The following is a 144,179-nucleotide window of genomic DNA, read 5'->3' on the forward strand; positions in this document are numbered from 1 at the left end:
ATATTACATGCCCAAAATACATAAATCCTGGAGCCCAATTACAACCAGAACCCAAATTTGATCCAGGCCAAGATTGGGGTTGACCCAATACCCAATCCGGTCCAAAAACCCTCCTAGGGTTACTACATCTTCTCCAACCGCCATTCACCATCAGCCGTTGGATCTGTTGAGATCCAAATGTCCACAAATGAGCCAAAGGAAACCCTAGGGTTATGATACCCTATGGACCACGCGGCGCCGCCTCTGCTGCCACCATCTCATCGACACCCCGCTACTGCCACGCCTCGTCGAAGCCTCCAGAAGACTCAAAGAGGTCGTCCACGTTGTTGCCCTATGGTGAGTCACCACCATAGTTCGGTGACTCACCGAGGGCCATTCCTTTAAATGGTCTGAAGAAGACACCGACGAGGCTATAAAAGCCCCATCGAACCTGCAAGGGGAAAAGGAAGCAACCAGCAACACCAACAGCAACCAAAACTACCAAATATTAAACAAAAAAATAGAGAGAGGCTTATCAAGGAAGCTGCACCGTCACCAGAGCTACAACGTGTCCGCCAAAAGCAACCGAAATACCGAGCGTATTTATGTAGATCTAGGTAATTTATGGGGTTTTTAGGGAAAAAGGACACCGAAATCGGCCTTAGGACGTTTTGATCTTTATTTTGGGGGATTTTGAAAATTATAGCGGCGATCGACGCCGAAACAGTGGCCAACGGTGGCCGACCTTTTCTCCGGCGAAAGAAATCGATAGCTTCGCTCTCTAAAGAGAGAGAAGCAAAATGGAAATTGGGAGAAAAATGGCCTTTAAGGGCCGGTTATAGGATATTTATACCCTCATCAAAACGACGTCGTTTTGATGAGGGGTGTGTGCGTAATTTCTCACATGGGTAAAATATACCCGTAATCCTCTTAGTTTGTAAACCTTTTATTTTAGTCACTAAATCAAGTTTATGAATATTCTGATTCGGTTTTTTAATTTTATCTTATTTATATTTTAGTCTTTACCAGTAATTATATATATTTTAGGGTAAATACCAAATTTAGTCCCTCATATTTTAATTAATTTTTATTTTAATCTCGAATTAATTAATTATGGGTAAATTATATTGTTAAGCACCTATATTTAATAATATTTCGAACTAGAGCCTTTAATTTTGATATTTTACATTTTAATCTCTGATATTTTAATTCTTTTCATTTTTTACCATGAATTTTATATATTTTGCAATTTAATTCTATAGTTTTAATTTATTTTATTTTGGTCATTATTTAATTGCAATTTTATTTTATTATTATTATTCTCCTTTATTTTTGAATACTTTAAATATAGTACTTTGATTATTTTTAGTCACTAATATTTTGTATGAAATATAATATAATTTGAATAATTTCATATTTTAATTAATTAATAATATTTATTTATTTTTAAATATTAAGAAAGGGGTTGTCTTAAAGTAACTAGACGTCTTTTTCTGATATTTTTAAATAAAATATTATATTTAATTTAGTTTATTTAAATTATTTTTAGGAAAAAATATCATATTTTTTTTATTTTTAATATTAAAGAAAGGGGTTATCTTAAAGTAACTAGATGTCTTTTTATGATATTTTTAAAAAATACTCTATTTATAAAACCATAAATATATATATATTTTTAATATATTTTTCTTTAATATTATTCGATTGAATCTGAAATAAGAGGATCATAAATTAAATTTATGTTTGAATTCTTAAATATTATTGTTAGAGACAATTTATAATTAATGGGTACCAATTTTGGGCGTTGTGGGGGTGCTAATCCTTCCCCAAACGTAACCGACCACGAATCCATTTTTATTATTAAAAAAGAATAAATTTTTGGTTATACGCAGACCAGTTAACTTTTAAGTAGGTTTTGTTATTAAAAATTCTTTTAAAAGATGATTTTTAGGTATTCGACCTACCTTATCCAAAAAGGTCGATGACGACTCCCAAAATATTTCATTAAAAACCATTTATTTATTCACATTACTTTCCCGCCAAGGAAAAATTCGTACCCGGGCGAAAACCGGTTACGACAGCTTGGCGACTCTGCTGGGGATCCTGGTCAAACCTAAGTCAATTATATATTGTCTCTATAGTTAGAAATTGAGAATTTAGATTTATTTAATTTATGATTCTTTTTATTTCTTTCAATTTATTTTATACTTTTGTATATTAATATTTAATTGCTTTTTAGATATTAATTTTTGTGTAAAGTTTATCCTCACACACAACACTTGCATTGCATAAACATAAGCTCCATACTCGAGCTCTTTTTCCTTTTAAGTGGGGAGTGAAAGCGACGTCTCCGTGAGAATTTATTCTCCATTTCAGACCTAGCAAGTAACTTTCAAGTTTCATATGCTTTATGTCTTCGTGAGAATTTATTCTCCGTGTCAAGCATAGATAAATGTGTCCCCTCGAATTGAACTCGATTCGCTTAAGTCAGTAATGGACTAGGATTGAGGGTTTGATAGCCCAAGGGGGAATCCACAAGGATAATTCGAGTACCTTTACTCATAGAACTGAAACCTTGCATATAATAAACCATAGAAATTCTCCTGATCTAAGACAATGCTGAAACCCTGTCCGTAGGTGTACACAAAGGAGAAATAAGCTCTAGCTTTTAATTTATTTGATTTCATTTTTTTATTATTCTAAATAAATGCTTGCGAACTAGAAATCATGCAGTTAGGTTAATTTTTCCAAACAAAACATGGAACTAGAAAGCATGATGTTAGGATTAGGATTTATATACCATGATAGATAGAATCGTTTCTTTCCATTAATTGGTACTAACCATTTTATTTTTTCCTTTCTCATTTTTATTTTTCATACATTTTGTTTTGCTTTAACTTGTTTATATTGATTTCTTTTGTTTGCATTGCATGATCATGACATGATTAGAAGGTGTTGATTTGAGAGAGTGTTCATCAAATTGAAAAGTTTTCATAAATGGACAAAAAGCTTTATGATGGAATGACATCCCGAGGGAACTCCGAAGATATAGGAGAGATATGCACCCAAAGATTGTATGCCTGTTGAGGAGCGAAAGGAGATATGAGAAATTAAAGAGCAAATGTCCAAAATGATGGGTATAATATCTATTTTTGTTAAATGAAAAGAGACTCCTGCACAAAAAGAGAGAGTTCAATGAATATAATCCTGCAATCTCAGATATACAAGGGGTTTCTAATCCTAACCAAGTTGAGAAATTACAGAAAGTCATTATTCGTATTCACAAACTGTCTGGAGATATCCATGAAATGGTGACAACTGTAAAAGCTCCCATAAATGAGAAGAAATCATGTAATCTGAAATCAACGAGGTTTAGTCTGCTCCTTACGTCTGAAACTCAGGTTAAATCTATGACAAAAGGTGGTTCTCATTTTGATGTTATCCCTATATCATATAAGGAGTTGTATGAGAATCTACTTGAAGCGCGACGTGAAACCATTCCAACCTCCGTATCCGAATTGGTATGACATCAACGTTTATTGTGAATATCATGCTGGAGCTCAAGGACATACTTTTGAGAATTGCCTTGCCTTTAAACATTGAGTCCAAAGTCTTTTGGATCATGGAATCTTGGAATTTATGATAAATGATCGACCTAGTTTGCTAACTGATGATCCTGCTAGATTGATACCAAAAGTATTCAACGTAAGAGTATCAGCATGGGCATTCAAAAGGAACGATGTTTTTATGAAACTCAAACATGTTATTTGAAGGAAGAAAACAATAAATTGAGCACAAAGATGAAAACATATGTGAGGATTTCCAAAATATCAGTAAAGCCTTTCAAAATGCTGGCATATGAAACACCCCAAAAGAGTGGATAACAAGGGTCAGCAAACTGAAAAAGAACTGTAACATACATAAAGGTCGAGCCAAGAAGTTTTCTCATGATTTAAGAGTTGCAGAAGAATGACGCAATACAACTGTCATTGAATTAAGAAAATATCAAGCTGAAAATCAAATGTTAAAAAGGTCATAGCCAACAAGGAAGCATCATATCATATTCATCAGCATGAGATTGATACTGAATTAAAAGCCACTAAGACCAGAAACAAGACATTGATGAAATGTTTAGATGATTATAGAGATCTTGTACGAGAACTTCTTGAACATAAAGATTCTCTCATAAGAAAAATTGAACAACATTGTTTACAACTCTGAGAATTGACACATAAGATGAAGGAAAAAGACAATATCATGAAGAAAGTTGCTGCTCAAGCAAACAATGTGGCTCATAAGCTGGTAGACTTAGCTGGCTTCACGAGAAAATTAAAGCAGATTAATAACTCCACACTTGAGCATGAGTGGAAGTTAATTTGGCTTTTAAGGGAAATAGAGAAGTTATGAGTGAAAGCTATCCCCTACATGTAAAAGTTTTGTTTGATGTATCGAAACTTTTGTGTTCAATGAAATCTGTTTTAAGATGATCACTCTTGAGTAACACCTTTTTCATACATGTATTTGCATTTTGCATCTTTACATCTTTGCATTTTCATTTTGCATTCATACTTTTATGTTTGTTGTCGTATTGCACAGTTTGCATTCCCATTTTTTACATTTTCGCATTTACATTATAGTTTTATTTAAGTATTGTTATATGCATTGGTTATAAAAACATGTAAATAATTCTTGAAAGGTTTTGTAACAGTAAAATCGAGATCATTCATTCATATTACTGTACCATCATCAAGAAAACAATGGAGCAATCTTATGAGGGATTACAAGATCATTGGTCAGAATAATTGACAGGGTTACATCAAGATACAAGGAATGAAGCATCGGATTCAGTACAAGATGGATCAAATCAAATTATTCAAGTGATGGAAACTGCTAAAAAAGAGATAACTTCTAAAGAGCAACAATGCTATATGATTAATGAGTCAAGAAGGATAACATACCCTGAGGCATCCCAATCGAACCCAAAGGATAGCCTTATTAATTATTCACAATATAAGGAGGGATTCAAGAAGGTGGAGGAAGTAATCCGAAATATGAAATGTGTTAATGTCTCCCACAAAGAATTAGAAGCAAGAGAGCTCAGCTTGGTTCCAGATTTGGTTATTCCCCATGAATTTAGGATGCCTGATTTTGAAAAATATGATGGCACCAGTTGTCCCCTAATCCATTTGAGAACATTTTACAGAAAAATGGAAGGATATTTGAATTATGATAATTTGTTAATTCACCCATTCCATGATAGCCTCAATGGGCCAGCAGTAGTATGGTACAATCATTTGACCCAAGAGCAGATTAAAAGATGAGTTGATTTAGCTGTTGTATTTTTGGGACAATACCAGTATGTTAAAGGTTTAACTTCAACATGTATGGATCTTCAAGGAGTAAGAATGAAGATATATCACATATGTTTCATGATTTCCTTCCTGCTAAGGATTTAAGGAGTATGCCTTAAGATGGAGAGGAGGTGCAGCACAAGTTCAACCTCCCATGTTAGAAGAAGATATATCACATATGTTTCATGATTTCCTTCCTGCTCTTTTCTTTGAGTTAATGCTGGAAAATCCGACGAAGGAATTCGAGAATTTATTGATAAATGGAGAATTAATTAAAAATGTAATCAACAAAAGAAACTTAAAAGTCACATCCAAAAGCCCAATGGATCAAAAAGTGAAAGCTGATGATGTGAATGAATATTACATCCATAGTCCCCGCAATTGCAAAAGAAAAAAAGCAAGTAGTTGTTCAAATCGACCAAAGAAAGTCACGCGATTGAGAGATACTTTGGAGGTGTTCCAAATTTCCATCTTAGATTTGTACCCTTATTTGATTAAAGGTCAATACATTACTCCAAGACCAATAAAAATGCCACCAAACCCTTATGCTCATAGCTATGATCAAGGTAGTGTTTGTGATTTCCACTTGGGGGTATTTGGGCATTCTACGGGCAATTGTAGACAACTGTTAAAGGAAATAGAGATGCTGGTTTACAAGGGAGTCTTGACACAAGAAATGATCAAGAAATAGGGGTAAATAAGGATGAAAATCCTGAGCCAAGTACACACCCAACATTCGAGGAATGATAGAGCAAGCTAAATAAACAAGTGGAAGTTGTTATCTACCATTGTAGTACTTTCTATTTTTAGCATCTTGTTTGATCATGTTTTTCTTGTTCCTTTCTCCGCCTTTTTGTGATAAATAAATTTGTGTTGCTTTTATAGTTAGGAGCAAGGAATCAAGTTTTAATCTTGAAATTTTTAAGTATCAAGTAAATTAAATATTCTTTTAATTTTTTAAGAGTCATAGATCTTTGGCAAGTGGTAAAATTATACCTTCCATATCCCATCTAACGCCAATTACTTGATCCTTACAAAAACCAAATCCTGACACTACAATTATCTGAGACTCTGAAGTAATGTCTCTACCTATTTTTGAGACACCAAATCCAGATGTTTACCTTCTCGGGTAGAGTTGATTGATTTATAATATTCCACCATATACACGACTTCAAAAGTCACACATTTGTCCTTCCAGATACAAAACCATCATATTGGTAAAACCAAAATACCTCAAAACAACTAAACTTTCAATTATCAGTGAATCTTCCTGCAAGAAGAGACGAGATGAGGCATCATGAACCAACTTATCAAAGATAATTTTGAGTGATTGGGGCATACTCAAAGCAAGAAGAAGAAAAAAGAAAAAAAGGGGATTGGTTTAGATAAATATATCATGCATTGATTACATTGTTTTCATGTAAATAAAGTTAATCCTGAATATTCATCCCCCTGGGGATACCTTTTTTTACAAAGACTTCTGTGTATGAGATGATGAACGATTTTGTTTCATTTATCATTTCAAATATATTTATATATATCCCTTGTTGTCCCCTTTTGAGCCTATAATATTTTTCTTCTGATTCAACCCTAACCAAGGATTACCCTCCACACTGGGGGGCAAAGATGAAGGACATCTGCTCACATGAGTGAAGATCATCAATCCAGATTTCGCTACAGAAGTAATTCATGGTGAAATAAAGTGAGAAATATCAAGATACCACAAGGTATATCAAATACAAAGTGCTTGAAGATCAATCCAGTCAACAATAACGAAAGAATTTTTGAAATATAAGAGGAAAATGAGGTGTTCAAAGTAATTGAAGTTCTATAATCATTCATAAAAAAAGAAGAAAACAGAAAAAAGAGATGAAAAAGATGAAAAAGAAAAAAAAGAGGAAAAAAGAAGAAGAAAAGAAATTGAATCAAGATGGGTGACTCAAGTTACAAGGTTGATCAAGTGCAATCAGTTCAAAGATTCATATTCAACAAGAAGCGCAAGAAATACTGGAGATATAAGAAAATGGAAATGAACCCAAAAATTGGTAGTCTAGAGGGATCCAGAAAAAGAAATGATGAAAGACGAGTAACAAAGCAGATCCAAGTCAAGCAAGGCAAGATTGAAGGTATTAGAATGGATTGATCATTGGTTCAATTACCCTTAAACACTTGTTTGGGCCTTTTTATCCATTTCTTTCGTAACCATGAGTCCTGGTCTACGCTACGTACCTAAAAAGTCTATTCTAATCATACATGGATTTCTAAAAGAGACTATCTTCAGATTTCATTTCGCTTCTCAGGATTGATTTTTATTTGCAAAAATTGGTTTTTTAAAATCTTTAATGCATGCTATGAAAAATGAAAAAAGGGTTCAAGACGTAAAATTTTTAAATAACATTTTAAAACCAAAGGAGGATTCGAGTTGAAAACCTGAAAAGGCGGCTCGAATATTGAATGGTGCAACAATAACATAAGAGATGATCTTAATCTCTTGATAAAGCACCACACATCCCAAAGACGTTCCTGAGATTTTGGAATCAAGAAGTATCTCTATGAGATGAATACAACAACCATTTCCTCAAGTTAGAGAAAGCTCAAAGTGACATATATGCTGGACCAACTTGAGAGACCTTACTTTACCAAAATCAACCTACACCTTAAATCAGTCAATAATTTTAACACTTACCATAGGACTATGATTTTTGAATGATTTAAAAGAGTATTTGATTTATTTTATATTCCTTAAACTCATGTTTTATGATTTAATTCGATTGTGAACCTATAAAGGGCAATACTTTACAAAATTCTTTCATTCTTTGATAAAGAAATGAGAAAAAACATTTTCAAACAGGATGGTCTCAAAATAAGGAATGTCCTTGAAGTAAGTTGTTGTCTATTCTACCTCTATTGTAGAAAAAGAATAAGTGATGCCAAAATAATGAAGCATTTCACATTCTTGAAGGAAAGTGGTCTGAAAGCCAGAAAGTATGGAGAATTGAACTTGTAATGCTCTCTTGTGACATTATCAGCAACTCATCAAGAAGGATTACCTCGTGGGAATCATGAGATTCAAATTCAATGGACATTGAGAATGAACCTTTTTGACTTGAAGGTTGGATGTATTTTTGAAGGTCCATATTATCCATATGAGTATATTGAAGGTTCACATCAGCATGAAAAGATAGAAGTAATCTATGTGGGGTATCTTGAAGGCTCACACCAGAACGAAAATGTTGGGATATTTTGAAAGACTATTTCAACCAAAAATAGAATGTTGGGGCATTTTGAATGCCTAATTCAAACAGAAATGATCTATGTGGGGCATTTTGAAGGCTCACATCAATATGAATATTTGGGTATTCTTGGAGGCTCATCTCAGCAAGAAGTAATATTGAACACATTTTTAACATCTCTAAAAGAGAATGTTGGGCATGCTGAAAGCCCATTTTAATCAGAAATATGAATGTTTAATGCATTATGAACGTTCATATCAATAAATGTTAGGGCATGCTGAAGGCTCAGATCATCTTATGAAAAGATCATTAATTTGAGCAAATATTCCAATGAGACAGAAATATATGAAGAATGAAAATGATGAAACAATGACAGTGGAGCTGACTATACATAATCGCTTTGTTCTTCATACAGTTGCATTATTCTGATGATTTGATGCTGGCAGTTAAAGTATCCCACTTGTGGTCTCACTGAGCTTTGTTCTTAAATGACGCCATACAAAAACTCCAAACACTATACAAGGAGTTCACTAATTGAGAAATCAGGGCAGAAGCCACAGGAAAGGATGAATGTGTTGTCAAATGTTTTACGAGCATCTGTGCTGAAGCCACAGGGAAGGATGAATGTGTTGTCCAATGTTTTATGAAACAATGATTATGGTGCTGAACCAATGTTGCAATCATATGGTATTTCCATGTATGGATCCAAGATGAAGTTTGACTTCTTTTACCCCAAGGTTAGAAGTGAGATATGATGAAGATTTCTTTCCACAGAAGGGGAGCTGAAATTTTAACAACAAGAAACTAGTGGAGCCAACTAATATTGAAAAATAGGTTGTTGTTAAACATCTTGACATGATATGGTCCAAGTTGCCTTGTTCGAGATCCGATTAGATGTGGAGACATGAAATAAATTAGGATAAATCCTCCTTTTAATATGTTTCAAGAGTTAAATTAGAACAAACTTTGCTCTCCTAATTAATCTCTGCTGAGTTGGGCATATCTACATTTACAATATTCAAAGATGATAGATTCTCTTTTCAAAGATGAAAGCTTTATTGGATTTCTACACAAGTCCAGACGAAGAAAGCTAATATTATCAAAGACAAAAATGGGGACATCAAGGTCATAATTTTGATTCCGACTAGAGTTCCATAAATGAAACATTTCTTCTGAGACTTTAATGAAACAAAGAAAGAACAAAGATGCAAGTGGATCAGATGGTTCATCAGAAATGCCAGATTGAAATGACATTTTGACTTAGTGAAAGAAGACTGAGTTCGCTACTTTGAAAATTGCATCAACATTTTTACATTCATAAGAACATCATTTGCATAATATAAAATGCATTACATTGATACATTTGATTGCATTCAAACATAAGGTTCTTACAGGTTTTCAAATGAAAAAGAAGATTCATGATGAAAAATACCTTACACGTGTAAGGTAAAATTCAAGCCTCAAGTACAGGAATCACTTCAAGAGAAATAAACATCTAAAGATCAGATGGCCGTATTCCACAGAAGAAGTATTATTTTGAAGTGGGGCATGTTATCCAACTAACAAGTTATTTAAAAAAATGAGAAAATGATTTCCAAAGGTTCTCATTTAATCTTTTCTGAAAATGAAATTATTGAATAGTAAGAAAAAGATTTCCAAAGTTTCTTACTTAGTAAACTATTTCCCTAATTTGTAAGAACTTTAGGCCATCTATAAGACCTCCGGGCAAGATGTTTTCAAATGAGATTATTGGAAACTAAGCCTTTCAGGGGTTTCTTAATTATCTCAAAAGAGCTGTTAAAGGAAACTAAGCCTTTTAAGGGGTTCTTTGACAACCAAGAAACTAAGCTTGATTTTCAAGGGTTTCTTGATTGTAAATCCTCCGGGTCATCTGTAAGCCTTTCGTGCAAGATGATAAGACCCCCGGGCCATCCATAAGACCTCCAGTGCAGGATGTTTTCAAATGAGATTTTAGAAACTAAGCATTTCAGGGGTTTCTTAATTATCTCAAAAGAGTTGTTAAAGGAAGTTAATCATTTTAAGGGGTTTCTTGACAACCAAGACACTAAACTTGATTTTCAAGGATTTCTTGATGTGTAAATCCTCCGGGTCATCTGTAAGCCTTCCGAGCAAGATGATAAGACCTCAGGGCTATCCATAAGACCTCCAGTGCAAGATGTTTTCAAATGAGATTTTAGGGGTTTCTTAATTATCTCAAAAGAGTTGTTAAAGGAAGCTAAGCCTTTTAAGGGGTTTCTTGACAACCAAGACACTAAACTTGATTTTCAAGGATTTCTTGATGTGTAAATCCTCCGGGTCATCTGTAAGCCTTCCGAGCAAGATGATAAGAGCTCCGAGCCATCAATAAGACCTCCAGTGCAGGATGTTTCCAAATGAGATTTTAGAAACTAAGCCTTTCAGGGGTTTCTTAATTATCTCAAAAGAGTTGTTAAAGCAAGCTAAGCCTTTTAAGGGGTTCCTTGACAACCAAGAAACCAAGCTTGATTTTCAAGGGTTTCTTGATGTTTAAAATCCTCCGAGTCATCTGTAAGTCTTCCGAGCAAGATGATAAGACTTCCTGGCCATCCATAAGACATCTAGTACATGATGTTTTTCTTAAAAAAATCCTCCGGGTCAACTGTAAGTCTTCCGAGCAAGATGATAAGACCTCCGGGTCATCCATAAGACCTTCTTTGCAAGATGTTTTCAAATGAGATTTTAGAAATCAAGCTTTTGGGGTTCCTTGACAACTAAGAAACTAGGCCTTCGGGGTTTCTTGATTTGAATTCCAGAGGTCAGCAAAGATTCACATCCATCACTTGAGGATTCAACAACTTTGTCTTAATCAATAGAAGTCAACTGAACAAAAATTTATTGTCTTTTTGTCTTTGTCCTCTTCTTGTTAACACAAGAATGAGAAAAGAGGGGCAACTGTAGACACTAAATTTTTTTCCCGATCTTATTATTATTATTATTATAATAATTATTATTAAATAAATATTACAGGCCCAAAATACATCAATCCCGGAGCCCAATTACAACTAGAACCCAAATTTGATCCAGGCCTAAATTGGGGTTGACCCAATACCCGACCCGGTCCAGAAACCCTCTTAGGGTTACAACATCTTCTCCAGCCGCCATTCACCATCAGCCGTTGGATCTGTTGAGATCCAACGGTCTACAGATGAACCAAAGGAAACCCTAGGGTTATGATACCCTATGAACCATGAGGCGCTGCCTCTGCTGCCACTATCTCACCGACGCCCCGCTGCTGTCACGCCTCATCGAAGCCTCCAGAAAACTCAAAGAGGCATCCACGTTGATGCCCTATGGTGAGTCACCACTATAGTTCAGTGACTCACCGAGGGCCATTCCTTTAACCGGTCCAAAGAAGACACCGACGAGGCTATAAAAGCCTCATCGAACCTACAAGGGGAAAAGGAAGCAACCAAAAACACCAACAACAACCAAAACTACCAAATATTAAACAAAAAATAGAGAGAGGCTTATCGAGGAAGCTGCACCGTCACAGGTGCTACAACGCGCCCGCCAAAAGCAACCGAAATACCGAGCGTATTTCTGTAGATCTAGGTAATTTCTGGAGTTTTTAGGGAAAAAGGACACCGGAATTCGTCTTAAGACGTTCTGATCTTTATTTTGGGTGATTTTGAAAAATTTTGGCCACCGATAACGGTGGCTGACGGCGGCGATCGATGCCGAAATAGTGGCCGACCTTTTCTCCGGCGAAAGAAATCGAGAGCTCTCTCTCTAAAAGCAAAATAGAAATTGGGAGAAAAATGGCCTTTAAGGGCCGGTTATAGGGTATTTATACCCTCATCAAAATGACGTCGTTTTGATAAGGGGTGTGTACGTAATTTCTCACATGGGTAAAATATACCCTTAATCCTCTTAGTTTGTAAACCTTTTATTTTATTAACTAAATCAAGTTTATGACTATTCTGATTCAGTTTTTTAATTTTATCTTATTTATATTTTAGTTCTTACTAGTAATTATATATATTTTAGGGTAAATACCATATTTAGTCCCTCATATTTTAATTAATTTTTATTTTAATCCTGAATTAAGTAATTATGGATAAATTATACTATTAAGCACCTATATTTAATAATATTTCGAACTAGAGCCTTTAATTTTGATATTTTACATGTTAATCTCTGATATTTTAATTCTTTTCATTTTTTACCATGAATTTTATATATTTTGCAATTTAATTCTATAGTTTTAATTTATTTTGATCATTATTTAATTGCAATTTTATTTTATTATTATTATTGTCCTTTATTTTTGAATACTTTAAATATAGTACTTTGATTATTTTTAGTCACTAATATTTTATATGAAATATAATATAATTTGAATAATTTTATATTTTAATTAATTAATAATATTTATTTATTTTTAAATATTAAGAAAGGGAGTGTCTTAAAGTAACTAGATGTCCTTTTCTGATATTTTTAAATAAAATGTTATATTTAATTTAGTTTTATTTAAATTATTTTTTAGGAAAAATTATTTTTAATATTTATTTATTTTTTAATATTAAAGAAATGAGTTATCTTAAAGCAACTAGATGTCATTTTATGATATTTTTAAAAAATACCATATTTATAAAACCATAAAAATATATATTTTAATATATTTTTCCTTAGAATTATTCGATTGAATCTGAAATAAGAAGATCATAAATTAAATTTATGTTTGAATTCTTAAATTCTATTGTTAGAGACAATTTATAATTAATGGGTACCAATTTTGGGCGTTGTGGGGGTGTTAATCATTCCTTAAACGTAACCGACCACGAATCCCTTTTTATTACTAAAAAAGAATGAATTTTTGGTTATACGCAGACCAATTTATCTTTTAAATAAGTTTTTTTATTAAAAATTCTTTTAAAAGATGATTTTTAGGTATTCGACCTACCTTATCCAAAAAGGTCGATGACGACTCCCAAAACATTTCATTAAAAACCATTTATTTATTCACGTTACTTTCCTGCCAAGGAAAAATTCGTACCCGGGCAAAAACCGGTTATGACAGCTTGGCGACTCTGCTGGGGATCCTGGTCAAACCTAAGTCGATTATATATTGTCTCTATAGTTAGAAATTGAGAATTTAGATTTATTTAATTTATGATTCTTTTTATTTCTTTCAATTATTTTATACTTTTGTATATTAATATTTAATTTCTTTTTAGATATTAATTTTTGTGTAAAGTTTCTCCTCGCACACAACACTTGCATTGCATAAACATAAGCTCCATACTCGAGCTCTTTTCCCTTTTAAGTGGGGAGTGAAAGCGACGTCTTCGTGAGAATTTATTCTCCATGTCAGACCTAGCAAGTAACTTTCAGGTTTCATATGCTCTATGTTTTCGTGAGAATTTATTCTCCGTGTTAGGCATAGGAAATGTGTCCCTTCAAATTGAACTCGATTTACTTAAGTCAGTAATGGATTAGGATGATTTTTAGGTATTCGACCTACCTTATCCAAAAAGATCGATGACGACTCCCAAAATATTTTATTAAAAATCATTTATTTATTCACATTACTTTCTCGCCAAGGAAAAATTCGTATCCAGACGAAAACTGATTACGAGAACCTCCATTTTTGCTTTAAATCCGAAAACAAAGTACAAAACTTTCTTCTTAAGCAAGTAGTTCTTTTCAATGAAAAACACAACAATGTTCATCATCCATTCAGTAAACAATCTGCCACAGAAAATGACTAAAACCAACACAATTAATTTCTACAATTCCAGGCTCCAAATCTTAGTTTCTTCAAGCTTGTCCAATGTCAAACTAGCAACAAGAAGACCCATGATGCAGAAAACTCCACAAAGCTCAACCCAAAGCAAAATCTTCCATTTTTTTTAGCTGTTTTTGATTGACTTTAAGATTAGTCGTCTTGTAAACCTCGTCGTTGTCTTCCTCCTCTAGCCTTGGTGAGATCAAAGGCGTTTTTGGAGTAATGGGAGCTGATTTATTAGCTTTGTTGTTTGGTGAAGCTGTTGTAGGGGAGTTCCTATAAGGTGATGATAATCTTGGATTCAAGATCTGGGTATTGTTTTCTTCCACCATTTTAACTTCTTTTTGATACGATGGCTCCACAAATCTTGATTTTGGCTTCGAAAAGGCTGATCTTGCAAGTGATTTTCTGGGAGTAAGCTTGTTATCAATGGGGATTTTGAGTGGCTTATTTGGAGCTGGACTCGCACTTGCAATCTCTCTAGCTGGAGATGAAATTGGAGTTGTTGTTGTGACTCGGACCCTGGCGAGACTCTCGAGATTCTTTGGCGAAGTGAAAGAGGCAGCAGCTTCGGCCATTGGAGTACAATTTTCAGGGCTTGAAATCTGGAGAACAACATCATTGGTTCCTCTTCTCTGCATTAAAAGCTTTGTTTCACTGCTAATCCAACCATAAAAGTGAAACTGAAAGTTCTACCGTCGACCCATGATTTCGTGTTAGGGAAAGGCAGGGTTTGGTGTTCTGTTTCTTGGTGATGTGCTGGAGAGAGAGAAAGAGAAAGGGAGAAAACAAAAAATAGAGGTGGGGGGGGGGTTGTTTACTGTTATAGATTTTTATTTATTATGATAAAAAAATAAATATTAAGGAGGGGATGTGGTGTATTCTAATTGGTCAGTTAAAATTTTTTAACGGTATTAACGATTAAAACAAATAAGATGACGATTTATTTAAATAAAAAATATTTCAAAAGATACTTCAGAGAATAGCTCAGTACAAATATTATAGTTCAAGAGTACCGAGGCATTTAAGCCTTTCTTTTGAAAAAAATCAAGAGATAGAAAAATCATACGAGATGAATAGGAGCTTCGACGTGCTTAACGAGCGAAGAGCTACACTGATTTCCTTTAACTTCGAATTTGTGATGCCTCTTGATGAACTCTTCTTCCATCTTACTATACACGTTCCCGCTTATGGTGATATAATTGTTGTTCATCATCGATGTAACCTCTGCAGAAATCGTAGGTCGAGGAAGGAAGAGGAAAAACCGGTCCAAAAGCCTACGCTGGGTGTTAGCGGGGTAGGGGTTACGTTACCGGGGAGTCCTAGAAAGATTCGAAATGAAACGCCACCGCTATGTCCAGATTGTTTCTTCCTCGTCTCGTAGCCTGGGATAATTAATTAAAGGTTAAACGATGTGAATAATCTTTTATATTTTTGATCTGATCGATTTTATTATCAATTTAAAAACTAAGTACGTTTATTCTATTAAATCCATTGACTGAAGTCTTGTTTGACACTAAAAAATAATTAAAAATCGCGTGTCGTTATTTTTAACACATAGGAAAAAAGCCAAAAGAAAAACAATTTCTCAAGAAGCATAAATCAAGAAAGCGACAAAAAGGTAAACAAAAAAGCAAAAACTTTATGGAACTTAAACAACATGCATCAAATATTCAATATTCCAACACTTGCTTTACTGGGAATACCTCTCTCTCTCTGTATAACAAAACTTGAAAGAAAATCTATTTACCCGTCAGAAATGGACTCTTAAAACTCAATTATTTCTCAGTATCTACACTCTTAAAATTAATTTCTGCAAAGTTTCTAGTGTTATCAAACTGTTAATGGCAACTTCATTGTTTCTGCGTAAGATACTCCCTCTTTTCCTTTAACACATCCTTTGTTTTCCTCATCTTTTTTTTATTATAAGTTACAATTTTTCTTGGTCAAATCAACAATGGCCGAACTAACAACAGTTGATCTAGTGGAATGAGACACCAGATCCTTAAACAAGGTCGAGGGTTCGAATTCTGGCGATTGCGAATAGTATAAACTAGGTTGGGAGGTGTCGGAACCGTCTTTCGGTTGGGGCCCCGGAATTGGGCTTCGACTTGAATGAATTGAGTTAGAGTCGCCACTGACCATTTTAAAACGAATTTAGGTGGGTCGGGCACCATCTTACCTGATCTACGTTGTACCAGAAATGTGTCGGGTTCGGGAGTCGGTTACGGTCAAGGAAGGATTAGCACCCTTGAACCGCCCTTTCGGTACCAATTAATTTTCCGGTTGTCTTTATTTGCGAAAATTGAAATTTAAATTAACATTCAAAAATTCAATCCGAATTAATTACCTTTGATTGATTGAAATTACTATTGAGAATGAAGAAGAAAAATGTTAGATTGAAATAAAAGAATGAATACCGAAAAGGAAAGAGAAAATATTAGTATAATAATAAAATTAAAGAAAATGGATAAAGATGAAAATATTAAAGAAGTAAATAAAATAAGAAATCAAAAGGGTAAAATGAAGAGAGGGTTAAATTTTAAAAGCAATAAAACAATATGGAGAAAATGATGATAAAATAAAATAGAGGATTAAATTGAAATAAATGGAAAATGGACTGTAAAAGAGAGGAAAAAAAGTTAGGGGATCGATTCACAAAATATAAAAATATAAGCAGAGATTGAATTGTTTAAATAGGAAATTTAGAGGCCACATTACAATTGGTGGCTGAATTGCGAAGCGAATCAAAATACGAGGGACTGTGGAGAGGATTTAAGAATCCCATATTTTCAATCCGGTCCCTCGTATATAAATGTCCAACTAAGCCTCTTCTCACTTTCCAGAAACTCTCTCTTCTCAGCCGAGAGAATGCTCTCAAACAGCCCTTCCTCGGGCGATATCCGGCCACCGTCTGGTGGCCCACTCAGCCGCACCGACGTCGCTCCGGCTGCCGCTTGTGGCGGCCGAGAAACCCACACTCACCTAGAAGCTTCCTATCGTCACCCCAAAGCCGAATATGTCCTCAAAACCGCCAAAGAGCCACTAGATCGGAGTAAATCTAAGGCGAAAGGCTTTACCTTTTCGTCGTTATTTCACTGTTTCACAGTGACTGCTGGTTTTTCCTTTTGTCTTGCTTGCTGTATAGGTTTTCTTGGATTTTTCTACTGTGAGGCTTCGGCCTTTGGTTTTATATTTTTGTTGTGTATGGTTTCGTTTGTTCTCAGTTTCGTCTGTGTGGGTAGTGACCGATGGTTCTGTTATTTGTTGTTTCGGCTTTGCGTGTTTTGGTACTGAAATGTTCTCTCTCGATGATGGTTTCTGGTTGTCTCGACCTTGCTTGTTGGTTGGCTTTGAATGTTTTGTTTGGTTTTCTTGTTGTACGTGATCTTTCTGTGGGTTCTCCGTTTGGGTCTTGTTGAGGATGGTCTGTTGTGGTTTACTGCTGACCGGTCGTTCTCGTTTCTGGTGGTCGGTGTGGTGGTACCTCGGTATACCCCCTTTCGCATGGCCTCACCGGGGTATTTATAACCCCTCGGTGAAGGTCGTTTCCGATGATAACGGGGTCGTTCCCCTCAACGTTCACGTGGCCGGGATTCTCGGGATGGTGCAGTCCCGATTTTCCCGGCCGGCCGGTTCGGGCTTGACGTTTGGTTGCCCCCCTTGTGCGCCGCCTGTGACATGTATGACTAGGGTTTCCAGACCCTGAACCGTATCCTCTACTGGGCTGGTTCAGGCCCAATGTTTGGACCGGACTTGGACCATATTGGACCCAAAACAAATCTTTGACTTGGACCCTGCAAAAAGCATAAATAATAATAAGAAATAAAATAAAAATAATAATAATAATAATAATATATATATATATATATATATATATATATAAATATTTTCAAAAATATGTAATATATAAATTTCCAAAATGCTTTTAAAAACTATATATTATACATGTTTTTAAAAACGTTTTAAAAACTTTATAATATATATTTTCAGAAACTGTTTAAAAATTATATATTATATATATTTTTAAAATGTTTTTCAAAAATTATATAATATTTAAGTGTTTTAAAAAAATTCAAAACTATATATTATATAAGTTTTCAAAAATGATTTTAAAAACTATATATTATATATATTTTCTAAAATGTTTTAAAAACTATATACTATATAGTTTTCAAAAAATATTTTTAAAACTATATATTATATACATTTTCAAAATGTTTTCAAAAATTATGTATATTATAAGTATTTTCAAAGACCGTTTGCAAAGTAAATAATATATATATAGATATATATAATAAAAAAATAAAAATAAAAAATGGACGAAAATGAGTGTCTACAGCTGCCCCTCTTTGTCCTTTTTCGTGGAACGAAAAATAGGACAAAGACAAAAAGACACAAATTTTCGTTCTTTAAAGTTGAAAAATTGACTCTGAAAGAATAACTCCCTGTCGAATCAGGTTGCGGATGACTCCTCCTTCGCGAATTCGAAATGATACGGAATTGAAACCGTAGCTCGAAGTTTGAATCGGGATGTGGCTTCTCGTTGCCCAATTGTAGTCAACCTCGGTCTTCTTCTCGGATTAAAGACCTTGGTTAAAATTCGACTGGAAAGTAGTTCATTGACTCCACCATGTGATTGACAGGCCCTTGAGCTGAATAAAACCGAACTTGAAAGGTCCTCGTCGACATATGGCTTTTCTCGGCTTAAACTATGTTACCGAAAAACAGTTTCTTGTCACTAAGGCACGGTTAACCAGGTCTTCTTCTCGACTTGAAAATCTTGATTGCAGCCGGACAGTAGTGTGATTGAGGTATCATCGAGCTGAATAGAGTCGAACTCGATAATTTTATTGACAAATAGCCCTTCTTGCCTTGAGCTATGTTGTAAATGATATGACCTCGAAGTTGAGTGTAATCTAACCCGAGGGTCTTTGGCAGATAGCCCTTCTCGACTTAAGCTATGCTGCAAATGATGTGCCTTAGAGCTGAGCGTAGTCGAACTCGAAGGTCTTTTGGTCACAGATAACCCTTCTAGCCTTGAGTTATGTTGTAAATGATGTGCCCTCGAAGCTGAGTGTAATTGAACTCGGGGGTCTTTGGCAGATAGCCCTTTTCAACTTAAGCTATGCTGCAAATGATGTGCCTTAGAGCTGAGCGTAATCGAACTCGAAGGTCTTTGGTTGGCAGATAACCCTTCTCGACTTAAGTTATACTGCAAATGATGTGCCCTCGAAGCTGAGTGTAATCGAACTCGGGGGTCTTTGGCAGATAGCCCTTCTCGAATTAAGCTATACTGCAAATGATGTGCCTTGGAGCTGAACGTAGTCGAACTCAAAGGTCTTTGGTTGGCAGATAACCCTTCTCAACTTAAGTTATGCTGCAAATGATGTGCCCTCGAAGCTGAGTGTAATCGAACTCGGGGGTCTTTGGCATATAACCCTTCTCGACTTAAGTTATACTGCAAATGATGTGCCTTGGAGCTGAGCGTAGTCGAACTCGAAGGTCTTTGGTTGGCAGATAACCCTTCTCGACTTAAGTTATGCTGCAAATGATGTGCCCTCGAAGCTGAGTGTAATCGAACTCGGGGGTCTTTGGCAGATAGCCCTTCTCGACTTAAGCTATACTGCAAATGATGTGCCTTAGAGCTGAGCGTAGTCGAACTCGAAGGTCTTTTGGTCACAGATAACCCTTCTAGCCTTGAGTTATGCTGTAAATAGTTTGTTTAAAAAAATGGCTTCCCTTAACGGGTCGAAGCTGGTCATGATTATTCAGGTGGTTCCTCTGAGCGAGAACCAAGTAAGACAATCTTTGGATGACTCCCATTTTTGAGAAAGCCCGTTGATGAATTCTGACAGCCAAATATCTTCCGTTGTGGAATTGAAATATGGCTTGAAGACATAAACTGGAAACATGTTGCTCATTGTTGAGTTGAGCTGAATTGAATTTGATCTGAATTGGTTCTTGAACCCATCTGAAATTGGTTCTGAGATCTTTAGATATGTAAAGTCGGTTGAGGTGTAGCTTCTTGCTGCTGAGTTACACCATCGTTCTTTAAAGGTGCTTGCAAGTCGAGTAGCCTTCATCCTGAAGTCGAAGCTTGACTCTGAAAGCTGCAAAATATGTGCTAAAATGATGAATGTGATGCACCTAAGTATGTCTAAGATGCATGCAACATGAATAAATTATGTGTTATTTCTTGGATGGAGTCTCGTGCTTTGTCTGCCAATCGGGTCCTTGGAATCGATCGTGCCCCATTCTCTTTTCCGGGCTTTGGCTTTACAGACCTTTCATATCTGAGACTGTCCTGTTTGAAAATATTTTTCTACTTTTTCTTGTTTTAGGAGGGAAAAGGATGAAAATTCTGTAAATATTGTTCGCAGTTGAATCAAATTGTAAACATGAGTTCAAAGTATATCAAATGAATCAATATCTCTTTTTATGATTTCAGGGTTATAGCTCTTTGACAAATGTCCAAAGGGATAAGTTGGCTTTAGGTTGACCTAAAATGTTATTAATGAAGAGGTCATTTTTTGGTTATTGCAACGTGTTTTTCTTTGGCTTGGCATTTTAATTGGATGCGGACAAAATGACGTAATTAGCATAATCAATTATTATACCTTCTATTTCGATTCTCTGAAATCTTCCATTTGTTCAAGTTTTGTAAGCTCCTCTAACAAAGGTGGCGCATAAATATCGATCTAAAAATGAAATCCTTGAGTGCTCGTGTGAAATTGACTATAACAGGTGTTCCTTAACTCCCTTAGTCCCTTTTTACCGAAACTCCTTATCTAATATTGCCATTATCTGGCTAGCTAAATCCATAAAGCCGGGGCGTTTAACCAATTGCTCTAGAGGGACAGCCCAATATGTAACCACTTTTATCAGGTTAGCTGAAATCTTATCCATAAAGCTGGGGCGTTTAACCAATTGCCTTAGAGGGACATCTAAGCTTTATTGTATAGTATAATCACCTTTATCAGGTTAGCTGAATATTATCCATAAAGCCGGGGCGTTTAACCAATTGCTTTAGAAGGACAACTCAAGCTTTATTGTATATATAATAGCATAATCTGGGTACACGGATCCAATTTCTTAAGTTTGTTAAGAAGAACCTGTTATAGTCTAGGTGTTTTTTAAAGTCAAGGAATCTCATCTTTAGAGTTCAATTTCCAAGCAACTGGCCTAAACTAGATTCACCTACTCGACTATTCCATCTGTGAAGATTATTATCATCACTGAACGTCTTAAATAAAAAGCATAGTAATGTCATATGCAAACGATGCCCCATGTTGTTCGCACCTTATGAAAGGAAAATGTTATATTGGTTAATTGCAAGAGCAGGGTATGGTGTTTGAGTGTATATTCTGGGTAAGGTCAAAGTCCTCGTTTTTAAATCATGTTACTTCGTCAAAGATCTGTAACTTTAAACCATTTACAGAGTTTCTTAATTCGGATGATATTCAAAGAATTACGAGTTTGCAAATGTGATTCATTGCTTACAATCTTTTAAGTAGCATAAATTTATTCAAATATCCAAAGAAAGTTAAAAAACAAGTCCCAAACATGAAAAAAAATCAAAAACAAATTCAAACAAGATGTCTCAAAATTGAATAAGGCTTCATCAGGATGCCCCACTTGCCATGACTCTTTATGCTTTAGGAGTGGCATTGCTTTCATCGTAAAATTCCAGCTCTTTCCTGTCCATCATTAGTTGGATCAAGGCTCTAAATTCGGCACATTCTTGTACATCATGTCCATCTTCATTGTGATAACAACAATAACTGTCACCTTTGGAATCTGATGTACTAAGATGTGGTGCAAGAAACCCCTCATTTATCATTTGCCTCCAAACCCAAGCAAGAGGTGACTTCACTTCGGAAACTCTGGTTTTGGCCTTTTTACCTTTTTCCTCGGTGACTGCACTTTCCTTATTCTCTTCATGATTTGGTTGGGGGTTCTGTGCAACGTGGGGTGATTCTGAATTATTAAAATGAATCCAACCCCTGTTGCGCATCCTTTGGATAACCCTCTTAAAGGGGAGGTAATTTTCGATAGCATACCCCGGAACACTGCCATGATATTCACAGTGTGCATTTTTGTCATACCACCTGGGGTATGGGGGCTTTAGAGGTGTCTCGGGATAGGGTGACACCACATGTGCGTCAAACAGTTGTTGGTAGAGCTCCTTGTATGTCATGGGAATGGGATCAAAATGCTCTTTTTCCTTCCTTGGTTTTTGCCTACAAAAGGGTACGACTGGAAACGACTTTGAAATGTTGATGATATCTCTTTCTTTTTTCTTCAGGGGAGGCTTTCCACCCGTTCTACCTCCTGGGTTAATGGTAATTTCTACCCTCGTTGTTTTGACCTCTTCTTCAAATTTCGGAATGCGATAACCATCCGAATTATCTTGAAGTCCTGGTAAGATTCTGGTGAGACAACTACTTGCGGGGTAGGTGGCATGGTTACCCCTTCCGATGAGCCTGCCCCAGGCACACTTGTCTGACGTAAGCCAACTAACTTGGCAATGATCTGATCGATCAAGGACTCTTGGCCTTTCGTGATTGCATCTAGGGTACTCTGGCTATTCTGATTTATCTTTTCTTCTAACTCTCTCTGGAGCTTCAACATGTTCTCTTCGATCTGAGTAATTCGGGCTTCTATCTTCTTTTCGGTTTGAATGAGGATGACACGTGTCCGAAGCTTGTGGAGGTATGTCCAGTGTTTGTACCCTTCCGTTATGAAAATATCTTATTAGTTCATGTAAATGTAGTGAAAAAAAGGAAAACTATGCGAAATATACAAGAATGCATGATGCATGAAATGTTCGAGGCATTGATCCGAAAAATGTGTCTGTTATTATAAATAATCCTTATTGGGGACAAAAGTGTTTTATCTTTTAAGAGACAAAAAAAATATTGACAACTTCTGATTTGTCGACTAGTCTTCTGCCTTTTTCACCGGTTGAATATCCTGTCAAACCATTCCGACTCCTTTGGCTAAACTTGTGCAGATAACGAGCTGCTTTCCACAAAAAGGTCTCGAAGGACTGCATCCCCGTCTTTCACTCTATGTCGAGTCTGTTCCCTAACGGAAACACCATTTGAGCCCTTCATCGATAGAGACTATCCGAAGCTTGCTTCTTGAATTCGTTAGCAATGTCATCTAGCTCAACTAAGGTTTCACTATCTTGTTCTCGTAGTTTTCGATAGGAGCGTCCGAGTCAATAACATTTTCCTCGTCTTGCCCCTGTAACATTTGCCTCTGGGTATTCTTTGACCACGGCTGGGCTTCTGAACTTTTCATCTCTTTGTATTACAACCCCTTTGTCCATTAATGCAGATTATTCATGTTTTAACAAACACATTTTTGGGGAATCAATACCTCTTTTAAATGATGCGAATGATAAAAAAAATGCCAAAGAACAAAAATGAAAGGAGGAAAAAAAATTAATGAGATAAGGACAACAATAAAAAAAATGATAAAAATGAAAAGTCCTACCCCACATGATATCTACCCCACATGCTTATTATTCCTACCCGAACATGATCTCTATCCCGCATGCTAATTTCAAACAAATCCTAACCGCATATTTGTCTAGTTCGCATGCTTTGAGCAAAAAATAAAGTAGGAAATAAAAGCAGCCTAGGATTTGGAATGAGGTTTTGGGGTGGGCTCTAATTCCCCGTACTCTTCGGTTTAGGTTCTAAAAAGGTACTCGAGTTCTCCTTGTTGGTGCCCCCTTGGGCTTGCCAGGCCCTTAGTCCTAAGCCCATTATAAGCTTGTGTGGTCTAAGTTAAACTCAAGAGGAAACATTCCCTTATGCCCATACGGAGAATAAATTCACACGAAGGCATAAGGTATATGAATCCCGAAGGTTACTTGCTAGGCCCATACGGTGAATAAATTCACACGAAGGCGTCGCTTTCGCCCCCACTTAAAAGGGTTCGGAGCTCAGGTACAGAGCCTGAGATAGAAACTTTAAAAAAATCTAAAACCATTGAAAAAATGTTAGTACAACTATTTATTTGAAAAATAATCAAAGGTAAATAATTGGAACCGAATAAATAAATTAAAATTTAAACTTACAATTTTCGCATAAAAAGACAACCGGAAATTAATTCTGGCCTGACTCACTTACCTGTCCCCAGCGGAGTCGCCAAGCTGTCGGAACCGTCTTTCGGTTGGGGCCCCGGAATTAGGCTTCGACTTGAATGAATTGGGTTAGAGTCGCCACCGACCATTTTAAAACGAATTTAGGTGGGTCGGGCACCATCTTACCTGATCTACGTTGTACCAGAAATGTGTCGGGTTCGAGGAGTCGGTTACGGTCAAGGAAGGATTAGCACCCTTGAACTGCCCTTTCGGTACCAATTAATTTTCCGGTTGTCTTTATTTGCGAAAATTGAAATTTAAATTAACATTCAAAAATTCAATCCGAATTAATTACCTTTGATTGATTGAAATTACTATTGAGAATGAAGAAGAAAAATGTTAGATTGAAATAAAAGAATGAATACCGAAAAGGAAAGAGAAAATATTAGTATAATAATAAAATTAAAGAAAATGGATAAAGATGAAAATATTAAAGAAGTAAATAAAATAAGAAATCAAAAGGGTAAAATGAAGAAAGGGTTAAATTTTAAAAGCAATAAAACAATATGGAGAAAATGATGATAAAATAAAATAGAGGATTAAATTGAAATAAACGGAAAATGGACTGTAAAAGAGAGGAAAAAAAGTTAGGGGATCGATTCACAAAATATAAAAATATAAGCAGGGATCGAATTGTTTAAATTGGAAATTCAGAGGCCACATTACAATTGGTGGCTGAATTGCGAAGCGAATCAAAATACGAGGGACTGCGGAGAGGATTTAAGAATCCCATATTTTCAATCCGGTCCCTCGTATATAAATGTCCAACTAAGCCTCTTCTCACTTTATTTCCAACATTTTCCAGAAACTCTCTCTTCTCAGCCGAGAGAATGCTCTCAAACAGCCCTTCCTCGGGTGATATCCGGCCACCGTCTGGTGGCCCACTCAGCCGCACCGCCGTCGCTCCGGCTGCCGCTTGTGGCGGCCGAGAAACCCACACTCACCTAGAAGCTTCCTATCGTCACCCCAAAGCCGAATCTGTCCTCAAAACCGCCAAAGAGCCACTAGATCGGAGTAAATCTAAGGCGAAAGGCTTTACCTTTTCGTCGTTATTTCACCGTTTCAGAGTGACTGCTAGTTTTTCATTTTGTCTTGCTTGCTGTATAGGTTTTCTTGGATTTTTCTACTGTGAGGCTTCGGCCTTTGGTTTTATATTTTTGCTGTGTATGGTTTCGTTTGTTCTTAGTTTCGTCTGTGTGGGTAGTGACCGATGGTTCTGTTATTTGTTGTTTCGGCTTTGCGTGTTTTGGTACTGAAATGTTCTCTCTCGATGATGGTTTCTGGTTGTCTCGACCTTGCTTGTTGGTTGGCTTTGAATATTTTGTTTGGTTTTCTTGTTGTACGTGATCTTTCTGTGGGTTCTCCGTTTGGGTCTTGTTGAGGATGGTCTGTTGTGGTTTACTGCTAATCGGTCGTTCTTGTTTCTGGTGGTCGGTGTGGTGGTACCTCGGTATCCCCCCTTTCGCATGGCCTCACCGGGGTATTTATAACCCCTCGGTGAAGGCCGTTTCCGATGATAACAGGGTCGTTCCCCTCAACGTTCACGTGGCTGGGATTCTCGGGATGGTGCAGTCCCGATTTTCCCGGCCGACCGGTTCGGGCTTGACGTTTGGTTGCCCCCCTTGTGCGCCGCCTGTGACATGTATGACTAGGGTTTCCAGACCCTGAACCGTATCCTCTGCTGGGCTGGTTCAGGCCCAGTGTTTGGACCGGACTTGGACCATATTGGACCCAAAACAAATCTTTGACTTGGACCCTGCAAAAAGCATAAATAATAATAAGAAATAAAATAAATAATAATAATAATAATAATAATATATATATATATATATATAAATATTTTCAAAAATATGTAATATATAAATTTCCAAAATGCTTTTAAAAACTATATATTATACATGTTTTTAAAAACGTTTTAAAAACTTTATAATATATATTTTCAGAAACGGTTTAAAAATTATATATTATATATATTTTTAAAATGTTTTTCAAAAATTATATAATATATAAGTGTTTTAAAAAAATTCAAAACTATATATTATATAAGTTTTCAAAAATGATTTTAAAAACTATATATTATATATATTTTCTAAAATGTTTTAAAATATATACTATATAGTTTTCAAAAAATATTTTTAAAACTATATATTATATACATTTTCAAAATGTTTTCAAAAATTATGTATATTATAAGTATTTTCAAAGACCGTTTGCAAAGTAAATAATATATATATAGATATATATATAATAAAAAAATAAAAATAAAAAATGGACGAAAATGAGTGTCTACAGGAGGGTCACCATTGCCACAACAATACTCGATCCAGATTAGTCGATTAATATATCGAATACTGTGATTATACTAAAAATATCAATAATGATTGAATTCTCATCATTAATAATAAACCTTCTATCCCATGGGTGTAACAATGATAGTTGTGCTAGTCTCCATGACATCACTAATTATAGGCTAAAGTGCTTGTATGTGAAGTCCAAAATCGGTTGCAAGCCTAAAGGGTACCTAAACTATCTCTAGATTTTTTGTTGCACTTGTGTAGGACTTCCAATCCTTGGCTATCTTGTACTCTTAACATGGTCGTTTGTTTTGAACTATCTATGGGTGACACTACAACGAATTTCTTCTGCAATTCCTTAGAGAGCTTGTATAAAATCTTGCGGCTTTTCCTTGTCATTGTCAGTATTACCATCCTTTCACTAGAAAACAATGACGGATCAAGGAATTTAAAAATGGATTAAAAAATTTTAATATTTTTTTCTCAACAGAGTATACGAAATTTCTTATTTTCTTCTCATTCCCTTATTGTTTCCTTCACAAGGTTCAAAAATGGAGGTGTTGGTCTCAATAGTGTATTGGGTGGCGCCTTCTTCGTGTCTAGTGCAAAAGTCGAGGTTATTAGTATAACGAGCTTCGTTAGAGACATCATCTTCTTCCGTTTAGCCCTTTCTTCCCTCATGTTTATCGTTTTTGTGGGTGAAATCACTTTGAGGGGAGGTATTTCTTTTTTTTTTCATCTACTTCATGTATGTTTTTGTTGTTTTTGCATCACATATCTTCTTATAATAATGAAAGTAATATGGAGTCCATACTAGTCCGAGGACTCAAATAAAGGTCGGATAGCGGTATTGCGACACGAAAAAATAGTTGTGTAAAAGAGAAATCATACCAATAACGGTAAATCACAGCCATAATTTAGCGAATATCGACCAATCACGATAGCGGACCACTATTCCGTTATTTTTCCGCTATTTCAGTTTTTTGAAAAAAATTAACTCATTTAGAAAAAAGTCACGATTTTGATATACGCAATGATCGCAATAGCATCCGTTATATCCACAACTGCAATAAACACAACGCGGTCAAAAATACGACCGCAACCGCAATTTAAATCTCTGTACCAGTCTCCACTGATAACAATGAATGTTTGGATACCGATGGTTATGCAATTGATGGAAAATCCTTAATGGTGGACAAAGAAATTCATGGAAATCAAGAGGAAATACCAACGTTTTTCAACTTCAATTCATCAAGTTTTTATTATGTTGGTAAAATTATATATCTTTTAAAGTTACCTTTATACTTTTCAAGAAGAAGATAAAGAAAAGAATAAGGAAGAAAAAGAAGAACTATGAATTTTTTTATTAATCTCTCATTTTTTGGATAAGGAAATTTCATTATAAATCCAAAAAGGATGCATCAAAGCTACAACAAAAAACCCAGCCAAACAAAGAATAGAAAAAAACCACACCTACACCAAGAGCCTACAACAACCTAATTCAAACAAAAACAACAAACACCAGACCAAAGAAAAAGGGAAAAAAATAACCACAAATCATTACAAATCTGTAAATTTCTATCATCCCTATTGAAACAACAACCATGAAGCTTATAGCTAATAGCCTCTCGGATTACCTCACATAAGGCCTCAAGGAGGTGTCTGACACCCCTGAATAGCCTGTGATTACGCTCTTCCCAAATATAATAAAGGTAACTAGTCCAAGCCAGCTTCAAAATACCTATAATCAAATATTTACCTTTCAACCTACCAATCACCCAATCCAAAAGCTCATCCCAGCTCTATCTCTCTTAAGGCAAACCATAAAGTTGCAAAACATGACCCCAAACAATGCAAACTTAAGGGTAGTCGCCAAAGATATGACTTCTACCCTCATCACTAGCCTCACACAACCTGCAATCACCATCAATAACCAAACCTATTCTAGCCAGTCTATCTTTAATAGGCAACCTATCAATAACGATCATCCATGAAACAAGAGAAAATTTAAGAATATGACGAGAAAACCAAATGACATGTTACCATCTAATCTTCTCAACCTTAACCCTTACTTCCTCCCAGATCTATCTACAAGTAACCATGCGCCAATCAGTATGCCCTCTAAACAAATCAACAACAATTCCCCTCAACTTTAACAATTTCCTAAAGAACCAACTATGATAAGACCTTCCATCAATAGACATAAAGTCATGCCCCTTTAGCACATACTCCTTTAGCCAATCTACCCACAAGGAGCCATCATTGGCAAGAATACTCTTAATGAGGAGCACACAACAAGCCTTATTCTAGCAGGATAAATCCTTGATACCCAAACCCCCTCAGATTTAGGCCTACATATCTGATTACACACAACTCGAGCACCTTTAGCAGGAGAGTCATCCCCTTTCCAAATGAACCTCATACAAAGTTGTTCAATCCTCTTGACAACATACTTGGAAAAAGGCAATTGTCTGCACCAGAAATTCAAAATACTGCACAACACAACAAACTTACCCCTGATCTTCTCAATCAAATGCAGATAATCTTTTTCAGAAAGTTTTATGGTCATCAATGGAACACCAAGATACCTTACTGGCAGCACACCCACTCTAAATCCAGTAATAGCCTAAATACTGCTCAAAGTCTTTTCATCCATCCCACAAATAAATAAATCAGTTTTTGTAGCATTTAGTTGCAAACTTGACATCCCATAAAACACTTCAAGAACACTCTTCACACCAAACACAGAATCCATTGATCAGTGGAAAAAATAAGTAAATCATCAGCAAAACATAAATGGGTTAATGAGATCTTATTACACTTAGGATGAAATTTAATCTCAAACCTTCTTCATAGAAGTATCTAATAATTAAGAAAAAACATTCATCACCATAATGAAAAGGTTGAAAGATAGGGGATCACCCTGTTTCACTCCCCTACTCCCACTAAAATAGCCAACCAAGCTCCTATTAAAGACCACAGAGAACTTTGAAATAATGACACATGCTCTAATCCAATTCCTGAATTCCTTAGGTAACCCAAGAGCAGGAAGAGCAACCATCAAAAAGTCACAATTGACTTGGTCAAAAGCTTTTTGCAAGTCAATTTTAATAGCACAACTAGAAGACACAGTCCTCCTATAATAACCCTTCACCATGTCTTGAGAGAGAAATGTATTATCCACTTAATTCCTCTATTTGATGAAAGCAGAGTGAATGAGTGATATCATCTTAGGAAAATAACAAGCCAACCTATTCACTAACACCTTAGTGATAGTTTTATATATCACAAAACAATAAGAGATATGCCTAAAGTTCTTTGCTCTACTAGCATTAGGAACTTTAAGCACAAGAACAATTGATGTGGCATTGAAAGCAGTAAACAAATCAGCTTCCTTAAAGAAATACTTAATAGCAGCCAACAAATCATCATTGACTATCCCCCAAGCTGATTTGAAAAACCAAGCAGTGAAACCATCATGTCCATGGCTCTTTTCATTCCCTTGCTTAAATAGAGCATCATGAATCTCCTTGTCAGTAACCTCTCTAACAAGCTCACAATTAACTCCTATAGGCAAAGAATACCCAAGCAAGTCTTTCAGTTGATTAATCATACAATAATTAACATTCTCATCCACTGTCCCAATGAGATTAATAAAACATTTCACTGTCTCAGTAGACATGCTGCCAAAATCGTCTAACCTTTCTCCAATATAATTAATTAGTAACCTAATGGTGTTTTACTTCCTCTTTCCTAACACAATTGAATGAAAAAAAAACTTAGTAGATCTATCCATCTCCTTTAACCAGTGCACCTTAGCTTTTTGCTTGTAAAAAGAAGCTTCAACAGCTTCAAGCTCCTTAAGCTCAACCTGAAGAATGACCTCCTTCTCCGTGTCATTCTTATTAATATTAGAAAGGTTAAAAATCTGGGCCTGCTCAGGCTGTTCCCTTTTAGCATCTACATTACAATAAATACCACCAAAGTGATTTTTACTAAACACTTTAAGCTTGGCCTTCAACCTTTTCAGATTACCAAACATTTACATGGCATTACCCCTTATATCCTCCTGCCAAGAACATCTAACAGTCTCTTGATAGTCAGCATGAAGTGTCCAGTAGTTAAAAAACTTGAATGGCTTGGGTCTATTAGTAACATAACCCCCTTGCAACTGCACCAAAGCAGGATAATGGTCCGAGACACTTGGGGCCTTAAATTCAACACAAGAATCATACCAAGTAATCAACCACTTCTTATTAATAAGAACCTATCCAATTTACGGGAAAAAATGTTTCATTCTGCTTATTAGACCAAGTAAAAATTGGCCTTTGATAGGGATGATCAATTAGCCCCACCTCAACCAAGCAATCCTTAAATTCCTCCATGTCAGCAGATTCTTGAGGCCCCAACATCCCATAATTCGAGCTCTCCTCATCATATGTGACAATGTTAAAATCACCACCCATCATACAATAAGAGTTCCCAATGATACCTTCCACTTCCCTTAACTGTCTCCATAGATTCTTTCTCACCACACAAGAATTATTTTCATAAACTGTAGTGAAAACCATACTGCAGCCCCTAACATCACTTACTACAGACAAAAATTGATCAACTACATACAAAACTCTAAAATTCAAGTGCTTCATTGGAAACAGCCAAAGTCTACTATTATCCACAACATCATAGTTAGAACAACAAATCCAATCATCCTCAAACCTACAAACACAACTATCCATATTACCTCTCTTAATTCTAGTTTCCATAACACAAACCATATCAATCCTCATTTTATCTAACATGGTCATCACTTTCACTTGCTTAAGGGGATTATTAAATCTCTTTATATTCTAAAAACAAACATTCATTGAGAAGAACCAGGACCACTACCCCCACACCACCAACACCAGAGTCAACCACAACAACTTTACCAAAATGATAATTCATTTTGGCCCTCATATTATTAAGCAAAGAAACCATTCCCAAAGAAGCAACTCGAAGTTTTTTGGGGGCCTCTATGCCTCTAGTATTGCAAGAACCTCAAATCGAATAGAAGAGCCTCCAAGAGCCTTCTTATCCCGATTAGCCATTGTCTTCTTCTTATGTGACACAAAAGCCTATAGAGAGGGGAAATCCTTTTGATTGCAATCCCTAATCTCTTCATCCACATTCCTCACATCCAATTACTTATGCTTCCTTTGAGCACTAGACTCCTCAACCTCTCATATCTTAACCACCTCAGGTTCCTCAATTTGCCCCTGAGCCCGAGAATCCTCAACCTTATAACCCTCAACAGGACCCTCAACTATAGCCACCTCCTTCACTTTCCACACTTGAACCTTACTGGAAACAGGCTTAGGCCGAGTAGAGCAAGCTTTCTCCCATGCCCAAACACCTTACAAATCCTACATTAGTGAGGCATCCAAAGAACTACCACAGATACAGAAACAACTAATTCACCGAAATTAAATCCCCAACCCTAATCTCCACACAGATCTTAGCATATTCTAATTGTGTTTTGGATGCAGTAACAGAATCCATATATAGGGGAGAACATGTAGCATTAGCAATGTAACTCAAGCCAGTCTTCGAATACAGTTCTAATGGGGCATTAAACAGATGTAACCAAACATGCATTTTTGCTAGGTCAAAATCCAATTTCTTCAAACCTGGTTCCCATTTTCGAAGTATTAACAACTTGTTTTGAATGTGTCAAGGACCGTTCTCAAGCACCTAGTCCCTAACACGACCGACCCGAATGAGAACACATAAAGACTCGGACCAGCAAGGCTCACTGGATCAGAGCAGTTCCCCTCCCCCCAAATGCATCACAATTCGCTGCAACGAATTAAAATTAGGGCGTGACCCAATAAACTACCGCAACAAAGAAAGCTTCCACTCTGAAACTAAATGCTCCAAAACTTCAGAAGGCGGTTAAACAATTGGAACCCCCTCACGAACAGATGGAGGATAGAAGTCCAAAGATTGCCCATTCGTTCCTGCAAACAAGTGCTTCCAATCGAATTTGGAAGAATCATTCATATGTGGTGAGAAAGAAAGAAATCATAATCGCCACCAAAATCAGTAGAAAATCCAATCAAAGCCCACCGGAATAGCAACGAAATTCTCAAGCTCCATTAGACCGGCTAATGTGCACCCATAGAAAACAGTTAACGTGCGCCCATAGAAAACAGTTAACGTGCGCCATCACTCTACACTACAATATTAATCTCCCATTTATGCTTGGTATTGTTGGTCCGTTTATACTTTAGCTGCCTCTGTAAAATCGATAGTTTTTGGTTAAGTTGTAGATTGCAGCCTATGTAAAACCCATAGTTTTTGGTTAAGAAGAGAAATGTAGATGCACATGATTTTTTTTTAAATTTAATTATCACGTAATATTTTTATTAATGGATTAACAGTCAATAATGATTGAGAGACTAAAATCGAAAACACACTTAATTTTTAAATCGATAATCAAAATCGATCAGACTAAAAATAAATAAAACTATTCTCTTGGTTTACCCTTAGTTAAAAATGGGGTTGGGGGATGATAGGGCATGCTTTTCTTTTTCTTTTTTCCCAATAAATTTTAAAGAAATAATGAAATTTTTTTGCTAGTATTGTTTATTCGTGCTTTCCATGGTGATTAGTGATTACCACTTATTGGCCATTAGAAGCAGGAGTTTTGATTTTGCATAGGTCCAAGGATTTTTTTGGACAAAAGCAGTGAAACTGAAAACGACTACGTTAAAGGCTTGTAGTGTTTTAGGGTAAACTAATACTTAGTCATCTATCTATTTCTGTAGCTCTTATATCTTGTTAAAAATTTCAAATAATCCTACTCACCCCACGCTAGAATCCTATTGCGGCACCTCGAGAAATAAAAAACTCCTCGATCACCCGGTCAAAGATATGTGCAAGAGGAAGATAAGAAAGATATACATCCTTCTCAGTCAACTGTAAGATTTCTCAAGAAACAAACAATTGAGTGAGGGAAAAGCAATAAAGAAAAAAACATGTCAAAATTTTGAGTCGGGGAAAAGAAAGAAAGGTAAAACGAAATGACAGCTGAAACTATTTGTCTTGGAATCAAAAAGTTCAGTGGAAAGATCACCTCTTCATTTACACTATCTAGCAGGAGTTTCATCCCTGCTATAAGAGTAACATCAAAACTCCCTTTGGATCACCAGTGGTTCCACTAGTACACACTATTGTGCAAATATCACTTTTCGTTTTCTCTGGTAGATCAAAATTTTTATTTTCTCCCTGCAAGAATCATACATAGGAACTCAAACCAGAATTAGTCGTCACATACATGTTGAAATGCAGCGATTGTAACTAGTGGTTAATAGGATAATTAAACAATTAGAAAATAAGCATGACATATGGTTATCAGATGATACTAAACCTGACAATTCATATATCTGGTTATGTTCGTGTATTTTCTCGTGTCATAATCGTTGGCTAAAAATGAAACAATAGCTTCAGCAGTATTTAACTATTTTCTAACAAATTCAAGAGAATAACAGAGCAAATGCCTACTGATTTAAAAAATTCTTCCCAAGGATATATTGCCAAACCATGCTTTTCAGCTGTGGCTTTCTGCTTGGGTGTTACCGTCCCAAAGCTAACAATTTCTGTGTGGCAAAATTACATGCAAAATTGCAGATAAATTATTTCTTACACACCCTTAAAATTAAATAAATAAATAGATGCCATACTTCGCAAGTATTCGGATGCCTTTGGAAATGTTTTAAGCAGCTGAAAATGCAAAGAGAAACCTTAAATGAGAAAAGGAACTATTTGTGCAATTCCAAATTCTTGGATTGAAAGAGAGAAAAATATTTTCCCTATTAGTTCTTACGCAATCCAAGGATTCAAATTATAGATATTAATATGCTTACCTCGTTAATCTTTTTTTCCTCTACAAGTGCTATTGAAACTTCTGCATGGCATATGATAAACTCCACAGCACCAGAACCTATAAAGTAGATGAAAAAGGTAAAACATTCATCAAAAGATGCATGCTATATTGGGATTCACACATTATTAACAGAGTTTAAATGTTTTAATATAACAGACTATCGCCATATTCAAAAATGGAGAAGCCTACATGACACTAACATTGTTGTCTGCAGAAACTTGTGATTAAACAAAATTCAAATCATGTTCGATAACAAATACCTAAAGTGTCATACAAGGGTACACAATAGAGCCCATGAGCATTGCAGGCCTGTATCAATGTTGCTGTTTTAGTAAACATTTTGGGCAACAAGAATTATAACTGCAAAGTGTATGACATCAGTGTAACTAGAGAAGTTTAACATGCTAATCAGATATAAACAAGCAAGAATAATCATACCTCCATGCTTATTACCCACTCTGGGCAATTGGCACCATAAATACCACATTTTCCTCCCTAAAAGTAGTGAAAAAATAGCATGTGACTGTGGATGACAATCACATAATTAGTATTTTCGTTGCAAAAGTTTCGTCGATAACGTTATAGTAAAAAAATGTTAGAGCATTACTTTCTCAACACCAAAGCTCCGGATGGAATTTCCGAGTTTCATTACGGTGTCATAAACTTCTTTGTAAGTTTGCCACACGTACTCTCCAGCCTGCAGTTAAAGCACGGCAATTTAGACGCACAAACTATAAGGCAGAGGCAGCAAACATAACAAAAGCAAAAGCAACAGAGAAGCAAAGAATAAAAGACACGTCAGTGGCAGAGCATACTTTCTGCCGGCGACCAACCATGGGATTATCAGGATATTTCTCAACTGACATGCTGCGAGGAGGAGATGAAATGCTAGTCATTATCATCAAATAGAACAAGAATTCGTCACAACACAATGAATTTGAGTTATATTACAGTTGGATAACAAGGTCGATCTATCCACATTAGCAAATTTTGAATCTTCAAATTATATAAACACCGAAACATCGAAATAATTACTACTATTGAACATTCTTTTTTGTTTTTCAGTTCTACAGTGTTGAAAGAACTACGAGCTTTCAACAGTAATCATGGAGAAATCGTTATTTCGGTATGTGTAAATGCAAATTCACGTGTTTCAAATACTAGACGTTTGATAATATAATTAGATCTTATTCCATGACCGCCTCGGCTTCAAATTGGTAAGAGATAATCAAACATTTAAAAAGAAATCAGAGGAACTTCTAAAGAGAAGAAAATTTTCCAAAGTCATCAGACATCAAACGGGGAAAAATAAGAGCTAAATATCTATTCATGTTTTCTTGGCAACCAAGCAAGAGCTTAAAATATAAAAGAGGAAAAATAGAAATCGTAACCGGAAAATGTCCCAACAACTCTTCATTCCAGGAACCGGAGCAGGGAAACCATTCTCCGCAAAACAACTGCGATAAATAGGACTGATTGACGGTTTTCCATTGGCGGCGGCCTTCTCTTCCTCTACCTTTATAATATAACACTTGTCAGCCATTTGATCAAATTCTAATGTACAAGTGATTCATCCACTGTACACACTTTGGATGCTACAGTTTCCACTTTCGAGAGAGAGGATTTCTATGAATACATTAAAAAAAATATTTTAAAATATTATAATATTAACAGAATGATTTAGTTAATACATTCAATCAATTTGATGCTAATTTTAATTTATTTTAATAAATTTAATTATTCAATAATTTAATAAATTTATTGAAATAAATGGAGTTGAGTATGATCAAACCTGCTACTTGAGGGAGATTTGACGTGCCTTAGACACTAGCTAAATTACAATATTCTATATATCCTATTGAATTAAATTGAAATTAAGATCAAATCAGAATTAAATTAAAATAATGATCAAATTAATTGAATCTGTGTAATAAAGATTAAATCTACAATTACACTTCTTTTAATTATCATGCCAGAACCAAACGTTAACAACAGATAGCTTGACTGATAATATCTAAATAATTAAATAGTCTAATCGATAAAATTAAAAGGGCAGTGATTAAAATAGAATCAACATAGTTAAGGTGGTCATAGGTGTAACTTCCCAAGATTGAAATATTTGTAGCTTTTCCAAATTAAAATCTGAATACATATGTAAATATTTAAATCAAATCAAATATTTTAAACGTAAATGTAAAACAAATTCATTCAAAAAGGGTAATATCTACATTCCCTATGGAAACCTGTCCTCAATATAATAACCAACATGGGCTTTACACATTCTTATTTTGAAGGCAGCCAAAAATTCCCCAGATTCCGGGGAAAAAGATATTTCTCAATTGCATAAAAGCACTGTCATTTTTGTTTCTATGGCCCCAAAATATAAGGACTACAAAAAATAATGCACCAAGCATGTTTTTAATATAAATATGTCATTCTTAGTCCTCAACTATAACACCAGCAAGTGGAAAGTATAGGCGGATCAGTTCCTGGAAGGAAAGCTTCTCTCACCTCTTCTTGTTTTTCTTCCTTCCTTTAACTTGTTTCTCTAAATTTCTGAGCCTTTGATTGATGGTTGAAGAAGAAGAAGAAGTTGTTCTTTGGTTTGATGCTTTTGTTGGTTCAACAGGCAATGAGGTAGACTGTTGTGATACTGTTTTGGCTTGTTTGAGTGTTTGTTTCAGAGCCGTATACAGATCGATACTAGGCCGCGGTGTAGTAACGGCTGGTTGCGGCGGTATTTCAGGAACACCTAAAGCCTTCTTCACTCCAGGAGCTTTCAGCACTGCAAATTTAAAAATTTCAAAGAAATGTCGAAAAAGCAAACCGCTTCTCATGCTACTTACGGTCAAATGTTTAATCGATTGATCGCATGATATTAACCGACTCACCTAGTCCATATGTAAGGGAAAACAAATTTGATGTGATCCAATAACAAAATATGGCCTGTCGAATAAAATGAGATGAAAATTATAATTAGTCGGTAAATATTTGGCATTATTTTCCAAAACCAGCTTGTTAGAGTAGGCAATGCAAATGTACTATATCAGCTTGTTAACGAGAACTGTAACATAAACACACAATAACCCGTTCGAATTGTAAAAATCTTAAATGATATTGACAGCTGATGGCACATACAACAACGTGCACAAGTTGGGAAAGGAAGTGGTGGCATACCTTTGGAAAACTCATGGTAAACGGAACTGTAAGAGCAGCGAGGACCCGAGAAACATTTTTCATAGTTTTAGCAGCAGGATTCCCTTCCATGCCTTCTTGCATGTTGCACTGAGGACACAAAGCCGTTAATTAAAAGTTTAAAACCGATTCAACAAAAGAAAGGCATACAGAATGTTGCTCGATGCTTCAATTTATCAACAAAACAGGAAGCTTACCTCCACCGTTATCAAAAAAGTCAGTGCTGTCAAAGCTGGAAAGATGTATAAACTGTCCGGGGTGCTGAGATCTGTAAACCAGTATGCTCCACCATATTTAAATGATGGCATTTTCTCAGCCATTGTCGATATCTGGAGTAAAAGACCGGTCATTAGATACAATTCTAAATGTACCACATTTGATATAAAAACCAAACCAGAGAGTTACTGCAAAAAAAAAAGTTTTTCTTACAGCCAGGAAAAAGCTGACAAAGATGGGCCCCTGAATAAAAAGCCCTTTCAGAGGTGTAAATGGAGTCACACCATATCTGCAATTATTTAACACAAACAATGAAATTGTCAGGTAAAATCAGTAAAAATGTCTTTTAGGACATCGACTATATCAAGCACATTTCTGATCAGTCAAAACCTAGAGAATACAACGAAATGAACTGTCATCTAAAACAACTCATGTTTAATATATTTGTGCTTCTAACTTCATATGTACAAAATAAATCCATTTAGCATCCTCCGAGACAGATTTCATGGTAAATGCTAACATAATGAACCTATCATGACCTCAGAATAATATGGGGACCTGGAGTCGTTTATGATGGAGAGGGGTAAGAGCACTATAGATTAATTAAAACATTTCGATCAATGTGAAGTTACAAGCATATTTTCCTACAACAGAATAGCCAAGTGGAATTACAACCCAGTGCCCTTCGAAAAGTTCAGAGATAATAGCATGAAAAGCCAAATTAACAGGTTTTTGTGATTCAATCATGGAACCAAAGGCTATGGAATCTATTACAAGTATGGCCTCATCCGAATGGAAAAGTGGCTTACTCCTTGAAAAGCTTTTTCATTTCATTTTGACCATCAGCCATTGACAGGGAATCATTACCCTGCAGAAAAAACAGGTAGAAATTTGTAGAACTTTATATTACCATAAAATAAAATAAAAATTGTCCATGGAATCTGAACATTCTCCACGATCATGCACAACACCTAAAAACAGCATGCTGTCTAAAGAGTACAGATGGTTCAAAATAATGACAAAACTATAGTTGAAGCTGGCACCAGACCTGGCTTGACATCCGCTCCTTGATTTCCTCCAAGTGTGGCCTCATTAGCTGCAAGATGGACACAAATTACTAAATACGGTGGTCAATACTTAAATGAAATAACAAGATATAAGTTAATCAATCTATTAGCTGTGTCTAAGCTGTAAAACAACTTACAAGAAGAAAGAATATCTAGAAGAAGAGCCATACATGCTTCCTTTGTCCATGTCAAATTAATAGTTTTCTTTTGGTATGCATCCTCAGAATATTCTTTTTTTGAGGGTACCAAAATGTACAAGTCAAGCAGAGACAGACTAAAGTTTTTAGAACTAGGACAATATGGTGATGTCTCTCAGTACTTTCGTTTTGTTATGACCATTAACAATGTCGGTAGTATAATTACTAGACTAGAACACAATTTGCATCATCAAATTATCCAGCATATTCAGATTATAACGCTTTAATTCTTTAAAAAAAGTGTACTTATCATAAAATTATGCCTTGTGTGTAAAATCAGGTGAAATGCATCAAAATGGAAGTGTATAATACAGAGCGCGCAGAAATAAAATGAACAAAAGGATGTAAAAAGTAAAATCACACACCGTCATTTTTGTGGTAGCTTTAAGTTGATTTATCAAAAGTGGAAGAGTTGAACCACGAATCAAAAGTGTTGTCACTACTATGGAAGCCCACCTGAAACCAATAGATGAGTAATATTATTAAAAGAACCAAAAGTTTAACTTCAATTGCAATTAATCAAAACTTCAAGATTAGCATAAACCAAGAGGTCAGACTCAGAATATTTCATAAGACATTCGCAGATTCACATCAGGATTCAATTTCATCATTAATCCAACCTCATAAAAGAATAAAAAGCAGATTAATTTTACCAGAAACTTAAAAGAGATAGTATAATGGAATGATAAAGCATACAAGTTTAACCGGTGTTCGCCGAATCCTTATATTTATAGCGCTGGTAGTTTATGTCGTCACCTTTTCATCATCTAAAATTTGGCTGGGGTAGATGGTATAAAGAATGAGTTTTGAAGCAACTAACTGAACCATTACATTAGAGATTCGCCAGTTCAACAAAATAAATGAAACCAGTAACGCACATGTCGTTCAAGTAAATGCAACAACTTACCAGTTGAAGCCCGTAAAGGAATGAACAGCATCAATAACATACTGCAACGTAGCAACAGGCAACCAACAATCAGCAGCAGCAATGGCAACCTCATTCACAGCAGGAACCTGACTCACGGCTTCAATGGCAGTATCCTTAAAAGCTTCCGCGACATCAGTCATAAGCTCGACCTCTTTAGCCCCATCACTAGCCATAGTTGACATGTACCGACCAAAAGAGATCCCGGTGCCAGGAAGAAAAGCTAGTTGGGAACATCTTCTATCTTGGAACAACACACCAAACCCTGAGGATGAATTACTAAACCCAGTTCCAAAAGATCTCTGTTGACCCAAATTACCCGGCTTTTGTTGCGATTGGGACTCGTTTAAAGGATGAGACTTACGGTCATCATCATGGAAAATGTACGCAAACGATGGTTGATATCGTCTAGCTATTAGAGTTGCTCTACGGGAAAGGCTACGGCTAAACGCCATTGATACGAAGAAGAAAAATTCCTCTAATCAAATGAAAAAGGAAAAAATCAAATTCAAAGTTTAAAAGCATAAACAGATCAAGTTAATACATTAAAAATACAAATTATTCACCTTTTATTCCGGTCAAACAAAACTACTACAATAAGAATGCTGATGCCAGAATCTAGGACCTTAAAGAATAAAACATAATAGAAAGAACTTCAACGATACTGGAAAGAAGAAGAAGTAAAAGAGAAAACTCGCCTTTTCAATCTCTTTTGCTCGAAACAGAGAGTCGCCCTTCGAACAGAACACTCCCCTGATTTCTGCTTACTCGAACACAACAGCTCTCTTTTTTGCCCTCAATGTAAGAGTCCCTCTTCCTGGGGTTAATCCCGTCCTCTTACGGTAGATTGAATGGGCCGCCTTTGTTGAATTTGGGTCCAGGTTAGCTCAACTATTGGTTGTCATTTGATATTTTTAGTAATTTAACAGATAAATGTATCGATATTAGATGTTTTATACGTATAAATTGCGTTATACTTGTATATGTGTGTTTATATTTTATTATTTAATAAAAATAATTTTATTTTTAATTTAAATATATATTTATCTAAAATTTTGAATAAATTTTAGTGGGACCCTATTAAAAGTTTTGAGTCTTCTGGGTTCACCAAACAAAGTAGGCAGTCGGACCACACTCCTTAAATTCGGAAAAAAGGTTAAAAAATAGTGTGATCGGTTAAATAAGTGATCGATTTAAATTTAAACCGATTATGTTATATTATTTAATCGAAAATATTATCAAATACAATAACATATTATGTAGCGCTTATATAATAAAATAGGCATTTAACCGGAAATATTATCAAATACAATAACATATTAGGTAACGCTTATATAATATAATAGGTAGCGCTTATATTGACCTATTTTCTTAGTAAACCGGTATATTTATACCGGTAACATTGTAAATTTACCTATTACATTATAATTATCGGTTTCGATGTTTTTTGGATCGATACAATTTTAAATGTATCGACACTTTATACATGCACCTCGTTGGGCATTCATTCTGGAAAAAAGTATCGAAACAAACTTAAAAAGTGTCGATACATTATGTAGACATATTTTCTCATAAAACCGGTATATTTCTATCGGGTACATTGTAAATTTACCTATTACATTGTAATTATTGGTTTCAATGTTTTTGGGATCGATACTTTTAATAAATGTATTGACACTTTATGTGTGCACCCCATTTGGCATTCATTATGGACAAAAAGTATCGACACAAATTTAAATGGTGTCGATACTTTATGCTGACCTATTTTCTTATAAAACCGGTATATTTATACCAGTTACTTTATAAATTTACTTATTACATTATAATTATCGGTTTCGATGTTATTGGGATCGATACTTTTAATAAATGTATCGACACTTTATATTCTGGACAATAAGTATCGACACAAATTTAAAAAGTGTCGATACATTATGTTGACCTGTTTTCTAATTAACCGGTATATTTATACCGGTTATATTGTTAATTTACCTATTACATTATAATTATTACTTTCGATATTTTTGGGGTCGATACTTTTAGAAAATGTATCGACACTTATTTAGCTAGTTATTGTATATACCAAAATATGTCATGCGAATTTAATGTTGTACCCACCCTTTAACAACCACTACCAATATCACATCCTATTGAAAGCACGACTGAAATGTTCTATGAACCTTTACTTACATCTCCATCAACTCCAGGACCACTGAACTTGCACAACAAATTTTTTGCCATGGATCATACTGATGCAGACAATGTTAAGCCAACCGAGGAATGCCATGAAGTACATAATGTTGATGAATCTGACAGATTGGTTGGTCAGCTCTTCTCTTCACGTGATCAAGCTTGGTACTTTTACAAGGGATTCGCACGGGAACATGGGTTTAGTGCACGTAAGGGAACAACACGGCTTGACGTGGAAGGGAATGTGAAGTCACAATAATTTTGTTGTTCCAAAGAAGGGTTTCGAGTATCAAAAGTCAATACTGTTGATCGTCAACGTGCTCATACGCCAGTCACAAAAACATGATGCAAGGCTAGAGTCGTAGTTACAGCAACAAATACAAACGATCACTGGTTATAAGTAAGTCTTATCAGAAACATAATCATGTATTGTGCACACCTGCTATGACACCATTTATGGGTTCTAATAGAGCTGTAAGTAAGGCTGATATCGATGAGGCAACAACATTGAAAGAGGTCGGTGTTGGCACGTTACAAGTAATGAACTATTTAACGCAGCAGTCAGAGGGCTATCATAATATTGGATTTACACATAAAGACCTCTACAATGCACTTCAAAGAGGTAAAGTAAAGGAAATCGTCGATGGGGATGTGAATGCACTTATTGTTTACTTTGATTATAAGAAACATGATGATCCTGAGCTTTTTATGACATACTCGGTAGACGAATCAGGGGCATTGCATAATCTTATTTGGTCGGATTCTACATCGAGATCAGATTACACATGCTTCGGTGATGTAATTGTGTTTGAAACAACGTACAAAGATAATTTTTATTGTCAACCAATTATGCCTATTGTCGGTGTCAATCATCACCATAACATAATTGTGTTTGCCATTGCCATAATCGCTGACGAGACGTCTCAATCTTTCGAGTGGGTGCTACAGAATTTTTTAGAAGCCATGATGAATAAATCGCCTATTTCAGTTGTCACCGATGGGGATAGGGAAATACAGAGGGCAATCAAATCCGTTATATCTTATGCTAAGCACAGATTATGTTCTTGGCATCTTTCTCGCAATGCACAAGCTAACATTGGTGACCCAAAATTTACAGCAACATTCTCAAAATGCATGGCTTCCTGGTTGACAATCGAGGAATTTGATATTCAATGGCGTCAGGTTGTTTCAGAATTCAACGTCGAAAAGCATCCATGGGTGATTGAGAAGGGAAATACTCGGTACTTATGGGCACAAGCATATCTAACCAATCATTTCTTTGCCAATAAAATAATTGACATCTCTGTTGCGTAATTTTTTCATGTGAGTAGTTGGGTTTAGGGTTTAAAATGCTTGCAGTTATGTGAAAATCCTATTATTCAGTAGGTTCTCTTCAGCATGATAGGCATAATTGCAAAGTTGATTCTAGGTTCGGTCTTCATGCACAGCAAAAGCTACCGCTCTTGGTAAATCTTTAAGTGCCAGATTTCTTGTGCTCTGCCTCGAGGATATAGGTTACTGCACGCATATAACTAATTGGTCTCGAAACGTGAACGTATATCATAACAACTATCCTTATATAAAAAAAATTAAGAACAATTCTTCAACAACTGAATATAACTATTATATGTAATGTTCAATCATGCACTCCTTACGTTGGAGGGCTCTAAACCCTAAACCCTCAAATGATGCTTGCCTTACCAATTCCTAGCTTACCATTTGGACCCTGCAAGGGGTTTTATTGGCTATGATGTCAACATGATTAATTACACAATCAGAACATATTCAATAGGTTTTAACATTTTTTACTTTCTACTTACCACACCGTTAACCCATTCCGTAGGCTTCAACGTTGCAACTTCGGATACACTAGCGAATTAATTTCCCATTGAGATTACATAATATATGTATGAATCATTAGGATTAATATCTTTGTCATGAAATATTTAAATATCACTCACAAAGCAATATATTTCACTTACCCCGATTCTAACCCACTATTCCATAAATATTCACAAATTGCAGCTTCGAGGTCATCAATTCCGCTTGGAATATCCGCTTTTTCATCCTATAATTTTGCATACAAATTTTTGTCACTGCAACATGATAAAGATCAAATTAAGTTTTATTTTATTCAACTTACCTTCTGCTTCTTCTTCTGGGGTGCATGACATTCCGAATCCAAATCTGCATCTATAACACTCTCCGGTGTATAGATCACATCGACATCCTTCCTCCTCATTTCCTCCATCTTTTCTTCTTCCTCCATCTTTTCTTCTTCATATTTTTTCAGTTCATCGTATTTTTGCTCTACATAACTCTTCATCTCTTTTATTTCACCCTTCAATTTTTCCCCTTCATCCAAGTATTCATCAACCACCCCCTTCACCCGCGTAAGTTCACTCCTCAATTCCACAACCTCCTTCACCGCTCCATCAATTTTTTTAACCGTCACCATCTTAAGTTCACCCCTCAACACCTCAACTTCTTTCACCACTTCACCCCTCAACACCTCAACTACTTTCACCAATTCACCCCTCAACACCTTAACTTCTTTCACCATTCCATCTATTTTTCCTTCTACTTCCCCCTTATGCATCTCAAGTGTCTCTTCGACTCTCTCAAGTCTCTCTTCGACTCTTGATTGTCTTTGCATGATATCAAATTGGATTTTTTTGATATCAGTCAATTCAGACATCAAAATGTCGAATTTACTCTGTTTTCTCTCACTGTCATCCCCCTCACCGTCATCCCCCACTACAACCATCTCTTCTTCCTTCTCTTCTGCCTCCTCTACCTCCTTGTCAATAACCTTCAAAATTAAATTACAATATTAAGACATTGATTATATTCTTAATATTATTTAATTACATTTATTACCCTTTCTTGCTTCCTCGGTCTATCCAACTTCAACTTCACCATCACTCTAACCACCTCTTCCTTCCCTCATGCACGGATGTGTGCCACTTCGGTTCTTTCATAAGTCGGCAATGCCTCACAGCACGACCAAAAATTGAACAGTGCAACCTGCATTTATAATAAAATTTATAATTTTTTATAATAACTATACTATCATTTTATATAAAAAAACAAAAAACGTTCTTCAACTCATTTACCTCTAAGATTGCTATGTACCCTTTGAGGTATCTTTGGCTGCACTTTTTAAAGTTATTATTGATTTAATCAATCTCGAATGGACATATTCAGCCCAATTGAATTCACCCTTCAAGCCTTCATCGCAAATGAGCTTCATATAGTCCTTGTTTGTTGACGTATCACCCGTTGGACAAAGAAATATCCCGACAAGGTACAATAGAACTCAGGCCTTCAGCTCATCCCCCCGTAAGATCCACTTTTGATTTCCTCTTCAAGTTCAGCATATGTCACATTCTGCTTCAAACCATATTTGGAGGCAAGTGATTCAAGTTTTAATTTTTGTTATGTGTTTTATTACATTCATTTTTAAGATTAATTTTCATAAAAGGTTTTCTCTATTTGTTTATGTTTTCTATTAATTTTGTCAAATAATTTGATATGATATTTGTTGTACAACCCATACATGTAGCATGAATGAAATAAAATATTGTAGCAATTAACACATACTTACACCGGTGTAAGTATGTGCATCTCTCAATATCTTCATACATAAAAATAAGCACATATTTACACCGGTGTAAGTATGTATATCTCTCGATATCTAGGTACCTAAAAAGAAACACATAATTATATTTGTATAAGTATATTTATTTATTTTCAAAAAAGAGTTATTTGTGTACAAGTTTTATTTTAAAATATATAAATTAAAAATAATAAAAAGTATTATTTTCTATTAACTTTTATGTAAATATTTTGAATTTAATATTTTGAGTTAATATTGTTAAAAAGAAAATATATCTCTAGGATAATTTGATAAAACATATATTTTTTTATCTTATATTTCGATAGTCAAATACTGTAAACTTACATTTCTACCAAGTAAATCAAAGAAGTTAATGCAATATTCCCAGTAATATGATAAGTAATATAATATTCCGATAATTTTATTCTAAAAAATAATATTATATTCCGTGAACTAAAGTACCTTTAATATTTTGGATGTATATTATGTTAGTCTATATACAAACGTGAAAATGAAGAAAAATAAGCAAAACAAGGGATGTAAAATTGAAGTAGAGACAGTCTGTTAGGTGGTGTTTGTTTTTGTAGAGGTAAAAGGTCTGTAGTCTGTGGATCACATCTGCAGGCATCTGCAGCAGAAGAGGTGGACCAAAAGTCTGCAGTCTGCAAGAAGAAGATTATTTGTTTTTTAACGTTTGCAGACTGCTAAAATGAACTGAAATATAAATAAACTGATTTTTTAAACATAAAAGAGTTTTGCAATACTAAGATTTAAATAATTTTAGTTTTACAATACTGAAATTTAAATAATCCATACAACTATAATAATAAATTATTTAAAATAAATCAATCCATATTTTAAAATAAATCAATCCATACAAATAATTATTTAAAATAAATCAATACATACTAATAAATTATTTAAAATAAATCAATATACTAATAAAATTTTAAAATAAATCATATACAACTACAATAATAAATCAATCCATATTTTAAAATAAATCAATCCATACTAATAAATTATTTAAAATAAATCAATTCATACTAATAAATTATTTAAAATAAATCAATCCATACAACTACAATAATAAATCAATCCATATTTTAAAATAATCAATCCATACTAATAAATTATTTAAAATAAATCAATCCATATTTTAAAATAAAGCAATTCATACTAATAAATTATTTAAATAAATCAATCCATATTTTAAAATAAATCAATCTATACTAATAAATTATTTAAAATAAATCAATCCATACAACTACAATAATAAATCAATCGATATTTTAAAATAAATCAATCCATACTAATAAATTATTTAAAATAAATCAATCCATATTTTAAAATAAATCAATCCATACTAATAAATTATTTAAAATAAATCAATCCATATTTAAAAATAAATCAATACATACTAATAAATTATTTAAAATAAATTATTTTAAAATAAATCAATCCATATTTTATAATAATTTATTTTAAAATAATTTATTTTATAATAAATTATTTTATAATAAATTATTTTAAAATAAATTATTTTAAAATAAATAACCTTATTAAATTATTTAAAATTATTTTAATAAATAACTATATTTTATAATTGTTCTTGAAGAGGTTTGAAAACCTTTGAAGACCTTTGAAGACATAAAACCAAGTATGCACAAAGAAGAGCTCGCGCAGACGTTTGAAGGGATTCAGTCTTCTAAAAAACAAACAGTCTGCGAAGCCTAATGTCTGCGCGTGGTCTGCGCGACGCAGACATAAATGGTTTGAAGAGCTTGCACAGTGAAAACAAACACCACATTAGTTTGTCCGGGAAGAAAGAAGAGTTATTGTTCCCTTGTGTTTCCACAATAAAACTTTTAAAATTTGAAACTCCTCACTCCTTACTCCTCACTCCCTAATCTTCGGAGACTATCTAGGGCCAATTATTAATTTTAATTATTTACTTTTAAAAGTGATGTAAAAAAGCATTTTTTTTAAAGTGATTTTCAAGAGTGTAGTTTATAATTTAATTGTTTGAGATTAAAGTTAAAAATAGGTTTAAAAATATAAAATGTCCATTATAGATATTATGTTGTAAATTAAAAATATAATTTAAACTACATTTATGAATACTATGATATATAAAATATAAAACTTAAACTATAATAAAAATATATATTTTATTATAACTCATTATTAATATTTTATTATATAAACGTTAAACCATAAATTTTATTTATTTTTAAGTAATTAAAATAAATTATTTTTAAGGATGTTAGTAATAAGTTGTATACAGAGTGGTTGGTGTTCACGTGGATTGAAGGAGTCCAAAGAAATGGACTCCCCTGTCGTATACGTAGAATGCTATAAGATGAACAAAAAAAAATAATCAAAGGTAGTTGAAAATCTCGTGAAACATTGCGTACGTAAATTCAGCCACTTCTCCATGCAGTACACGCAAATCTGGACAAGAGGGCCATAAAAAACAACCTTTAAATACAAATTTTGCTCATAAAGAATGGATTTTGGCATTAAACATTTCAAGAGTGTTTCCTTCCAACCAATCCATTCCCGTGTTTAATCATCAATAGAAGTTATTGTTTAATGACGGTAGATAGATATAAACGCAATGATTTTGGTTCATATGCACTTTTTATATTCAAGATTCATATATTAAGCACGCGAGAGAGTCCGTGTGAGTTTGTGACCGTCTCTCTCACAATTTTATTTAATAATTTTAGTTGTTTTTCAAATTTATGTATTATATCTGAAATTTGATATTTGATATTTAATATATTTAAATTAACATCTATTGGGAAATCAGGTTAAGTAACACAGAAATAAACGAACAATAAAGAAAATAAAGAACACAAAATCTAATGAGGTTCGACAAGGTGCCTACGTCCTCGGGAGCGATAAGCGGTTGTTTTCTTATTATTAGCAATAATAATAACAATTAGGTTACAATTACATAATATAAAAGCAACTTCGGTATAATGACCAAAATAACCCTGTACCGTACCTCACAAATTATGTGAAGTGCAAAGGAGACCATGTTTTCAAAACCCAATCTGTTTGGAGCCTTTATATTCGTGCGTCTCTCACTCTCTGGCTAAATTATAATCATACAAATCAACTGTATTAGAACCACCAGCAGTTGGATTAGAACTTTCATCTCTCTCAGCTGCTACTGGATATTGTTCTAAATCCATCAGTGCCTTGTCTTGGTTCTGCTGCAACATTAAATGCTCATCAAAGACTACATCTCTACTGATCACCACTTTCTTTGCAATCGGATCCTAAAACTTGTATCCATTGACACCTTTTTTGTAGCCCAGAAATATGTATTTCTTCGACTTTGCATCAAGTTTTGATCTCTCATCACCAGGTACATGCACATAAGCAGGACAACCAAAAATCCGTAAGTGACCAAAATAAACTGCATTACCTGTCCATACCTCTTCTACAACCTTGCCACTCAATGATGCCCTTGGTGATCTGTTAATGAGATAGCATGCCATGTTCACAGCCTCTGTCTATAAGATTTTAGGAAGCTCTACATTCAGTCTCAAGGATCTTGCCCTTTCATTCAATAACCTATTCATCCCTTTCTGTAACACCATTTTATTGTGGTGTCTTGCGTATTGTAAAATGCATCTGAATCTTATATTCCTCACAGAATTTCAGAAACTGTGAATCAGTGTACTCTGTACCATTATCAGTCCTCAAATAATTGATCTTTCTACCTGTTTGGTTCTCCACCTCATCTTTCCACAGCTTGAACTTGACAAAAACTTCAGATTTTTGTTTCAAGAAATACACCCAATATTTCCTAGAAAAATCGTCAATAAAAGTAACATAATACATAGATCCACCCAATGATGATTTTCTGGTAGGCACACATAAATCAGAATGCACATAATCAAGAATCCCTTTAGTTTTGTGCTTTATAGTTGTGAAACTAACTCTAGTCTATTTACCAAGAACACAAAACTTGCAAAAATCGAGCTTGCAGCTTTTAACATCATGCAATAAATTTCTTTTATGCAATTCAACCATTCCACATTCATTAAGATGAGCAAGACACATATAACATAGTTTTGTATTATCATCTGTTGAGTTAATCGATCGATGGAATAGGCCAAGAGGGGGGTGAATTGGCAATTAAAATTTTGGTGGAAGCTTTTGCAGAAAATTGAAAAGATTTGCACAGCGATTTAGAGTGGTTCGACTTTCTCAACCAAAGTCTACGTCTACTACCTTAGCTATTTACACTAAGGGTTTTCCAACAAATTCACTAATTTGTTCTTTCTTTTGAGGCCAAAGAGATAACCTTACAACTCCCTCAAGAATATACCCCAATTCTTGAGAACACTCTTTCTCAAAGAGAAGATTACAAATTTGCAAACTTACAAGGAAATCCTCACAAGGTAGATTGTTTGCACAATTCTAGAACAAAGAAAAGAACACTAAAAATGAATACTATTGAGTACAAGAAGTGTTCTTGAAAGCAAAATGAATATTGAATGAAAATAGGCTTGAATTGCTCAAACAATGAGTTTGATGATTTCTCTTTGATTCTCTCTTGATTCTAGTTGCTGTTGTTTCTTCTTATTGATCAATGGTTTCTAAGCTTGTTTAAATACACCTTCTAATGATTCTAAACGTTGGGGATGCTTAGTGGAGTCAATAGAGTCGTTTAAGTGTGAAAACAATTAATTAAAGCAGTTGGGAGCGTCAGTGCATTGATGCATACCCATGGTGCATCGGTGCATCAATGTAAAATTTAAATATTTTGACCGTTGGACCCTTAGTGCATCAAATGCACTAAGGGTGCATTCGATGCATAAAATGCATTCGATGTTTCAAAATAGCCAAAGTGCATCGATGCATGGTTTGTGCATCGATGCATCAAATGCACTGAGTGCATCGATGCATCAAATGCACTGAGTGCATCGATGCATGGTATATGCATTGATGCGTAAAATGCATTCGATGTTCAATTTAATTCATGGTGCATCGATGCATGATTGGTGCATCGGTGCATCACTTTGAAAAATTGATTTTAGGCTTGATTTTGGTTCAAAATACTTTGTGAAAATTGTTTCAAAAATAGTTTAAGTATAAAACACAATTTTACACATTTAGTAAGGTTTGAAATTGATCTTGAAAGACTTGGAGTAATAATTTGATATTTGATTAATTAAATCAAATATTCTTAGAAAATTATTTGTAAAATCTTAAAATTCATTTAAATTTAATTTGTTATATCGAAACATCAAAATGTTTTCAACAATCTCCCCCTTTTTGATATAACAAAACATTTGTGTTATTTTAAGATTTTCTAAAATTTTGAAATCAATTATTGAAAAATTAATCCCCCTTACTATAACACTTCTCCCCTTTAACACTTAATATTTCTCCCCCTTTTTGTTAAATCAAAAAGACTTTAAAAAGTTTTTAAACAAGGTTTTGAAAAACATAGCCAATTTATTTTAAATATATATAGCTTAAACTGCTAAGATCACAATCAAAAGAGAGATTAGCCATCAATATTCATAATCAAATGTGAAATGTCGTAATTGGTCATAATATAACTAATATGTAAATGATGCAAAAAAAAAAGTTAATAAACATTAAGCTCATAATGAAAATTCAAACCAAAACAAATATATATATATTAAGTTTAAAATCCAGTCATCCAATCATAACAAATCCAAGCATCTAACAATCCAAAACAATCGAAGTTTGAAATAACAAAGAAAGCATGGAGAAAAAGCTATAATCCATCGGAGGGTCGGGAGGAGGAGGATAATGAGCTCGGACTTCAAGAGTGAGCACGTCCATACATTCTCGCATCTCCCACTGAAACTCAGTAATCTGAGACTCCATGGAAGCAAACCTCCTATCAAACAACTCCAAGAAAGATCGAAAATATGTTGGCATTTGATCTTCTTACCGTGCTGGTTCCGGAGCAGGCTCATCGTCTGGTACGTGATCGTCGATATCTTGCATAAGTTGTTGAAACTCAGGATCATTTCAGCAGCCGGTGCTGGAGGAGGAGGAGGACCACGACAAGAGCTATGAGCAGCTCGTGAAGAGCTAGCTCCCGGGGTTTACTTACCGGACCGAAATACCCAAAGACTGGTTTCCTCGTCTTGTTTCCAATCCACTTTCTTCAATGAAGTAATATTGATTTGGTTTTGGAGTGGGATAGGATTGTCGAGAGAGACGTCTAGACCAAGTTTGATAAAGAGGTTACTAAGAAGACATCCATAAATCAATGTTTCAACATGTTTTGAAGGAACTATGTTTATGATGTCCACTAGTTGACTGAATATAATATGGGGTAGATTTATTTTGATTTTATTTTTAATACAATACATCTACCATAAATCCCTAACACGAAGTGTGGAGTACCTACCTCCCGATGGTCTAAACCACCAAGAGATCATCAAATGGAGAAAACGACCGTGATGAGATCGTAGAGTACTAACATTAGAGTTTGGAACATAGAGATATTCCACATTTTCATTCTCATTAAATGACCCATCATCATCTAACCCAAAACGGAAAGCTATAGTCTTAGGGTAAATATTAATATATTGGCCTAAAAGATAGGATCTAATGGCTATAGTCCCACATTGAGTTTTGTTTTGAATACATACCGCATTGGAATAGAAAATGCGGACTAACTGTTGATAAACGATATGTTTGAGCTGAAACATTTTATCAAACTTCCAAGCTTTAAGAATCGGAAGGTATTCAAAGTCAATATCTATCATAGCTTGAAGAGAAGGAATACGCTCTTCCCGGATTCTATAAGTTTGAAAAGAATTTCTGTACCTAGAGTACAATTCGTCTCTACTACGCTCAGGCATGTTAAAACAAGATCCTAATAGGCTATTAGGAGGTTAAGGAACGGGATTAGGAGGTTGGTTTGAACGAGATCGAATCGATAAAGTTATAGGGGGTTTGGGATTAGACATGGTTTAGGAATTAGAATGAGAAATATAACCTGCAAATTGAAACACATGTATGCAACTTAATTAATCCCAAAACTCAATTGAGTCCGTAATAATTCAAGGTTCTCTAAACCGAATCCTAATGGGAAAAGTTTTGAAAACTATTTGAAAATAATGTTTGTAAAATTATAATATGTATAGTTTTCATGAAAACAACATAATTAAATCAAAAAACATCAAATTTAAAAATTAAATTTAGATTTTCAATTTTTTTTATTTTGAAAATTCAAAATTCTTTGAAAATTTGTGAGTATTTGATGAATTAGTTGTAAAATCGAGTTTCTAATCATCAAACAATCAATGCCCGATATAATATTCATCCTAGAACTAATTAAAACTAGTCATAAGATCAAAAATCAATAATATAGAGGTTTTTGAAATATTACCTTGAAAATTTAGGATTAATGAGAATGAGATGTTGTTTTGCACGATTTAATGATAAGAGCAGGATAAAAAGTTGAAAAACTCGAAGATTCCGATAAATTTTTATTGATTTGAGATAAATAGAGAGTTTAAGAGAGAAGGGGGACAAGCGGATGTATGAAGAGAGAGAAGGGTTTTGAGAGAATAAAGGAAAAGTAGGGTTTTTAATCAAAAACCCGACGGATGCATCGATGCATGGCCTTGTGCATAGATGCACATTCAAGGCGTGCATCGGTGCACCTTCATGGTGTATCGATGCACATTCAAGGATGCATCGATGCACTGTTAGATGTATCGATGCATGAAGCACAAAAATGTAAAAAAATTGTTTTAAACACTCAAAATGCTAAATTAATTAGCTCTATTGGTATTGGCAACTCATATATTGAAAATTAATCATGTTCAATCAATCAAATTAATCCTTAAACTACTTTTGAACATAAAATTAATTTTCATCAAGCAACATAAACTCCCCCTAACTATTAGCAAAGAATGCAATAAAAAATTATCATTATAAGCATTTTTCATTTATTCTTAAAAGTGCTAAAATTATTTTAAACACTAAGTGAAGATAGGTCAGTTAAACCTAATTCTCTCCTAAGTGTCCAAAATCTTTCCTTGTCTAAAGGTTTTGTAAAGATATCCGCTAATTGGTGCAAAGTATCAACAAATTCTAGAACTACATCTTCCTTAGCGACATGGTCTCTAATAAAGTGATGTCTAATTTTAATATGCTTAGTTCTAGAGTGTTGGATGGGATTTTTAATGAGACAAAATAGCACTAGTATTGTCACACTTGATAGGAATGGTACCTACTTCAATTCCATAGTTAAAAAGTTGTTGTTTCATCCATAAAACTTGTGCACAACAACTACCAGCTGAAATGTATTCTGCTTCAGTGGTAGATAATGCTACACAATTTTGTTTCTTTGAAAACCAAGAAATCAACATATTTCCAAGGAATTGGCAAGAACCGGAGGTGCTTTTCCTATCTAATTTGCATCCTCCATAATCCGCATCAGAAAAGCATGCAAGCTAAAGGTAGAGTATCTAGGATACCAAAGTCCTAAACTAGGAGTGTCCTTAAGGTATCTAAAGATTCTCTTAACAACTAGTATATGTGATTCCTTAGGGCATGATTGAAATCTAGCACATAAGCAAACACTAAACATAATGCATGGTCTACTTGCAGTTAGATAAAGCAAATAACCAATCATTGACCTATATATTTAACATCCACACATTTACCTCCTTCGTCTATGTCAAGCTTTGTTGATGAGCTCATTGGAGTTTCATGAGGTTTCCCATTTTCCAGCCCAAACTTCTTGAGCATATCTTTGACGTACTTAGCTTGATTGATGAAGATGCCATCTTTTCTTTGCTTGATTTGGAGTCCCAAGAAAAATGACAGCTCCCCCATCATGCTCATCTCGAATTCACTTTGCATTAGCTTAGAAAATTCTTGGCAAAGAACATCATTAGTAGAACCAAATATTATATCATCAACATAAATTTGAACTACTAATAAATCTTTACCTTTATGTTTTAAAAACAATATAGTGTCAACCTTCCCTTTTGAAAAACCTTTTTCAATTAAAAAGTTTGATAATCTTTCATACCAATCTCTAGGAGCTTATTTTAAACCATAAAGCGCTTTTGTCAATTTAAGAACATGATTTGGATATTTTAAATCTTCAAAACCAGAAGGTTTTTCCCATACACTTCTTCCTTTATAAAACCATTTAAAAACGCACTTTTAACATCCATTTGATATAATTTAAATTCATGAAAACATGCAAATGCTAATAACATTCTAATTGCTTTCATCCTAGCTACGGGAGCGTATGTTTCATCATAGTCTATGCCTTCTTCTTGAGTATACCCTTGAGCAACAAGTCTAGCCTTGTTTCTCGCTATATTACCACTTTCATCAAGCTTATTCTTAAATACCCATCTAGTACCTACAGTAGATTTATTACTAGGCCTTTCAATTAATGTTCATACTTTATTTCTCTCAAATTGATTTAACTCTTCTTGCATAGCCATAATCTAATGTTCATCATTTAATTCTTCTTTAATATTCTTAGGCTCTATGCATGAGATAAATGCAACATAATTACAAATATTTCTAAGAGAATATCGAGTTATTACCCCTTTAGATGGATCACCTATGATTTCACCATCCTTGACATAGTTATACTCTCTTGGGTAAGATATTTCCCTTTCTTCAATGGTTGGATTCTCGAGAGGATCATGAGTTTCCTCATCTTTTGTTTCTTCATTTGATGATGGTTGTCTAACGTCATTTGTATTTATAATACCTACATCATCAGTCACACAAGAATCCTTCCTTGGAAGGAGATTATCATTGAAAACAACATGTATAGACTCTTCTACAACTAAAGTTCTTTTATTAAATACTCGATAAGCTTTAGAGTTTAAGGAATAACCCAGAAAAATTCCTTTATCACTTTTAGCATCAAATTTGTCAAGATTGTCTTTACCGTTGTTCAAAACAAAACATTTACATCCAAAATGATGAAAATAGCTAATGTTAGGCCTTTTATTTTTAAAAAGTTCATATGGAGTTTTCTTCAAAATAGGCATATTCATTACTCGATTAATAACATAACAAGCGGTATTTGTGGCTTCCGCCCAAAATTATTTTGGCAAATTATTTTCACAAAGCATGGTTCTAGCCATTTCTTCTAAAGTTTGATTTTTCCTCTCAACAACTCCATTTTGTTGAGGGGTTCTAGGTGATGAAAAATTATGGCTAATACCATTAGAATTACAAAACTCAGTAAATCCAAGATTTTCAAATTCAGTTCCATGATCACTCCTAACACTAGTTATAGAGTAACCTTTTTCGTTTTGGATTACTTTTGAAAACGTGATGAATTTTTCTAATGCTCCATCTTTAGTACTTAAGAATAGAACCCAAGTATATCTAGAATAGTCATCTACCAAGACAACCCAAGCTAGTAGTCCTAGCTGGCCCAAAAAGATCTATATCGATCAATTGTAATACTCTACTATTGATACATCGTTAATGGATTTAAAAGAAACTTGCTTCTGTTTTCCTTAAGCACAAGCACCACATATTTTATCACTATCAAATTTAAGCTTAGGCAAGCCTCGAACTAAATTTCCTTGAATTAGCCGTTGCAAAACACTCATACTAGCATGTCCTAGTCTCCTATGCTATAACCAACTATCATGCTCATCCTTAGCAACTAGGCATAAATTAGTCATATCAATAGAGTCTAAATGCCCCATGTAAATGTTTCCTATTCTATGACCAACAAGCATAATCCGATTAGATGCAATGTCAATGACTTTTCAACCATTAGTTTCAATCATGACATTAAATCCCTTATCACGTAATTGACTAATGCTCAAAAGATTATGCTTTAATCCATTCACATATAAAACATTCTTAATTTGTATGGAAGGGGTATTACCTATTGTACCTATACCTTCAATGTGACCTTTTGAATTATCACCAAAAGTCAATTCTCCTCCATTTTTGGCGTTAAGATCTATGAACCGGCTTTTGTCCCCGATCATGTGTCTTGAGAATCCACTATCAAGGTACCATGAGTTTGAATTTGTTTCCCGTACCTTGTAGCAATGCTCATTTTCCTACAAACAAAGATTAATTTCTAATTTTTGGTACCCAAATTCTTTTGGGTCCATATTCATTAGTTTCTAAAATCCTAGGCCCCTTAGGTATCCATTTTTTTAGGATATCTTTATCTTTAGTAGTAATGAGTCTTTTAGGAACCCATATACTTCTAACGAATTTTCCATTAAGGTTCTTCGGGGACCTCTATGATTGTAGTTTTTAAAACTTTTTCTAACAAAGTTGGATTTTGAATTTTCTCCAATTTCAAAACGTTTTGTTCCAACTTTATCAAAAAGCTTTAAGATCATCAATTTTCTTTTGATGATCATCATTGATCTTTGAAAGTAAATTTTCAAATCCGAATTTTTCTTTTCAAACTCTTCTAGTTTTGATTTGCAAATCTTTGATTTTACTTTCAAGATCGTTGTTGGTTTTGGATATGAGTTTATTTTCATTTTTCAATTTTGAAATATCATTTTTATATTTAAAAACAATTTCTCATAATCTGAAGCCAACCCATTATTTTCTCTAATAACTCATCATAAGACAAATCATCTAATTCGGATGAGTTAGAAGTTACCTTAGAATCTTCCCCGAATGCCATCAAGCACAAGTTAGCTACTTCTTGTTCCTCTTCATCGGAACCTTCTTCATCGCTCCATGTAGCCACGTGAGCCTTGTGCTTACTCTTTGATTGACCCTTTCTCTTCAATTATGGGCAATCATATTTGACATGCCCCGACTTTTTGTATTCATAGCAAAGATAGGGTCCTTCTCTTTTGGTTTATTTTTGAGGCCTTCATTTCGTTTGAATTTTCTTCCTTGGTAAGGTCTCATCATTTTTCTGAACTGTTTGGCAAACAATGCCATTTCCTCGTCATCGTCTGAATCACTCTCTTTATGGATTTGAGAGCAACTCCAATATTTTTCTTATTCTCCTTCTCCTTTGGTGCTTGTCAATCTTATTGAGGTCCACCTCATCTTCAAGCATCATTTCATGAGTGAGGAGGGAACCAATTAGCTCTTCAAGAGTTAAGGACTTCAGGTTCTTAGCCTCGATGATTGTCGTCTTCTTGGATTGCCATGATTTTGGAAGTGAGTAAACTAACTTCCTCATAAGTTTTTCGTTTGGAATTATCTCTCCATATGATTTGAGACCATTGACAATCGTAGAGAATCTATCCGTCATAGCTTTGATATATTCATTTGGTTTTATCCTGAAATTTTCATTGCTATGTGTTAGAAGACTAATTTTAGATTCTTTTACCTTGTCGGTGCCTTCATGAGTGACTTGTAGTTTATCCCATATTTATTTGGCGGTTGTACAAGATGAAACTCTTCCATATTCATCTGGTCCAAGAGCACAAAATATGATATGGATGGCTTTGGAGTTGAGTTTGAACATTCTTGTCTCTCCTTCACTCCATAATCTTGGATGAGTGAGAGGCTTGATATAACCGTCTTCTACAACATTTCATGCTCTCATGTCACTTGATTGAATGAAATACATCATCCTATTCTTCCAATAGGCATAGTTAGCTCAATTAAGAAATGAGGCTTGTTGACGGGCATCGAATCGAGACCGAAGTCGACATTTGAAGTAGAGGCCATTGATGACTTGATAATCGATGTAACTCTTCCCAAATCGACTCAAAAGGCGATTAAACCTTTAAATGAGTGAGGCTCTGATACCAATTGTTGAGTTAATCGATCGATGGAAAAGGCCAAGAGGGGGGGTGAATTGACAATTAAAATTTTGATGGAAGCTTTTACAGAAAATTGAAAAGATTTGCACAGCGATTTAGAGTGGTTTGACTTTCTCAACCAAAGTATACATCCACTACCTTAGCTATTCACACTAAGGATTTTCCAACAAATTTACTAATTTGTTCTTTCTTTTGAGGCCAAAGAGATAACCTTACAACTCCCTCAAGAATATACCCCAATTCTTGAGACCACTCTTTCTCAAAGAGAAGATTACAAATTTGCAACTTACAAGGAAATCCTCCAAGGTAGATTGTTTGCACAATTCTAGAACAAAGAAAAATACTAAAAAATGAATATGATTGAGTACAAGAAGTGTTCTTGAAAGAAAAATGAATATTGAATGAAAAATAGGCTTGAATTGCTCAAACAATGAGTTTGATGCTTTCTCTTTGATTCTCTCTTGATTCTAGTTGCTTGTTGTTTCTTCTTATTGATCAATGGCTTCTAAGCTTGTTTAAATATACCTTCTAATGATTCTGAATGTTGGGATGCTTAGTGGAGTCATTAGAGTCGTTTAAGTGTGAAAACAATTAATTAAAGCAGTTGGGAGCGTCAGTGCATCGATGCATACCCATGGTGCATCGGTGCATCATTGTAAATTCAAATATTTTGACCGTTGGACCCTTAGTGCATCGATGCACTAAGAGTGCATCGATGCATAAAATGCATTCGATGTTTCAAAATAGCCAGAGTGCATCGATGCATGGTTTGTGCATCGATGCATCAAATGCACTGAGTGCATCGATGCATGGTATGTGCATCGATGCATAAAATGTATTTGATGTTCAATTTAATTCATGGTGCATCGATGCATGGATTGGTGCATCGGTGCATCACTTTGAAAATTTGATTTTAGGCTTGATTTTCATTCAAAATACTTTGTGAAAATTGTTTCAAAAATAGTTTAAGTATAAAATGCAATTTTACACATTTAGTAAGGTTTGAAATTGATCTTGAAAGACTTGGAGTAATAATTTGATATTTGATTAATTAAATCAAATATTCTTAGAAAATCATTTGTAAAATCTTAAAATTCATTTAAACTTAATTTGTTATATCGAAACATCAAAATGTTTTCAACATCATCATATGACTCAACAGAATGAACTCCACTTAAACTGTATTCCCTAATAATTTATAGATATTCCCTGTAGTCATCTTTTCTTTCATCACAGTCAATGCACCTTTAACAATTCTAATGGTTTCCCTATCCTCACATGCCTTTGGAATAAAACTATTATTATACAAAGTGCCTAAGGAAATTAGATTATTTTTCAAATCTAATATATGCCTAACATCATATAATGTCCTAACAATACCATCATACATCTTAATTCTGACTTCACCAATACCAACAATATTGCAACATTTATCATCACTTAAATAGACAGAACCATAATTAATTGAACTATATGTCGAAAACCACTCTCTAATAGGTGTTATATGATAAAAAATCCATATCAAGAATCCATGCATCTGTCGACTGAGTTGTTGAAATAGAAAGCATATCACCATCAATGTAATATGTATTGTCATCCTATACTACATTCACAGACTTGGATGATTCATCACATTTCTCATCAGTTTGTTTTTTCCACTTTGGACAATCTCTCTTCATATGTCCCGGCTCCTTGTACTTGTAGTAATGAATTGTCATTTTGCCCTTAGACTTTGATCTGGAATTTCGTTTTTCAGACCCCTCATTCTCTAACTATCTTCCACGATCTTGATTACCCTTAATATATAAACTATCAACATGAGAGTTTTCCCTTGCATTATGCTTTCGCAGGCTGTGAGCCAACAAGGCTGCAGTAATCTCTTCAACTTTTATTATTTCTTTCCCATATGTAAGAGTAGTCACCATGTGTTCGTAAGAGTAAGGCAATGAACACAACATAATCATTGCTATATCTTCATCCTCAATCTTCACATCAAGTTGAGCCAAATTTGTAATTTTTTTTATTGAAGACATTAACATTTTGCGCCAAATCATTACCTTCTTGCATCTTCAACCCATACAACCTCTGCTTTAGATATAGTTTATTGTTATGGATTTGGACATAAATCGACTTTCCAATTTCTTCCATATTTCTCCTAGAGACAACAGACTCATTATGTGATATATAACCTCGTCTACCAAACATAGTCGTATGGTTCTTGCCGCTCGCTGATGCAGTTCTTCTCATCTTCCTCCTTCATCGATTCCGACTTTTGAAATCGTAAAACTTTCAAAATCCCTGGCTGCGCCAACAAATCCTTTACCCTCGTTTACCGTAATATGAAGTTACCAAGACCATTAAATTTCACACTTCGAATTTCGCACATGACATAGCTATCTCAACATGCTCTTATACCAATTGTTGGGAAATCAAGCTAAATAACACATGAAATAAATAGTAAAGAAAATAAAGAACATAAGATCTAACGAGGTTCGACAAGGTGTCTATGTCCTCGGGAACGATGAGCGGATGTTTTCTTATTATTAGCAACAATAATAACAATTATGTTATAATTACATAATATAAAAGCAACCCCGATACAATTACCAAAATTAGATAATTTAACCTCCTCGTCTTCTAGTCCTCATTCTGTCCATGTATATATTCCAAAACTTAAACTTAAAGCAATAATATGAACGGATACCATCTACCCTTCTTCGTGTTCTTTTTTATTTTATTTTCTTTTTGCATTGTCATATGTTACTAATATTTACTTAATATATATCCCGTGACAAAAATCAATACATATCATATATTACTATTATTTACTTTTATAGAACTATAGATAGGCCCGTCTTCAAGTATGGGTTCACACTCCAAAGTGTCATAGCCCACGGAATTGTTCTGTCTTTTCCTTGTTTACTTGTAACTAATGGAAGCCAAAAAAAAAATTAACGCAAAGATAAATAACTTCATTTTAACTAAACCCTCAACCTTTTTTATTGATGAAAATTGTTACAAGCACATAAAATTACAGTGTATAAGAAAAGAAAACGATTCATACAAATTGTACAAAAATTTGATAAATACGTAATAAATTTTTTTAAAAAAAATAAGATTGTTTTTAGAATATTATAAAATACGGGTGAATATATATGTTGATATCAAAATTGCCTCAAAACTAAGTTTAATACCAAAATGTATATTTACCCTAAAAATCAAGTATTATTTACCTTGGATGGTATGATATAGAGTCGTAATATTTAATATTAAGTTTGCTGCCCAGGTTGTCACTTGGTATGTGGAAAAAAAACAAGTCCCGTGAAGAAAATTTGTTAAAGTATACATCAGATTTATTTGTTTTTTATAAATACCCTGACTCGCTCCACTCATTTCTCAAACAACAACTCCTTTACATCAATAAAAGAGTAATCTTTGCAGTGTTTTTCTATATTCTTTTCCAAGTTTAAAGAAAAAACATGGGAATTGTATGATGAAGAAGCATAAGGTGGAAGAAGAAGAAGAGATTGGTGAAGCACTGAGAAGGAAAAGCAAGGGGAAAAGGGAAGCATAAAGGTGAAAATAGTGCTCACAAAGAGGAGCTGGAGTTGCTTTTGGTGAAGCTGAAGAACACCACCAGTACTGGCGGGAAGAGCTTAGAGGAAGTTTGGGTGAAATCGAGAAAGCAAGATTGGTAAAAGTCGAGAGTTGTTGGAGACCTACGTTGGAGAGTATCATGGAAGAAGACGACGTTCTCGATTCATAAATCTTCATTCCAGACTCCTTTTTTTTTTTTGTAACCAGTCTTCTTTTATGCATATATTCTTGTACTTGCCTCACCTGTTTTTGTTCCGGATCTCTGGTTTTTGAGTGTTCGGAGTTTTTGGTTTTGAATATACAGAAGTGATGTCTCTCTTTTATTCAAGCTTTCTGATAAATGGATACAGATGTGATCTGAAAAAGAGAGATTGTTTTAGACTAATTCTTTTAGTATTTCCGCCTTCATCAATATTGCGTCTTGAATAAAATAGAGACAAGAAATTATTTATAGTTATTAGATTTTATAATAGATAAACAATATTTAAGGGAAGATTTTTTTGTTTTCAAGTCTTTGAATTTTCATATTTAAACTATATCCTCTTTGATTTGATGTGCCTTACATTTCATTTAATAGAAAAATCTAATTTTATTAAAAAAAAAACATGATGCATAGCTTCTTTCCTTTATCACTAAAAAAAAGTTGCCCAATCTGAATCTGGTGTGCCACATTAATAGAAGTTTAAGTGAATCTTCTTAGGTGATGGAATTAATTTCTTGTACGTTAGACTTTGAATCATTCTAACATTTGTCGGTGTCATGGGCTTCTAAGTTAAGAATGAAGATTAATTTTGTGGGATATGATTGGTTTAAAGTAAGAGAAAGGGTAGTTCTGCTCTCCTAAAACCTAAAATCACAACTCAGTCCCATCTCCATCTCTCACTCTCTCACCCATCTCCGACGAAATCCGTCCCCATCTCCGGCGAAATCCGTCTATCTCCATCTCTCAGAGCCACCCTCACAATCAGAAATGGAAAATCAACCAATCACCAAATCAACCACCGAGGGTTAGTTTTTTTAATTATTTTCTTTTTGAAATTTTTGCATTATTATTAGGTTTTCATATTGAAATTGATGATAAGTTTACTGGTAATTTCAATAATAGATTAACCATTCACTTAGATTGCTTATTAAATCAACCGAGAATCGCAACGCGAAATGAAAATCGCAACGACAAAATCGCAACGCGATTTTATTCTCTCGTTGCGATAGTCAAATTCGCGTTGCGATTGTCATTTTCGTGTTGCGATTTTCATTTTCAGAAACTATTCTTCTTCTGCAAATTGAAACTTGAATGAATTGCATTACTTCAACCAAAAAACAAAGACAAATAAGAAATTCACAGTGTTGCAAATTTAAGTTTGAAGAATAAACTACTACTTTATGTTTATTATTGTTTTTGGTATATCTTCACAGTGTAGTTTTGGTATATCTAACTTAGTATGTTTATTGTTTTGTAGAACTTTTATTCGGCTCAATTAACCTTAAGAAATAAAGTCAGCCTGGCCAAAACAATTGCGTCGAAGCTTTCACCACAAAGAAAAATGTTGAGGATACTTGCTTCGGGCCATGGCTGAAAGTACAACATCCCGGTGGAGATGCGATGTTGACACACCTGTTTCTTCAAACCATGACTAGGGATCTACCAGATATTATACAACGTCGTGATGAAGAGATTTGGTTTGATTTTCCACCGGCGTATACGTGTTTTGGGCGGGAGGAGTTTTGCTTAATCACCGGTCTACGCTTCGGACACGATGATGTAGGTCGGTACATTAGACACATTACCCGCCCATCATGGTTATCCCAGGTTTTTCCTGAGCTGGAGAGGCCGAATCTACACGTGGAAGACCTGACGATATTATTGAATAAGAAAGATGGTTTTACTCGGATGGATGATGTCGATGTTGTCCGAGTATGCCTTCAAATACTTTTGCATGACGGCTTTTTAGGCAGAGAGGCCAGACAACCTATTCCAAATGATCTAATCAAATTGGTAGAAGACCTAAATGCGTGGAACCTGTTTCCATGGGGCTCGTATTTATGGAAAGCTACATGGAATAAGTTATCGTCTGCCTTGGATGATCGAAAAAGTTTGCATGGCGATGGTTCCAAATACACTTTGACAGGCTTTATTTGGGCCTTTAAGGTAAGAATTTTTATATAATGTTTCCAAAATTATAAGTAATTATTTAACAATTACTAATGTTTGTTATTATATTGTTTGTAGATTTGGATATTTGAGGCCTTTCCCGCCATGAAGACATATGCAATAAAAACTTCAAATAATATTCCCAGGGCTATTTCCTGGAAGAGGAAACGGACATTGCAATGGGAAGATTTACTACGGTATACGAAAATAAATAATGTAAGTTAACATAAATACTACCATATGTTTATAAACAAGTTATTACTAGTACACGTTTAACTTTGTTTGAGCTTTTATATTGTTAGGAGGCCAACACTCCATTACAGAGGCTGACACCCACGGAAGTTTAGCTTGCCACTGATTGGTGGCAAGTTAGTAAGCATTTTTTTGATGGCACGGATGATGAGCAGCCTCCACTTCGGGAGCCATCACCTCACCCAGAGCTATCACCTCACCCAGAGCCATCACCTGATCGACCCGACTATACACCTCCACAACGACAGCCATCACCTATTCTATCACATCATCGAGCCTCTTCTCCACCATCACCGCAAGATAGGCGACCGGAAAAGATGCCACGACGTTTATCTCCCTGTTCTCTACCTCCACGGGATGAGTTAGGAGAGTTACGTGATGAGGTCAATGCCTTGCGTGAGGAGGTCGGTACTTTACGCAAAGACGATGGTGCATGGCGTGTTGAGGTGTCTACTTTACGCGGTGAGGTAGCCGCTCTACGTGAGATGGTAGCATCGTTGCAGAATGAGGTTCATACTCTACGCAACGAGGGTAAGTTTATATTTTTCATATTTAACTTGATGATAAATTTACTCGTAATTTCACTTAGATTAACCATTTCACTTAGATTGCTTAATAAATTCATTCGGTTGCTGTCAATACTGCTAAACTGTTTTTGTTAGTATTTGTTTTTGGTTTGTTTTGTCTTTGGTTGAAGTAATGCAATCCATTCAAGTTTCAATTTGCAGAAGAAGAATAGTTTACTTTCACAACACGAAATGACTATCGCAACGCGGAAATGGCTATCGCAATGCGAAATGAAAATCGCAACGACAAAATCGCAATGCGAAATGAAAATCGCAACGACAAAATCGCAACGCGAAATGAAAATCGCATTGCGATTTTGTCGTTGCGATTTTCATTTCGCGTTGCGATTTTGTCGTTGCGATTTTCATTTCCGCGTTGCGATAGCCATTTCCGCGTTGCGATAGTCATTTCCGCGTTGCGATAGTCATTTTTCGCGTTACGAAAGTAGTTCGTGTTGCGAAAGTAAACTATTCTTCTTGAATGTTATATATGTTGTCCTTTTAAATGTATATAAGTGCTTACTTTGGAATGTTATCTGATGCATTTTGGAACTATGATAGAATAATGACTTGGGTGAATACAATGCAAGTTTGAACATATTTGTCTTTGTTTAATATCATGCCTGTTATTTACTGATTATGTATTAATTTTTTTTAGCGGCCCGATAAGCTGGATGCTTTACGTCGGGTTTTCCTTGCACGACGGAGTTCACGCAGACGGCGTGCACGTGCTATTACGTCTCCGTTCACCCCAATGGTACGAAGACTCCGCAAGAAGAAGCCCGACTCACATGTCATTCCTCAAGAGTCCCCTCCAATCGTTCAAAAGGCCCTATCCCTCAAGAGTCCCCCCCACGTTCAAGAGGTCACTATCATCGTTGAAGAGGTCCCTCCCACCATTCCAGAGCCCGATTCACAGGGGTAATATATCGAATTATTGAGAAACCCCACCATTGCCGGACATGATGGATGAGAGTTGGCTCTCATATGAGTTACCAACTAGTACCCTTCGGTATCTGAAGGGAGAGGAGACAACTACGAAAACAATTCTGGATAATACCCTTTGGGCTAAGATTGCAGTTGATTTTTATCTACATGAGCGGAGCCAAGGGTGTTACACTGACATAAGCAAACTCAACGATGAGATGTATTTGTTTCTTAATCGGTCTTGGTGGGGTGTGTTATTAGGGGTGAAGACAGTGGCTATTTCGATGGGGAGGTAAGTCTTATATTTGACTTATATATGATTTGATTAATTTTTTAAAAATTAATGTAATTCACTAATATGTCTTTTTTTTGTAAAACAGCATCGATGCGTGGGTGTCGCGTCTTCTAATAATAAGGAAGCTTAGGAAAAATAAAAAAATTCGCGATATACAATAATGCCGGTGGCTTTTCACGTAGTTCACTTGAAGAATCAACGAGATGAATCATTTTCGTTGGGCAATGGACAAGCTAAACTTTATCCTGTATGGTGGGAGGTCGATAAGGTTAGTGTTTATTTTTAAAATTTTTAAAGGTGTTCATAAATAAGTGCGCAAATAATGAATTATTACTTATGATTGCAGGTGTTTATCCCTGTTTTGGAACGCGTCATTGGCTTCTCGTCCAACTTCAGCTCCTATCCCTGATGATAATAGTATATGATAGCGTGATAAATTACATATCACTGTCTGATTTGAGAGATATTATCAAGGGATGGAGCTCTCATTTGGCTAAATTCTTGGATGGGATTAATTATTGGACTTATTCTGGACACAAGAAGCCAAAGAAGTTCAATGTCACAGTTGTCAGAGACGAGACCGTGCCACAACAATCGCCGGGAGCCAGAGGGGATTGTGGTCCTCTCGTATGCATGTGCTTGGCGCGTTTGACGACGGGAAGCACAGAGTTTCTACCTCCCACCGATAGAGATAGAGCTGTAGTAGGCTTGTGGTTTCGGTATTATATGGCTAGAGCGATATATTCTAGACGTTGTCTACCTGCATCCGCGTTATGAAAGTATTCATTGTTAATTGGTAAGTCAAATGCAAGTTTTGTTAACATATATACTCCTTTTGGTTTGAAAATGTTTGGTTAAGTACCTATAATTCAATAATTTGTTGTTTGTAGGTTTTAGATATGTAGGAAGTCTTGTTTGAGCAAATGTTTAGTTTTTGCAGGTTAATCCTTAAGTGAGCTGAATGAAATGGATGTACGGGTGCAAAAGTTGATTCATTGATTCAATAATTGAGGAAATAAGAATTATTATTTTTTGATTGTTTAATTGATTTGTAAAAAATGATTTGTAAATGTTGATTTGTTTAATTGGTGTGTACATAATTCTTATTTGTGCTTGTTTAATTGATTAAAATGTAATAGTTGATTTGTTGATTTTCAATCTGCATTATATTGAAGGCAAAATAGACTATCGCAACACGAAACTGACTATCGCAACGAGAAAATCGCAATGCGAAATGAAAATCGCAATGCGAAATGAAAATCGCAACGAGAAAATCGCAATGCGATTTTCATTTCGCATTGCGATTTTCTAGCTGCGATAGCCATTTTCGCGTTGCGATTTTTCATTTCGCATTGCGATAGCCATTTTCGCGTTGCGATAGCCATTTTCGCGTTGCGATTTCCCCGTTGCGATAGTCAAATGAATGTCTAATAAGTGATAACAACTGAATAGATCATAGCAATGTTCAAACTCAAGTTACTAATACATGCCTAACTGAAAATGTTAAAAGTGCACACATAAAATACACATAATACAACGTTTGCGTTTAAAAATCACCTAAGTTAACAGTCCCAAAAGGTGAAGCCGGTTGTGATTGGGATTTTGAAGATGATTGCGATTTTCAGAATCTCGTTGCGAAAGTCAGAATCTCGTTGCGATTTTGTATTATCTCGTTGCGATAGTCAGTATCGCATTTCGATTTTCCAAATTCGCATTGCGATTTACTTATTCGCATTGCGAATTAGGAAAATCGCAACGCGATACTTACTTTCGCAACGCGATAATACAAAATCGCAATGCGATTTTCAAAGTTCGCAATAGGTTTTAGTTTCGCAACATAAATTTTTTGTGTATATATCTACGCAGCAGCAACAACTCATAACCTAAATCCCTAAATCGCAACTCATTCCATCTCCATCTATCACTCTCTCCGGCGACATCCGTTCCTATATTCGTTCCTATATCCTTCCCCATCTGGCAACAGGTCTTAGTTTCGCAGCTCGTTTGTTTAGTAAATTAATTTACAACCATGAAATCATCTAATGTTGATCATGTTTGGATAGATTTATGTTTTGGAGGGTCATGGGAGAATGTTCATGGTGTTTTACAATATATGCCTTTACCCATGAATCTTCAACTAAAACTGTCATTAAAAAAGTTAACTTATGAAACTCTAATGTTACGTGTTTCAAAGAAATTGAATTTAGAGCCCCTAAGTGGATTTAGGCTATCTTATCAGAGAAATGGTAAAGTTTATTTGTTAACTGACAATGAAGATGTTGAACGATTCATTGCTTACATTAGTGTTTCAAATGATGATGTTACATTGTATGTTGTTGAACCTAGAAGTAGTATTGTTGGGTCAGTAGCGGGTAGTAATCAACTAAGTTTTTCTCAAAACCCACAACCTTTCTCTAATCCAAATCCCAATCAACTTTCAGCACCAAATTCCGGTTTTCGTATTGACCAATTAGACGATGATGAGCCAACAGAAAAAATTGTGAATACTAGTCAGTATTCGAAATTTGATCTTGGTCAATACCCGGACTTTGATATTGGTCAATACTCGGATTTTGATGATGTTTCAGAAGAAGAAACAGACCCTGCGTGTAATGATTTTGATGTCATAAGAAGAAAACAATTGTGTAATGTTTCAGAAGTAGATACTTTATACTTCATGTGATCAAACGGTCCAACGCCAAGCATACGAGAGGACCACAATCCCCTCTGGGTCCTTTCGTTTGTTATGGTGCGGTCTCGTCTCTGCTAAATGTAATATTGAGCTTCTTTGGCTTTTTGTTTCCAGAACGAGTCCAATAATTTATCGTATCCAAGAATTTAGCTAAATGAGAGCTCCATCCCTTAATAATATCTCTTAAATCAGCCAATGATATGTAATTTATCATGCTGTCATATACTATTGCCTTAAGGGATGGGATCTGAAGCTCGACGAGAAGCCAATGTTTACGTTCCAAAACAGGGATAAACACCTGCAATCATAAGTAATAATTCATTCATTTGCGCACTTATTTATGAATACCTTTAAACTCAATCTAAAATAAACACTAACCTTATCGACCTCCCACCATGCAGGATAAAGTTTAGCTTGTCCATTGCCCAACGCAAATGATTCATCTCGTTGATTCTTCAAGTGGACGACGTTAAAAGACGTCGGCATAATTGTATATCGTGTATTTCTTTTATTTTCCTTAAGTTTCCTAATTATTAGAAGACGTGACACCCACGCATCGATATGCTGTTTTACAAAAAAAGACATATATTAGTAACTTACATAAATTTAAAAAATAATCAAATTAAAATAAGAAAATAAGACTTACCCCTCCATCGAAATAGCCATTGTCTTCGACCCCTAATACGCCCCACCAAGACTGATCAAGCAACAAATAGATATCATCGTTGAGCTTGCATATGTCAGTGAAACACCCCTGGCTCCGCTCATGTAGATAAAAATCAACTGCGGTCTTAGCCCAAAGGGTGTTATCCAGAATTGTGTCCAGTAGTTGTTTCCTCTCCACTTCAGATACCGGTATGGTACTGGCCGGTAACTCATACGAGAGCCAACTTGAATCCATCATGTCCGGCACGTCAGAGGGTTTCTCAAGAATCCTACATATGACGCCATGTGAATCGGGCTCTTGAATGGTGGGAGGACCTCTTCAACGATGACAGTGGCCTCTTGAACGGTGGGAGGGGACTCTCGAGGAATGATAGGGGCCTCTTCAACGATAGGAGTGGACTCTTGAGGGATGACAGGCGAGTCGGGCTTCTTCTTGCGGTGTCTTCGCACTATTGGGGTATACGGAGACTCAATAGCACGTGCACGCCGTCTGATGCGTGAACTCTGTCGTGCAAGAAAAACCCGACGTAAAGCATCCACCTTATCGGTCCGCTAAATAATTAAATACAAATATCAGTAAATAAACAGACATGATATTTAAACAGTGAAAACAAAGACAAATATATTTCAAACTTTCAACCAAAAGACAAAACAAAGACAAATACTAACTTCACAGTGTTAAAGAATACACAGTTTAGCAGAATTGGCAGCAACCGAATAAATTTACTTCAACCAAAAGACAAAACAAAAAGACAAATACTAACTTCACAGTGTTAATAAATAGTTTAGCAGTATTGGCAGCAACCGAATAAATTTACTAAGCAATCTAAGTGAAATGGTTAATTTAAGTGATATTACGAGTAAATTTATCATCAAGTTAAATATGGAAAATCTTAAACTTACCTCGTTGCGTAGAGTATGAACCTCATTCTGCAACGATACTACCATCTCACGTAGAGCGGCAACCTCACCACGTAAAGTAGACACCTCCAGACGCCATGCACCATCGTTATCGCGTAGAGTACCGATCCCCTCACGCAAGGCATTGACCTCGTCACGTAATTCCCTTGACTCATCCGTGGAGGTGGAGGTGGAGAACAGGGAGATAGAAGTCGTGGCATCTTTGCCGGTCGCCTATCATGAGGTGATGGTGGAGAAGAGGCTCGATGATGTGACGGGATAGATGATGGCTCTCGTTGTAGAGGTGTATAGTCGGGTCGATCAGGTGATGGCTCTGGGTGAGGTGATGGCTCTCGAAGTGGAGGAAGTAGAGGCTGCTCATCATTCGTGCCATCAAGAAAATGCTGACTAGCTTGCCACCAATCAGTGGCAAGCTCAGCCTCCGTGGGTGTCAGTCTCATTAATGGAATGTTGGCCTCCTAAAAATATAAAAACTCAAACAAAGTTAAACGTCTACTATTAATAACTTGTTTATATATGATAATATTTGTGTTAACTTACATTATTTATTGTCACATATGGTATTAAGTCTTCCCAATCCAACAGACGTTTCCTCTTCCAGGAAATAGCCCTAGGAATATCATTTGAGGTTTTTAATGCATATGTCCGCATGCTGGGGAAAGCCTCGAATATCCAATCTACAAACAATATAATAACAAACATTAGTAATTGTTAATAATTAATTATAATTTTGAAAACTTATATAGAAATTCTTACCTTAAAGGCCAAACAAAGCCTGACAAAGTGTATTTCGACCCATCGCCCCGCAAACTTTTGCGGTCATCAAAGGCAGACGACATGTTAGTCCAGGTAGCTTTCCATATATACGAACCCCACGGAAACAGATTCCATGCATTTAGGTCCTCTACCAATAATATTAGCTCCTGAGGAATAGGTTGTCTGGCCTCTCTGCCTAAAAAGCCGGCATACAAAAGTAGTAGAAGGCATACTCGGACAACATCGACGTCATTCTGCCTAAAAAGCCGGCATACAAAAGTAGTAGAAGGCATACTCGGACAACATCGACGTCATTCATCGAGTAAAACCATCTTTCTTATTAAACAATTTCTTCATGTTGTCGACGTGTAAGTTCGGCTTCTCTATTGACTCATCAGGAAAAACTCTGGATAACCATGATGGGCGGGTGATATGACGAGTGTACCGGCCTACATCATCGTGTCCGAATCGTAGACCAGTGATTAAGCAGAACTCCTTCCGCCCAAAACAAGTATACGTCGGTGGAAAATGAAACAATATCTTCTCACACGTTGTATACTGTCGGGTAGATTGCTATTCATGGTCTGAAGCCACAAATGGGTCAAATTAGCATCTCCACCCAGATGTTGTACTCTCAGCCATGGCCCGAAGCAAGTTTCCTCAAACAATTTTCTTTGTGCAGGTGAAAGCTTCGAAGCAATTGTAGTGGCTAGACTAACTTTATTCCTTAATGTCAATGAAGCCGAAAAAAAGTTCTACAAAAACAATAAACATACCAAGTTAGATATACCAAAAACTAATTGTGAAGATATACCAAAACACAATAAACAAATAGTAGTTTATTCTTGAAACTAAAATTTGCAACACTATTTTGTCTTTTGGTTGAAATGAAAATCGCAACGAGATAATGAAAATCGCAACGCGGAAATGACTATCGCAACGCGAAATGACTATCGCAACGAGATATCGCAACGCGAAATGAAAATCGCAATGCGATTTTGGTTTCGCGTTGCGGTTTTCATTTCGCGTTGCGGTAGTCATTTCCACGATGCAATTTTCATTCTCGAAACTATTCTTCTTCTGCATTACTTTAACCAAAAGACAAAACAAAGACAAATACTAACTTCACAGGCTAAACAGTTTAGCAGTATTGGCAGCAATCGAATGAATTTAATAAGAAATCTAAGTGAAATGGTTAATCTATTATTGAAATTACCAGTAAACTTATCATCAATCTCAATATGAAAAACCTAAAATAATGCAAAAATTTCAAAATAAAAATAAAAAAAACTAACCCTCAGAGGTCGATTTTCCATTTCTGAATGATTGTGAGGGATTTCTGACTGTGAATGGTTGTGAGAGATTTCGCCGGCGATGGGGAAGGAAATCTTCGGAGATGGGGACGGATTTCGCCGTAGAGAGTGAGAGATGGAGATGGAACTGAGTGTTGTGATTTTAGGTTTGAGGTTATGAGTTGCGATTACTGTGGACGGTTCAGTTTCCGATATATTAAGAAAAAATTTGTGTTTGGAATTTGAAAAGAAAAATACGCGTTAATACGAATGGCGCTATGTAAACCGCATTGCGATAGTAAGATTCGCATTGCGATTTACGTATTTGCATTGCGATTTTCCTAATTCGCATTGCGATTTACTTAATCGCGTTGCGATTTACGTATTCGCATTGCGAATTATGAAAATCGCAACGCGAATACGTAAATCGCAATGCGAATTAGGAAAATCGCATTGCGATAGTCATAATCGCGTTGCGAATCTGGAAACTGATTTGCGATAATGGAGATCACGTTGCGAATTAACGATCGCATTGCGATTTTGTTGGTCATTTTGGCAAATCCGGAAAAAGTTGGTTAAAATCGTATATTATATGAGATTTTTTATCACTGAGGTTATTTTCTCATTCTTTTAATATTTCCGCCTTCATCAACATCAATATTGCGTCTTGAATAAAATAGAGACAAGAATAGTTATTAGATTTTTATAATAGATAAAACAATATTTAAGGGAAGATTTTAATTTTGTTTTCAAGTCTTTGAATTTTCATATTTAAACTATATCCTCTTTGATTTGATGTGCCTTACATTTTCATTTAATAGAAAAATCTAATTTTATTAAAAAAAAACATGATGCATAGCTTCTTTCCTTTATCACTAAAAAAAAAGTTGGCCAATCTGAATCTGGTGTGCCACATTAATAGGATGTTTAAGTGAATCTTCTTAGGTGATGGAATTAATTTCTTGTACGTTAGACTTTGAATCATTCTAACATTTGACGGTGTCATGGGCTTCTAAGTTAAGAATGAAGATTAATTTTGTGGGATTCTGATTGGTTTAAAGTAAGAGAAAGGGTAGTTTCTGCTCTGAGAACAAGTTCACTCGGACCATCTCCCGAAGAATCTTTCGAGAAATGACAACCTTTTTCCCATACTAAGCTGGGTTTAAAAGTAAGCCCCCAACAATTTACGCGTTGAATTGTCGTTTATCTTGATCATCAACTTCATTGTAATCAAATTCCAGTTCTTGGAAATTGAAAAAAAAAATCAACTTTTTAATTCTTTTAGGAAAGTTTGGTATTCGTAAGGCGTGGTTCGATCATATAGTCACGAATAAAGAGAAAGGTTTAATTTCAATAAATTTGAATAATGTACGAATCAAACTATCTTGGTGGTTAAAATAATAATTCTTAATTTTAGAAGTATCAAGTTCGAGCACAAAAAATTGCAGGGTAATTTAAACTTTCAATATCAAACGATTAATAGTCTTTAGAATAAATACTATCACTCATAAACACTTTATACTAATAAAAAATTAACAACAACATATATTCAAATGTAACATAAAATTTAATCAAAAAAATTAAAAGAAATATCACTTTGTTCCTATTCAAAATTATAAACAAGAGTGTTCGTTTTTTCACTAGAGGACCCAAAACGTGATTAAGGTATAACATAGGGACTATTATAATACTTTTACCCATTCGTTTGTAGTAGTTTAATGGATAAATATACATTGCACGAACCAAACTACTTCCGTAGTTAAATGAATAATTTTTATTCCTAGAGGTCTTAGATTCGAGCACATCGAATGTTAGGGGTGTTTGAACGTTCATTGTCAAATGAGTTAGGAGTCTTCCAAACATACACTACCTTATAATCACGCTTAGACTAATAAAAAAATTCAAATTGATGTCTAATCTTTTTTCACACTTCTTAATTTAAAATGGTACTTGAACTTTTGTTCATATGAACCTACCTAATTTGTTCAATTTGATAATGATGTTTTTTTTATCCAATTGAGCATGTGAATATAACTTATTAGTTTAAAATGGTACTTAGATTTGTCTTATTGATTCAATTTGATACTCATGATTTTTTGTCCAATTAGGCATTTGAACTTGGTTTCTCTAAAGGAATTGAATCATTTCATATTTAGATCCATTCAGGTCGAACAAGCTTAGACGAATCCAAATTTTTAAAATTTGATAAAATCCCTAAAATATCAAATTAAACCAATATGCCAAGATTAGATGTCAGTTTAAACCAAAAAGTAAAGTTTTGGTATGTAATTAGACCAAAAAAATCCTTAAGTACTAAAGTGAAATAAGCTAAATTCATGTATTAATTTAAACCAATAAACTAACATTAGATATCTAATTGGACCAATAAAAATTTACGTACATGTTTATATATATCCAAACTTAACAATAATTTATCATATTTCTTTGAGTTAATTACACCAAACGTCCCTAAACTTCAACTCTCATTCTAAATTGGTCTTCAAACTTTTAAACATTTCAATTTCGTCTTTAAACTATTAATTTATGACAAATAACATTTTTATTTAAAAATACATTTTTAATGTACTCTAATATTTTTTTTCATTTTATGATTAGTTGATACTTGAAGCTAGAGACAAGCCACTTATTACATTAGTGGAATCTATTAGAACAATATTGATGCAAAGACTTGCAAAAAGAAAGGATCAAGCTAATAAGTTTTATGGGCCTCTATGCCCTAAAATTCAGAAAAAATTATGCAATGCAATATCACAAGCAAATTGGTATAACTAGTTATTGCATACTGTTAATGCTTATATGTTTTTTTGTTATCATAATTGTTTCTTTGTGTTATACAGATGTTGGCTCATTCATATGGTGGATCAACATTCCATGTTTCATGTGGTCCTTTAAATCGGCATTGTGTTAACATTAAAACCCGAACTTGTTCTTGTAGAAAATAGGAACTAAGAGGCCAATTTAAATTTTTATTAATATAATATTTATTTTTTATTTATTTATAATTACTAATTATTTTTTCACACATGTATTCTCTGTGTCCATGCAATTTTTATCTTAGTAATGAATCATAAAGGCCAAAAAATGTTTTTCGATTAATGATATTAGTGAAAACTCAAATGGACATATACTCTCATTTGATCGACCCAGTAAGAGGTCATAATTAGTGGACTCCTATTGAAACAATGGAGTCTATTCTACCACTTGTTTGAGAAGACACTAGGAAGACCACACAAGAACAAAAGAAAAAGGTTGATAAAGCACCACCTCAGACTGGTAGAGTGACAAAGAGGGGACTTAAACTATTTTGTAGGAAATGTGGAAAGTCTAGACATATTTTCAGAACATGCAAGGATCAGATTAGTGGCAATGTCAGGCCCCTCCAACAAACATTTGCTGCAAGAAGATCAAAGCTTCCAGTAAGTTATACTTGAGCATTTTTGTACGATTGAATTTGAATTGTTTGTGATTGTAGTTTAGAAGAACAAATCAAGTTGCATGCAAAATTAAACAACTAGTCCACGGGACCATACTGTCAGATGGATGCTCACTCACACTGTACCAATAAGTTAGGATAGTTGTGTCAGTCAGTTATCTCCAAAGAGACATAAGAGTGATACTTGATACTATTGGCATCATACACCTTTGTTTGATGTTTTTGAGTAGTGAATTTGACCATATACATTTAACCATTGCATTTAATCAATTGATATTGGTTGATTTTTTGTTGATAATTGAAAAGAGCTTATATATGCTTAAAGAATTGGTCTTAAACAGTCCTTTTTTATTTATGTATATTGGTCAAACAATGATGTATGTCATATATTGGTATGAAAATGAATGTAATGATATTTTTTTGAATGTTTTCTTTATTAAGACAAATTTAAATAAAATTACAAATTTAACATTTCATTATTACTTAAAGCATAACATTGACAAAACATGTTATATAAATAACATCCTAAATCACTATTAGAAAGAAGACAACAAAAGAAGATAAGAAAAAAAACAAGATAAGAAGACAACAAAAGAAGATAAGAAAAAAAGACAAGATAAGAAGACAACAAAATATTACCCTAAACCACTCCTAAAAAGAATATAACAAATAAGATAGTTAATTGATTATAATTCCCAGTATCATTCCAACAAATAAGACAACAAAAGAAGTAAAAATCCACCAAAGTTTACGTTTCCTTTCATCATGCTTTATTGCTCCAATCTTTCTTAGAAGACCAACAATAATAACTTTTGAATGATAATTTATTGGTGGATCATACCAATAAAAATCTTGTAAAACCTAACCCATTTTTCATAATTTCAACAACCTCAAAACCTCGTACCAAGATTTTTATCGATCCAGCCTGTTGTTAGCGTCGAATGAACTCCACAAAAGCACACTCGGTTCGTATTTTCTGCATCTGTGTTTCGATTTCAGCCTTCTTTTTACTCTTTTTCTTTCTTTGCTTTACACTTTTCTTCTTCCATTTTTGTAGTCACTTTAGGGTTTTAGAATAGGGAAATTTTAAAATAAGGGGTTAGGGTTACTTTAAATAACAACAAAGAGAGAGCCCACTTTTTTTTTCTTATATGCATTCTAAAATTGTAACACCCCAATTTTCGGGTTGGTAGTTTCTTGTTTACCCAAGAGGTCAGTGGATCGTGTGGATGTTCCAATTAAATTCGTTAGGCCGAGTATGGGCTTATTTGGTTATGAATTGAGCCCAATTTTCTTAAAAAGGGTATTTTTTTTATTTAAGATAAAAATATGAGAGACCTAAAGCGTAATTAGATCGTTAAAGGAAAGAATATGATACCCTAGGCTTTTATTTGTGTTTTGGGTGTGGGGCCTTCCATTTCCATCTTCTCTTCTTCATTTTTTCATCTTTCTACTCCATAGCAAGTGTCAAACTCAAGGTGAGTGATTAGGGTTTCTTTCTTACATCCTTAAGCTTCAAAACATCCTTAATCTTTCTCATTTCCACCTTGTGTTAAGAAATCATTTTCTTCTTTCTTGGCTAGAGAAAAAAGAAAAAAAAAATCAGCCAAGTTCTAAGAGGAGAATGTTGTTGGCTAAAGGAGCTTATTTTGGGATTCTTACATCAAGGTAGTGTATTTATAATCCTTTGGAGTGTTATGGATTTCATAAATGTAAAGACTTGTTAAGATTTGAGTATTTGAGCATTTTAGGGTTTATATTTAATTTCATGATTAAATGATGTTTTAGATGTAAATAAGGTGTTTTTATGTCATTTTAAGACCCTAAAGAACCTCTTAAATCTTTAAAACATGATTAGGAACCAAACTAAGACATTGGGATGAAATTTGGGTGTTTTTGAACCTAAACAAGACATTTATGGGTTTAAGTATCGATACTGGATGAGTCAATATGAAATTTAGGGATTTCCAACTGGGAGTATCGATACTGCTGGGGAGAGTATCGATACTTAGGGTAACAATATCGATATTGGGCCACATTTTCAACAACATAATCCATGTTTGATACCGATACTCATAGAGGTATCAATACTTGACCCTAGTGTATCAATATTGAAAGTAGAGTATTGGTACTACCCACTTTAAATGGTAATAATTGACCTTTTTAAGACATGTATGAGCTAAGGATGATCTGTAATAAGGGAACTTAGTCCGTAAGGGACATAAAGGACCAGAAGGGCCTAAACACAATCATAGGAGTGGGTTACAACATATATAACCATACTAAGCGTAATACATCAAAGTATCTTCAATCAATCATGTATTAAATAGTTAAGAATGAGGATCATTATAGAGGATATACCGACAAGCGGTACGATAAGTAAGTCAGATTCAATAATAGCAGAAAACATGTGCTTCAAGAATGTTAGTGAACCAATATCACATAAGATTCTCCTCCAATTCAAGGGGTGTCAGGGAGCAATACTATAAGAGCGATTAGAGTGTTGCTACCTAATAATGAACTCGAGTCAGGTATCATGCTAATTAGTGTTACATAGAATGAACAACCAACATGGTAATCGTCGTTAAGTCATGAAACACATAGAGATATTTTTATAGATAGAAGTGACTAAAATGTTCTTAAGCAACAAATAACCAAAATAGAGTAGCTTAATAAATAACAACAACAACATATTAATAAACCATTGCTTTAGTATATCCAGCTATGTTAGGGTGTAGTCAGGCTAACTTAGTTGCCCGAGCAGCTTATTGTCAATGCTCGAGGCACTTTAGTGGCTAACTAGGGTGCGAGTCCTGAACACTCATGAGGCGTTGGTTAGCTATGTCAATATTGTGTGCCATTTGGGCCCTTAGATATCCATGTATAGTTGCATTATTCAAGTACAACATATATCCTTAAACCTTGACTTGACAGCTGTGTGAGACCAAGCCAATACTTCAGTTGAGCGAGAATTATAGTGACATCAGGTTTCCCCTCCATGATCTACCTGATGGCTATGTGAGACCAAGAGATCATTCAACGGCTTCGTGGGAATTTCACCGATGCTTTGTGACATCGAATTCCCCAGTTAACTAATGGTTAATGTCTATGTGAGACATGATACTAGTCAGGGTTGCATCAAGATAATGCACAAGATCATCAGTGTTGTATTTAATTAATACATAACAGATACATTCAGGGTGGTTAGAGACATTTTAGAGGTATACTCATGACGAGGCCCCTAGTAGAGGACTAAGGGAAACATGAAAATCCTATTTTAGTGATAGATCATTTAAACCTTAAGTAGGTAGTACTTGATTAAAGTCATGCATGTACTTACTTCTTAGTGTTATGCTTTTAACATGCTTGTGTTTATGAGACTCATAATGTTGCTCTAAATTAGCAATTATACTGTTGAGCTTTGTAAGTTTAGAGTTTAGATGTTTCTGTTTGTAGGTTTTTAACTTGGGCAGTTCATGGAGCACCGTTACAGCAGAACTTCCAGCATCTCTATCAAAGTAATGTATTGTAGCTTGAGTGGGCATATGTATTCATAAAATCTTACTCATGTATTTGGTTTATTGAACTCAAAGTTTGCACTATTTTGATTTTAAATTATGTGTCACAAAGCTCCAATTTTAAAAAAGTGTTTTTATAACTGTTGTATATATTTATTTTGGTACCATGTAGTATGTTTTGAAATGAGAATGAACATGTTTTGAAAATCAGAGGTTACCATAATAGCCTAATGTGGCACTTTAGTCCTAAACGAGTTTAGGGTGTTACAGATGCATATCCAACATGAAAATAGAAAAGGTTATGGAAAACGTCAGACGCAACGTTAATTTTTTAATGGAGAGTGGTTTGATTGAACCATTTAAATTGAGTGGTCTGATTGATTAAATCGAAACATTGGTGGTCAAAAAGATTTTGACCATAGTTAGGTGGTCACCCGTGTAGTTTACCCTAAATTTAATCCTCAAATTAAATGGTGACATATGTCACTATTTGATTGGAGGATGAATTTTATTTTAATTTATTAAAATTAGGATTATATTGATATAATATATAAGTAAGAGTGGCCAAGTGTGTAATTATACCAATTTTATTAACTACCACATCATCATCTCCGTCAAAGTAATGGCACTATTCATTTTGGGTTTGGTTGAAAAATACAAGTATCAAATGTGTAATGTTTGAAAAATAGATACCAACTGGGTTCAAAGCAAAACACGGTTACCACAATTGTATAAAGTGACAAATTTAGGTGTTAAATGTTAACAACGGACGACTTGATTGAATGTATTTAAATAATTGGATGATCTAATTGACAAAATTTCAAAAGTAGTGATAAAAAAGAGTGGTGGTCAAAATGAAAAAGGGCAAAGGGGTGATCATTGGTATAATTTACCCTAAATAAAATCCTAAATCTTTAGATTGAATTTATTAAAAACAGTAAAGTTAAATTTTTAAAATTAACTAAAATATTAATACTATTTTAAAATACTTACCTCTTAAACCATGGATTATCATTTCTAGATTCATCATGCTGCCATCAACTTCAATCAAAAAGTTCTATCAATTGATTGAGTCTGGTCCAAAGGAAGCCTTGAAGTTCACCTCCTATAGAACCCAAAAAAAAGAGAGGATGAATTAGGGATCGCACAGATGGATGATTTAGAGTTGGGCGAACGCTCCTCTCCTTTATGGATCTTCTCTTTATTCTATTTTCTCTCTTTATTATGATTTTAGGAAGGAATTAAGAGATTTGAATTTTTTTTTACTCGAGGTTGAGGTTTTTAAAATGGAGAGCGTTTTCTTAGTTGAGGTTGAGATTTGAGAGAATTATTATTTTATTAAAAAATATTTTTTATTTTCTAATTTAATAATAATTTATGACATTTCAAATAATTATATATTACATCAATGCTTACATGGATTTTGACGAGTATTTAACAGTTTTGTTAACGGAAGGACAAAATTAAACATATATTAATAGTTTAAAAACGAAATTGAAATGTTTAAAAGTTTAAAGATTAATTTAAAATAAGAGTCAAAGTTTACGGACGATTGGTGCTATTAACTCTATTTCTTTAGTTTGATTTTGAATCGATAAGCGAACTTCGGGTATTTAGTTCAATCAATTAAAAATTAGAAATCAAATTAACAAGTTTAAATACCAAAATATACATATTTACCCTAACATAATATTACTTTATCGTAATTCTCTAGTTTATTTTGGTTTAATGATCCCTTTGGTACTTGAATTTTTCACTTTTTATAATATAGTACTTATAATTGTCAAATATTACACATTTAACACCTAAATTTGTCACTTTATACAAATGTGATAACTATGTTTTGCTTTGAACCCATTTGATATCTATTTTTCAAACATTACACATTTGATACTTGTATTTTTCAACCAAACCCAAAATGATTCATATTAAATAATCCAAAAGTAATTAATAAACAAATTTAAAATGAAATGATTTATTTTACTTAAATGTGGCATTCATAATACATTTATAAATTTAACATCGGTTAATAAATACAGGTACCAAATATAAAACTTTTGACAAATATAAGCACCAAATTATCTAAAAAAAACACAAATATAACATTTATAAGAATAATAACAAGTTCAGGTACCAAATAGTATATTAAGCCTTCTATCCTTAAAGTTGAATAAAAACTTTAATAGAGTGAAAAGACCATCTGTTTCGGCACCGGATGCTTTGAACAGGGCATGTGTCTCTGTCCCTTGTTATCTGCCAAAAGCGAAAGATATATGATATTTTCTATTTCTATTTTTTTAGTATGATTAGATTTATATATATTCGAAGAGAAATCAACATTTTCAATTTTTTTCTACTACTTTTACTATTTTTTTCACAAAATTAAGTTTCTCGTATCTACTAATTTATGAATATAAATGTTATTAATAATAATTTCATTTTATAATTATATATAAAAAACTTCAGCATTAATAAACTTTCTTCTTTGGTTAAATCTTGTGGCCTTCAACGGGTTAAATCTTTTCTTTGGTTGGTAGCGTGTGAGCGTGTTCTCACCAATGCGAAAAGGGTTTGCCGGCACATGAGCATGGATGATCTTGTGGAGTTTGTGGAAGGCAAGGGGAAACGATTGATCATCTCTTTCGGAAATGTCCTCTAGCGAGCGCAACTTGGTCTTGTGTTGTTAAAGGAGATAAACTCTCGGATTTCCTTTCCGGGGCATTAAAAATTGGATTTACAATAATCTTTCATCGCCGGGAGTATATGCCGTGAGGAGAATGGTTGGGATATTCTTTTCGGCGCTATTATATGGTCCATATGGCTGCATCGTAATTGGCGTATTTTTGATTCAGAACACTTCGAGGATGAGAGCATTTTGATGGAAAGCAGGAGGCTACAAAGGTAGCTCTTCAAGCTTTGGAGTCCTCCCCGAATGTTAGGCCGATTGCGAGTCGGGCTCAGAGTGTTCCAGCTCGATGGGATCCACCAACCCGTAATTGGTGCAAGGTTAACACGGATGGTGCCCAGGACAGAACTACGGGTTATACTTCGTGTGGGGGTCTTATCCGGAACTGGCAAGGTGCTTGGATGATTGGATTTTCGAAACAAATCGGGATTTGCTTGGTTATGGAAGCTGAAGTTTTTTTTGGGGGGTCTTCGAAGGTTTATCACATGCTTGGAATCTTGGCGAAAGAAACGTTATTGTGAAGGTTGTTAGCTTAGAGATTATTAGCCTCTTGGAGAAGAAAAAGCAGGCTCATGTCTCCTTTACCCTACTCGACAGGGTGTTTGATTTGCTGAGGAAGGATTGGACTGTTCGGTTCGCCCATGTCTGCCGGAATGCTAATGGAGCTGCTGGTCAACTTGCTAAACTAGCCGGTTCAGGAAGGCTTGTGAGCAGGGTGTTCACGACACCACCCGTGGAGCTTGAGCGGTTTTTGCTGATGGATACCCCTCAGTCGGCTATGTTGATCACTGGTTGATCTCGGCAATTTGTTTTCTCTCGTTTATTCACAAAAAAAAAAAAAAAAACATCAGATGTCTCATATTTAAAAAAATCAATGTAATCTTCATATTATTTTTTTCTTAGTGTCACCTTTAAATTCAGAAAATAAATTCAGTGAGGTCCTTTAAACAATGTTTTCTGTCGTTAATTGTTACAGTGCTAACATGACAGTTCACGGTGCTAACGTGACAATCTAATATGATTGATGACGTGGTGAATGACATAATAAATTTGTTAAATTGATATTTTGATTTTGTTCAAAGGCCAAATTGATATTTTAAAAAAGTTCAAAGGCTCATTAATTTTATAAAAATAAAATTATTTTGAATTATAAAATATAAAATTATTCAAATATTCAAAATATTAAATATAAAAATACTAAATATAAAAAATAAATTATTAAAAATTTAAATACACATATTAAAATACTAAAATTATTATAGATTTAAAAATGAAAATAGATAATAGTTTATAAAATAATTACTTATAAACTATTAAAAAATAAAAATTATTTTTAAAAAATATATTATAAATAACATATATATGTAACATATATGAGTAGCATTAACACTTATACAAAGTATTTTTACTAGAATACAAATTTAAAGTAGCCAAAACTTATAACTTTTAAATTAGTCGAAACTTATTATGTTTTTAATTATCTTTTTATAAGTCTCGACTATTTTAAAAGGTAATTATATAATGAATTTTGACATAAAATATAATTAGAAAACATAGTAAATTTTGACTAATCCAAAATTTATAAGACTTGACTAATTTTAAATTTTGTAAGTTTCGATTAATCCAGTAAAATAATTTGTATAAGTGTTGGTGATATGTCTATATTTACATGTATATATATATATATATATATATATATATATAAAATATATATATATTTTAAGTATTTTTAATATGTATATTTAGTTTTCTTAGTAATTTATTTTTTAATAATATTTATTTTTTAAAATATTTGAATAATTTGTATTTAAAATTTAAAATAACTTTATTTTTTAAGAAATTAAATAAGCCTTTTATATTTAAAAAAAATCAATTTGACTCTCGAACAAAATCAAAAAATAAATTTAGTTCATTTATTATGTATTTGTCATGTTATCAACACAGTAAAAATTATCTCAATATAAACTGCCACATCAATACTATAATAATCAATAACAGAAAACGTTAGTCAAATTTTTTATTAATTTTTTTTAAATTAAAGAGTCACGTTAATTTTTCTCAAAAGAATATAGACCTCGTCTTTTTGGCCTTTTAGAAATATGAAATAAAAAAATCTTAAATAATTTGATTATTTCGTTGTATAACGCGTTTGTTTATTTTGAAAGCAGAAATCAATTTTAATATTTTCGCTCTCTTTTCCCTTCCCGAAACATCGCCGCTTTCTTTTCTAGAAAACGAGAAGTCTTTGGAACCGCAAACTAAATTCTTTAATTGAAAATCACCGCCAGACTTCTTCCCGAAATCCCATTGCAAAGAAGAAGATGGGCGTAGCGCAAGCAATGAAGAGAATCCCTCGCATCAAATTCCCCCAAAGGCATCTAAAATCTTCTGGTATTCCCCCTGTCCATTGATCCATTGAATGCTTCATCTTCGTCGATGTCTTCATGTGTTGTTAAATCTCAGTTCTTCTTTCTTTTTTATATGTTTTATGGTATTTATATTTTATTATTTAACAAAGGGGGGTTGATTTTTTTGGGCTGAATCTTTAAACGTTAGCCAACTTGTTCTAAACCTTGTTTGCTGATCAGGGCGTTAAAATACAATGCAATTAATTGGGTTTTATGAAAAATAAAGTAAGAGAAGAAATTGATTTTTTTTTTTGCAGATTCTGGATTGCAGTCTCAAACTGGTGGCAAAACTGGTGATGGTGATCTAACTTTCTTCTCCAGTTCTAAGGCTCCTTCAACTGTTGGAGGCAAAGCTTCTCTTCAACCCAAAAGAACACCTGTTTCCAATGAGGAAATGGAGGCTATTTTGGTATGCGAACCCCTCCTTTTTGCCTATATTTTAGTGTTTTTTCTATTGGATGTTTATGCTAACCTATGTTACATGGAGTTGTTTTATATCTTTGGAACATCGTACCCTATGCCTAGATCTTAATCTGTGTTGAGCACATAGGTTTGAAACGAATATTCTTAGGAAAATGAAACTTTTGGGTAGATTTTAACTGCATTGTACGACTCAGGAACACTAACCTGACTTATAAGAGATCAATTCAACAGGGAATTTAGTGCTTCTGCTCATCATGCTTTGAAGTCGTATTAAATAAAGCTTTGGGATATCATTTTTGTTTTGTGCCAGTGTACTTGGCCAATAAAGAATGTTGCTAGTTTTCTATGGTGTCTGGTTGTGGGCATGAATTGGTAGTATATGTTTAGTTTGTAAAACTGTTTGTATGATATGGTCTTCCCTCTTTGTTCTTTTATTCTGTTGTGAGAAATGTCTGTCATGCTAAGTGCTTGAAACCAATTTATTTTATATATAATAATAATACTGGAAGAATGATTCTTTTTTCGATTCCCCCTCCCTGTTTTAGTTTTTTTGACATTATATTGATCCTTTGCCGACACACTTTTTGGCAGTTGGGTGGCTGTTTCTGATCGTATGATGAAGGTTCAACAGGGAAAATAATTTCATGGACTTCTAATTTTCCCATTTTTTTTTCTTATTACAGTATTGGGATTTGGGACTTCAATTTTCTAATGACATTGGCCCACGGTTAAACTAACTAAAAATGGGGCGACACTATTTTAATTGAATAAACACAGAGAAAGACAATTGAACTAAGGCCTGTTTCTCTGATTCCTATTTGAATATCTAAAGTACTTTATTAATGTTTATTCTTAATGATATTGGTCATATTGTTAGTTTCTATGTTTGAAGTATCACTGCCCATGATTTCACTCTAAGCTTTAAATAAACTGCACATAATTCATACCTTCCATACATGAGTGTTGTGTTTGTCGCGGTCAACGATGGTTCACCCTGTAGAAGGTGGAGAGCCATAAAATGTTGTAGTTTGGACAGGTATGAAAGTAGGGAGGAAGAAGGTAGTTGATTTGGCGGGAAGGCTGAAGAGTGGTGATGTCTGGGGTCATTCAAGCCTCTAAGCAGAGCAATGGCTTATATATGTGGGGTTTTTCTTTGTCTTGAGGTGCCACATGGTTGGAGCTCCTGGGGCAATTGGCCTTGCCTCATAGGTCTAGATACAATGGCTTCCCAGATGGGATGTAGTGTTCAACGAGTGTGGTCCACGCAATAAGATGGAGACAGGAGCAGAGGTCTTTTGCGAGGTGTCTCTACAGGGGGTCTCTGCAAGGCGTTCTCAAGTGTGGGCTCGACGAGGGGTTGTGATCAACAGATTTTTTTCGTCACTAAATCTGAGTCTGTTGACCCACATGGATCACCCATCTTCTTTTAAAATAAAATATTGAACCTTCGTCTCTTTGCCACTAATATCATCGTTTTGTTGATATTTTATGACCGTCAATGACATCAATCAACCCATCTTGCATCATTTTTTCTTTGTACTGACCCTAAACCAAAAACTAATCATCATCATCCTAATCATTTTCATAACTTCTCTCTCTTAAACAACCAGTTAATCAAAGCAACTTTGTTTTGATATGAATAAAAAAGGGTATTTTTTCTTTTCCTTTATTTTGTCCTTTCTTTCCTCCCTCTTCCTCTCATTTTCTCTTTATGTTGTAGTGTACGCATAATATGCTGGACATTGTGGTTTTCTCCACTTTTCAAATTTAAGAGTTTTTGATTTTTTCTCATTGTTGGATTTGACCACACTATAACATATCAAGATGACATTTATTTGTAATTTTATTGATCTTTTCTACTTTGAACTCTCATATTAAATTTGGATATGGGGTTTTGCGTTTGTGGATAGTTTCTCAAGATGTTCGATTCTGATTTATGATTCTCGGTAGTCTTTTAATAGTTTAATCGCTTTTGTGGTTCGTTTGCCGATGCAACCAAATTTGTTCATATCTAATTTTATTCAGGTTTTTTGGTTGGTTTTTAATCATTTCCATGTGTGCTCTTTATATGATCTAAGTAGCTAGTTTATTGTATCAATATTATATGAAAATGTCCAAATTATGTATTTAATTTAGGATAATAGTTACGTAAACTCTTATTATAATTTTAGATATTTTCACTTTTCAAGATGAATATAAACTTCTATTCAAAAAGGAAATACTGCAATTTTTGCGGGTAATTATTTCTTCTTAGGCCCTGTACAAAGCAAACATGGCTCTTCATACCAACGAGAAGAGGGTTGTAAATTTACAGAGAGACACAACCCGATCAAACAATACAACCGAACCCTAAAGTTCGTGGATCAGATTAGTTATTAAACAATTTTTTTCACAATTCAGGTTTTGTAACTCCTGTACGAGAGTAAACGATTGGGTGAATACAATGTTTGTGACTAAAATGTAACTTTTTAAATATTGGTAGTAAATATGAAAAATAAAGTTGAACGAAGAATGGGTCGTGGGGGAGGGCGTTTTGGCAACTTTTAGTCCTTATGCAGGTGCGAGGTGCTTCCTTCACGTCACTTGTGCTACAGTCTGTGTGAATGAGCGGTAGGTCAAGTGTTAATGTTGTTTATAGGCAATGAAATATTCATTCCATAACCTAACTTTCTAAATCCATAATGCTAGTCATATGAATCGGGAGTCTCTTTGGACGGTTTTAAAAGCATGGCACTCTGAACACAAAAGATCCAGAGGAACCCAATTTTGTAGCAAAAGCACGGATTTTATCATTCATATATATTAACAGTTCAACCGTTAAATTTCATGTTCTATTCATTTAAATATTTTATGTTAAATACATTACTTTTTTTATCAACGTCATAAGGATATTGGATTGATTTGAAAATTTACATGTATAATAAGTACAATTATATTAATAGATCCAACGGTTGGATTGTTAAAATCTCGATTGTACTAAACTTTATTAAAGTTTGTAAAATTAGTAATCTACAAAATGGATATAGTAAGTTCAGAATTGCAGTTTTGATATTTCTTTGCTGTGGTAGACGGCTTTCTCAGCTTATAGCCGGTGGCAGTGGTAGATCACATTGATATTAGGGTGAGCACGTGTTTATCCTGAAATTTTTTGGAATTCGAATTTTCTTCTTTTAAAATCGATTTTTTTTTTCATTAATGTATTGTATGTGTGCCTATCCTGAAATTTTATTGTATCAAAAATTTTATATGTGTGTCCATCCTCATAAAAATTTTTAGAACGGCCGATGGCCGGGGTCTTTGATGGTTTCAGAACTCTCTTAAGGACTGATTTATCCATTGTAATATGTTGCTCATTTTGATCACCTGTTAGTGCGAAAATGATTGACCCCTTTGTTTTGAAGAAAGTAACTCTTGTCTCAATAGAAACACGGTTAGCGTTGTTATCCTTTATGCCCTACTTCTCGTAATTCTGTTTTAGACCATGTAAAGAATCCACTCTGAATCACACAAACACACACACATATATATATTATATATAAAATGATGGCTTCAAATTTTAAGGTGTTAGCTATTTAGATAATTTTAAATAAAATATCTCATAATTCTTCGACATGGGGGTGTAGCTCATATGGTAGAGCGCTCGCTTTGCATGCGAGAGGCACGGGGTTCGATTCCCCGCACCTCCATTTCACTATCGTCCGTTTATTTTTCCCATTGGAATGAGCATTACAGAACTTTTTAGTCTTTGTAGGCAACAAACTCATCTCATTAACAGAATCCCCTTTTTCCAATGAATAATATCCAAGAAATATTTGACCTTCTGGGATTCAATTTCCAACTGGTATCTGTCTTTTTTATCACTACTGGTTACAGTGAAATCGGATTTTCGTGTAAGGATAGTATTATAGTCATTGTTAATTGTATTAGGTGAAAGGAATTTGGTGTATTAACCAAAGCTTGACTTGATGGACAAGGGGACAAATACTATAGATGTAAGTTTTCTTCCTATTTTAATATACATCAATAGTTTGTTCGTGACTTGACTGATTCGGCATCTGCTGCAGTGTATAAAACCTCTAAATTGCTCTATTATTTCTTGATATTGGGATATTCATAGGTTCTGTTAATCAACTTGTATTTTATTGCTTTTATATATCAGGCTCAGTTATACACCATCCTGGAGTTATGCGGAGCATTTGATCGGATCTTCAAGGAGCAATTGAATGGAGGGTACTATTTACAGCTCCTTTCTTTTCACCTCCATTATTGCACAACAGATTAATCATATAATATGATACAACCATACTACTTTATCATCCTGTTTCAAGCATATTCTAGGCGGTCAAGTGGAGACCGCGTCTAGGGAGTTTTTGACCACCAGCTACCTGCTGCTTTAAGGAAGCTTCCATTTGAACGTCATTTGTCACTGCAAAACATAAAGAAAGTAGTCTCGGAGGCAGATGGGTACCAACCGCATTTAATCACGCTCGAGTCTCATTGTTGTACTTCAGACCCAGTGAGGATTCTGTTGATGCTTTAAGTTCCCTTTTCAAGGTGGCATTTTCTTGTTAACTTGCTTAGTTCTCTGTTATTTTTTACAACCACTCGAAGAATGGAAGGGTTTTGTAGCCTTGTAGGTGTTTTATTTACTGAGGGTTCATGCTATGCTGTTTTCTGGATCTAAAATAAATATCTAATGCGTTTTCATTCTTTAGAGGCATATTCATCTGCAGTGATTGGTGAACTTCGTTGCAGGTTCACTTTGTTTTGAAAGAGCTTGTGAGGAGGTCAATTGCAGAGACTCGGGTTTGGAGTTTGAAACTTCCCCAGCTTCAGCCTTCATGGATGGAATCGTGATACTTTAGGGATAATGGAAGAACGTAATTTCATATTTTGGGATTCGGCAGAGAGTTGAATCGCTTTCCAACTAGCAGCTGCAAATGAATCTTTGTAGAGGTTTCGTGACGAGAGTAAGAAAACAACTTTGCCGATGGTGGACATGGAGATGGAGTCATTTGATCACCTGTTAATAAGAAAATGATTGACCCCTTTACTTTGAAGAAAATAATTCTCGTCTCAATAGAAATATGTTCAGCATAATCCTTTATGCCCTCCTGATGATGATGATGATGTTTTAGATCATGTAAAGAATCAACTCTGAATCATATATAATGATGATTTCAGATTTTAAGGTGTTAAGGAAACAATATTTAAACATAATTAAAATAAAGTGCTCCGAAATTTCAACATCGGGGGTGTAGCTCATACGGTAGAGCGCTCCTTGTGCATGCGAGAGGCACTGGGATTTCCAAGGATCTTTGTTTTTTTGGTTATACATTGAATAGGGATTCATACATATATGGCTTATTTCTCTCCTTAAACATGTTTACTTCTTCTATTTTATTAAATGCAGGTTCTTGAGGGAAGAGCTTATCCACTTCAAGTCTTCAACATGGGTTGGAATCATCAACCGTTCACAAGCTGATATTAACAAAATGTCGACACGATTGCTTCTAGGTGGAAGGAGCGCCAGTTCTTCCCAGTTATTTGTTTTTCTGCATAGCGTGTATGTTTTATTTATTAGAATATGTGTTCGGTGTTAAATTTCGAATCCCTAATTAGAGCCCAGCTTCCTGAAATCACTTCTTTAATTAACAAAAGCATCGAGAACTTGAAGCGGAGTCGTCCCATCTCGGTATATATGTTGCTGTTGATGCTGCTGGGGTAATGAGCATCTAAAGCCTAATCTGCTCTCTTATTTCTTAATGTTGGATGGAAAATCATAGGTTTTGTTAATCAACTTATATTTATTGCTTTTATATATCAGGCTCAGTTATACACCATCCTGGAGTTATGCCCAGAATTTGATCTTATCTTCAAGGAGAACTTGAATGGAGGGTCTATTTATAGCTCCTTTCTTTTCACTTCCATTATTGCAGCACAGATGAATGGTATAATACTTTATCATCCTGTTCCAACCATTCTCTAGGCGGTCAGGTGGAGACTGCGTCTATGGAGTTTTTTACCTCCAGCTGTCTGCTGCTTTATGGAAGCTTCCATCTGACTGTCATTTGTAAAGAAAGTAGTCTTAGAGGCAGATGGGTACCGATTGCATTTAGTCGCTCCTGAGCAATGCTACCCTCGTCTCATTGATGGTGCATTTAATCGCTTGGTTCTCTTTTATATTTGACTACTTGGAGGTAAGTAGAATGGAGAGGTTTTGTAGCCTTGTAGGCGTTTTCTTTACTGAGGGTTCATGCTATGCTGTTTGCTTGATATAAAATAAAACCAAATATCTATTGCATTTTCATTCTTTAAAAGCATATTCATCTGCAGTGATTGGTGAACTTTGTTGCAGGTTCACTTTGTTTCGAAAGAGCATGTAAGGAGGTCAATTGCAGAGGGGTTTGGAGTTTGAAACTTCCCTAGCTTCATGGATGGAATTGTGATACTTTAGGGATACTGGTAGAACGTAATTTCATCTTTTGGAATTCAACAGGAGTTGAAGCGCTTTCCCAACTCTCCCAGCTGAAATCACAGTAGCTGCAAATGAAGCATTAGAGAGGTTTCGTGAAGAGAGTAAGAGCACAACTTTTCGGATGGTGGACATGGAGTCATCATGCTTGACTGGATTTCTTTCGGCAACTCCCCCCGAGAACTGAAGAAAGGTGGAAACCCAATTTTTTCATCTACAGATAGATATACTGAAAGTCACTTCTGCAGAATAGGATCAAATGTTTACTCTTATATAGGCATGGTGTCTGATATGCTTAGATTATCTTTCCTAAGGCTGTGGTTTATTGCCAAGTGAGGGAGGCCAAGCAGTCATTGCTTGATCACTTCTATATACAACTGGATAAAAAGGAGGTGCCAAACGTTTTTACTCCTGCATTCTCTCACATGCATATACATTCATTTCACACACCCATCTGATACCACAACTCGGTAATTTGATTGTGAATGGATGACATTCGGAGTGTTGCGACGCATAGAGTTCTTTGCTGCTCTGTTTTCATTATTTTCTTGTTGGGCAAGCAGCCAGCACGGTTATCAGATGGAGATCCTGCATTGATGGAAAGGAGGCAACAATGTGTCAAGAGGCTTGATTTATACAAATCTGCAAGCAATGAGATTGATTCAGTTGCATGGGCCAGATGAAACCAGAGTCATCTTTGGAATACTTTTGTAGAAGTGTGAAGTAAATAGCTTTCTTTGTCCATGTCTACAGCCTATCTACCGTAAATCTGAAATTTTTTTAATCCGTTTCCCGAAAGTATTGTGTTCGAGGTTGAAAGGTAAAAAAGATAATATCATAACCATCATGGAATGAAATCGAGCAATGAAAGTATTCAATCCCATCTTGAGTATTGCTTATCAAATATAATTTGGGTACAGCGGGAAGGGTTTTGACCTCTCCTACAGAATTATTATGCAAATAGAGTAAAACCTCCTAAACTGCTATGGCATTTAAGCTCAAACTGCTGATTTCAAAGAATCTGCCTTCTTATCAAGCTCCTCTAAGGCCGCCCATAACTTCGGATCCTCGTAATCCTTTATGAGCAGAGTAGGATTTGCTTCCGTAAGTACATTTTCAGGATTTCTGGTTGTCAACCCCACAACAGGCACCCCAGCTGCAACTCCTGCTCTTATCCCTGATGCAGAGTCCTGGACAATGAAGAAAAAAGAGCAAGTTTTCAACTCGAGTTTGCATTTGCTATAGCTTCTGATACAGAAAAACATGGTTGGGGGGCATACCTCACATATAAATGTGTGATCCTTCGACACTTTCAGAAGTTCAAGTGCCTTCAAGTAAGGGTCCGGGTAAGGTTTGGCATGCTCGCACTCGCTCCCTACAATAACAACATTGAAGAAATCTTTGAGGCCGAGTTTCGAAATCATGAGTTCAGCGTTTAGTCTCGGAGCATTAGTAACAGCAGCTCTCTTCAACCCACGATCTTCTATCCATTTTGTCAGTTTATACAAGCCCTTTAAAGGTGGTAAGTTCTCCGAGGCCAACCTGTTTATCCATACAAAGCATTAACACTACAAAGCGCTACTACGCAGCAAATCAGAGATCTCGAATACGATCGCAATAGAAACGAAAGTTTCATTTTACCTCCGAAACATAGCTTCCTTATCATCCAAGAACTTTTCGCCCCTCGGTAGATCATCGGGGAATAGGGTAGCAGCAATATCGGTATTGTGCCTCCCAGCAATATTTTTTATAAAGAATTCTTCATCAATTGGAACTCCATTGTTGAAACCAATCTGTTAAACACATCAACAACTTCTAGAATCAAACCCCAAATAATTGCTTCAGCTTGAAAGGAAACTAAATAGATAAATTGAAAAAAAAATGAACTTGTTAATTAAATAAAAAAACCTCTAGGAGCATATCACGAAAGGCATGGTGGTGGATAGGATCCGAGTCGCACAATGTTCCATCAACATCAAACAATACTGCTTCCAAAGGAGCAAGATCAGGAATAGATTCATTGCTGCATTTCCAAAAAAAAAATAAAGTGATAAAATTAATACATCCTAGTCGGAAATGCTTGTAAAACTGTGAAAAAGATCGATGGCAGTAAAACATAAGATTTGAAACGATCAGAGTAGTAGAACATATAATCAAAAGAAAAAGAAAGATCATTTTAAGCACAAAATTTACGAGTCTTATAAAAATAACAAGAACCCAGATTGCCACATTGGATCAATGAAAAAACGAAAACAACCCATTGCAAATCCAATATATATATATATATATATATAATTAAGCAGGGAAAGGGAAGAAGAAAGAAGGAAACAGGATTTGCAAACCTCTGAACAGATTTCTGGCCAGCAGTCATCGTGAATGAACTTTTTTGATTGGGAAAAAATATGGTTTAGAAACAAAGGGGCTTTGTGAAGTTGGGGAGGAATATAAAGAAGAAAATTGAATTGAAGAGAAGGAATGTACCAAAGAATCCAGAAACCGCAAAGGAGAATAAAATAAACCTAGCGGGGAAGGAAGGGTCGTGCTTCTATTGATTGGGAGACGGCACCAGGTTCAGGTTCGGGTTCTTCACTTAGCTAGAGAGGTGAGGTCACGTTGGGCAATTGGCCACCATTTATATTCCTTCCCAACCTTCCTGGAAATTTGGGGTTCCACAAAATCAAACCCACCACACATCAATCTTTTATGGTTAAAAATAAAAATAAGTATATAAATTTTATCTCAAAATACTGTCTAAAATTTTTTTATTAAAAATTAATGTTTAATATTTTCTCAATTACACTTTTAAATATTCATTATATTTTTTATTTTTAATAATAAAAATATTATTTTTAACCAAAAAAAAAAAGAAAATTTAAAAAAATAATTTATTTACAAAAGAACCTCAAAATTTAATAAAATTATAAAAAACTCTAAAAAAATTAAAATCTCTCATTTCAACCCGTTACCAACTGTGGAACGTCATAGGAGCACCGACGGAGAGACGACGAGGATGGATTTTGAGTAGAAATATACGGTGGTTCGAATGGTGGTAAAGGTGTCGCTTATGGACATCGGGATCGTTCGGAATCGACAAAAAACAACAATGGTGGCTTAAAATCCGACAAACCTTCGAACACTTCTCCACGAAAAATAGTGACAGCTTAAGGAGAAAGGCCAAAGGGGTTTGATTAAGAGTCGACGTCAGTGCTAACGACGGTGGTGGTGAAGGTCACGATCGTGACTAGTCGGAAGGCAACTGTGGAAGGCGGAAGGGGGAAGGGCGAAAGGGGGTCGATGCTTCTACATGAGGATTTTTTTTAATAAAAAATATTTTTATTTTTTAAAATTTTAAAATAAATTCTCAATATTACCAGAGTTCGACCCATATTACTTAACTATTGTTACGATCCAAGCACTTAAAAGTGCTCTGATAAAACGTTACACCTAACTTTAACAAAAAAAAATTCTTTAATTACTAAAATGTATTTCGAGACAAATTACACATTTATTTTTGTGCTAAGCCATCTTTTATATTTCCATTGGATCTACTGACTTTTTTTACTTCAATTTTTTTATATAAATTGAAAGGTTAAAAGTGCCATTTACTTTTTCTATTATGACTTTTTCCTTCTCATGCTTTTTCACCATTATATTACTCTATAATATTTATTATGCAAAGAATTACATTAGATTAATGAGATTTATGTAATTCATAAATAAGAATTTCGCTTCCAGTAAAAATTATTCATTTTTATATTAAAAAAGTAAAAATTATTCATTTTTTTATTAAAAAAGTAAAAATTACTTCTTTAAAAAGAACCTTCTTGAATCTTGATGACATACATGGTAAAGTGTGAGAGAATCAAAATTGAATACGTCCTCTTATGTTGGAGGCCGTCAAAATTGGAAAATGAAAGTCAACAGAATAGAACTCCATAACATAATAGATGTATTAAACAAATCATTACAATAATGCAAAAATTAATAGTTGTGACAAGATTCATAAAGAAATTAAGATTATGAAAATTATTTATTGTAAATAGCACTATTAGTCGCAGATTTTGATTGGGTACACAGAAAAAAAATTGGATCGATTGCAGTATATCATGCATCAAAATGTCGTGTCAGAAATAAAAACATATATGCTTTTTTACCTAATTAAATTAATTAAGAGATAAATAATGTAAATTAAGAGGCGATAACACCGAAAAATCATCCTTTAGAACTTTAATTATTTGTGAGACACCCTTTCATATTTATTTACCGATCTAACACCCTTTGCAGGAAGGCGCGCCCCATGCACCGAGTCTTACGTTGATTTGGCGCCACGTGGGATGAGGCGCCCCCCATGAACCGCGCCTTATGCTGATATGGCGATACGCTGGCTAAGGCGTAGTGCATGGAGCGCGCCTTATGCCACGTAGGGGTATAGCGCGGTGCATGAGTCGTGCCTTCCTACAATTATGACATGCACCAGAATGGAGCGGTGCATAGGCCGCTCCTTGCATAATTGCGTCCGTACTTCTCAGGTTTAAAGCATCTCCTCTCCGCTATAAATACCCCTCTCCCCCTAAACTCTCTCACAACTCCCTCTCAACTTCTCTCAACTACTACAATAATCCTCTTAATCAGTAAAAAACACCCGACAATCTTTTTATATTTGATTCAAAAGTTCGTTTGATCTTTCGTTATAATGTAATTTTTTATAATATTTTTTATAATTATATATGATTATTTGGAAAAAAAAATTGTATTAATTGTTTTTAATTAATTTTTGTGGTTGTAAAATTGGAAAGAGGAAGCATAAATCGAAATATTTTTGACGATACGGTAATAATATAAAATTATATTATTTAAATTATTTACGTTTATGTGTAAAATTATTTATGTTTATGTGTAAAAATTTTATTGTGTTATATTTTAATTCATATATTATTTATTAATTAGGTTTGTTTCAGGTTTTTTTTTTGCATATATAATATTGTCGCACTTTCAAACTCTAAGAATGACATGAATTTCAGCTATTGTTTATTATGATGAAGAAATTCGAGAAGATGAAACCGATGTTGTTTTCGTATCAAATCATTATGTTAAAATATCATTCAAGAGAAACATAACTCTTGAGGAGCTGATAACGAAGATTTCAAGGAAGGTTCATGTTGGAAGTACTAGAAGAATGTCGTCGATGCAGTACAGATTTCCAACATCATTGTTGTCATTAACTTATACAGCGTTCGAACTATCGAATAATGATGATGTTGAAATGATGGTTGATTCTCAAAGTAATTATTCAGACGCCGATACGGAGATGTATGCAAAGTTTGTTGAAGTACGTGCTGTTCGGGGTCTGTCATTAAGCTCTCACTATGGGCTGGCTGAACAAGTTGATCAGGTTGACAGCCTGACTACAGTAATGTATAGTGATTTGAATGCCATAATGGGAAATCCACATCATGTTGTCTTCCCATCAACTTCAATGGGGAGACATTCATCAGCAACTTCTTACGATCTGTATCGAGGTGTGTCCACAAACAATCTGTATGGCAACATCGCGTCCAGTTCAAGGGGAAGGCATTCATCTGCAAATTTCTTTGACTTTAATATTGAGATGCCCTCGACGCAACAATATGTGCAGTTTTCATTTGACACAATGGCTTCAAGCTCCAGGGGTAGGCATTCGACTACGAGCTTTTTCGATCTCAATGTCGATATGCCTTCTAGTTCAAGGGGAAGGCATGCAAGTAGTAGGTTCTTTAACCTAAATGTGGAGAGCATGGAGGAACCATCATCTCCACTAGAAGAACCGCGTCGTGAGTCATGTGCGGATGGTGCTGAGATTGGACTATTCATTCACCCAGAATCACCGCAACTCAACTCCGATGATGATGATGATGTAGATGAAATTCCCTCAAATGTGGCACAAACTACCCTCCGACACACATGTATGAAGCAGATTATGGTGTAATGTATGGGCCAGAATTTACGGATATGCCTAATCTCGGTGACTATGGATTTTACTCATCAATAAATAATGGTAAGTTATCTTTAGGCATGGAGTTTTCAAGCAAAGAAAAAGCAATAATAGCTATAAAAAAATTACAATATACGTAATTCTATTCAATCTAGAGTCGGTCGCTCTATGACAAAAAAATATGTATGCCACTGTGCCCGACAAGAAACCGGATGCAATTGGATGGTTTACGTATCAAAGAGGAAGGTGAAAAACAATATATGGGAACTAACGGTATACAACGGTCCTCACACATATTGTGCTGGAGGGATCAACCAAGATCATACCAACTTGGACTCTTAAGTGATCTGCCAAGCCATCATGCCCATGGTAAAAGCAAGCTCACATATAGCTATTGTTGTGTTGATTTCATATATACAATCGCACTATGGGTATTCTGTCTCATACAAAAAAAAGCATGGAAGGCAAAGCAGAATGCCATGAAAAAACTTCACGGCGAATGGGATGCATCTTACAACGAACTTCCAAGTTGGTTTAGGCTGGTGCGGAGGTTGAATCCTTGGACAATTGTGGACTACAAAACCTCCCATGCATACCATAATGATCGAGTTCTTCGCGATCGATGCCAATTCTACCAGGTTTTTTGGACTTACCCACAGTGCATTAATGCTGTCAAATACTATAAGTCTATGGTCCAGATCGGCGGTACTTTCTTGTATGGAAAATACAAGCAAGTTTTACTATTGGCAGTTGTCCAAGATGGTAATCGCAACATTCTTCCAGTTGCTTTTGCTCTTGTTGAAGGAGAAGATACATATTCTTGGGCTTTTTTCATCCGAAACTTACATTCACATGTTATCACGAGGGGGAAAATATGTGTCATTTCAGATCGCGGAGCTGGGATCAAAGCAGCAATGGAGTCTTTGGGTCCATTGTGGCAACCACCATTTGTCCAACATAGGTATTGTATCTGACACATTGCTGCGAACTACCATGGAAGGTTTAAGAAGAATGCTGATCGCCAATTACTTGTGCGCATGGGTAAGCGAAACCACCTCTTTTCTTTTGATCATTTTCATTTTTTAAAGAAACAAAGTTAGTAAGTTCTACATTTTATGATTAGGTTACGAACTACTACCTCAAACATTTGAATACATGCTTTAAGATTTGCGGGCGAAGAACAAGGAAGGATAAGATTACATCTGCCTCATCGATAAAGAAATGTGGACAAACACATATGATGGTGTATATCAATGTGGACACATGACGACCAACTTGGCTGAGGCAATCAATTCGACCTTAAAGGGTGCACGTCACTTACCTGTAGTGGCTTTGGTAAAAACTATATATTTTCGTTTGGGGGCGCTTTTTACGAAGCTCGGGGGACAAGCTCAAACCTGGATGCAAGGCGGTCATGTCTATCACCCTATATTAGTTGCAGATCTACAAAAAAAATTGTTGCATCAAATAGAATGTCTATAATAAGCTTCTCTAGAATGCATGAATTATTTCGTGTCACAGAGTTGTCGCGACCTCTTCAAGGGATTGAAGCTGTGTCGTTAAGAGTAAATCTACGGGACATATGGTGCGACTGCGGGTTTTTTCAAGCTCTGAAGTATCTATGCTCTCATGTGATAGCAGGTTGCTCGCATACCCGTCAATACTATAACAGTTTTGTGGTGTTCCCCCTATAGGTAATGATAAAGACCCTAATGAGGTTCATAATTGGGTTTCGATTGTACCAGACCTGACTTTATTGAGGGACTGTGGTCGTCCAAAATCCACTCGAATTCATTGTGATATGGATATTTGAGAAAAATCTAGACAAGACAAAAAATATGGGTATTGTAGAAACTCATGACACACTAGAAGAACATGTCTACTTCTGTTGTCATCAAGTAACCATTGATGAGGAACTGATGTAGTTGTTGTTTATCAAATAATAATTCTTGTAGTTTAATTTACATTTACTTAAAGTTAATGTCATTCGATAACCACTGATGAAGATTAAAAAACGATACAAGAAAATGAGATTCGACGTTGGCATTATATGTGATTATAATAAAAGAGATAATAAGTGACAAACTTAATAAAGTTATCGAACACAATTATTAAATTTTATCAAACTAATAGCAATTTGGTATTTGAATATAATTTTAAATACAACAAACTTATAATAAGTATTAAATGGTAAATAATATAAAAATTACAATAACTGATATTAAATGGTAATAAACAAAAATAACAAAATAAATTAACAAAAAGTCCAACAAATTTAAAAAAATAAATTAAATATTGAATGATAAATAATAAAAAAATTACAATAAAAAAGTCCAATAAACAACTAAATACATATATAATAAAATATCAAAATCTATCGATGTCTGCGGTGCGAATGTGTTCCACAGGGCGGTGGCTATCTGTCTCAAAGAGGATTTCTTCATATAAATGGTCCTGATTCCTCAATGTCATCATCATCACCATCATCATCGTCGTCGGCGTCATCGTCAGGAGCAGCTACATTTTGTTGATGAGGAACTGATGACGATGTAACACCTCCATAGAATAAGAACCTGGAGGTGTATGACTGACTATCCCACCAATCATAGAAAACTAGGAAAACTCAGAAAATACAAACATTGATGAGTGTGAAAATAGTACAGGGGGTGTATGTGCGGCAGTCATCGGTGATGAGGTACCAAATAACCAGAATATGAACCCCAAGTCGGATATGCAAACATAGAGCCATAATATCCTCCTAGAGGGGTGATATAACTCTGTGACGGTGGCGGCGGCGACATCTGGTAAGGGAAAGGTGGTGGCAACATTAGATATGACTGCGGGGTGTAGGTCGCTGTAGACGATTGTTGTTGTGAAGGTTCTGGTGGTGCAGCTGACGACGAACCAGAAGCAAATGCTCTCCATCCACGAGTCAGGGGACGATGGGGTTGTGAAGGTGCACGTCTCTGTCGACATCGATGAATGCTCCGTTCTCGTGCATCCTTGGAAAGCAGAAATAATTTCTCGTTACTGTTGAACCACTCATAATAATCATCTGTAACCATCAAGTGGTCAACATAAATGGGCTTTCTATGAGGAAGGCGTCGATGTCGATCCTCCCACATTATGACCCACTCATAATGCTTCACCAACCAATCTATATCCGCCTTGCCGCGTCGATCTGTGTTATGCAACTGATCAATATTGCGAGGTGCTTCCAGAATTGGTTGTACAAAACCAAATTGCCGGAGCACGCGATCAGTGGGGTGCCACTCGATAATCACATAATAGATCAGAGGGACCACCGCCATCCAAACATCTGATGGGCCCCTCAACTCTGGTGGGATGCACATCATCATATCATCATTAGAATATGGAACTCATTCAAACTAAAACAAATATATATAATTCTTATCTAAATAATAATCTAATTATATAACTATAATACAAAATCAATTTTTAAACATTAAATTACATACCTCTGTGTCAGCCTTCTGATCGATTAGCAGCCTGATTATTTCTAATTCATCAGGTAGATCCCGATGATTTTTCCTGTCAATAGACTACTTATTCAAGGAAAAAAATTATTATACACTGGATAAAATGATTAATATACGAAATTAGTTTTGTAATTACCCCGATAGTAGCGGAAATACGAACGGGTTCTTCACAACAGGACATAAAAAAGGGCAAGCGATACCATGCCCAAGACTGCAGCAGAAGGAGACATTCGTCGATAGCATTTTTCCTGTAGTCAGTCGCTCGACACATCTCCATATACAGGAATGCCAAAACTGTCGAGCCCCAACTCAATGATCCGACCTGATGAAACTAGCCAAGATGTCACAACCACATACATTGAACTTGGTTGTGCGATTTGTCCGACATCAGCAACCATCGTATCAGCTGCAGTATGCATGCCCGTGCATACATTTTAACTTGATCTTCTGAGGCGTCCTCACTCAAATTCTGAAAATTTGCATCTAACCAATTTAACGGTATTCGACCACCGTTAAAATTTCGCAGGACACCTCCTAGATAATCCTGGCACAAAGTAGTCCAGTTACCGTGCGTCATCCCTGAAATCACATCTCCATCCACCGGAAGCCCCAAGTGCATAGAAACATCCTCAAGCGTAATCGTGCACTCTCCGCACAGAAGATAGAATGTATGGGTCTCCGGTCTCCACCGCTCCTGTAATGCAGAAATCAGGTTTGGCTCTATCTTACAATGACCTTCATATTTAGCTATGTGACCGAATCCAACCTCGACTAAATGCGACCAGACACGGGTAGGTATCGCTAACTTAAGGTTCCTAATAAAAGGATCTAATATACGATCGCTCTCCTAAAATATTAATAATTACAAAAATTAATTTATAAACTAATAATCATGCATTAAATAAATAAACTATTACTAATAATTTAAACTAAATTAAAATGTAAAAATGTTACCGTATCAGCAAAATGTCGATATATATGATTTCCATCCAATCGAAGTATACCGCCTTCCATTTTATAACTGCACAAAAAATTAATTAAATAAAATATTTAAAAAATAAATAGTTAAATAAAATACTAACAAAATATTAAATATAATAAAATATACCTTAAAGAGATATGAGAGAATATAAGAGTATTTTAGAGAAGTTGAGAGGATTTGGTGTGATGAAACTGATTGAAAATGGAGATATTTATAGGGAGGAAATGGGGTGTGAACGGGCGGGTGGTTGGGAAATTAAAGTAAAGGCGCGGCCCATGCACCGCGCCTTTCTGACATGTGTCAGAATTAAAGCAAAGGCGCGGCTCATGCATCGCGCTATACCCCTACATGGCATAAGACGTGCCCCATGCACCGCGTCTTAACCAGCGTGTCACCATGTTTCCTGCAAAGGGTGTTAGATCTATAAATAAAGATGAAAGGGTGTCTGACAGGTAATTAAAATGATAAAGAGTGATTTTTCGGTGTTATCGCCAAATTAAGAATCAAATGATTTATCATAAATTGCAACTAGGTTTCTTATAATAATTATTTTATTTTTTTCTAATTTGTAGGTGGGAGCAATTGTTTGGCATCCTGACCTGGCGCATCTAGAAGCAAAGATGCAGTTTTATTTATAACGGAGAAAGCTGGTCGACGGAAGCCATTGTTCATCATGCTCGAGCCTGGGCTGAGGTTCTCTATGCCGGACCGAGATAGTCTTCCCGAGTGATCAGCCTAGAAACTTGCATTGGATGCCGCCGAGCACCAGAGTTTTCAAACTGAACTCAGACGGTGCTGTTAGACAACCTTCTATGAATGCTGCAAGTGGCGGTTTAATTCGGGATCACGATGGTGCGTGGGTCGTGGGCTATAGCAGAAATATTGGAAGTTGTTCAGTCAATGACGGATCTAGAAATATTTTTCACGGTAAGCACATATCTATTATTAATAATAAAAAGAGAAAATCGCCTCAGTGACCAAAAATGCCTTATAATATACGATTTTAACCAACTTTTTTTGGATTTGCCAAAATGACCAACAAAATCGCAATGCGAAATAAAAATCGCAACACAATCTCTAGAATCGCAAATCAGTTCCCAGAATCGCAACATGATTATGAAGAATCGCAATGTGATAGTACAAATTCGCATTGCGATTTTCCAGAATCGCAACGCGAATATGAAAATCGCAACGCGAACATATAAATCGCAACGCGATTCTGACTATCGCAACGAGTATCCGTAAAATCGCAACGCGTATCCGTAAATCGCAACGACAATACGTAAAATCACAACGCGTATCCGTAAATCACAACGAGAATACGTAAATCACAATGCGTATCTGTAAATCGCAACGAGAATACGTAAATCGCAATGCGTATCCATAAATCGCAACGACAATACGTAAAATCGCAACGCGTATCCGTAAATCGCAACGCGATTGATAATTCGTAACGCCAAAATCGCAAGGAAAGTGGTCATATAAGGTTGACATGTAGATCACCAGTGCCATCACAATCATCTTTTCCTCTACCAAAATATGGATCCTCATCAAAATCCCAATCACAACCGGCTTCACCTTTTGGGACTGTTAACTTAGGTGATTTTTAAATGCAAACGTTGTATTATGTGTATATTATGTGTGAACTTTTAACATTTTCAGTTAGGCATGTATTAGTAACTTAAGTTTGAACATTGCTATGATAAGTTCAGTTGTTATCACTTATTAGGCATTCATTTGACTATCGCAACGCGGAAATCGCAACGCGAATATGACTATCGTAACGCGGAAATGACTATCGCAACGAAAGAATCGCATTGCGAAATGAAAATCTCAACGAGTGAATCGCAATGCGAAAATGAAAATCGCAACGCGAAATTAGTTTCGCGTTGCGATTTTCATTTTCGCATTGCGATTCACTCGTTGCGATTTTCATTTCGCATTGCGATTCTCTCGTTGCGATTTTCATTTTCGCGTTTCGATTTTCATTTTCGCATTGCGATTCACTCGTTGCGATTTTTATTTCGCATTGCGATTCTCTCGTTGCGATAGTCATTTCCGCGTTGCGATAGTCTGTTTTGCATTCAACATAATGCAGATTGAAATCAACAAATCAACTATTACATTTCAATCAATTAAACAAGAACAAATATTATGTACACATCAATTAAAAAAATCAACATTTACAAATCATCTTTTACAAATCAATTAAACAATCAAAAAATAATAATGAAATCAACTTTTTCACCCATACATCCATTTCACGCAACTCACTTCAGGATTAACCTGCAGAAACCAAACATTGAATCAACAACACTTTCTACACATCTAAAACCTACAAACATCAAATTATTGAATTCTAGCTACTTAACCAAACATTTTCAAACCAAAAAGAGTAAATATGTTTAACAACACTTGCATTTGACTTACAAATTATTTATGAACACTTTCATAATGCGGATGCAGGTAGGCAGCGTCTCGTATATATCGCTCTAGCCATAAAATGCCGAAACCACAAACCTACTGCACCTCTATCTCTATCGGTGGGAGGTAGAAAATGTTTACTTCCTGTCGTCAAACGCTCCAAGCACATGCATACGAGAGGACCACAATCCCCTCTAGCTTCCTTCGTTTGTTATGGCGCGGTCTCGTCTCTGATAACTGTAACATTGAACTTCTTTGGCTTCTTGTTTCCAGACTTAGTCCAATAATCAATTGCATCCAAGAATTTAGCCAAATGAGAGCTCCATCCCTTAATCATATCTCTCAAATCAGACAATGATATGTAATTTATCATGCTGTCATATACTATTGTCTTTAGGGATGGGAGCTGAAGCTCGACGAGAAGCCAATGAGTACGGTCCAAAACAGGGATAAACACCTGTATCAAAATGTAATAATTCAAATTACGCACTTATTTATGAACACCTTTAGAATATTTAAACAAATATACTAACCTTATCGACCTCCCACCATGCATGATAAAGTTTAGCTTGTCCATTAGCCAACACATATGATTCCTTTCATTGATTCTTCAAGTGAACTACGTGAAAAGACGTCGGCATAATTGTATATCGCGTTTTTTTAATATTTTTCTTCAATTTCCTTACAATTAGGAGACGTGTCACCCATGCATCAATATGATGTTTTACAAAAAAAGACATATATTAGTGAATTACATAAATTTAAAAAAAAATTAATCAAACTGAAATATAAGAAATATAAGACTTACCCCCCATCGAAATAGCCGTTGTCTTCAACCCCTAATAATACACCCCACCAAGACCGTTCAATCAACAAATGCATATCATCGTTGAGTTTGTATATGTCAGCGTAACACCCTTGGCTCCGCTCATGTAGATAAAAATCAATTGCGGTCTTAGCCCAAAGGGTATTATCCAGAATTGTTTCCGGTAGTTGTTTCCTCTCCACTTCATCTGCCGGAATGGTACTGGCCGATAACTTATACGAAAGCCAACAGTCATCCATCATGTCCGGCACGTGAGGGGGCTTCTCAATAATTCGATATATTACGCCGTGTAAATCGGGCTCTAGAATGTTGGGAGGGACCTCTTCAACGATGACAGTGGCCTCTTGAACGGTGGGAGGGGACTCTTGAGGGATGATAGGGGCCTCTTGAACGATAGGGGAGGCCTCTTGAATGATGACAGGTGAGTCGGGCTTTTTCTTACGGATTCTTCGCACTATTGGGGTGAACGGAGACGTAATGACACGTGCACACCGTCTGATGCGTGAACTCCGTTTTGCAAAAAAAACTCGACGTAGAGCATCCACCTTAGCGGACCGCTAAAAATAAATTAATACATAAATCAGTAAATAAACAGACATGATATTAAATAGTGAGAACAAAGACAAATATATTTCAAACTTGCACGGTATTCACCCAAGTCATTATTATATCATTGTTCACAAAATGCATCAGATAACATTCAAGAAGTAAGCACTTATATAAACATTTAAAAGGACAACATATAGGTTTAGTGCAGGTTCAATGACAACATAAAGAGTAGTAGTTTATTCTTGAAACTTAAATTTTCAACACTGTGAAGTTAGTATTTGTCTTTTGGTTGAAGTAATGCAATTCATTCAAGTTTCAATTTGCAGAAGAAGAATAGAATCTGAAACTTAAAATCGCAACGCGAAAATGACTATCGCAATGCGAAAATGACTATCGCAATGCGAAAATGACTATCGCAACGAGAGAATCGCAATGCGAAATGAAAATCGCAATGCGATTATAGTTTCGCGTTGCGATTTTGTCGTTGCGATTTTGGTTTCGCGTTGCAATTCTCTCGTTGCGATTCATTTCACGTTGCGATAGTCATTTTTCACGTTGCGATTTTAAGTTTCATGTTGCGAAAGTAAACTATTTCTTCTTCTACAAATTGAAACTTGAATGGATTGTATTACTTCAACCAAAAGACAAAACAAAGACAAATACTAACTTCAGAGTATTAAAGAATACACAGTTTAGTAGAATTGATAGCAACCGAACAAATTTACTTTCAACCAAAAGAAAAAACAAAGACAAATACTAACTTCACAGTGTTAAAGAATACACAGTTTAGCAGAATTGGCAGCAACCGAACAAATTTACTTTCAACCAAAAGATAAAACAAAGACAAATACTAACTTCACAGTGTTAAAGAATACACAGTTTAGCAGAATTGACAGTAACCGAATAAATTTACTTCAACCAAAAGACAAAACAAAAGACAAATACTAACTTCATAGTGTTAAAGAATAAACAGTTTAGTAGTATTGGCAGCAACCGAATAAATTTACTAAGCAATCTAAGTGAAATGGTTAATCTAAGTGAAATTACGAGTAAATTTATCATCAAGTTAAATATGGAAAATCTTAAACTTACCTCGTTTCGTAGAGTATGAACCTCATTCTGTAACGATACTACCATCTCACGTAGAGCGGCAACCTCACCACGTAAAGTAGACACCTCCACACGCCATGCACCATCGTTATCGCGTAGAGCACCGATCTCCTCACGCAAGGCATTGACCTCATCACGTAACTCCCTTGACTCATCCCGTGGAGGTGGAGAACAGGGAGATAGAAGTCGTGGCATTTTTGCCGGTCGCCTATCATGAGGTGATGGTGGAGAAGAGGCTCGATGATGTGACGGGATAGGTGATGGCTCTCGTTGTAGAGGTGTATAGTCGGGTCGATCAGGTGATGGCTCTGGGTGAGGTGATGGCTCTCGAAGTGGAGGAAGTGGAGGCTGCTCATCATTCGTGCCATCAAAAAACCGCTGACTAGCTTTCCACCAATCAGTGGCAAGCTCAACCTCCGTGGGTGTCAGTCTCTGTAATGGAGTGTTGGCCTCCTAAAAATATAAAAACTCAAACAAAGTTAAACGTCTACTATTAATAACTTGTTTATATATGATAGTATTTGTGTTAACTTACATTATTTATTGTCGCATATGGTATTAAGTCTTCCCAATCCAACAGACATTTCCTCTTCCAGGAAATAGCCCTAGGAATATCATTTGAACTTTTTAATGCATATGTTCGCATGCTGGGGAAAGCCTCGAATATCCAAATCTACAAACAATATAATAACAAACATTAGTAATTGTTAAATAATTAATTATAATTTTGAAAACATTATATAGAAATTCTTACCTTAAAGGCCCAAACAAAGCCTGACAAAGTGTATTTCGACCCATCGCCACGCAAACTTTTGCGGTCATCAAAGGCAGACGACAACTTAGTCCAGGTAGCTTTCCATATATACGAACCCCATGAAAACAGATTCCATGCATTTAGTTCCTCTACCAATAATATTAGCTCCTGAGGAATAGGTTGTCTGGCCTCTCTGTCTAAAAAGCCGGCATACAAAAGTACTAGAAGGCATACTCGGACAACATCGACGTCATTCATCTGAGTAAAACCATCTTTCTTATTAAACAATTTCTTCAGGTCGTCGACGTGTAAGTTCGGCTTCTCTATTGACTCATCAGGAAAAACCCGGGATAACCATGATGGGCGGTGATATGACGAGTATACCGGCCTACATCATCGTGTCCGAATCGTAGACCAGTGATTAAGCAGGACCTCTTCCGCCCAAAACAAGTATACGCCGATGGAAAATGAAATCATATCTCTTCCTCACCACGTTGTATACTGTCGGGTAGATCGCTAGTCATGGTCTGAAGCCACAAATGGGTCAAATTAGCATCTCCACCCAGATGCTGTACTCTCAGCCATGGCCCGAAGCAGGTTTCCTCAAAAAAATTTCTTTGTGCAAGTGAAGGCTTCGAAGCAATTGTAGTGGCTAGGCTAACTTTATTCCTTAATGTCAATGAAGCCGAAAAAAATTTCTACAAAAACAATAAACATACCAAGTTAGATATACCAAAAACTACACTGTGAAGATATACCAAAAACAATAAACATAAAGAGTAGTAGTTTATTCTTGAAACTAAAATTTGCAACACTGTTTTGTCTTTTGGTTGAAATGAAAATCGCAACGAGAGAATGACTATCGCAATGCGGAAATGACTATCGCAACGAGAGAATCGCAACGCGAAATGAAAATTGCAACGAGAGAATCGCAACGCGAAATTAAAATCGCAACGCGAAATGAAAATCGCAATGCGATTTTGGTTTCTCGTTGCGATTTTCATTTCGCGTTGCGATTCTCTCGTTGCGATTTTCATTTCTCTCGTTGCGATAGTCATTTTCGTGTTGCGATTTTCATTTTCATGTTGCGATTTTAAGTTTAGAAACTATTCTTCTTCTGCAAGTTGAAACTTTAATGGATTGCATTACTTCAACCAAAAGACAAAACAAAGACAAATACTAACTTCACAGGGTTAAAGACTAAATAGTTTAGTAGTATTGGCAGCAATCGAATGAATTTAATAAGAAATCTAAGTGAAATTGTTAATCTATTATTGAAATTACCAGTAAACTTATCATCAATTTCAATATGAAAAACCTAAAATAATGCAAAAATTTCAAAATAAAAATAATTAAAAAACTAACCCTCGGAGGTTGATTTTCCATTTCTGAATGATTGTGAGGGATTTCTGACCGTGAATGGTTGTGAGGGATTTCGCTGGAGATGGGGACGGAAATCTTCGGAGATGGGGACGGATTTCGCCGTAGAGAGTGAGAGATGGAGATGGGACTGAGTTGCGATTTTAGGTTTTAGGTTATGAGTTGCGATTACGGGATATACTGTGGACGGTTCAGTGTTCCGATAATTAATATTCGTGTTTGGAATTTGAAAATAAAATACGCTTAGCGATTCTAAAGGCGCTTTAAAAATCGCGTTGCGATTTACGGATACGCGTTGCGATTTTACGTATTGTCGTTGCGATTTTACGTATTGTCGTTGCGATTTACGGATGCGCATTGCAATTTACGTATTCTCGTTGCGATTTACGGATGCGCGTTGCGATTTACGTATTTTCGTTGCGATTTATGGATACGCGTTGCGATTTTACGTATTGTCATTGCGATTTTACGGATACTCGTTGCGATAGTCAGAATCGCGTTGCGATTTATATGTTCGCGTTGCGATTCTGAAAAATCGCAATGCGAATTTGTACTATCGTATTGCGATTCTGGAGATCGCGTTGCGATTTTTATTTCGCATTGCGATTTTATTGGTCATTTTGGCAAATCCAAAAAAAGTTGGTTAAAATCGTATATTATAAGGCATTTTTTGTCACTGAGGTTATTTTCTCTAATAAAAATTCATATGGGACAGATACAAATAAAATTTCAGGGTGACACTTTTAGTAAAATGAACAACTGATATAAAAAAATTTGAATTCCATGGTGGGCACAATAAAATTTTAGGATGGACACATTTAATAAAATGAACGGCTAATATAAATAAATTCAAATTTCAGGGTGGACAGATGCCTACATGGGATGTACATGCATCCGCCCGTGTGTTCAGTACTCAACGCCAAGCTTTGGGGCTACTCGATGGCCTTCGTTCAGCTTGGGATTATGGCATTCAACGGATCCTAGTCGAGATGGATAATGTGGAAGCTGTCAAGTTAATTACGAACCCAAGCCAGAGCAATAATTCTACTATTATAAGAAGGATCCAGAGCTTAATAAACTATAGCTGGTCAGCCATGTTCAAGATTGCCTCCCGTGTTGTTAATGGTGCAGCAGACGCTCTCGCTCGAAATGGCTTTGAGGAAGAGTCAGGCCTCTTGCTTTGGAATGCTCCGCCCCCGTTCATGGACGCTTTTCTCCAAGCAGATCAGCAGGCTTGGAGAGGAAACTCTGATCACTGCTAGCTTTTTTACTCTCTTGTTACCAAAAAAAATAAAAAATTTAAATGTACATATTACAATTTTGTTTTCATCAGTGAATTATAAAAAAATAGCATTATAGCATTAAATCTTTTGGATTTATTTTTATTCATTTGAACATTAAATTTAAAATAGTTGGATGATGTAATTTTTTACACTGATGTGAAAGTTAATTATTTTACATTTTATGTAATGTGATAATTTTTTCTATTCATTTTACTTTTAAAAGGAATTTATTAGTTTTTTCCCTATTTGTTAGAATCATTGTTCTCTTATATATTCTTTAGTATTTCTAAACATTGATAAATTTATCTCATTGTTCTCTATTGCTTTATCAATTTAACTTTTTTTTTAATTTTATTTAAAAATCATGAAATTTAACATATAAAATCAATAAATTATAGGGGTTCATCGAATTTGAAGGGTTTACAGTGTGTGCTTGCAAATTGCAATGGTGAAAAGCATCCATCTACGATCATTACCTAGTAGCTCATGAACTGTTCATTATCTCAAATCATATTCGATGGGTTCATCACGAGGGGCAGCTATCAAGTTAGATATGGAAAAGGCATATGATTGTGGTCGTATTTACAGTCAATGCTTCATCGTCTTGGTTTTGATGCGTGATGGATCTCTCTTGTAATGTCTTGTGTGACATCGGTGTAAGGTATGGCTCATAAATATACCGGTAAACAAAGAAAGTCTTGTAGAGGGGGTTACGATTATGTGGGTTGGGGGTGCGGGGGCTGCGCCCCGCGGTACGGTACATGGTTAATTTTGTAATTATGTACCAGGGTTTTCTATTATAAATAGAGATGTAACCTAAACCTATGAGAATTGAATAAAATTTTCTAGCACCGCCTAGGCACCGAGGACGTAAGCACATTGCCGAACCTCGTTAAAATTCTTGTGTTCTTTCATTTGCTTTGCCCGATTTATCAACAATTGGTATCAGATGTCAGGAGCAAAATTCGAAGTTGCGAAATTTGATGGTCTGGGTAACTTCGGATTATGGCAAACGAGGGTGAAGGATCTGTTGGCGCAGTAGGGGATCCTGAAGGCTTTGCGACCTACAAAGCTGGCGTCGATGGAGGAGGAAGATTGGGAAGAATTGCAACAACGAGCGGCAGGAACCATACGATTATACTTGGCGGACGAGGTTATGTATCACGTCATGCATCTATCGTCTCCAGACGAAATTTGGAGGAAGTTGAAAAGTCAATTTATGTCCAAATCCTTAACGACAAAACTGTATCTAAAGCAGCGGTTGTATGGGCTGAAGATGCAGGACGATCATGATTTAGCGCAACACGTGAATGTCTTCAATCAAATCGTTTCTGATTTGGCTCGGCTTGATGTAAAAATTGAGGATGAAGACAGAGCGATGATTTTGTTGTGTTCGTTGCCTCCCTCTTATGAACACATGGTGACTACTCTTACATATGGGAAAGAGACTATCAACGTTGAGGAGATTACTGCAGCCTTGTTGGCTCACAACCAGCGGAAGCAGAATGCAGGGGAAAACTCTCAAGCCGATAGCTTATATGTCAAGGGTAATCGAGACCGTGGACGGAAGCCAGAGAAGGTAGGGTCTGGCAAGCGGAATTCCAGATCCAAATCTAGGGATAAGAAGATAATTCACTGTTACAAGTGCAAGGAGGCGGGACATATGAAGCGAGACTGTCCGAAGTTGAAAAAGCAGACTGATGAGAAGTGTGATGTTTCATCCAAGTCTGTGAACGTGGTCGAGGATGACAATTCTGATTGCAGTGAGGGTGATATGCTTTCTATTTCAATGACTCAATTGACGGATGCGTGGATTCTTGATTCTGGATGTTCTTATCACATCACGCCAAATAGGGAATGGTTTTCGACATATAGGTCGGTTAATTCTGGTTCTGTTTATTTGGGTGATGATCGATGTTGCAATATTGTTGGTATTTGTGATGTCAGAATTAAGATGTATGATGGCTTTGTTCGGACGTTGAGTGGTGTTCGACATATCCCAGATTTGAAGAAGAATTTGATTTCTTTGGGCACTTTGCACAAGAATGGTTTTATCCCTAAGGCTGATGAGGATAGGGAAACCATTCGGATTGTTAAAGGTGCTTTGACTGTGATGAAAGGAAAGATGACTGCAGGAAATATTTATAGATTGTTAGGGAGTACCGTTGCAGGTGGAGTTCATTCTGTTGAGTTATGTGATGATACTACAAAACTGTGGCATATGCGTCTTGCTCATCTTAGTGAACGTGGTATGACAGAATTACACAAAAGAAATCTGTTGCATGGTGTCAAAAGCTGTAAGCTCGATTTTTGCAAGTATTGTGTTCTTGGTAAACAGACTAAAGTCCGTTTCAAGACTGCGAGGCACACAACTCAAGGGATTCTTGATTATGTGCATTCTGATGTATGGGGGCCTTCCATGACATCGTCTTTGGGTGGATCTAGGTATTATGTTACTTTTATTGATGATTTTTCACGGAAAGTTTGGGTGTATTTTTTGAAACAGAAATCTAAAGTTTTTGAGAAGTTCAAGCTGTGGAAAGCTGAGGTAGAAAACCAAACAGGACGAAAAATCAAGTGTTTGCGGTTTGACAATGGTACGGAGTACACAGATTCACAGTTCTTACACTTCTGTAAGGAGCACGAGATTAAGAGACATTTTATAGTGCGCAAAACACCACAACAGAATGGTGTTGCGAAACGGATGAATAGGTCATTGAATGAAAGAGCCAGATGTTTGCGATTGAATGCGGGGCTTCCCAAACACTTCTGGGCCGAGGCTGTTAACATGGCGTGTTATCTTATCAACTGATCGCTAATGGCATCATTGGCTGGGAAAGTTGCAGAAGAGGTATGGACTGGTCATGATGTTAGTTTTGATAACTTACGGATTTTTGGTTGTCCTGCTTATGTACATGTACCTGCTGATGAGAGATCCAAACTTGATGCAAAATCGAAGGAGTGCATTTTTCTGGGTTACAAGAAAGGTGTCAAAGGATTCAAGTTCTGGGATTCAGTTGCGAAGAAAATTGTGATCAGTAGAGATGTTATTTTTGATGAACAATCCATGTTGCAACAGAAGAAAGACACGACAGTGGTGGATTTCGAGCAGTTTCCAGTTGAGAAACCAGAAACTTCTCAATCGACTTCTGGTGGTTCCACTATGGATGATTTGTAGGATTATAGTCTCGCCAGAGATAGGGTGAGACGGACGAATATAAAGCCTCCGAGTAGATTGGGTTTTGAAGACTTGGTCTCTTTTGCACTTATTGTTAGCAGTGATGATCCGGTTAATTTTCATGATGCTGTTAACGACAAGTTGATGGCAGCCATGGTTGAGGAGATGGAGTCTTTGAATCACAATCGTACATGGGAGTTGGTTCGCCTTCCTGAGGGTAAAAAGTCGATTGGTTGCAAATGGGTGTACAAGAAGAAACCAGCAGTAACAGAAAAAGAGGGGGAGAAGTTCAAGTTCAAGGCTCGTTTGGTAGCAAAGGGTTTTTCACAGCAGAAAGGAGTTAATTATGATGAAAACTTTTCTCCTGTGGTCAGGCACACTTCAATCCGAGCAGTACTTGCATTGGTAGCCAATTGGGATTTGCATTTAGAGCAGATGGATGTTAAAACTACTTTTTTGCATGGTGATTTAGAGGAGAAGATCTACATGCGGCAACCTGAAGGTTTCACTCAATATGGAAACGAGAATTTAGTTTGCAGATTGAAGAAATCTTTGTACGGGTTGAAACAGTCTCCGAGACAATGGTATAAACGGTTTGACACCTATATGATCAAGATTGGCTACAACCGATGTGAGTATGATTGTTGTGTCTATGTTAAGAGCCTTGATGATGGTTCTTTTATTTTTCTATTACTGTATGTTGATGATATGTTGATTGCTGCGAAGAACATGGATGATGATATCGGTTTGAAAACTTTATTGAGTCAGGAATTTGATATGAATGATTTAGGTGCTGCAAAGAAAATTCTTGCAATGGAAATTTGCAGGGACAGAGACTCAAGGAAACTGTGGCTATCTCAACGGGGTTATGTTGAAAAAATGCTAGAAAGGTTTGCGATGAGCAGAGCAAAACCAGTTAGCACTCCATTGGCGAACCACTTTAAGCTCTCATCAGAACAGTTCCCTAAGACAGATAAGGAAGCTGAAGATATGGCAAAGGTTCCGTATTCTAATGTTGTTGGCTGCTTGATGTATGCAATGGTATGTACTCATCCTGATTTAGCTCATGCTGTTAGTCAAGTTTGTAAGTACATATCTAAACCTGGTAAGCAACATTGGGAAGCAGTCAAGTGGATATTTCGATACTTAAAGGGTACTGTGGGACATGGAATTGTTTTTGGTAGTCAACGAGATAATCCTTTGGTTGTAGGATATGTGGATTTAGACTATGCAGGTGACTTGGATAATAGAAGATCTACGACAGGGTATGTTTTTACTCTTGGTGGAGGACCTATTTGTTGGAAGTCTACTGTTCAATCTGTAGTGGCACTATCTACAACTGAAGCTGAGTACATGGCAGCGGCTGAAGCTGCAAAAGAAGCTTTATGGCTCATTGGTTTAGTGAAGGAGTTGGGTGTTCAGCAAGATGGAGTTCAGCTGCTTTGCAACAATCAAAGTGCTATTCACTTAGCTAAGAATCAGGTATATCGTGCTAGAACTAAGCACATTGATGTACGTTTTCACAAGATCAGAGAGTTGGTTGCATCTGAAGAGATTTTGTTTCAGAAGGTACACACTGATGAGAATGCCGCTGATATGTTCACCAAGCCAGTTACGACAGACAAGTTCAAGCATTGCTTGGACTTGTTGAATGTTTCAAGTTGTTAAAGAACTAAGGCAACCCAACCCACATTGAATGTTTCCTAAGGGGCAGGATATTCGTCAAGGTGGAGATTTGTAAGGTATGGCTCATAAATATACCGGTAAACAAAGAAAGTCTCGTAGAGGGGGTTTTGATTATGTGGGTTGAGGGTGCGGGGGCTGGGCCCCCGCTGTATGGTACAGAGTTAATTTTGTAATTATGTAATAGGGTTTTCTATTATAAATAGAGATGTAACCTAAACCTATGAGAATTGAATAAAATTTTCTAGCGCCGCCTAGGTACCGAGGACGTAAGCACATTGCCGAACCTCGTTAAAATTCATGTGTTCTTTCGTTTACTTTGCCCGATTTATCAACAATCGGTTACTTATTGTGTCCGCATCAATGGTGAGCTCACTGACACGATCACTCTGGAACGAGGCCTTTGACAAGGTGTCCACTATCTTCGTTTCTTTTTGTGCTCAATATGTAAGGATTATCTTCTTACCTTCGATCCAAGCAAAATTTGGGCAATATCCGAGGCTTACGTGTAAACATTCATGGTCCACATATTTCCCATCTCTTTTATATATATGTCAACCTTGTGTTTCTACGTGACTCCAAGCCAGATTTTCAAAGTCTTCGCGCAGTTCTATCTGAATATGAATTAGCTTCCGGACAGCATGTTGACTACTCCAAGTCTAGTGCATATTTCAGTCCTCAAACTTTGACAGCTCGGTGTGCTACCCTCTGTTCAATTGTTGGAATTCAGGTCGTGGATGATCAGGGATTTTACCTAGGACCATAGTTACATAAATCGCTAGAGTTCCCACGATCTACGTACTGAATGCTCCGATCCAAAACGCGGTACGAACGCGTTCCGGATCGTTCAAAAATCGTGATTCGGTATGAAAGCTTCTACGATCCAAATTTGACCATCCAATCGACCCAATTGATGTTCAAATCGCGATTTGAACTCGATTCATCATTCTGAACAAAATAGAAACCAAAAAGGATAAATGAAGGATCTCACTGGGCTCCGATTTGGTTACCGTACTGGTCACCTTGAATGTGAAGGATCTAACGCATCTTCGATTATGGAGAGAAGAGAAACTAGAAAGGAGAAATGAAGGGATTGAGAGAGAGAGATGGCAAAATAAGAGATAAAGTGAAAATGGAAGTGGGAAGACGAAGAGCTTGGTTTGTTTTTTAGTATAAAAGTAACTTTTATATTAAAACTATATTTTATTAGATTGAATTTTGTTTTTTTTATTATTATTATGTCAAACGATCCAAGTCAGATAATTAAGAGTGTGACGGTTGAGCTTTTGTTTTTTTATTTATTTTCCTGCTTTGTTTGCTGGAAGTGGGAAGACAAAAAGCCTGGTTTTTTTTTTCCTTTAACATAAATTATGGATTCTTTATCTTCTGATTTTAATTACTATAAATATTTAAGTTAGTCTCATAGCACAGAGCCACAAACATTGTCGATTACCTTATTACCTTCCTACAGTGTCGATTTCCTTCACTAAGCAATAAACTCTTCTTTTCTTCTTCAATTTCTGTTTTTTATTACAGCAAATCTGCAATGGCATTTGGCCAGAATCATCGAAGAGATAGTGAGTATGATGAGAATGAGACTGGAATCAGTGAGACACAAGGTTACATTGACCTTGATGATGATGTGCAACAAACAACAACAACAAGTGAGGGCAGTGGCAGTCATTCAGAAAAAGTAACCGAAGAGAATGGTCCTATTAAGCCATTCCTTGATAAAGTAACCTTAATTGGTGCAGGAAATAGCAAGAATGCGGGAGGTGCTAAATAGTGGATTTGCAATCACTGTAAAGGCAAGTATACAAGTTCATACACTAGAATTCATCTGCACTTCTTTGGAGCCCCATTGGGAAAAAAGGCTGAAATTAGAAGATGTCATGTTGTAGCGAAAGATCGAGACACTTACGAACGGTTGCAAAAGAGGGTGAAAGATGCCGAGAAGCTAGGAGTTTCTAAGTCGTTAAAAAGCTCTATAGTTACAAAAAGACAAAATTTAAGCTCTAAGAAACCGTTAGATCAATCTTTTTCTATAATGAAGAGAAGCGCGATAGATTTAAAAATCGTGAGGGCTTTATGTGCAAACGGGATCCCGTTTAACGTTTTGCGTAATCCACAATTTCGTGAAATGATAAATGCAATAAGAAAAGCACCTGAAGGTTATAAAGCGCCATCTAGCGAGAAAGCAAGAACCGTTCTACTAGATGAATGTGTTAGAGATGTGGAGAAGGACCTAACACAATTTAAAGATACATGGTACTCACAAGGTATTTCTATTGTATTTGATGGGTGGACAAACATCAAACAAAAACCCTTAATCAATGTTCTTATTGTGAACAGTCGCGGTTCTATGTTCATGTATGCCGAAGATTTTTCTGGGGTGGAGAAAACGGGAAAATCAATTGCTGAATTTCTGATCCAAGCGATTGAATCTGTCGGCCCAAGTAATGTTCTCAGTGTCGTCACAGACAACGCAGCCAATTGCAAACTAGCGGGAAAGGAAATCGAAAAGGTATACAAGCATATTTTTTTGTCACCATGTTGTGTGCATACATTAAACCTGATTTTTAAAGACCTTGCAAATGAGTTTATTTGGCTAGAGGATACATATAAAAAAGGGAAAATGATTGTCAAATATTTTTTGAACCATGGACAAGCTTTATGCATTTTTAGAGACAATTCTAAGTTAGAGCTACTAAAGATTGCAAAAACCCGTTTTGCCTCTCACTACATTTTGTTGAAGAGGTTAAAAACTTGTAGAGAGGCCCTTTCAACAACAATTGCTTAAATTCATGGAGAGATTGGGAAAAACAAGGCGATGAACATACTAGAACTATTACACAACTTGTTGTGGACACTATCAGATATGATGATTTTTGGAACGAAGTTGAAAACATTCTAAAAATCACGAAGCCTATTTTCTTGATGGTGAAATTTTGCGATAGTGAAGGCCCAAAAATGGGCTAAATATATGAGAAGATGGATAATATGATTAGAAAAATCAAAGATGTGATGAAGGAGAGTATGTATGCATCTTATTTCCCTCAAGTAGAACAAATTCTATTGAAAAGGTGGGAGAAAATGAACATACCTTTACATTGTTTGGGATTTGCTTTAAGTCCTCGATTTTATGAAACACATTTTCTTGAAACGTTAGCACTGGGTGACATACGAAGAAAAGCACCTAACCTTGATAAAGAGGTTGTACAAGGTGTCATGGAAGCTTTTAGTCGCATTGCTGAAAATAGAGATGAGGAACGGATGTTACAAGAATAATTTGCCACGTTTCACATGAAGAAGGGTCTTTATTCAATACATGCAGCTCAATTGGATGCAATTACTATGGAAGCAATTGACTGGTGGTCTACTTATGGCGCAGAAACACCGGAATTAACTGAAGTGGCGAAAAAAATCTTGTCACAATCTATAAGCAGTTCTTAAGCTGAAAGAAATTGGAGCACCTATTCCTACATTCATAGTGTGAAGAGGAATCGGCTTAACTGTAAAAGGGCGGACAAACTTGTTTATGTTCATTTAAATATCCGCTTGAGTTCATGGTTTTCTGAAGCATATAAAGAATGACCACAAAAGAAGTGGGATATGGATCCCGAATCTACAAACTTGGAAAGCTCAAGGATAGAAGATATGGTGTGGGAAGATCTGGAGGAGGATGAAGACAACGATAATGGCAAAGGAAAAAAACAAAGGGTGGAGTAATTTTATTAGTTTTATCATGTCTTTTAAAGTTTCAAGTTTATTCATGACTTTATGAGTTTATGTAATTTGTTTTGAGTCTTTTGACTTTTGAAGTGTTAAATTTGTTTTGAACTTTGAAGTATTGAAGTTACTGAATGAAATCTATAGTATTGAAGTTAATCTAAGATATTTGAAGTCTTGAAGTTACTTATAAAGTTTGATGTAGAAAAATAGCAACCTAAGAAACTGGTACACCGTACCAATTTATATGGTACATCGTACCGGAGCGATCCAAAATGAGTCTACCCCCTTGTACCAAATTTTAGGGACCTAACAAATTGCGATCCCGTTCCACGTTCTTGTACCGGAGCGTACCGCGATCCATGTGACTATGCCTAGAACTACCACTATTATTTGGCCATAACAAGAACATGGTCTTTGGTTTCCTTCGTGATCGGGGTGATATCACGTGTTAGGGGTTGGGCAAAGAATCTTCTTTCATACGACAATAGAGAAATATTTATAAAAGGAGTGGGGTAAGCAATACAGACATATTGTATGGGATGCTTTTTGTTACCGAACAATCTGATTAACGGTATTACAAAGGCTCTATGTGATTTATGGTGGTGTGGTAAGTTAGATATGCATGAGTGGCCATTACTCTCATGGGAATCCATATGTAAACCAAAACGGCTTCAGGGTTTGGGTCTACGTGATCTGCACACTTTCAATCTCGCACTTTTGGGTAACCAGATTTGGAGATTGGACTCGAATCCTTCTAGTCTTGTCTCATGGGTTTTAGCGACGTAGTATTGCCCATTAGGCGATCTCTTTACAGTAACTCTTTGTCGACGCCCTTCCTTCGCATGGCGAAGCATTTACCAGGCTTTGTGTGCTCTCCGAGAAGGTTTCTATTAGAGAATAGGCAAGGGTTTCAAATTGCGACCACGGTCGTATTTTCGGTCATTCTGGGTTTACCGTGATTTTGGCCGTCATGGACGCTATTGAGTCCGTCACAGGCGCTATTGCGGTCATCGCGGGTGCTATTGGGCGCTATTGCGGGTGTATTGGGTAACTCGGACGGCGGCGAAACCGCTATTTCGTGAACAAAATCACATTTTCGGATCGTGATTTGAAACCCTGAGGCATTAACAGTGTTGTCCAAATTCATCGACAATCATAGGGTGGTTCTTCTCCTGTTGTTCTCTAGCATTCATATGGTGATCATCCTTCAAACCATGTTCGATGTGGTGATTTATGGAGACAAATGCACCCAACTAGAATATTCAGCTAGTTCACCAGGTATTCACCATTTCTGATGCAGCTTCTGTGCTTCAATGTCCAATTGCTCTAGTTCATGTTGATTTTTGTGCTCTATCAGGTTATTTCTGGTTGATGCAAGCTCGGAATACGCATGCTCCAGTTTCTGGTTTATGGCTATACTTGTTGCGCCTTCCAACCCTTCCCAAGGTACGTTTATTTGGATGGCGTCTTGCTCATGAGGTCTGCCAGTTCGTGTTCGCTTATCCTTGGTCGGTTTTAGCAATGGTATATGTCCGATGTGTGGTAATCAAATAGAAACAATACTCCATGCTATTCGGGATTGTTCTGTTATAAGCTCAATTTTGCAGGATGCTGGATTTGACTTCTCACGTTTACCTGCTTCGCTGTCGTCCTGTGGTGACTGGTTTAAATCATTAAGGAGTATCTTCTCTACAACTCAATTTGTTGGTTTTCTTGTCTTGTTATACATTGGCAGAGAAGAAACATGTAACACCCTAAAATTTTGGTTAGTGACCAAAATGTAAATTTTAAAAGTTTAGTGACCAATGTATAAAGTTTGAAAAAGTTTAGAGACCAAAAAGATAAATTTTAAAAGTTTAGTGACCAAAATTATACTTTTCAAATTTTCAAAAGTTAGGTGTTTTGACCCATAAATGAATAGTTCACCCCAAGAATGTTGTTTTCGTGGGAATCAAATTTTTTAAACGGAATTTAAATTAAAAGCTGTAAAATGTTAAAGTCCAATAAAATTTGGTAAATCGAATCAAACAAAATTTTGAGAAAATTTGAAGGATATTAAATTAAGCTTAGAAATATTATTTCCACATTTTAAAAAGATGGAAAATAGTATGAATCAATGGATTTGAAAAATTATTTTCGTGTTCAATTTAGACCGTTAGATGAAAATGACAAGATTGAAATTCTTGGAAAGTTGCATGAATAAAGTTATCGAGTGTACAATAGTTTGTTTATCTTTAACTTTGGAAGATGATAACCAACATGTGGCTTTGTAGGGATGTAATTATCAAGTTTCGTTAATGGTAAAATTGTCATTTCTGAATTAAATGAATTTTAAATTCATTTAAGCTTAATAAATGACAAATTAACATGAAATTAACTATAAATTTCATGAAAATAAGGCATTCTTCAACCCTCATTTCGTGCTCCTCATAACCTATATAAGAGATTTTATTTTATTTTTCATTTTTGAGCAATTTTCTTTGGATTTTATATCGAACCATGAAATAGAAAATTGTTCTATTCGAATAGCTCTATCATTTGGTACCATTACTGCATGCTAATCTTGTTTGAATGTTAAATTCCTAAATTTTAGGGTTTATGTTCATATTAGGATTTTATGAATTGATTATGGATTTTGAGGTTATTGAGAATGTAGAATCATTTCCAAGCTTGTTTGATGATTAAAATCACCTCAAATTGCTATATTGATTTTCTGCCTAAACTCTAAATTAAAGTAAGTTTGTGATTTTATGAAATTGAGTTAGGGATTTGATTGTTGAGGTTTTAAAATGTTGAATAGAGGTTGATTTCATGCTCAAACCAAATTAAAATCATGAAACCCTACCCCCTTAACATTCAGCCTAAGCTTTTGGAAGTGAGAAAAATTATAAAAGGGTTACAAATGACGTAAGAAGGATCCTAAAAGCTTTAGAAAGTTGTTTGGAGCAATTTGTAATTTTGAGAAAGTTGGGGGACCTATTCAAAATTTTTGAAAAGTTATGGGGTTGATGTCTAATTATTCAATACATGAAGTACTATACTGGAAATTAATGTTAGAGTGATGAATTTGATGTTAGAATGTGAAATTTGACTATTTTGGGAAGTTGTCAAAGTTTGAGTAATAAATGACAAATATTGAGAAAGTTAGCGACTTAAGTCGTAAAAATGGAATCTTTGAGGTATTGGGCTCGAAATTAGATTCTGGAAATTTAATTAAGTTTTTTGAGACTTGAATTGAAGTAAAAAACAAAGGACTATTTAGAATCAAATGAAAAAAATTGAGATGAATTCTAAAAGAGTTAATAATTAGTAGTTAAAATGGAAAGTTGAAAAAGGTTATGTGAACTTTGGGTGAATTTGGATAAAAAGTAACTTGAATGGTAAACTTGAAGTGTTAAAGTCAATATTTATGTTGTGACATGGAATTAATATCGAATGAGCATCGAAATATTTTTAGGAATTTATTTTCTATTGTGTGCTTATATTAGTGAAATTCTAACATGTGGTTTGAAATGTACATATTTTGTAAATTATGTTATTTAGATTGTGTGTTTGAAATCAATATCAAACAATGTTAAAGCTAAGGAGAGCCTAAGGATGAAATGTGAATTTTTAAGGAAAGTTACAAGCTAAGGACTCCAAGCGAGTGCATATTTAATTTATATTTATGATATCATGCAAACATTGACTTGCGATGAGCTAGTGACGGAGTTGCTATGGAAAGAAGTGACTCCTAAATGTTATAAATGCTTTTTATTCATGCATATATGTTCATTTGGTATGCTACTAGAATTAGTAAATAAGCTGAAATATAAGTTAGTGAAATCTACCCATATTTGTGTTATGAAGTAAATTTAGAAAATCACCATAAATTCTATAGAAATTATTAGGGGGTGATTTTTGTTCCGTTTGATTTGTATATCAGTATAGTTTTGTTGAGAACAAACGAATATTGATTTCAAGAATTATACAAAAATATATGAATTTTTAATCTATGATAGGTCAGAAAATAGGGCAACAGATTTTGTTCAAAACAGTTTATGTAAGTCAACTTTGAAAATTCACTGTAAATTGTACAAGATGAACTAGAAGGAGTTCCTTATATGGTCAGATTCTTATTCGAGTTTAGTTTCTAGTGATATAAACAAAATAATTTTTTAAGTGTTTAGATTAATACAAAATAATATTTCTTTAAAGCTAGTGCAAATTGCCAACATATGAAACTTGTCATAAATTATGTTTTCATGTTACTCCTATGTTATATGCTATTATAAATGTTTAAATGAGTCAACTTTATTACATTTGGAATGATAGTTAATATTTTGATGACGAACATGGCGTGTTTATGTTCAAGAAAGGTAATTGAGGATGATTATGATATATAAATTTTATTCGAAAATGAAATGTTTAGGGTATGAACTGTCCACTATGTTATGATATAAAAAGTCATTTATGTCGATATATTGATATCTTTGATATTCAATAACATATAATAACTAATGGAAAAGCCCATTGTATATTGCATTGAGAGTCGTAGGTACATTTGGCATGCCAGGAAGTTGAGTAAATTTCAAGTTAAGTCAAGTTATGGTACATTCGTATACATTACGTATGGCACCGCTAGTGCATATGATATGTTTTGCACTTGGAGTGCATCTTATGATGATGATTGGCACCATGAAGTTCCTAGTGCGCACATTATGTATGACTCGCATACATTGAATTCTCATAAATATGCATTTGGCTATGAACTTGAAAATAAGCTATGAATTTGAAACTAAGTTATGAATCTGAAATAAGTATGAGTCTTTAAACAAGTTCTGAATCTAAGAATGAGTTCTGAAATATGAAAGTACGGATTATGAAAATGAAATGTGAAAGTGAATATGAATATGAAAGTAAAGATGAAAATGAGATACGAAAGTTTTGTATTGTATATAAATGAAAAAGAATATGATACGACTATTATGTATGATATTGTTTATTATGGTTTTGATATGACTATATGTAACACCCTTAGCCCATATATGTCTCGTAATATAAGCTAAAGATGTCGGGAATGTCTCAGGAACGACAGGTTAATATACGGCTAATATACGACGTTACCGGATATATTAAAAGATATTTAACAAATTCGGTTTAGCGCTACCGGAAATGTTGACTAATAATAATGTAGTAGGTCTAAGTCATGAAGAAATATTAAAAAATTGTGCAACCGGCAAACTTAACTTGTCGGTTCGTGTCGATCCAAATTAAAAATGTATCGATCCACAACGATATAACAGGTAAAACTATGACAAAACCAGTATTGAAATGATAAAACCTGTAAAGCGGTACCGAATATATTTAAAGTTTCGGTACTTTAATATAAGGATCGACACTTCGTTAATTTAAAAGAGAAGCAGTTTTAGCACCTATAAAGTGTCGATACTTTCAAAAAATATATCGATCAACAACGATATAACATGTAAAAATATGATAAAACTGGTATCAAAATGATGAAACCGGTAAAACGCTACCGGATATATTGAAAGTGTCGAAACTTTATATAAGGATCGACACTTTGTGAATTTAAAAGAGAAGCAATTTTAGCGCCTATAAAGTGCCGATACTTTAAAAAAATGTATCGATCAAATAACGATATAACAAGTAAAAATATGATAAAACCGGTATCAAAATGATAAAACCGGTAAAATGATACCGGATATATTAAAAGTGTCGATACTTTCGTAAGTACGTGTAATAAATTATCGATACTTTCAAAGAAATACGTAATTATCCTTTCGAAAGTATCGACACCTGACATAAAAGTATCGACACTTTTTTATTTGTATCGATTAAATATAAATAACATATCCAATGAAAATATAAAGGTCATAGCTAAATATCCTCTTAAAATAGATAGAACGGACGAGTTTTTGAAATCGAAGCGTAATTGTTGCTGCATTTCAGAAGGCGTTTCTAAAGAGAAGTTTGTTTGTTTGTTGCTGTAGTCGAATCGAAAAGTATGTTGTCGAAACCTTAATTTTTTATTATTACAGTAATCGCGATAGGGTTTTTATGTGTTGTTTGGGGTTTTGGAGTAAAGAAGCATTTGAGATCGATTGCAGGTAGAAAGTGATATTCAAGGAAAAATATAAATGTCGATACTTTTATTAAATATTATAGGTAGAAAATGATATTATAGGTTGTATAAATGTGCCGACACATTTTGTAGTGGCCATTCAAATTCTTTTGAAGAAAACCGTTTTACCACAAGAGTAGTTATCTATATTTGTATATTGAATAAAGTGTATGTAACAAAATAATTTGATTTGCGTAAACTGATATATAAAGGCCAGGAAAAATGGAGTCAATGGGTTGGAAAATTGTTGGTGGCGCATATGACTTTGAAATTGAGGCCGAGACTCGAAAGCAACCAAAGTATGGATATATGTACTTCTAGTAAGTATCAATGTATTTTTGTTATTATTGTTAAAATGGTAATTGGATTAAAGTATTGATAAACTTTAAATTGATTACAAATTTTAAATGTTGACAGTATGGCCAAATACAAAAGGATGAAGGAAGATGGCACACAGAGCGGTTCGGTATGTAAAATGAAATTGACATTGAGTATTTTTAGTGTTAATGTATTGATTAAGAAACGTTTATGTTTAATATTAGGTGACAAAAGATGTGAGGTCCAAATGGAATTCGATGAGTAATGCTGAAAAGGAACCTTACATCACACAGTCAAGGAATGATAGTAAAGAATACAAAGAACGGAGGAAAGCACATGAAAATAAGGTATTCATTAAACTTGTAAATACGTTGATACAAAATATATAAGAACTATAACATTATATATTGTTAAAAAATGTAGGAAGTGTCTACAAGATGCAGCATTAAAAGGGTGAATTCATTAATTAAACACCTTAAGGAGAAGGGTCAGTTGAATGTGCTGGGAGAAATAGGTTTTGGATCGTTGGTAGGAGTAAGGGATCGACCTATTCAGAGGGAATTGTGTCGATCCTTGATGGCGCAATTTGATGTCAGACAATGTATTGCTAAGTATGGTGATTTTTCATTTCCTCTCGGGATCCCATGTGCTGCAGCCGTATTGGGGGTAGAAAATGAAGGCAAAAGTGTTGTAGAAGTCTGTAAGAGTAAGGACTGGAAAGCACTTGCCTCCAAATATGGTTTGAAGCAAAAGGTGACATATGCTGAAATTGAAGAGGAAATAAAAAGTGGATCTTACGGGGGGAATGAGCTGAAGGCCAGAGTTCTATTATACCTTGTCGGTATCTTTCTTTATCCAACGGGTGATACGTCAACGAACAAGGAATATATGAAGCTCATTTGCGATGAAGGCTTGAAGGGTGAATTCAATTGGGCTGAATATATCCATTCGAGATTGATTGAATCAATAATCACCTTTAAAAAGGGCAGCCAGAGATACCTCAAAGGGTGCATAGCAATCTTAGAGGTAAATGAGTTGAATAACTTTTTTGTATTTTTATATAAAATGATAGTATAGTTATTATATAAAAATATAAATTTTATTATAAATGTAGGTTGCACTGTTCGATTTTTTGTCGGGTTGTGAGGTAGTGCCGTCTTATGAAAGAACCGGAGTGGCACTCATCCGTGCATGGGGGAAGGAAGAGGTGGTTAGAGTGATGGTGAAGTTGAAGTTGGATAGAGCGAAGAAGCAAGAAAGGGTAATAAATGTAATTAAATAATATTAAGAATATAATCAATGTCTTAATATTGTAATTTAATTTTGAAGGTTATTGGCAAGGATGTAGATGAGGTAGTGGAGATAGAGGAGAATAAATGAGAGATGGTTGTATTGGGGGATGACGGTGAGGGGGACGACAGTGAGGGAAAACAGAGTAACTTCGACATTTTGATGTCTGAATTGGCTGATATCAAAAAAATCCAATTTTATATCATACAAACATAATCAAGAGTCGAAGAGAAACTTGATAGAGCCCAAGATACACTTGAGAGGCATAAGGGGGTAGTGGAAAGAAAAATAGATGGAGTGGTGAAAGAAGTAGAGGTATTGAGGGGTGAAGTGGTGAAAGAAGTTGAGGTGTTAAGGGGTGATCTTAAGATGGTGACGGGTGAAAAATTTGAGGGAGTGGTGAAGAAGGTTGTGGAATTGAGGATTGAACTTACGGGGGTGAAGGGGGTGGTTGATAAATACTTGGATGAAAGAGATCAATTGAAGGGTGAAATAAAAGAGATGAAGAGCTATGTAGAGAAAAAATACGATGAATTGAAAAAATATGAAGAAGAAAAGAGTGAGGAGGAAGAAGAAGAGATGGAAGAAAAGAAGAGGAAGGAAGTCGATGTCATTTATACACCGGAGAGTGTTATGGCAGCAGATTTGGATTCGGAATGTCCTGCACCCCAGAAGAAGAAGCAGAAGGTAAGTTGAATAAAATAAAACTTAATTTGATCTTTATTATGTTATTGTGACAAAAATTTGTATGCAAAATTGTAGGTTGAAAAAGCGGATATTCCAAGCGGAATTGATGACATCGAAGCTGCAATTTGTGATTATTTATGGAATAGTGAGTTAGAATCGGGGTAAGTGAAATATATTGCTTTGTGAGTGATATTTAAATATTTCATGACAACATATTAATCCTAATGATTCATATAGATATTCTGTAATCTCAATGGGAAATCAATTCGCTACTGTATACGACGTTGCAACATTGAAGCCTACGGAATAACGTGTCGATACTTTATAAAAATGTATCGATCCATAACAATATAACATGTAAAAATATGACAAAACCGGTCTCGAAATGATAAAACAGGTAAAGCGCTACCGGTTATGTTGAAAGTGTCGATAATTTATTATAAGTATCGACACTTTTGGAATTTAAAAGAGAAGAAGTTATAGCGCAAATAAAGTGTCGATACTTTATAAAAATGTATCGATCCATAACAATATAACAGGTAATAATATGACAAAACCGGTCTCGAAATGACAAAACAGGTAAAGCGCTACCGGTTATGTTGAAAGTGTCGATAATTTATTATAAGTATCAACACTTTTTGAATTTAAAAGAGAAGAAGTTATAGTGCCAATAAAGTGTCGATACTTTATAAAAATGTATCGATCCATAACAATATAACAGGTAAAAATATGACAAAATCGGTCTCGAAATGACAAAACAGGTAAAGCGCTACCGGATATGTTGAAAGTGTCGATAATTTATTATAAGTATCGAGACTTTTGGAATTTAAAAGAGAAGAAGTTATAGTGCCAATAAAGTGTCGATACTTTATAAAAATGTATCGATCCATAAAAATATAACATGTAAAAATATGACAAAATTGGTCTCGAAATGACAAAACAGGTAAAGCGCTACCGGTTATGTTGAAAGTGTCGATAATTTATTATAAGTATCGACTTTTGGAATTAATAAGAGACGAAGTTATAGCGCCAATAACGTGTCGATACTTTATAAAAATGTATCGATCCATAACAATATAACATGTAAAAATATGACAAAACCAGTCTCGAAATGACAAAACAGGTAAAGCGCTACCGGTTATGTTGAAAGTGTCGATAATTTATTATAAGTATCGACACTTTTGGAATTTAAAAGAGAAGAAGTTATAGTGCCAATAAAGTGTCGATACTTTATAAAAATGTATCGATCCATAACAATATAACATGTAATAATATGACAAAACCGGTCTCGAAATGACAAAACAGGTAAAGCGCTACCGGTTATGTTGAAAGTGTCGATAATTTATTATAAGTATCGACACTTTTGGAATTTAAAAGAGAAGAAGTTATAGCGCCAATAAAGTGTCGATACTTTATAAAAATGTATCGATCCATAACAATATAACATGTAAAAATATGACAAAACCGGTCTCGAAATGACAAAACATGTAAAGCGCTACCGGTTATGTTGAAAGTGTCGATAATTTATTATAAGTATCGACTTTTGGAATTAATAAGAAGTTATAGCGCCAATAACGTGTCGATACTTTATAAAAATGTATCGATCCATAACAATATAACATGTAAAAATATGACAAAACCGGTCTCGAAATGACAAACAGGTAAAGCGCTACCGGTTATGTTGAAAGTGTCGATAATTTATTATAAGTATCAAAACTTTTGGAATTTAAAAGAGAAGAAGTTATAGCGCCAATAAAGTGTCGATACTTTATAAAAATGTATCGATCCAGAACAATATAACATGTAAAAATATGAAAAAACCGGTCTCGAAATGACAAAATAGGTAAAGCGCTACCGGATATGTTGAAAGTGTCGATAATTTATTATAAGTATCGACACTTTTGGAATTAATAAGAGAATAAGTTATAGCGCCAATAAAGTGTCGATACTTTATAAAAATGTATCGATCCATAATAATATAACATGTAAAAATATGATAAAACCGGTCTATAAATGACAAAAGGTGAACGCATATAGTGTCGATACATTTATAAAAAGTATCGATCCAAAAAATATCGAAACCGATAATTATAATGTAATAGGTAAATTTGCAATGTTACCGGTATAAATATACCGATTTACTTATAAAATAGGTCAATATAAGCGCTACATATTACATTATATAAGCGCTACCTAATATGTTATTGTACTTGATAATATTTCCAGTTAAATACCTATTTTATTATATAAGCGCTATCTATTACATTATATAAGCGTTACCTAATATGTTATTGTACTTGATAATATTTCCGGTTAAATAATATAACATACCGATCTAAATTTTAACCGGTCACTTGTTTAACCGATCACGCTGTATATTAACTGTTTTTTAAGCGCCGCACAGCAGAACTACCCAAAGATGTCACATCAACTCAACTGACATTTGTTGAACTTAAATGCTTAAAAATTTTGTTTCATTTAATAATTTCCTTTTTAACTTTAAATTTTTTCCTTAATCATATAAATTTATAAAATATTGTTTGATCATTGAAAACAAATATGATTTCAGTCAATAATTAGGTAGTTTAGTGTTGTTTCATATCCATATATGACTGCCTAATACCGCTTGATTTTAAACCATTTAAAATATAACATTTATATTATTCACTCGTAAATACAATTAATATTAAAATTAGATAAAACTAAAGAAAATAACCCTAATTACAATTACAAACCCTTTTAAAATAAATCTGATAAAGCAATCTAACAAATATAATGTACATGTCACTAATAAGTCAAAGTTAGGATGTCTTACTAATACTGTCGGTAGGTTTGATTTTTCATAAGATACTGGCAAGTTCCTCACTTCACGTCCACTACTTTATTCGAACCTACGCATGAAAATCATCACTTGCTAAGTAAAAATCAATGAGGCAAAAGTATAGCTAAAATATAAAATTCATAAAGTATAAACAATAAACTGAAAATTTAAATAAAATAATTAAAACTTCAAATTGGGCTAGTCAGGTCGTTTTCCTTCTGAAAACCTGAAAATCATTCTCTCACAATTTTATCAAAAATCATGTAAGTCATCATCAAATAGCATAAATAACTTTTGTTCTTTTTATTTGAATATATTTCATAACTTTTTTCAATTCTATGTTCTTTTCTTTTATATAATGTCATAAATTTTTCACTTATTGTTGTAGCTCAATGTATACGTAAGAGAATACAAGGTACGTGAGTATAAAGTGAACACTAGGCACAACAAGGTGTCGAATCATAATTGAAACTGCTATATGGTGCACTTCAGTGCAATCATAACCTAAGCACCAACGATGCTAAACATTGGTACACGAATGTACCAAAGCTGAACTGATAACTGATAATTGAAAAGCACTCACTTAATGGCATGCCAAATGTAGCTACGACTTTGAATGAAACATGCAATGGACTTATATTTATCAGCATAGAATCATTTATTAATCTACATTTGATAACTGTAAAACATCTGATAATTGAAAATCATCTGATAACTATAAATATCTTACAACTGTGAAGTTTCTGATAATTGTAAACATTTAGAATTCATCATCATTAATATCATACTTGGGTAGTTCATATCCAAAATCATTCATAAAACTTGATGAAAAATATTATAGAAATATTTCATACTAAAAATTTATAAATCATACTGGAAAATAAAATGAGGTTGATTTATCGCAAGTCGTCCTCGATCAGAGTAATTAAATAAATTAATTAAACTCATTTGAACAATTTATTTATAAATCAAATATAAACCTCACTAAGCTTTAAAAAATTGCTTCTACTACATAATTTATTGAAATTTCTTATTCCATTTGCACCACTTAAAACTAGAGTCGAATAAAAATCTAACCATATAAAACACTCCATCTAGTTCCACTTGTACAATTTATAATGAATTTTTAAAGTTGTCCTACAGAAGCTGTTTTTGATAAAATTTGCTGTCATGTTTTATGAACTATCACTAATTAAAAATTCATATTTTTTTATACTTCTCAAAATCAATTTCCATTTGTTTTAAACGAACTAGACTAATAGAAGAATCCAATGGTATAAGATTCATCCTCTAATAATATTTGTAGAATTTTTTATGATTTTATAAACTTACTGTTCAAAACATAATTTCTAGGCAGATTTTACCAACTAATGTCATTGACTTATTCACTAGTTCTATTAGCTTACTAAATAAACATATAAACGTAAATCACACTTCACATAACACTAGGAGTCACTTCTTAACGTAACTCCGACACTGGCTCATCGCAAGGTAATGTTTGGTTGAAACATATATACAAATGAAATGCACTCACCTTTGCCTCGCTATCAAATCTTCTCCACGATAATCTTCTCGATCCCACAGTTTTCCTTCCCTTTCAAGCTACTTGAACCACTAAATTTACCGCGGATTGACGATGTCATATAATAACATAGAATATTCAAACTATTCGTTAGTGTCGAACTAACATAATTTAAACTTAAATACAAATTTTTTAAAAATAAATTCGATACTTAAATTGATATCAAACTAAATTGTACTTCCATTGTAATTTCAAACTTCTCAAAATATTCCTTAAATTACATGAATATTTCGTTTCACTATCAACTCTTCAACTTTTACTAATTTCATAATCTAACCACTAATTATGAATTCCTTTTAGAATTCGTATCAACTTTCCTATTTAATCCATAATGGCCCTTCACTATTATGATCATTTCACATTAATCACATAAAATTCCCAACACCTCAATAACTATTCAAATCAACACTTAAACATTCAAAAGCTTGCAATTTCATCCTAAACTTTATTAGACTTTCCAAATTCAACCACACAACTTGATAAACTTGAAATTAAATCTCAACTTAAGAATTAAACCCAAAAATTAACATATTAAATAAATTTTCAGAATTACAATAATTTACTCAAATAACATTTCCATATTTAATAAACTTAAAATCAAGTCCCCATAATATTGAGACTTTTCGAATTCCACCCTCAAATTTTACCAAATTTGCAATTTGGTTCCAATCAACTTTCTAACTTAAAATTCCAGCATTTCTAATATTAAAATTCAGCATTAACACTCATCTATCACATTTATGCAATAATGTCCCACAATTCTCAAAACTTGTATATTTGCCCTTTTACTAACTCAAGCTTCTAAATGGATCCAAATTGATTTCTAAAATACATAGAACACTTCCTAATATCATTTCTAGACCATAGGAAAATTTTCAATATTTTTCCCTTAATTTCCCCTTATGGCCGAATATAACAAGTCTTTTAGGACTTGATTTTCATTTCATTTCAAGCATGAATTCAACTTATTTAGATTAAATTCATGTTATTCTAACCATAACAACATCAAATTACATCAAAATCCCAACATTTCCAAAAACCCTAATTAGGCCAATAGTATACAAATATGTACACATCAAATTAATCATCATACATGTCTTAGAATTAATCTCCAACCTTAAAAACATCAAAATTCTTCTTCAATTCTTCAAACTCCAAAAATCCTATGTAAACCCTAATTCTCAATCTCCACACACAGGCATCTACAACATAAAAATATTGGTACCAAATGATACAGAATTTCATGTAGACTAATTCTCTATCTAATAACTTAATCCAAAAATCAAGTGTATAACTTCAAAAATCAAAACAAAAATTTTTCTTACCTTGAGCTAGGTGGTTCGGCCAAGAGAAGAACAAAAAGATGAAAATGGCTAATTTCTTGATTATTCTAGCATTAAATTAGCCTTTACACTTGTCTTTAAATTATTATAATTGAATTTTTTTATTCAATTATGAGAAATTCCAAAAATACCATTATTGAATCTTAAAAATTACCAATTGTCATTGCCATTTCCTCCATTAAAATATTACTTGGTCAAATATGAATCAATTTGGCTTTGACATTACTACTTTGGCCATACAATTTTCAAATATTGTATTTTAGTCACTAATTTTCCACTGTTCAACCAAATCTGAAAAGTTACATTGTTCTAAGCCAAATTTCTTTAATATAAAATATGGAAATAATATTTCTAACCATTTTCTAACATCCTTCAAATTTTCGTAAAATTTCGGCTCGATCTGATTATCCCATTTCAATGCCGAACTTTATCGCTTTATAACTTTTAGCACAAATCTCGTATCGAAAGTCTAATTCTCACGAAAATCCTTGTTTTAGGCCAATTTGTTCATTTGCAGGATAAAATATATAACTTTTCAAAATTTCATTTTTTATCCCTAAACTTTTACAAAGTTTATACTTTAGCCCTTAAACTTTCAAAACTTACATTTTAGTCACTAGTCAAATTTTGGGGTATTACATATTTTGTATGATATTTTTTATCATAATTTTGATAAAATCATGAGATGATATTTTTCAGGTCCTTGATGAGGAAAAATAGCTTGAATAAATCAGTTTGGATATTTAATGATTTTATTAGAATTTAAGTTAATGTTTTAAATTGTTATGATATTATTAAGTTTTATATAAGTGAATATGTTGTTTAGGCGTCGTTAAGTTGTTTGATATTTATATCACTTTAGATTTTTTATAATGTCTCACTAAGTGTATACTTAGTGTGTGATGATTTTCATGCGTAGGTAAAGAAGAGCAAGTAAAGTAAGGAGCTGAGTGGGCATCAATCAATAAGAAAAAGTTAAAAGTATCAGCAATGACATCCTACTATTTTAAATTTTCTAGATGGTGTGTATACAAATAAGAAAAATCTAAGATATGTTATTATGGATATAAATACGAATTTAAGTTTTGTTTTTTAAATAAAATTTATATTTTGATAGAGTAAAGAAATATTTTAAATTAGACAGTAATTAGGCAATTTATCTTATGATATGGAATAGTATAGAACTATCTAGTTGTTGTGTAATACCCCAAATGGTAGGTCAGTGACTATTTTGAAAAAATTTAAAAATTTGAGGATTTAATTGTATAAATGTTAAAGTATAAGGAATGATTTGAGTAAGACTAATTAGTAAGAAATAGATGGTTGAAAGGGGATTTTGGTCCTTTAGAGTGAAATGAATTTAAAACTTATTTCTTTTATTAGGGATTTAAGAAAATGGGAAAGTTAAAAACTAAGGTAGTGTTTGTTTTCACTGTTAAAGGTCTTCAAAGCTCTTATGTCTACGCCGCGCAGACCACGCGCAGACATTGGGCTTCGCAGACCGTTTGTTTTTTAGAAGACAGAAGCTCTTATAATGTCTGCGCGTCCTCTTCTTGGCGCAGACGTGGCCTTATGTCTTCAAAGCTCTTCTAACCTCTTCAAAGAACATTAAAAAATATGGATTGATTTATTTAAAAAAAATTATTATTGTAGTTGTATGGATTATTTAAATTTCAGTATTGTAAAACTAAAATTATTTAAATTTCAGTATTTCAAAATTCTTTTAAGTTTAAAAAACAATTTATTTATATTTCAGTTTATTTTAGCAGTCTGCAGACGTTAATTTAATAAGGTTATTTATTAAATAATTTATTAGTATGGATTGATTTATTTTAAAATATGGATTGATTTATTTTAAAATTATCACTATTATTGTAGTTGTATGGATTATTTAAATTTCAATATTGTAAAACTAAAATTATTTAAATCTCAGTATTGCAAAACTCTTTTAAGTTTAAAAAATCAGTTTATTTATATTTCAGTTTATTTTAGCAGTCTGCAAACGTTAAAAAACAAACAGTCTTCTTCTTGCAGACTACAGACTTTTGGTCCACCTCTTCTGCTGCAGATGCCTGTAGATGTGGTCTGCAGACTGCATACCTTTTACCTCTGCAAAAACAAACACCACCTAAGTTATTTACACATCTTCTTCTTCCTCCCGTGGTTTGGTGCTCTCCTCCATAAAAAAAAAAGGTAAGCTTCATCTAACTAGTTTTTCCTTTCGATTATGGTTTGTTCTTGCAACCTTAAGTGATGTGTAAGCTTAAGGAATGGTTAAAAAAGATTAAAACTAAGAGATGAATGTTTTATTTGAGATTGAAGTAAATGAGTTTTTGAAGGAAATGTTGATATATGAGTTTTTATTGAGGTTTATTAGTATATTTGACTTGTCAAAGAAGTAAATAAGAGATTAGAAGCCTGGGATGTGATTAAAAACATGTTAGAAAAAATTGTACGATTTTTGGGTTGAGATGTTCTTTGGAGATTTTAGATGTTATAAGAGGCTAAATGAAGGAAAGTTAGTTGGGTTAAGTAAAGAAGAGTTTAATAGTATTGTTGGAGATAAAAGTAGGAGTTTAAGGAAAGTTAGTTGGGTTAAGGAAAGTTAGTTAGTAAAAATAGGGCTGAAAAATGGTAAATTTGGGTAGGGGTATCGGTACTGGAAGAACAGTATCAATACTATAGGTTTAAATTTGAAGAATTTTGATGAATAGTATCGATACTGATGTAATTAGTATCGATGTTGTTGTGGGTATCGATACCAAGAGAAAGGTATCAATACCAGAGATTCCAGAATGTAAAAATGGTATCGATACTGAAAGGGAGTATCGGTACCATAGTATAGAAGTATCGATACTAAGAGAAAGGTATCAATACCATGAATTACAGAATGTAGAAATGATATCGATACTGAAAAGGAGTATCGGTACCATAGTATAGAAGTATCCATACTATAAGATAGGCTGAAATTGTTATAGAAATTGAAATAATAGTACTTCTGAGTATTATTAAAGTATAAATGTTAGGAATATACTAACATTTGGTATGATATGTGTCTTTAATGGATGTTTGTGTAGATCATAACCAAGCTCCTGAGTCTAGCAAGAAAAATGGTAAAGATAAAGTTGCTGAATAGCCAAACATCATTACATCTTATTAGCGAGGATTATCATGTGAGAACATTTATTGTATTTATTTGAGATGAAGAAAATTCGTAATGAGTCAAATTAGAATGTTTTAATTTACTGTATGTTTTACAATATTTAATATGTTTTCATTATGTGTATGGAAAGGATATATGAATGAGTTTTAGAGTATGAACTGCTCTAAAATGAATGAATAAATGAAATGCATAACGGTGCATTATCGACATGAAAGGATGCCATAAATGAAATGCATAACGGTGCATTATCGGCATGAAAGGATGACATAAATGAAATGCATAATGGTGCATATTCGACATGAAAGGATGTCATAAATGAAAATGCATAATGGTGCATTATAAGCATGAAAGGATGCTATAAATGAAAATGCATAATGGTGCATTATAAGCATGAAAGGATACTATAAATGAAAATAAAGGATAATTAATAAAGAGATAATGGGAAAAAAATATAAAGAAAGATATGTATGTTAGGCATACTAAGAATAATTACGATAATTGTGTGAATGAAAATCTGTTTAACTGTCTAATTACGGGTTAAGGGTGTTACAAAACACCTTTGTTCATTAGAGCTATTTAGCGCCTGGATGGTCTCTTCTTCATGAAAGTACGGATTTGCAACAATTTTATCTGTTGGCTTTGTCCCACCTGCCTCACAACCTTGCTAGCAGCAGCTCAAGATAGAGTAAACCGGCCTGGTGTGATAAAGATAAACATCGATGGTTCTTGTCCGGGAAGTCCTCCTATTCCGGCTTTGGGAGTGATTGTTCGTGACACTAATGGCTTGGTCCTCTTCGGTTTTGGTCGCCCCGTACCTTTCTCGAATGACACAGCCATTGTTGAAGCCCATTCATTAGTGGCAGGCATACGCTGTGCTTCAGTGTTGCCGAATGGAGATATTATTATGGAAAGTGATTTAAGAAACCTGGTTGCTCAACTCCTATCACAATATAATGATCTTTCCATGGTCAGCTTTCATCTTGTAGCTGCCCGTGAACTTCTGGCGTCTCACCCTCACATCAAGGTTTGTTATGTTCGACCGTCGGCCGACCAAGTTGTGCACTCTTTGGCTCATTGGGGCTCTTCAACACAACATGATCTTTATTTTGATTCCGATTGCCCTAGTTTTCTTACTGATTTTGTATTGAACGACGCTATTAAGGCTTAATCTATGCTTGGCTTCGTTGAAAAACAGGTTTAGTAGTCGAGTGATTAGTAAAATAAATTTGAAAAGTTTTGTACTATAATTTCAAACTTTTATAGTTTAGTAACTAAAATGAAAATACGACAGAAGTGTAATGACTAAAAATGTGATTTATCAAAATATTTAATATATTTCATATATATATGTTATTGTCTTTAAATTTAGGGTAAACTGCGCATACTTAAACTATAAGTTTTGGTTCATTTTAGTACTTAAAATTTTATTTTTTTCATAACCGTTCCTAAAGTTTAGGTTTTATTTTATTTTAGTATCTGTCGTTAAAAACTTTACTTTTTGTTTCATTTTAGTATCCTATTCAAAATTTAACGTTAAGTATTAAAAAAGATTGAAATTTTAGGTACTAAAAATGACCAAAATTGATAGTTTAGATAATAAACGCGTTAAGTTTTTAACGGCGGACACTAAAATGAAATAAAAAATAAACTTAGGTATGATTTTGAAAACTATAAAAAATTAGGTACTAAAACGGACCAAAGTGATAGTTTAGGTACTAAATGTTTAGTTTACCCTTAAATTTAAACACCGATGGGTAAAGTACGGCTTTACCCAATATTGAGACCAAGCCCTGCACAGTTGAGTTGATTTTTTGTTGTGCGGATTGATTTGCATGGTTTCGATACACCATTCGAAAGCAGAAATGGAGGAATTTGAATTGATCATCTTTTCTGGAGATGCCTTATGATTGTCCCTTAATCTCCTGCCTTATATCTGCTTTGTTAATGCGTATTGCCTTCTTATATGAACTTTGCGCGGTGCTTTGCAAAAGGTTAATTTGATTGAATGATCATTTTTAATTATAAATACAACAATTAATCCATTAAATTATCGTATTAGACATAAGATTGTTGGACCTTTAAGATATAGGTTCATTTGAACGATGCATGACGGCAACTGCGTCATTGTCTTGAAAGACTTCAGCAAGGCAAGGGTCGTACTATATAATAATACTACAAATAACGTCCAGTAATGAAATAGATAGACGGCAAGCAGGGTTTTCGGAAATGGTTTACATGTCACAGCTGATGTGGTTCAATGGATTCCTTTCACGTCGGTCTATGTTGGAGTGCTTTGTCAGCATCATCCCTTCACCTTTTTCCTCTTTTACTAATACACAATTCTTTCTTCTCACCTGCTTTGGAAGACGACCCTTTCATAGTTTCAGCAACACGCCGTGAGACAAACGTAGAGGGAAGGATGGGGTATGTCCCTTGCAGCTTCCGTTCCCTTTCAAGAAATCACACCCAATGTGGGTCACTACTCGAGATAGTCATGGTTCGAATTAGAGTTTTGACCCATCCGAACCTGACTCGAAAATTATCTCTTTCTGTATGTATCTAACTCGACCTAAGTTTAAGAAATCCCCACTATACCCAAAACTCGACCCGACTTTTTATATCAAAATTTATCCTTGATCTGAATTCATATTTTTAAAAAGAAAAACCAACTCAATCGAATCATATCATATAGGTTCAAAACCCATTGGATTTGGATAAAATGCCCATCCCTAGCCAATGTTAAAACCAACACAAAAACAATGACTATAACAGCTATAGGCTTCTTAAAGTAGTGGAAAACCACCAAACTCTCATCTTGTTAATTACCTTATAGCTCCATTCCATATTCTCCTTCAAAACACTTAAGCTATCTTTTCAACTTTCAAGTTTCAACCCCCATCCCCATGTTGCTTGTTAGGTAAGTAATGGTCAAATAGCTTGCATATTCAAATTAGAAAATCCACCTTAGTCTTATACATAAATATTTTCTTTGATGTGAATGGGAATATTTAGGGTATCATTTCGTAGAGTGCAACCTGAACGAAATCTTCATCATAAATGATGTATACGTATATACTAGTATATTTCACACTATAATTAAGTCTAGCTGCATGATTATCGTATAAATGCTTGTAAGAGATTACATAACAAGTACTTAATACAATCCTAACAGAATTCAACTTAATATAATTATTTTACAGAATGACAAAGTTGGCAAGGCTTACCAAACCACTATATTTTGGCTGCTTTCTTCACCTATAAATACCAGCTGGACACCCCATTGTTCATGCACTACAACCTTGTCTTTTTTTGCCTTTTCAATACAATCTTTGCTCATTGAATCCTCCATGGCTCTCTCTCTTCGTTACCTTTTGATCCTTTTAGCAACTTTGTTTCTCACGACAGAGGCGTCGAATTTCATCCATTCTCGAGCAGCTTACTACCCCAACTCCGACGAACATGGAACAGATGGTAAGGGGATACAGGGAAAGCATACCTTGTATTGTGTTTATGTGCGATACAAACATATAAATGCTCATAGGTTTTGTTTACTGAATTGCAGTGGGTGCATGCGGTTTTGGTTCTTTTGGAGCAACGATAAACGGTGGAGATGTATCAGCAGCATCTGATCTCTACCGTAACGGTGTTGGCTGTGGTGATTGCTACCAGGTATTAAAGAAAGATGCGCCTGCACATGTCATGAAATATAGCATAGATTCCCTTTCATACGCTTAAACAATACCTAACCTGCTCTTCTAATATGAGACTTCCACTTAACATTGCCTATTCTTTCTCCTATATAACAGGTGAGGTGCACCAACAGCCATTACTGCTCAGACAAAGGTGTTACTGCAGTTATAACCGATTCAGGCTCAGGCCCCAACACGGACTTTATCCTTACCAGACGAGCCTTTGGTAGGATGGCTCAGACAAAAGATGCAGCCGCATCTCTATTAGCTTTCGGAGTTGTTGACATCGAATATAGGCGGTAAGACATCTCTATATTGAGGAACACGAATAAAGTAGTTTCTCAAGAACCTATAACCCATATAAACAAAATCATGAATCTCTCACCAATTTCCTACACTCTATTTGTCCAGCGTTTCATGCAGCTACCCCAACAAAAATATTACTATCAAGATCGATGAGAACAGCAACTACCCTTATTATTTAGCATTTGCTCTATGGTATCAACAAGGGGATAAAGATATCACAGCTGTGCAGCTATGTGAAGTAATATGCTCTTTCTGACCATAACTTTCTGTTTAATCGAGCGAATAGAATACTTACAAAATGGGGTACTTTTAATGCCTGCAGACTCAGAACTTTGTGTGCAAGCTCTTGGATAGAAGTTATGGAGCAGTATGGACAACCACTTCGCCACCAAGCGGTCCATTGTCTTTAAGGATGTTATTGAGCGGAGAGGACGGAGACGAGTCATGGATTGTTCCTGTTAATAACATACCAGAAAATTGGAAAGCTGGAGAGACATATGACACAGGAGTTCAAGTTGATGTCTAGCTATGTGCGCCATAGTCATTCATTTCTTCATTTTAGCAAGACAACTAAAAGAACAAGTTTCTATGTTTCTTCAAATATGTTCTGTCATTATGTTTATTTGAATAGTATATATCTTATTATTTTGTGTCAATGAAGGGATGAAAAATTTAAGTAAGAATTTTTTAATGTAATCTTTGACTAATGAAAAATTATGTTTCTTAATAAAATTTCTGCAAGCAGTCATCGTAGAAAACATCACAATCCAAATAGTCAAGGGATAGACCTTGTTCTTCTATGTCGAAACATATTTTTTTTCATGTTTTGCTGTTATTCTTCCATCTCCGCCTTTTCCGATTTTATCCACAGTATTTTATTAGTCGACTAAGCCAAAGAAATTTCATAATCTCCATGGCAGTTTTACATACCTTGTTTGTGCAGCAGCAAGCAAAATCCTACATCCCTTTTAACAAAGATGACCTGGTAATCGTCGGCATAATGCTTCCTATTATTAGTTTCCAGTAGCTAAGGTACGAATAAATCTAGTTAATATCAATAGTTATACCATGATGATATTTTCAGAAGTACAAAAACAAATCATCTCACAATAAATTGTCAAAAATCCTTGGCTGAAAAGCAGTCATCATAGAATGAGAATCTGACCGAAGCATAAACACAAACCTAAAGTATAAACTTAATCTTAACAAAAAGAGCACAAAATATGAACTTAAATCTTCACAAAAAGAAAAATGAATAAATTTTGAGCGATGTTTACAGAATGTGGCTATCGTTCACCATGCTGTTTCCCAAAGACATTTTCTCTGGAACCTTTTTTTGGCTATAAGTTTCTGTCTGTTCGATTTTCCATTTACTGATCATTCCTAAAACACCAATAGAATCTCATTTCCACCAACATATGGTATGTCGTGGATCATACAGATTCATTGAGGCACTTGTTTCTGGCAATCCCCTGTCCTTGACAAATTTTCTAATGTTCTTTACTTCACCCCACTTCCCTTTCAGAGAATATATTGGGAAAAAAACAATACATAGGGCCCAACATCCATATGTTCCAAACCAATTACTCGCTAGGCTAGAATCTCCCCAAGCACTAAATTACTACAAGCAGAAAGCAGAGCTCTCCAAAGGGCAGATCCTGCCTCTGCAGGCATCTTATTCTTAAGCTCGTCTGAATGTAACTAAATGTTCCATCGAACGATTCCATCTAATTCAATAAACATGCAACCAAAGTGCTCCACTTTAGCACCGCCAATCCTCAAAATCCTTTCCCCCATCATCCACCGCCCATAACCCATACCTACTGCAGATAAATAACTCGAAGGCTTTCCCAACATGTCATGCGTCCCATTTCCCATGATCATGGAATTCCATGACACCACATTTTTTTACAGGCATGTTGTCAAAGAACATTGCTACCAACACCCATAGCCCCACATTTTGTATGCATCGTCAAAAAAGCAGTTGAAAGTAACATATCACATTTGATCTTGTTATTTTCATCAAAAGAATGAATCCCCAAGCCCTTATAAGGCCTCCTCAAATTCACACATCCTATCAGAAAACATTAAAGCCTGAATGGTATATTTCTTTTGTATGATTTATCAGAAATCCCAAATAAAAGTGATAAAACTTCATCAGCTTGTGGATGAAGTTTATCTCCAGACTTGAACACATGAACTCTCCCATTCAGCTGTATCCAACTACACCCCGGGACTTTCCTTACTCCTTTCAACCCCATTTCTTTTCTCAATTTTTGCTCTGCCATGTGAAGACCTCTTGCTGCATAAATATTGCAGAGAGCCACATGGGCAGGTGAGTTCTTTGGGTCCAGCTCAAGCACTTTCGAGGCAGCATGTTTAGCAATCTCAGCACCTGTTTCACTAAACCCACATACGCCGAGTAGTGCCCCCCAAATAGCACAATCTGGTTCAAAAGGTAGACTCCTGACAAACTCTTCCGCTTCCTCTACTCTTCCTGCTCTGCCCAAAAGATTGACTATAGAAACACAATGCTCCAAACCAGGCTTAATTCGATAAATATCCCTCATCGATTTAAATAGTTCCAATGCTTTACTGATAAGGCCTACATGACTACAGGCTGATAGGACACCCAAAAAAGTAACAGAATTTGGGTGACTTCCAGATTCCAGCATCGCTTCAAAAATCTTTATAGTTTCCTTTGCTAGTCCATGATGAGAAAACCCCATGATCATTGAATTCCATGAAATCAGATCCCGAGATGCCATAGTTGAGAATATATTATATGCATCGTCTATTAGCCCACATTTTGCATACATGGAGATAAGGGAATTCTCCAGAATCAAATCAAATTCATATTGTGTTTTCACAAGAATGCAATGGAGTTGTCTCCCCAGATCAAGATTTGCTGTTGCTCCAGCAGCTCCAAAAAGAACAGAATATGTAGCCGTCAAAGGCAAAAAACCTTGCGCCCAAATCTCCGAAAATAAAGAGCTAGCTTCTATAAAAAGTTCGTTTTGGACATAGCCAGATATCATTGCCGTCCATGCAACTGCATCCTTTTCTGGCATGTTATTAAAAAGATAACAAGCCTGAGAAACTTGTCCAGTGCTCAAATAGCCATCAACCATTGAAGTCCATGAAATCTTATCTCTAATAGGTAATATATCAAACACATATTGAGCCTTTTCCAACTGTCCAATACGAACATAACCAGTGATCATAGCATTATAAGATTGAACTGAAGAGTTATTCAAGTTCTTTTTAAATATATAATATGCAAAGTCCATGGTACCGAATACTGAATACATCTGAATGAGGCTCCTAGATAACCTGCCATCATAATCATCAGACTCCAATCCAGCAACAATGACTTGAGCATGCAACTGCTTGCCAAGACAAGGAAATTCCATACCAGCACAAGCATAAGCAAGCGATACAAAAGTCTCAGTATTTGGTCTTATTTCATAGTTAGTCATTTCTAGAAAAAGCAACAGGGCTTCTTCAGAGAAACC

At 34.9% G+C, this 144,179-nt stretch overlaps 6 protein-coding genes, 2 long non-coding RNA genes and 1 other non-coding gene across 9 annotated transcripts in view; 4 read left to right on the forward strand and 5 right to left on the reverse strand.

Moving 5' to 3' along the window:
• Positions 1 to 34,383: 34,383 nt before the first annotated feature.
• On the reverse strand, positions 34,384 to 35,020 carry LOC120114476. Its single transcript, XR_005515396.1, has 4 exons — positions 34,971 to 35,020; positions 34,691 to 34,767; positions 34,508 to 34,547; positions 34,384 to 34,423 (listed from the first exon to the last, which is right to left on the reverse strand). It is a non-coding gene; the product is annotated as an uncharacterized LOC120114476 (long non-coding RNA).
• A 2,025-nt stretch (positions 35,021 to 37,045) lies between these two features.
• On the reverse strand, positions 37,046 to 41,110 carry LOC120114475 (mitochondrial inner membrane protein OXA1-like). The gene is made up of 10 exons (XM_039135374.1): positions 41,009 to 41,110; positions 40,293 to 40,788; positions 39,751 to 39,841; positions 39,170 to 39,217; positions 38,931 to 38,989; positions 38,335 to 38,410; positions 38,103 to 38,234; positions 37,888 to 37,995; positions 37,602 to 37,656; positions 37,046 to 37,495 (listed from the first exon to the last, which is right to left on the reverse strand). Exons 2-10 carry the CDS (start codon positions 40,763 to 40,765, stop codon positions 37,218 to 37,220), a joined length of 1,320 nt encoding a protein of 439 aa, XP_038991305.1. The 5' UTR covers positions 40,766 to 40,788; positions 41,009 to 41,110; the 3' UTR covers positions 37,046 to 37,217.
• Positions 41,111 to 69,527: 28,417 nt separating this feature from the next.
• LOC120114467 lies at positions 69,528 to 89,180 on the reverse strand. Its single transcript, XR_005515394.1, has 3 exons — positions 89,106 to 89,180; positions 78,738 to 78,741; positions 69,528 to 69,539 (listed from the first exon to the last, which is right to left on the reverse strand). It is a non-coding gene; the product is annotated as an uncharacterized LOC120114467 (long non-coding RNA).
• LOC120114466 lies at positions 84,826 to 86,308 on the forward strand. Its single transcript, XM_039135370.1, has 3 exons — positions 84,826 to 85,054; positions 85,329 to 85,480; positions 86,086 to 86,308. The coding sequence occupies exons 1-3, from the start codon at positions 84,985 to 84,987 to the stop codon at positions 86,101 to 86,103; spliced, it is 240 nt and encodes a 79-aa protein (XP_038991301.1). The 5' UTR covers positions 84,826 to 84,984; the 3' UTR covers positions 86,104 to 86,308.
• TRNAA-UGC lies at positions 89,108 to 89,180 on the forward strand. The gene has a single exon. It is a non-coding gene; the product is annotated as a tRNA-Ala (tRNA).
• A 3,633-nt stretch (positions 89,181 to 92,813) lies between these two features.
• LOC120114477 (haloacid dehalogenase-like hydrolase domain-containing protein Sgpp) lies at positions 92,814 to 94,552 on the reverse strand. Its single transcript, XM_039135375.1, has 5 exons — positions 94,312 to 94,552; positions 93,878 to 93,992; positions 93,611 to 93,762; positions 93,250 to 93,511; positions 92,814 to 93,159 (listed from the first exon to the last, which is right to left on the reverse strand). The coding sequence occupies exons 1-5, from the start codon at positions 94,338 to 94,340 to the stop codon at positions 92,968 to 92,970; spliced, it is 750 nt and encodes a 249-aa protein (XP_038991306.1). The 5' UTR covers positions 94,341 to 94,552; the 3' UTR covers positions 92,814 to 92,967.
• Positions 94,553 to 110,334: 15,782 nt separating this feature from the next.
• LOC120114487 lies at positions 110,335 to 110,727 on the forward strand. Its single transcript, XM_039135379.1, has one exon. The coding sequence runs from the start codon at positions 110,335 to 110,337 to the stop codon at positions 110,725 to 110,727; it is 393 nt and encodes a 130-aa protein (XP_038991310.1).
• Positions 110,728 to 139,959: 29,232 nt separating this feature from the next.
• Positions 139,960 to 141,238, forward strand: LOC120114464 (expansin-like B1). The gene is made up of 5 exons (XM_039135369.1): positions 139,960 to 140,140; positions 140,232 to 140,338; positions 140,476 to 140,657; positions 140,770 to 140,902; positions 140,987 to 141,238. The coding sequence occupies exons 1-5, from the start codon at positions 140,017 to 140,019 to the stop codon at positions 141,188 to 141,190; spliced, it is 750 nt and encodes a 249-aa protein (XP_038991300.1). The 5' UTR covers positions 139,960 to 140,016; the 3' UTR covers positions 141,191 to 141,238.
• Positions 141,239 to 141,961: 723 nt separating this feature from the next.
• The window catches only part of LOC120114479 (pentatricopeptide repeat-containing protein At1g32415, mitochondrial-like), a 3,040-nt gene continuing 822 nt past the window's right edge, over positions 141,962 to 144,179 (reverse strand). Inside the window, exon 1 of the mRNA XM_039135376.1 lies at positions 141,962 to 144,179. This exon is cut by the window's right edge and continues 822 nt beyond it. Within this exon, the coding sequence (XP_038991307.1) occupies positions 142,752 to 144,179 (1,428 nt within the window). The 3' untranslated portion in view covers positions 141,962 to 142,751.

Source organism: Hibiscus syriacus, unplaced genomic scaffold (genome assembly GCF_006381635.1).
Source record: "Hibiscus syriacus cultivar Baekdansim isolate YM2019G1 unplaced genomic scaffold, ASM638163v2 tig00110226_pilon, whole genome shotgun sequence".
Taxonomy (NCBI): Eukaryota; Viridiplantae; Streptophyta; class Magnoliopsida; order Malvales; family Malvaceae; genus Hibiscus; species Hibiscus syriacus.

Excerpts from the sequence above, each read along its gene's own strand:
- LOC120114475 (XM_039135374.1), bottom strand. The coding sequence starts at position 40,765 with ATGGCGTTTAGCCGTAGCCTTTCCCGTAGAGCAACTCTAATAGCTAGA. Across the intron at positions 38,990-39,169 it reads AGGAGCGGATGTCAAGCCAG|GGTAATGATTCCCTGTCAAT; the intron begins GTCTGGTGCCAG and ends TTTTTTCTGCAG. Across the intron at positions 37,657-37,887 it reads TTACCATGAGTTTTCCAAAG|GCCATATTTTGTTATTGGAT; the intron begins GTATGCCACCAC and ends TTTATTCGACAG.
- LOC120114487 (XM_039135379.1), top strand. The coding sequence starts at position 110,335 with ATGCCTACATGGGATGTACATGCATCCGCCCGTGTGTTCAGTACTCAA.
- LOC120114466 (XM_039135370.1), top strand. The coding sequence starts at position 84,985 with ATGGGCGTAGCGCAAGCAATGAAGAGAATCCCTCGCATCAAATTCCCC. Across the intron at positions 85,055-85,328 it reads AAGGCATCTAAAATCTTCTG|ATTCTGGATTGCAGTCTCAA; the intron begins GTATTCCCCCTG and ends TTTTTTTTGCAG.
- LOC120114477 (XM_039135375.1), bottom strand. The coding sequence starts at position 94,340 with ATGACTGCTGGCCAGAAATCTGTTCAGAG. Across the intron at positions 93,993-94,311 it reads GGCCAGAAATCTGTTCAGAG|CAATGAATCTATTCCTGATC; the intron begins GTTTGCAAATCC and ends TTGGAAATGCAG. Across the intron at positions 93,160-93,249 it reads ATCACACATTTATATGTGAG|GACTCTGCATCAGGGATAAG; the intron begins GTATGCCCCCCA and ends TTCATTGTCCAG.
- LOC120114464 (XM_039135369.1), top strand. The coding sequence starts at position 140,017 with ATGGCTCTCTCTCTTCGTTACCTTTTGATCCTTTTAGCAACTTTGTTT. Across the intron at positions 140,141-140,231 it reads CGACGAACATGGAACAGATG|TGGGTGCATGCGGTTTTGGT; the intron begins GTAAGGGGATAC and ends ACTGAATTGCAG. Across the intron at positions 140,339-140,475 it reads GCTGTGGTGATTGCTACCAG|GTGAGGTGCACCAACAGCCA; the intron begins GTATTAAAGAAA and ends CCTATATAACAG.